The sequence below is a fragment of the Hemibagrus wyckioides genome, linkage group LG20 (genome assembly GCF_019097595.1).
Source record: "Hemibagrus wyckioides isolate EC202008001 linkage group LG20, SWU_Hwy_1.0, whole genome shotgun sequence".
Taxonomy (NCBI): Eukaryota; Metazoa; Chordata; class Actinopteri; order Siluriformes; family Bagridae; genus Hemibagrus; species Hemibagrus wyckioides.
This window is the reverse complement of record NC_080729.1, coordinates 10,267,209-10,380,568: the sequence shown is the minus strand read 5'-3', so window position 1 is coordinate 10,380,568 and position 113,360 is coordinate 10,267,209. Positions and strand designations below refer to the sequence as shown.

General features: G+C 38.5%; 5 protein-coding genes across 14 annotated transcripts in view; 2 read left to right on the top strand and 3 right to left on the bottom strand.

Annotated features, from left to right (window-relative positions):
* Nucleotides 1–3,720: 3,720 nt before the first annotated feature.
* fndc7a (fibronectin type III domain containing 7a) lies at nucleotides 3,721–27,960 on the bottom strand. The gene is made up of 14 exons (XM_058418024.1): nucleotides 27,841–27,960; nucleotides 22,021–22,039; nucleotides 21,619–21,876; nucleotides 20,501–20,758; nucleotides 19,063–19,320; nucleotides 18,209–18,463; nucleotides 14,211–14,465; nucleotides 12,336–12,593; nucleotides 11,434–11,688; nucleotides 10,952–11,206; nucleotides 8,247–8,507; nucleotides 7,929–7,958; nucleotides 7,702–7,769; nucleotides 3,721–3,822 (listed from the first exon to the last, which is right to left on the bottom strand). The coding sequence occupies exons 1-13, from the start codon at nucleotides 27,892–27,894 to the stop codon at nucleotides 7,738–7,740; spliced, it is 2,448 nt and encodes an 815-aa protein (XP_058274007.1). The 5' UTR covers nucleotides 27,895–27,960; the 3' UTR covers nucleotides 3,721–3,822; nucleotides 7,702–7,737.
* Nucleotides 27,961–31,418: 3,458 nt separating this feature from the next.
* On the bottom strand, nucleotides 31,419–49,963 carry LOC131370944 (protein AKNAD1-like). Of its 2 annotated transcripts, XM_058418565.1 has the most exons (15): nucleotides 49,475–49,963; nucleotides 47,510–48,702; nucleotides 44,312–44,423; nucleotides 43,671–43,789; nucleotides 43,330–43,389; nucleotides 43,066–43,199; nucleotides 42,353–42,524; nucleotides 40,622–40,740; nucleotides 40,110–40,250; nucleotides 37,363–37,433; nucleotides 36,247–36,348; nucleotides 33,972–34,079; nucleotides 33,573–33,753; nucleotides 33,329–33,488; nucleotides 31,419–32,307 (listed from the first exon to the last, which is right to left on the bottom strand). In XM_058418565.1, exons 1-15 carry the CDS (start codon nucleotides 49,671–49,673, stop codon nucleotides 32,167–32,169), a joined length of 3,012 nt encoding a protein of 1,003 aa, XP_058274548.1. In that variant the 5' UTR covers nucleotides 49,674–49,963; the 3' UTR covers nucleotides 31,419–32,166. The 2 variants fall into 2 exon arrangements, with proteins under 2 accessions (XP_058274548.1, XP_058274550.1); XM_058418567.1 differs by lacking the exon at nucleotides 36,247–36,348 and having other exon boundaries at nucleotides 49,475–49,961.
* Nucleotides 49,964–50,059: 96 nt separating this feature from the next.
* Nucleotides 50,060–80,388, top strand: LOC131370945 (G-protein-signaling modulator 2-like). Of its 4 annotated transcripts, none has more exons than XM_058418568.1 (15): nucleotides 50,060–50,276; nucleotides 53,582–54,047; nucleotides 57,286–57,507; nucleotides 58,600–58,735; nucleotides 59,483–59,622; nucleotides 59,731–59,854; nucleotides 61,802–61,917; nucleotides 62,568–62,723; nucleotides 63,133–63,241; nucleotides 69,862–69,991; nucleotides 70,130–70,206; nucleotides 70,369–70,533; nucleotides 70,848–71,013; nucleotides 71,685–71,926; nucleotides 79,142–80,388. In XM_058418568.1, the coding sequence occupies exons 2-15, from the start codon at nucleotides 53,980–53,982 to the stop codon at nucleotides 79,289–79,291; spliced, it is 2,001 nt and encodes a 666-aa protein (XP_058274551.1). In that variant the 5' UTR covers nucleotides 50,060–50,276; nucleotides 53,582–53,979; the 3' UTR covers nucleotides 79,292–80,388. The 4 variants fall into 4 exon arrangements, with proteins under 4 accessions (XP_058274551.1, XP_058274553.1, XP_058274552.1 ...); XM_058418569.1 differs by having other exon boundaries at nucleotides 50,061–50,276; nucleotides 71,697–71,926; nucleotides 79,142–80,387; XM_058418570.1 differs by lacking the exon at nucleotides 53,582–54,047.
* Nucleotides 80,389–85,488: 5,100 nt separating this feature from the next.
* Nucleotides 85,489–101,717, top strand: zeb1a (zinc finger E-box binding homeobox 1a). 3 transcript variants are annotated; one of them, XM_058418452.1, is made up of 10 exons: nucleotides 85,489–85,608; nucleotides 93,088–93,249; nucleotides 93,355–93,402; nucleotides 93,642–93,770; nucleotides 93,881–94,083; nucleotides 94,650–94,755; nucleotides 95,029–96,713; nucleotides 96,862–97,473; nucleotides 97,637–97,814; nucleotides 99,159–101,717. In XM_058418452.1, the coding sequence occupies exons 1-10, from the start codon at nucleotides 85,551–85,553 to the stop codon at nucleotides 99,731–99,733; spliced, it is 3,756 nt and encodes a 1,251-aa protein (XP_058274435.1). In that variant the 5' UTR covers nucleotides 85,489–85,550; the 3' UTR covers nucleotides 99,734–101,717. The 3 variants fall into 3 exon arrangements, with proteins under 3 accessions (XP_058274435.1, XP_058274436.1, XP_058274437.1); XM_058418453.1 differs by lacking the exon at nucleotides 85,489–85,608 and adding an exon at nucleotides 86,299–86,549; XM_058418454.1 differs by lacking the exon at nucleotides 85,489–85,608 and having other exon boundaries at nucleotides 93,137–93,249; nucleotides 93,345–93,402.
* Nucleotides 101,718–112,866: 11,149 nt separating this feature from the next.
* LOC131370895 (rho GTPase-activating protein 12-like) overlaps nucleotides 112,867–113,360 on the bottom strand; it is a 55,245-nt gene continuing 54,751 nt past the window's right edge. For all 4 annotated transcript variants that reach the window (XM_058418456.1, XM_058418457.1, XM_058418458.1 and 1 more), the window contains one exon: nucleotides 112,867–113,360. This exon is cut by the window's right edge and continues 232 nt beyond it. The gene's annotated coding sequence lies outside the window, so the exon portion shown is untranslated.

Genomic DNA, 113,360 nt, shown 5'->3' with positions numbered 1-113,360 from the left:
AAATTGGTAAAAGGTGAGCACGAACTTGATGAGCTGGAGCATTGTCGTCCATGAAGATGAAATTAGGCCTGTGGTGTTCATGCAGGGGCACAATGACTGGATTAATGATGTTATTCAGGTAGTATTGGCTTGTCACTGTACCATTCACAAGATGTAGGGCAGTTCTGTATTGAGTAGACACACCTGCCCAGACTGTAACACCACCACAACAGTGGCTAATGCATAGCCCTCTCCTTGACGTCTCCAACATCGTGGGCGGCCATCATTTCTGCTCAACGTGAATCGACTTTCATCAGAGAACAGCACTGAGGCCCACTGGTCCCTCGTCCAGCGTAAATGCTCCCTGGCCCATGCAAGACGATGACGCCTGTGCCTGGTGGTGTGGTCAGGTACCCTTGCAGGTCGTCTAGCACGCAGACCACGCTAATGTAAACGGTTTCGAATGGTCTGACATGACACTTGGGTGCCTCTCACCTCCCTTAAATGTGTCTGGAGTTGAGTGGCATTCATCATCCGGTTCCGCAGGGCACTGTTCACAATGAAGCGGTCATCAACATGGGATGTGGCCAAAGGACGTCCACTTCTATGCCTTTCTGTGACTCTTCCAGTCTCTCTGTATCTCTGTCGCAACCTGCTGATGACACTCTGTGACACTCTAAGCTCAGTGGCCACTTCCCTCTGAGAACATCCTGTTTGAAGCCTCACAATGGCGAGGTACTGTTGAGCAATTGTTAGGTGTGGTCTTGGTCTCATGATGTCAAAATGTGAACAGCATGATGAAGAGGACTGTTTAAATAACAATTCTAATTGAACCAGAAAGATTATTGGTTGATTCATGGATCAATCACCAGTTGTGAATTTTGCCATTAAGCACCTTGTTAGAGAACAGCAAGTTATGCAAAAAGTACTGAAATACTGAACAGTTGGACATGTACATTCAAAAGTGTAGAGAAGGTCAAATGAAGTTCACCTGTAAAGGTTATAGTGCATTTTAAGTGCATCCTGAAATTTCACCCGAAAGCCAAATATCCTTAACTTTTTGTGAGTAGTGTATACAAACATTATGATTTCACAGTCCATTCTATTATCATATATTCTATTTTCACAAAGACCTTTACAGATTTTTTTTATTAACCAATCACAGTTCTTGAATTGCTGCGTCATTCCTAGCAACGGGGTCAACCACACCTCCTCACTAAGATAAAGGTTTTTGTACTTTCCTTACTCAGAGTTGCTCTGAGAAGTTTCCTAAATCACTTTTAGTCTAGGACTCCCATCTAGGACATTTTAGGCTAAGATAGGAGCTCTCTGAGAGAATTCTAAGAAGCTTTGTGAATACGGGCCCTGATTTATTGTACCAGGACTAAGGACCTTGGGTAGGAATGACGGATTTGGCCAAAGATAAACCCCTGCATTTTCCGATAGTAAAATCCCAAGCGGATGACCTCAAAACCTTCCTTGGGCATAAGTGGTGTGTACTCTTAAGGAACTGAGACACCAAAGACTGTTTGCCAACACTTATACCATCCACTAACAAATGAAAGTGAGAGATGGCTGCAATGTAGACCTTTATAGTATTAACCGATTTCCCCGAATCCAACAACGACTGAAAACAAACTAGTGTCACAATTGGTAGCGCCTAGCTGATGGTCTTGACACCATGCTGAGAATATATGCCAACAACTCTTTTGGCCATTCCTGAGATCTATTCTCAAGGGATCTCCCTGGTTGCTCAGGGAATACCATTGATTGCAATGAGTTGTCTCTGCTGTTGCAAACAGATCGATCTTCGCCATACTGAATTGTCCCCATATAAGTCTTACCACTTCGGGATGGAGACGCCACTCTCCCGGAAGCGGTCCAGTTCGAGCAGGTCTGCTGCTTTGTTCGCTATTCCTGGTATGTACAATGCTTTGAGAGACAGGAGTTTCAGAGACGACCAAGAAAGTAGTTTTGTTGTCACCTGAAGGCATCATGCTGATCTGGTGCCACCCTGGTGATTGATGTGATACACTGCAGACATAATGTCCCAATGTCTCAATTCTCCCTCCTCTGTTTCAGTTATCTATCTGTTTCCTTTTGACCATTATCATCAAATGAATAATTGGAAATTGCTGCATAGGGTTTACTTGACTCCTATGAAATGTTTTTATATGAATCTGTCATCTTCTCCTAAGTGTAATCTCTGTTTGCAAGGATCTTTAGGAACGCAAGGAGCTTTGGTTGAAGTCTTGTCACTTGGTGGTGCTCACTGCTGCTGGGGATGGCTCTACTGGACAGCCTGGACACCCATGGGACTGCTGTGGAAAGAAGCACACGGAAACTATGGTGCTGACTTTGAACTGGTGTTGTGGTAATCGGTTTTGCATTTGGATCTTCATTATGGAACATTTGAATGATTTGGCAGGAAGGAATTTGTGTTAAATCTAAAATTAACTCAGAAATTACGCTGACCTATAAGTTGCTCAGGAGCTCTTGGTTGCACAACTCCACTTGACTTATAGCTGTAGAAAGAAAATTAGTTATAATCACATTCTCCGGTGTCTCCCAAATGAGGTTGGGTTCCTTTCTGAGTCTAGTTCCTCTCAAGGTTTCTTCCTCATTTCATTTTAGGGTGTTTTACCTTGCCACTGTTGGCTCAGGCTTGCTCATTAAAGATTAAATAGAGATTTAGTTTTAAACATTGTAATATTAATTGTTAAAAGCACTATACAAATAAAATAAAACTGAATTGAATCAAATTGAATTGTGTCACATTGTCAACAAAACCTTTTTGCCCAACCCAGGACACTTTTCTGTGCTGAACAAACACTGCTCACCAACTGTAAGCCTCTGGATGGTTGACTCCTATGAGCTCCTTCAGTGTTTTACACAATAGCTATCTAAAGTGATATCTTCAGCTTTTCTTAGTGTGTTGCCAAGTTTGCCATGTCTCCACCAGTTTATGTTGCTGGTTCACCAGTTGTCCTTCCATTAACCACTTTTATCAGGTACTAACAACTGGATACCAGGGATATCCCACAAGACCTACCATTTGTAGAATGGCTTTGCACTAGGTTTTGAAGATTTTGCCTCAGGGGTTCTATCCAGGCCCTCCGGTTTTCTCCTCAGTCCAAAGGCATGTGTTATAGGCTGATCATCAAGAAAGATTACACTCTGCTGTTAATGTGTATAAAACTATTGCTGCACACAAAGGCTTAAAAACTTGACAGCCAGACTAGCATCTAGCTAATCAGGACTACACTTGTTCAATTATTAGGTCCTCAATATTAAATAAACCTTGAACATATGCAGTCTGCAGCCAGCAACAGAAATATCATGTAACATAATAATATGCAGATCAAAGTAAACAAGAAGAGTTTTATAGCTCCAAAATGTGCAATTTGAATTATTGTATCATGCATATAATCGAAAAGAAGACTATTAGATTATGAATGAACTATTATACATATTAACACCAATATGAATTCACAGTTGCATATTCACACACAACTTGCATACAACTTATGTGAATTACTAGAAATTCTTAAGTCTGTATTTTTTCTTCATCGTTGTATATCCAGTCATTCTTACCCATTCAAATTTATACAAATATGTCATGATTTCAGGTTGAGTAACATGTCCAATCTGAATTGTAAAATAAATACCATCCTACTGCATCATGATGCCAAGTCAGCTTTATTTAAAGGCATATATTGTAGCCAGTTAGCCATCAACATACATAAACTATCTTGTATATAATCAAAATTACAGTCACAAAACTATATATAAGAACGTATCCCTACTCTTAAGAATATTTCCTCTTTTCCTCTGGCAATGGCCCTGAAAAACAAAAAACAAAACAAAGAGCAGATATGTACCATTTCAAGATGCACTGATTATATATAATCATAATCATATATATATATATATATATATATATATATATATATATATATATATATATATATATATATATATATATATATATATATATATATATATATATATATGTTTTATGCATTAATGCACAAGGGGACACATCAAATATTATAGAATTTATCAATATATAATTTCTAATGAAAACTGTTCAATTGAAAAAGAATTCCAAACAGAAGCATTTTCACATGTGGTCTCAGAACATTAGACACCACTGTATTATTATAGGCAGATGACTGGAACATGTTCTCAACCATTTGTTTATATTTTGCCTGTGATGACAAAAAGCTTTCCACTTCCTCCTGCTGGTCCAACTCAAAATGGTACTCAGTAGTATGCATGGCCCCCATGTGCTTGTATACATGTCTGCATGCCATTGTCTAGCCCAGGGGTAGGCAAGGTTGGTCCTAGAGAGCCGCAGTCCTTCAGATTTCAGCTCCAGCCCTGAAAAAAAAAAACTCACCTGCCTGTAGCCTTAGTAATCCTGCAGACTTTGATTAGCTTGTTCAGGTGTGTTTGATTTGGTTTGGAGCTGAACTCTGCAGGATTGCGGCTCTCTAGGACTGAACTTGCCTACCCCTGGTCTAGCCTGTAAAGGTCTGTGTCCCACCATGGATATGCCTCCACAGACCATCACTGACCCAACCTCTGTAGGGTCCAGGTATCACCTCATGCTACCAGTAGTGACACTGACCCTAGCCAAATGTAAAACTAGTGAAAAACAGCCAGAAAAGATGAGTAGGGAAAAAAATGTCAGTGGCCTCCACCTGTAAAACCATTCCTGTTTTGGGGGTCGTCTCATTGTTGCTCATCTAGTGTACCTGTTGTTAATTTCATTAACACCAAAGCAGCTGAAACTGATTAACAACCCCCTCTGCTACTTAACTGACCAGATCAATATCCCAGGAGTTTAACTGACTTGATGCTATACTCTGATTAAAAAGTGTTCCTTTAAATTTTTGAGAAATATATTTAGTGTTTAATAAATAAATAAATACTTATTACTATTTAATAAAATAAATACTATTCCTAATATAGATTTCTAAAAAAATCAATTATACAGTTTTTAGACTTTTTTTATTTTTTTTATTTCTGAGTCACTTAAAAATAAACAAAAATCTATTCTAATATACTTCGATTTGAAAAATATCACTGGGGTTAATACTTTATTATATTAAAATTTATTTACTCTTGATTCTTGACTGTCTGTAACTTTATATGCAGTGGTGGGCTGTCAGGGCCAGCAAGGCCTTCTCTGCTGGCCTAAACAGCAGTGATCTGAATCACTGACTTGCATGTTAATATATTTTCCATGAATGTGTATTAAATTATTCCCATTAGTCTATTCTCTACATTTCATAGCTTTTCTCTTAGTTGTACTGCTTCCAGTAGTGTATATTTATGATAAGAGTATTTATCCAATCATATTTAGCTGACATCATGTGTTGCCAGGGTGAAAGAAATCTGCCTTAAGGCCTTCAGAATCAATAGTGCAGGCACCCGTAGCTTAAATAAGTGTCAATGAAATTGTTACATTAACCAATCAGATTTCGAGTTGGCGTCACTGGGGCCATCTAGCAGGCATACGATTACGTCTGATTGGATAATTGGAGTAGTCAGAGGCAGTGAACCGCACAAACTAAATAAAAAATATATATCTTAACTCACAATGGCTGACAGAGGAGAAGAAATCGATTTGGTCACAGACATCCTTACAAATGCATTTTCAAGGTGGACTTTTCAAGAAAATCCTTTTGATTCTTCAAAGCTTTTTCAAGAACCATTTATGCTTTTGGGTTTTCTTTTGCACAAAACAGTTTGCCTATATTCCAGATCCCCAGGGTGGACTGTGTTTTTTTTAGGGCCCGAGCACCAAAGGAGCAAGGCCAGAGGCCTTGCACCGTAGGTGCGGAAGCCCTATTGTTTTCGTTAGAATTTTATATATTTTAATTTTTTCTCAACCTTTCGGGGCATTTTGGACGCCTTAACATGCTCAAAAACTCTTGAAAATCAGCAGACAGGTTAGAATCTGCGGCCATTAGGACGTCACCGTGACTCGGCCCTGGGCGTGGCACACACCCGTTACAGTGCCCCCTGGAAAATCTTGCTGCATAGCTGATACACACTTGCACATATCCATGTACAACTTGGTACACACTTAGATCTGATTGAACTGAACAACTTTCACACTGCATGTCATTAAGTCTAATCCACAGGAAGTGAGTTATTTTGAGTTGTTTGCATAACGCACCCAATGGAATTTGAAATACTCCTCCTAGGGAATTGATACAACCGCCGCCAAACCCAGGCTAAAATGATCTCAAGACATTGATAATGCAAAATTGATGAGGGATTTTTGATATCTCAAACGGTTCAGCTGTGAGAAGCCCTTAAACTTATGGCGAATAAAACGAAACAGGAAGTAGCTAATAACTTCTGTGTACATTAAGTGACCTACATGAAACCTTAGGATTATGTTAAGCATTGAAAGCTGATCTTGATATGACAACTCTGAGTGTCGGTCATAGCGCCACCAACTGGCAGCAGGAAGTGTGTCACTTTTTGAAATCTCTAATATTTTCTCACTTATTTTCACCTGATTTGGTTCAAAATCAGTCAGAATAATGTCAAGACATGGCTGATGTGAAACTGTGAAGGAATTTTTGATACCTTGTATCGTGTTACTATGGTGACGATTTACATGAGAACATAATAGAAGAAAATGAATCTTCTGATATCTTACGAGTGGAAAGGCCTAATGTCCTAAAATATTTCCCATAGAGAGTGTACATGTTTATGAGAAAGTCCAGTGTGGCTGGTCCCTGGGCGTGGCACAGGGCTGTTACAGCGCCCCCTGGAACTTTGTCAGAAATATAGCTGCACAGCTCATATTCACTTGCACGTATATGCATGAGAGCCGGTATACATTTAGTTCTCATTGAGCTAAAGGATGTTCATCCACCTGTCATGGGATCTGCTTAACAGGAAGTCAGTTATTTTGGGATGTTTGAAAAAGGCACCCAGTGGAATTTGATATACTCCTCCTAGGGGATTTGTATGATTTTGACCAAACAGGGTCCAATATGATCTGAAGACATTGAGGATCTAAAGTTCATAAGGGATTTTTGATATCTCAAACTTTTCAGCCGTGAGGAGCCCTTAAACTTATGGCAAATAAAAGGAAACAGGAAGTGGCTAATAACTTCGGTGTATATTGTGTGATGTACATCAAACCTCAACTTTATGTTAACAGAAGCTTGACATAACTACTGTCAGTGTCAGTCATAGCGCCACCTACTGGCAGCAGGAAGTGTGTCACTTTTAGAAATCCACAGAAAATTCCACACAGACAGAAACAGAGTATAGTTTCAATCTCAAGGCCCTAGAATGGTAAGTCAGCAACACTACTCACTGTACCACCATGCCACCAGGATGGTTACATCTATAATAGAAAGATGCTGTATTTCCTTATTTTGATAGATTCAAAGAGCTCAGATTGTCATCTGCTGTGTTATGATCATTAATAATGAAATGGTTCCACATTGCTGTTGTTTCTTGCTGTCAACTTGCAAGCATAGTATCATCTGGTATCAGCTGTTGGAATTGGTGATGTTGAGGTTGCAAAATAACATATTGTTTAAAATTTACAGTTTACAGAAAGTAGACATCTCTAAGGACTTAATGCTTCACTTAAGCAAATAAAAAAGTAGTGACAGTACATAAGTCAAGTGTATCAGGGAAAACGAGGACACATTTTTACATTGATTTTCAGAGTATACTCACTTTCAAATTATAGAGAGACCCTTGAAATGGCAGCTGCTACTCCACACTTCTTTTTCCACGATACATAACTAAGGAAAGAAGTAATGCAAAGAATTTTAACAGGTGTCCAATTAATAGTTATTTTCTGGATATTTCTAATTTCTTCTGCAATCACTATTTTTTTTCTCAACTGTTTCTCAGTTCACATCAATTGTTCTGAATTGATCTAAATCAGTAGGGTTACATACCCATCCCAAGACTGTTGCCAACACAGGTAACTGTTAAATGTAAACAAACAAATAAACATCCATCAATTCTCAGAATATAAATTAATCTTAATCATAATCAAACATTTATTCTAACCTGGAATTATATATTTATATGGCAACTCATGACCTTTTATAATTTTATGATGTAGTTCTTTTTACAATATAGTAATTTATATCACTATCATTTTACTCAACCTGCTGTCCCTGTATAAATGTCTACTTTTAAACAACAATAATCATGCATCCATCTAAAAATTACTTTCATGTGCTGTTTCTGTTACTTCTTCAGAATCTCACCAGAATATAACTTCCTGGGGCAGAATACAACTTTGGAACCTTGGAGTGTCAGCGGTGCAACAACAACACTGTAGGTGTCACCACACAGTACACTGTCAATGTCACATGAGCTGACACCCAGTACTGGTCCGCATGTGTAGTTGGCACTATTGCCGTAAAGTTCGGCTAGGTACCCGTTGACACTGTCCGAACCTCTCCAGGACACACGCAGTGTGCTATTGACCATCCGGTAGAGCCTCACACCAGAAGGACAACAAGTGCCTTGGAATAAAAGACAAAAATCTAAATAATCAGCCAATAAATTTCAAGAACATGAGACACAATATTAATAGTAGTACAATTATTATTTCTTGTACTACATGCTTTCCAACATGAGAAGGTTAACAGAATAAGTATGAAATTTCAGAGTCAAAATACAATGTTGCTATGTTTCACCATACAAAGGATCTCTTCTAAAAGACCCAAAGTATGTTGACTTATGAGTACTAAACATTCCAATGTAAAACCATTAACATTGAGTAACAACAGCCCCTTTGCCGTTATAACAGCCTTCATTCTTCTGAGATGTTGCTCCACTAGCTGTGAGAATTTCTGCCTATTCAGTCAGTATAGCACAAGAGGTAAGGCACTGATACCTGGCAAGAAGGTCTTACATGAACTTCATGGTGGAACTTTGGGATCTTTGGGCTAGGTGTCTAAGTTCCATTGAAATGAAAGCTTAATGCTACTGCATACAGACACATTCTAGAAGTCTCTAACAACTAATACATCAATACTGCTTCGCTAGGTCACAGTCTAGAATATCATGTTGGGAGGAAATATAGCAATTTTTTTAAGCAAACAAAAACTGCTGCTTTACATATTTCAGGAAGAGGTCACAGAGACACAGGAAGAGACACAGCTGTGTGGATATCTTGGGGAAGTTCGCTACACCACCTAGGTGCCAGAACAGAGCAGAGTCTTGATTTAGACCTACCTTGTACCCCGACAAAGGTGGGACCAGTCAAGCAGTGCTAGAAAATCTGAGCCTGCTGCAGTGTGCGGAGTGATAAGAACTTTGAAGGGCAGTGGTCCATTTTTGGCATTTTAGGCAAGCATCAGTGTTTTTAATCTGTTTTGATCCATGCAGCTACCGTAAGCCAGTGAATGGAGCGCAGCAATGAGGTGGTGTGAAAGAACTTAGGAAGGTTGAAAGAGAATTGCAGTAATCCAGTCTTGAAATGACAAAAGACTGAACAAGCATCCGAGTGGCCTGTGAGGATAAAAATAGACAAATCCCTTTGATGTCATAAAGAAGATACTGCTATGTATGTGTCAAATTAGCAATGTGCAAGGAAAAGGACAGCTGATTTTTAATGGTTACCCCAAGGTTGCAAGCAGTGGCCAAAGGGGTGATCAGCGAGTTGTCAAGGGAGATTGAAAGATCCTGACCTGGAGATGAATCATCTGAGGTGAAGAGCATTTTGGTTTTGCTGGGATTGGGTTTCATCTGATGAGCTGTCATCTTTCATGATAAACATGCTAAACATGCTGAGATCAGAGTGGTATTTGAGGGACGGAAGGAGAAGATAATTTGAGTGTTATCTGCATTGCCGTGGTAAGAGAATGCGGACTTAACCACGAGTGTAAGTATAGAGAGAGAAAAGAAAAGGACCATGTATTGAGTTGTGGGACACCAGTGGAGAGTCTGCATGCAGCAGATGTCAATTTTCTCCATGTTACTTGATATGGACTGTGTTGCTTTAAAGCCAGACTGGTTGGGACCTTGGCAGTTGTTCTGTGAGAGAGAGACAAACAGTTGATTATAATCAGTGCGTTCAAGAATTTTAGAAAGAAAAGAGAGAAGTGATACTGATGATAGAAGTGATAGTTGTTGATGCCTGACGGATCCAAAGTATTCCTCAGGGAAGACGGATTCTTCAGGGAAGAAACTTATGGGAATAAAACTTGCTCTCTTGAAGGTAGTTGCTACATGACCAGATGATTTGGAGCCATTTATGACTGTAGTGAAGGACAGGAGGTCTTGCGAGATGGTCTGGTGCATTGTGGATGAGATTGGATCCAGTGGGCAGGTAGTAGAATGCTAGGGTTGAGAAATGTGACAGAGAAGGAATATATGAATCCTGGCTGTGTAATATATGGGTAGTTGGGGCAGAAAAGGTCTGGCAGATTTTCTCAAGCTTCTCATTATAAAAGAAGGTGAAGTCTTAGGCTGTCAGGACAAAGCAGATGGAGCCAGCAGTTGAATTTGGAAGCCATGTTAACACCTTGTATGACATGTTCCTCAAACCATTCCTGAACTGTTTTTTTTGTGTGGCATTGACAGGGCACAATATCCATTATCCTCCATTATTTGCTGAAGAGAACCAACTTTCCAGTTCTTCATCTCATCACCACCTACTACAACAGAGCATGTTCTGACCAGCTGTCTCTCCATATGGTATAGGAACTTAACAGTGTGACTGCAAGACCCTACAGCAGATAGTTAGAATGGCTGAAAAGATTGTCAGGTCTCTTTACCTACTTTTTTTTTTTTTTTTTTTTTTTAGAATTTTTACTTTCTATTCTAGTTACTGTAAACTATTCTTGCTCTTATTGGAGCTGGTCTACAACCTAAAGAGACTGATTATCTGATGTGTTGGATCAGGCCTGTTAGAGGCCTGGCAGTGAGCAAGATGCATGGCAAGTAAAGGGATGTAACTCACTGGAAGAAAATCCATGATAGTTGCATAAGGACTTGTGCCCCGTAATGCTTATGGCCTCCACTGAGACGTTGTAACTGGTGCCACAAGTGATGCAACCCATTAAGCAGTGTGTGTCCATGGTATGGCACTTTGCATGACCACGTGGTGATGACAGTGAGGTGATATAAGACCAGCCTCCTTTGGGTGATGACCATTTCACACTGGTCATGGACTGCGTCACCTGATCCACACTGAGAGTCTCGGGGCAGCAGGGTCCTAAAGAACAGAGGTTAATTGCAGTGCTACAACATACAGTTTACTTGAACACATCTTAGAAAATCTGTAAGATATAATCTGCTAGTAATAATCTACCAGTAATCTAATCAACCTGCAGTCTACCTTTAATCACCCAGGGATAACTGAGCAATTTGATTATCTACCAATTACCTAATTAATTTACCAATAATGTTTTTTGCATCTCAAATTCTTATACAGTACTCTACCTGTTTCCATAGGGATACTATAGCTGGGCAAACTACTCCCCACAGTGGTGGTGGCATATACGCTGACCTCATAAGTGGCTCCGCATGGTAGGTTGGTGATGCTACAAGATGCACTGGTGGACGTGCAAGTACGGTTACCGGCACTGCCAAAAGCATTCACTGTGTAGTTGGCTTGTTTGTTGGGAGCCCTCCATGATACCTGAACAACAGAGCTGCTCACCTGGGTGAGGTTCAGGATCTCAGGAGCACATGGAGCTGAGACACACACACAACGTACTCTTCAAAACTAGGATTATTCAAGTTACCATCACACAGAGAGCAACATATACTAATGCAACAGGAAGCTGTAACTAAATTGTGATTCTAAAATATATTGACAGTATACATCATCAAAACAATGTAAAATGTGATATAAAAAATATAGCATACACATCCTGCAAAAAATATTGGCCTAATTGGCAAGATTCAAATAATATTTAATTCAACAAATATTACTTTCAATTAAAATTTCAAATAAATTATTTTTAAACAAATATAATATTTGTTTTAAACATTTAACATTTTTGACAATTTTAAAATTGTCACATTTTTACTTTATTTAAGTCTTTAGTTTGGTTGTTTCCCTTGTGTCATTAACGTCCACGCCTGTTTTGAGTTTACCCCTTATTTAGTTTGTTCATAAGCACAACCACATGTCTTTTGTAATACAGCAAGTGTCATCTGTCCAATAAACAACTACATAAATATTGATTTTGAAAAATCACATAAGTAATATTCTATATTTTGAACAAAATCCTTGAATCCATGTTTTTCTATTATAGCCTGTATGGCAATGTTCACTGACATATTAAGGGGAAAAAAACAAATTAAAATTAATATAAATTAAAGTCTATATAGACTACCTGTTTCGTGCTTTTTTGGTGTGCAAGTGTCATTGCACCCACGTATCTCATTGCAGGGTCTGATTACAACACTGTACAGGCTGTTGCAAGTAAGGTCAGAAAGAACACATATGGGCACAGTATCACTACAGTGCAGTGTGTCTGATTCATCTGCCGCCACTGTCTCATACAGCTCTGCTCCACGTACTGCTGACCATGTGACCTCCAGCGTCTCAGTCGAAACAAGAGAGACATCAACATTCTGAGGACAACAGGGGACTAGATGTGCAGAGGGGACAGAGAAAAGCAGGGATTTTATCTGTGAAATGAATGTAGTTTGCAGGGTTTTTTAATGAAAGTAGAAACAAATCATCTAAAATTAAACAATGTTAAACATTTTACCCCATGGTAAAATTAACCAAAACAGAGGTCAAACAAACATTGAGTACTATCTGATTAGATCCCGAATTTGTGTCAACACTATTGTCAAGGTACCTTAGAGATGACAGCAGAAATTATTTACCTGGAATGTGTATAGATATACTCCCACTGGTAATAATGCTGAGTATAAGCTAAACACATTCAATCACAGTTCTTCACAACTCCATACTTTTAATATTACATCACATATATTTTTGGCAAGTCAACTGGGGTATTTACTTTGTTCAAATCAGAGGTCATTTAAATGAGTCACACTCACTTACATTCATGTGAAAAAGAAAGTACTCCCATATGAATTCTATGCTTTTACATATCAGGACATATCATCTGGTCATTAGCAGGTCTTAACCTAATAATAATAATAATATGAAGAGGCTATGTGTGAAAAACTAAGTACACCCTCAATGCTTCCATAGCAATTGAAAGGGTAAGTAGCAGGTAGCCAGCATGGCTAAAGTTTCCAAAGTTGCATCTGAACAAACCAGAGTACTTCTGGAACTGTCCTTTAGAAAGACAAAACCAAAGTGGAGATGTTTTCCCATAATCACAGCATCATGTTTGGTAAAAACCAGACACAGCATAATAGCACAGAAACCTCATACCAACTCATCCCAAGCACAGTAGTGGAAGGGTGGTGATTTGGTGCTTGTTTTCTGGCCCCAAGATGACACCTTGCAGTCACTGAGTCAACCAAGAACTCCTCTGTGTACCTAAGTATACTACAGTCAAATGTGAGGCCATCTGTCCGACAGCTAAAGCTTGGTTGAAATTGGGTCATGCAACAGAACAATGATCCAGGGCCTTTTACACATTATTTTGCCAACAAAGAGGCATAATTTCCTGGAGTTTGCAGTGATCCCCTGCCTTTTGGAAAAGTATTCTTTGGCCAGATGATCCTAAATTAAACTCTTTGGCCTTTATTAGTTTTAGTGCTATGTATGGAGGAATAATCATATTAATACTATAGCAACACCTCAGAACATCAGTCATAATGTTAAAACATGGCCACAATTGGGTCTTTCAGAAGGACAATGATCCAAAATGTACCTCCAAATTTATAACAAAATAAATAATTAAAATACTGTATCTATGGTTAAAGTATTGGGGTGGTCATCAAACATCCCTGACCTGAATTTCTTCATTGTAATTGTATTGTATCTCTGCATTTCATTCAAGTTCAAGCAATTAAAATGCAATGCCACCAAATACTAACAAAGCTTATATAATCTTTTGTGATCCACAGAATGTCTCGTTATAGTCTACATATAGTAAATCAATAAATATGTCACTCAGTGAAGGTTTTTAAATGACCTCTGACAAAGTAGATGCCCTGTCTACCTTCAACTGGCTAATATATATGTGTGGTATAATTAAACCTATGGAGTTGTGTGCAGCTGTAAAACATACTTGCAGTTGAGTATGATTATACATGTGTGTATCAGCGTATCAACACACCAGTGGTGTAGTTGAGAATTGGTCCTGGAGGGCTGGCACCAGCTGCATTGTAGACAAATACAGTAGTCATGTAGGTGTAGCCACAGTCACAGTGGAAGTAGCAGATGGTGTTGGTGGTGTTACATTGCTCCTCTGCTCCATCATCCCTGTTTACGTATACCATGTAGTACTCCACCCATGGAACACTGGTCCATGTCACTGAGCAGTTCCCTACAGAAGGCTCATTTACCTCCACTGAGTCTGGAGGGCAGGGGACTGTACAAAACACAGGAGGGAAGTTACTGTATGTTTTGTGGTGTTTTCTTTTGTCTGTGTATGTGTATGGAGATGTTATTTTAGAGTTTAAACAATTAATAGCTCAGAAGATTTGTCTTAAATTGTTTTCAATTGTTGCTAAAAAGGATAAACCAAAACCAAGAGAAAAGAACACTTGAAAAATTAGAACATAAATGACAAATTAAATTAGTACTACATGGAATGAGCATGGAAGGAGCATCAGTGTATCTCTTCACCCTAATTAAAAAACGAAACAAAACTGTAGGTTCATATTTAATAATGTAGCGAAATGAACTAGGAATAAGAACAACACAGAAATGTGCACATATACACCGATCAGACATAACATTATGAGCAGTGAGAGGTCAAGTAAATAACACTGATTATCTCCTCATGGCACCTGTTAGTGGGAGGGATATATTAGTCAGCAAGTGAACATTTTGTCCTCAAAGTTGTTGTGTTAGAAGCAGGAAAAATGGGTAAGCATAAGGATTTGAGGCAGTTTGACAAGGGCCAAATTGTGATGGCTAGATGACTGGATCAGAGCATCTCCAAAACTATAGCTCTTGTTGGGTGTTCCCAGACTACAGTGGTCAGTATCTATCAAAAGTGGTCCAAGGAAGGAACAGTGGTGAACCGGTGACAGGGTCATGGGTGGCCAAGGCTCAATGATGCAAAAGCTGGCCAGTGTGATCTGATCCAATAGACAAGCTACTGTTTCTCAAATTGCTAAAGAAGTGAATGCTGGTTCTGATAGAAAGGTGTCAGAATACACAGTGCATCACAGTTTGTTGTGTATGGGGCTGCAATCAGGGTGCCCATGCTGACCCCTGTGCACCACTGAAAGCACCAATAATGGTCACATGAGCATGAGCTCTGGACCATGGACCAATGGAAGAAGGTGGCCTGGTCTGATGAATCACGTTTTCTTTTACATCACGTGGATGACCTATTGTACATCGCTTACCTGGGGAACACATGGCACCAGGATGCACTATGGGAAGAAGGCAAGCCAGCGGAGGCAGTGTCATGCTTTGGACATTGTTCTGCTGGGAAACCTTGTGTCCTGCCATCCATGTGGATGTTACTTTGCCACATACCACCTACCTAAGCATTGTTGAGGACCATAGACACCCTTTCATGGAGACACTGTTTCCTGATGGCTGTGGCCTCTCAAAAATGGTTCAGGAATGGTTTGGTGAGCACACCAATGAGTTTGAGGTGTTGACTTGGCCTTCAAATTCCCCAGATCTCAATCCAATCGAGCATCTGTGGGATGTGCTGGACAGACAAGTCTGGTCCGTGGAGGCCACAACTAGCAACTTAGAGCACTTAAAGGATTTGTTGCTAAAATCTTGGTGCCATATACCTCAGCACACCTTCAGGGATCTAGTGGAGTCCATGCCTCGATGAGTCAGGGCTATTTTGGCAGCAAAAGGAGGACCAACACAATATTAGGCGGGTGGTCATAATGATATGGCTGATCAGTGTGTGTGTGTGTGTGTGTGTGTGTGTGTGTGTGTGTGTGTGTGTGTGTGTGTATATATAAGGCCTGCTTGCAAATGTATTTATTTGGGTCCACAGTGAACCATCCAAATGTACCACTGTCAAGTCCAAGACAATTCCAAGACCAGGACTAGTCAGAGATCTAGAATGACCTTTAAGAGGGTTAAGGCCAGGTCAAGATCTAATGCAAATAAAAGTAGATGTTTTTTGCTATACACTGAAGACATTTGATTTTGAGATAAAAAAAAAAGATGCATGAGATATCACAAGCTCAGTTTTCATATTCAAAAACATACATACAACGTAGGACATAGCACCTTTGTTGCTAGTATTAGAACTGTTTTTCTGGAAGTAAATAACACCTAATATTTGGGTGCATATTCCTTGCTTGCACTGACTGCATCAAACTGATGACCACATTACTTGTACCACTTGTTCTTTCACTTTTTTGTTTTGGGGAGTTCTACCTTCAGTCTCAACTTCAGTTGCTAAAATTGGTAATCAACTGGTGACTGCCAACACAACAAAAGACTTCATCAGGGAAAAAAGGCGGAAGAGTCAGTGTGTTTTGGATCTTTGTCTTGCTGCATGTTGAAGGTCCCCCCAATAATATTGGGTGCATTTCCCTGTAAATTGGTAAAAAGCATCATCCATTTCTTCATCAATAAAGATTAGCGAGTCCAATTCAGAAGCAGCCATACAAGCCCAAGATGATGTTTGACTAAAGAGCTTGTATGTTTTGGATCCTTTCTTTTTCCACACTTTCCATAATTTTGATAGTGGTTAATCTTGTTTTCAGAACTGGGGATCTTTGCAAATTCCAATCTGTCCATCCGATTCTTTCTGCTGAACAATGGGTCATGATACCTTCAACCCTGACCTGTGGAAGTTGGTTGGTGATGTCACTGACTATTGTTTTTTCTTTTTTTCTTCATAATTTCTTACAATGTTTCTGTCATTGACTGCTGATGTTCCTTCAGTTCAGCGGTTTCTTTCTTTTTCAATACATTCCAAATTGCTGTATTGGCTATGTCCAATACTTGTGCAAAGGCTCTGATCGTTAGAATGAAAATGGCTCTCTTTTCTCCCATGCACAGCTTTTCAGTCTTCATGTTGGTTTATTCTTTTTAACAAATAGTTCAGTTGTAATAATCCTCTAGACACAGTGGAATTAGGATCCATATGCAGGGTTAATAATCCTCTCAGTGAACAAATCCAAATCGACAGTCAAGGAACAAAACAGGCAAAAGATCAGTAACCAGAGAAATCAACAAACTAGCAACCAAAATCGAGAACCACAATCCGAGAAATCAGAGAACCAAACAAAAGGTAGAGAGGTCATATACTTACATATACATACATCAATAACACAAGAGAATATAAGGCTTGGTAAGTCGCTAAGGAACAATACTTTGAGTATAGTATAGCGTGCACACTATGTATTGTCCTGTAAATCCCGGACGCGATCTAGACCAGGAAGCGCTAGAACTCAGACGAGGGTTCTCTCAGGCAAGGTTTAGAGAGGGTGTTACATAATTCTTCACAGGCAGAACTAGGGCATAACAGTTACTGTATATGTTCACTTGAAAAATATATTACTTAAAAATATGTGGGATCAAATGAAAGGTGCCATGTTCCAAGTTGTTTTATACATCTAAATAAATTTCAGGAAATCTTAGGAAATCTGGAAAAAGGTAAAATATATCATCTCTTATTCCTCTTTTGATCTCAAACCCAATTGATAGACTTAACTGATTGACTTAATAGTATAGCAAAAAGAAATTCATTGGTTTTGATGTTCCAAAAGCTTTGCAAGTGACTGCTTTTCCACTTTCTAAGATGTAATTTTTTGCATTAAAGGTATTACTTCTTGTCACTTGTGCTTGTAAAAAAAAAAAAAAAAAGAAAAGAAAATTTTTTGTTACAAACTCTAAGTTAAGCCCACGACCATATTTAGTGAGACCAATGCCCAAGTCCATGACAAGTTCAAGCACAAATGTCAATATGTTTGAGAAAAGTCAATAAAGATAATGTCAAAGGGCCAGTCTTGAGTCTTACAGCCTAATGGACAAGTGTCCTAATGGACACACAGAATTGTGAATCTGTGAGGCTAATGTGTTTAATGTGTAAACAAATATTAATCCAATTGTACTGAATATGCATGTGTCTAGGTTGCTGTGTTTACACAGTCAGTGTGTAGTGTGTGTAGTGCATACAGGTTAGTAGGTCCTGTGGCTGGGATGGGCTGCTGGGGCCAGCTTGGTTCTCAGCCATAACGGTGAGTGTGTGGTTCTCACTACAGCCTATAGGGCTAATGATGCAGAACGGGTCTCCCATTGAGGTACAGTTCTGCCCCACGGAACTCAGGGCAAAGTAGACACTTGCACCACGCACAGCCTCCCAATATACAGCTAGTCCCATGATTCTCTCCAGGGTCAATGAAACCTGCACACCAGCAGGAACAGGGGGACCTGGACAGATAGAATGTGCATTAGTCACCTACTAATATAGAGCTTGGGAATTAGCAGTATTCTTCTGTCTGGTGTTATAATGAGCTATATGATGTTGGAAAAATCATCAATCATTAAAAGGTCATTAATCAACAGCATTTTTAATTTTAGACATTTATATTACATAGATCATGTACAAGTGTTTTGTATCTGAGTACAAATGTGGAAGAAAATGTAACTGCATTCTATCACACATTTTTCAATAATAATGATACTACTAATAATAATATGGATAGGATGGCCTGCTGGGACCAGCCTGGTTCTTAGCCATGACTGTGAGTATGTGGTACTCACTGCTTCCTATAGGGCTGATAATGCAGCCTAGATTTCCCCTGGAAGTACAATTCTGCTCCATAGAGCTTATTTTAACTTATTTTAACTACATGGAGAATTGCACCATGCATAGTATGTAGTGGCAATATACTTTACTTGGAATACTGTGGACAAGGTGGAAAAATGCCCTGGCCAGGGTTTCATTTCATTGCAGAGTATAAACAGATCAGATTAAAACTGACTTGATCCAATGTATATGAATGTGTGCTTGTGTACCAGGTACTTACGGGTGATCTGACAGATGGTGATGTCATCTCCAGGGATGCTATTTAGGTCCCAGGCTGTGGCCTTGATGCAGTAAGTGACCCCTGGATCTAAATTGTTGAATGTCATGTTGGTCTGGGAAGTGTTAACCTGGAGCCAGGTGTCTGATTCCTCCGTGCTGATATATAGTGTGTATTGAACTGCATGTTTGACAGGATCCCAGCTCACGACAATACTGTCCTGGGTGGGAGACATAGAGTGCAGTGCTGGGGCTACAACCACTAGAAAGACAGAAAGAAAGACGTCATTCTGATGTCCTGTAATATGGCCAGGATGTCCTTTCGTTCTTATCTTTATTTGTTCTAGGAGTCCTGCCCAAACCTTTTTCTTAAGACCTATCCTTTGACTGGTCATTTACGTTCTCAATTATTTACTCACTTCACTCTACTTATCTACTTGATTTATACAATGCAACTTGTGCAGCTTATTTTTTAACCAGGACACAATCCCTTCTCATTTTGTTTTTCTAATACATGGATGATTTCCTAAAACCAACATATGGGTTTGAAGAATACAAACCTTTATATCAGTTAAAAAATTCTTTGAAAATAAGATTTCATAGTAAAAAAATCTTAATAATTGCACAATGGATTCAGAAATGTTTAAGCAGAATATTATCTTACACTAGTAGGGATAGTATACTCTCTTTTGTACTTGTTTACAAAATTGATCCTCCTCATCTTACTTAGACATATTGTTTGGGAGATAAGGTAACCCACTTCTCAGTGTCTTGACTTTTATACAAAGCCACAAAGCAAGACAATAATGATTCATTTCTATAGTCTAACATTTCTATAGTCATTTTATTTGCAGTCAGACAAGTGTGATTGTACTCTTTCCATTTAGTACAGGAGAACATGGGAAAATGTTTTATCAGTGACCTCTTGGCAAAGGTCTTTATGTAGAAGTATTATTTTACAGTCTGTGTGACGCCATGTAGGAAGTGTTAGTTTCAGCAATCATTGTCTCTTTCTGTTCAGTTTTTTAAAAAGCAGTATCAGGTATTCATTTTTGAAAACTGGTCTTTTCCATGTATCCAGATGGTTTTTTATTGCATACATACATGAAACATGTTTATGAAAACAAATCTGATCATAATATATTACTGGAGACAATTGTGGTATTAACTTGTTTCCAAAAGCTTCATTTGAACTTAACCATAAGTTCCATGTCTTTACCAGAACACTAATGTGCTTGTCTATCTTTTTAAACAGCAACTTACATAATACTTAAATAATAAATGCTTATATAGTAATTGCCAGTATCACAAACCACAAGAATAATCCAATGTCTGATATGGTTATATGGAAAATGTATAACATTCAAAAATATAGTACATCATTTAATGTCCCCTGTGGAAAGGAAACAAACATTGTAAAACTGAACGCATGATTCACCTACCTGTCCTGGCTTTGACTGGATAAGAGGGCTGGCTATGGCCACCACTGTTCCTTGACATGACAGTAAGTGTATAATCTGTGTAGGCACTCAAGTTGAATATGGTACCCGGGGAGCCATACACCACACTCTCTGAAAAGAACCCATCATTGTTCTCTGCCCTCAGGATGTATGCAGTAGCACCGGACACCTCGCCAAATTCCACTGTGATACTGTTGCTGTGGTTGGAATAGGCCTGCACAATGGAAGGAACCTCAGGTGCTGACAGAATTCATAGGAAGAAAGACACATCAGATTTGTGAGAAGATTTACAATGGGCAACTCTGGGCTACCATGAGGCTAAGAATAAACAGAAAACTGACAACAGCCGCAAAAAACAAAAAGACAAGGCAACAAAAATTGTCCTGGAAAATGAAAATTGTATGTGAGAAATGAAAATTTATTTATTTGAAAAAAAAAATGAATGGTGCATTTGGACCTGAACAGTAGGGGAGGGCAGGGCACAAACTTTTTGTGTAAAGGTACTTAGGATTATTATTTTTTACATATGTCTCGAACAAATATGTGGTCTTGTTTTATGAATAAAACATATACTCTTTTCATTATTAACCATCACTCCTGCCACCTCATTTTTGTGTGTGAGATAAATCTATTGAGTGTCACATGACAGCAATGGATAGCTCCTAGCCACACCTCGTACTGACTTGGACCTCATTATGTAATGTCCAGCCATTGACCGAACAGCAACAGGTACACCCTTGTCTGTTTTTCATTGCCTGTTTCTCATGCTGCAGTAAATAAAAGAAGAAGAAAAAACCAATAATAGCACAGTTTCTTTTAATAGCGGCGCAGGTCCTAACACAGCATTCCAACATGCTCCCTATACATAGAGCTGAAAATGTCTGTGTGTAATCTTACTTATGCCATGCTAAAATAATATTCCCTTAATACCTTTTACCTGTGTGCAATTTTTTACACACAGTTTTAGCATAGCAACCCGTAAAGCCAGGAAGTTTCGGCATAATAGTGAAACTACTAATTAAAGTCTGTTAGGTGCCCAGTGGTGTGTCGTAACCCGCTCTCCTCTCCATTATCTTTAAAAAGTGCATTTGAAAAGTCACCTGTTGTCTCCTCGGTCTCTGCGCTGCTGAGAACGTTCACGGAGCTATCCATAGCCTCCACACGCATCGTGTACACCGTATTCGGGGAGAGTGAGTTCACGGAGCCCATAACCGTGCTGCCGCTGAACTGCGTGAACACGGGCTGTTCACGCGAATTTTTCGGTGTAGCGGTCAGTTTGTAGGAGTTTGCATCAGACTGTCTGCTCCAGCGCACTGAAATACTTTTAGAAGTGACAGTGAAGACGGACACGGTTATATCTGAGAAAGAAAGAAAGAAAGAAAGAAAGAAAGGTTAAGCGTTCACTGATCACTGCTAAATTACATTACAGTAAAATATCGAGAAGAGATCACGGAAAGAATGCGTTTTAAATGTAAAATACAACATCCACAACATTTACTTACCGTTTTGACCAGCACAGATCTGAAAAGCACAGGAAATCACAACAGTGAAAAATATATACTTCAAAATAAGGTGAACAATACAAAAACAAAATAGGGGAGAGTGGGGTAAAGTGTCACACTCACTCGAAGCAATATTTAAAAATTTGACTTCACTATGGCTGAAAGACCTCTGGAATATCTGGAGGTTTGTATGAGATTTATGTTGTAGAAAGATCTCAGAGCTTTGTCTGTATCACATGCTTGCCGATGTTGCTTGCTCCCATTTCCTGCATTTACATACATTTAGGGACTATGGTAATACAAAATCCAGTAAATAATTAAGTTGGGGTTTAGATTAGAAAAAGCAAAAAACTGTGTGTTACATCACTATTGTGTAATATCAGGTGCAGATAGACAGCAACAACATTAATATGGAATTATATGAAAGTGTTGATCATTACTTTAATAATTGTACAAATGCCTAAAGTAATCCTTACTTCTGTAATCCAAAAGGATGGGAAATTGATAACACAATAGATACACTACTTACTTGATACACAGGATGCAAGATTATCACACAATCTCACAAACATAAAAAAAATTAACTTTAATATAAACAACATTTTTCATTGTCCTCCATCTGTCCATTCAATCCCATCTCTCCATGTATCCTAACTCTCCACCTCATCTGTCCTCTGATATGAAAACCACTGAGTTATGATCATACTGAGTCTAACATTAAACTAGTATCCAGAGTCTGCTTGTCATACATTGCTGACAGAAAATGTGCCGTTTAAAGTGAACTCATTTTTATGATACTCAGAATGTTCTAATCTCCATTAAATATTTAGCTAACAGTCTGAAGTTGCCTAGCAACAACAGTGTATGTTAACGTTAGCTCAGTCAACATGAGCCTAACATCAACAGGTGTAGACAGAAAATTTGATTAACCTGACCTGAGCTAATTTACTGAATCAACCAACTCACATCTCCTTTCTTTCTTTTCATCCATGACGACATTAAAGTCATCTGTTGCTGCTTATGGCGTTTCGTACTTAAATCGTACTATTTGCCTCTAAGCAAATATTAACTAGTCTGTATGTTAGCAAGCTCAGCCTACTAATGTTCATGATGTAAACCCACAACTGCACAGCAAGATCTGAAACCACAGTAATCAGTCTCATCAGTGACACCCTCAACCCTACTACACATACACTTAATCAATAATGAGTCACATGTCACTTTGTTCATTTACTGTATGCAACACACTGTTAGTATGTACTGTAACTGTCTATATTTACACCACATAGACTGCCTAATTTGTACTGACCAATTACAGTAATGCACTGACACTGTATATACACTATATTGCCAAAAGTATTCTCTCACCCATCCAACTAATCAGAATCAGGTGTTCCAATCACTTCCATGGCCACAGGTGTATAAAATCAAGCACCTAGGCATGCAGACTGTTTTTACAAACATTTGTGAAAGAATGGGTCGCTCTCAGGAGCTCAGTGAATTCCAGCGTGGAACTGTGATAGGATGCCACCTGTGCAACAAATCCAGTCGTGAAATTTCCTCGCTCCTAAATATTCCACAGTCAACTGTCAGCTGTATTATAAGAACGTGGAAATGTTTGGGAACGACAGCAACTCAGCCACGAAGTGGTAGGCCACGTAAACTGACGGAGCGGGGTCAGCGGATGCTGAGGCGCATAGTGCGAAGAGGTCGCCAACGTTCTGCAGAGTCAATCGCTACAGACCTCCAAACTTCATGTGGCCTTCAGATTAGCTCAAGAACAGTGCGCAGAGAGCAGTGGAGACGCGTTCTCTGGAGTGACGAATCGCGCTTCTCCATCTGGCAATCTGATGGACGAGTCTGGGTTTGGTGGTTGCCAGGAGAACGGTACTTGTCTGACTGCATTGTGCCAAGTGTACAGTTTGGTGGAGGATTATGGTGTGGGGTTGTTTTTCAGGAGCTGGGCTTGGCCCCTTAGTTCCAGTGAAAGGAACTCTGAATGCTTCAGCATACCAAGACATTTTGGACAATTCCATGCTCCCAACTTTGTGGGAACAGTTTGGAGCTGGCCCCTTCCTCTTCCAACATGACTGTGCACCAGTGCACAAAGCAAGGTCCATAAAGACATGGATGACAGAGTCTGGTGTGGATGAACTTGACTGGCCTGCACAGAGTCCTGACCTCAACCCAATAGAACACCTTTGGGATGAATTAGAGTGGAGACTGAGAGCCAGGCCTTCTCATCCAACATCAGTGTGTGACCTCACAAATGCGCTTCTGGAAGAATGGTCAAAAATTCCCATAAACACACTCCTAAACCTTGTGGACAGCCTTCCCAGAAGAGTTGAAGCTGTTATAGCTGCAAAGGGTGGACCGACGTCATATTGAACCCTATGGATTAGGAATGGGATGTCACTTAAGTTCATATGCGAGTCAAGGCAGGTGAGCGAATACTTTTGGCAATATAGTGTATCATTTATCTCAGGGTTTGTTTTGTGTGTGTGTGTGTGTGTGTGTGTGTGTGTAAGAATTACTCACACTTTTTTCTAAATTCATCCTAGTTACAGTCTTGGACCATGTGTGTTATTGGTGCTTATATGTCGATGCATAAGTGTGGGTATAACCTACAAAATGTTGCAGAAAACTCGCAGAAATCACACAATTCACCTAATGTGGTGATGTAAATGTAAAAGGTAAAAACAAAACACACACTGATTTGGCATGACATTTAAATCACTGACAAGTGAAGTGAATAGCACTGATTACTGATCTTGTTAAAAGGTAAGGATCTAAGGGACTTTCATTTTCATTCATTTCAAGTGCCAAATTGTGACTTATAAATAGCAGGTCTTGTGGGGTATTCCTGGGATGCAGTGGTTAGTACCTACCGAAAGTGGTTCAAGGATGGACAACCAGTAAATTAGGAACAGGGTCACTGGTACGTGGGGCTAGCCCACCTAGTCCTATGCCACAGAAGAACTACTTAGGCACAAACTGCTTAATTGTAAAGTTAATAGTAGCTATGACAGAAAGGTGTTAGGACACACAATGCATTACAGCTTGCTGTGTATGAGGCTGCATTGCTGTATTGGTCAGTCTGCATTGCTGACTGGTCAGACTTCCAATGCTGACCCTTGACTACCACCAAAAGTGTTTACATTGGGCATGTGAGCATCAGAATCGGACCAAGAAAGCAATGGAGGACGGTGGCCTGATCTGATGAATGACATAACTTTTACATCATTTGGATGGCATTCATATGAATGTTATTTTGATGTGTACCACCTACCTAAATATTGTTGAAGACCAAGTAAACCCCTTGGTGGGTTTAAACAAGCCTACAATCTACAGAGGCCCCACCTCGCAAATTTCATGATCATAGAATCTGCTACATCACAGCACACCTTCAGAGGTCTTGTGGAGTCCATTTCCTGATGGATCAGAGCAATTCTGGCATCACTAGGGGGGCCTACACAGTATTAGGCAGGTGGTTATAGCTGATCGGTAGGTACATATGGATTTATCTATACCTGTACATACACATATTCAAGTTTAATTTGGGATGAAACTGCTGTTTGTGTATGCATCTTCCTCATTGTTTGTTAATGCACTGTGCTATACTATGTGTTCCATGTTGATATTTGTTTATTGTAGGATGTCCCTGTTGGCTGTGATGGTTCCTGAATGCCTCTGTTCCAAACCCAGGAATTATTTTATATAGAAACAAATTTTAAGAAAAACCATGTGATAAGTTTGCCTAATTGGATGGAGCAATAACTTGTACACATGTGGTGATGACTCAATGACTTGGTAAAATTCTCCAAGGGCCAAAGGGAGACATCTAAGACAGAACTTCACAACCACTGTAATCTTTGTAAAGGGAGTAGAGGTGATGCTTCAGGGCCAAAAACATCAAAAGGAGAAATGAGAAATAAGAAATTACAGATTCCCTCAAAACAAAGTCATTTCCCAGTGGCGTAAATATCATAGAGTATGCGTGAATATCATGTGTAGAATACTAAATGAATTACCTTTAATTAATTTTTCATCTCTGAGCAAAGGTGTATGTGACTGTGATCAGTTACAAATTGCTTGCAAATTATAATTCACATTCACATTCCTCAGTGCTGGAGGTATCACACTGATAATTTTCCTGGTTGGTTAAATTTTTTTACATCAGAAAACCCTGCACGTTCATTTGGCTTGAGGGGCCCTCCTCCATCCAATTTCCTTTAAGTTCCTTTAAGTCAGCTAAAAGACTTGCCAGGCATGTTGGGCCCTGTTCTTTGCAAGATTTCAGTTCATCATTTCCAAACACTGGCACAATAACACAGAGACTGTTTCTCTCTCCTCTTTCCAGTCCCTCACTGAGACAATTAACACTAATTGTGCATTTTTGTCAGTAGGTGGGTTTTTATATGGATGAAACTTGTGGTGGATTGATTACCAACCAGAAAAAAAACCTGGCTAATTGTGTACAGCAAGGCTCTCCCTTCTAATCTCCCTAAACCAACAATCACATCTCTACACATCAGACAAGCATAATCTTAACCTGGTGGGAGGATGTCATACATGTAAACAGCTGAGAAATGTATATAAGGTATATTCTAAACAAGCCATTATAATGTCATTGGTATTTTGGACATATACTATTATATCTTTTAGTTGCTTTGTCAAGATTTCAGTAGCACTGATTGTGTAATTTTATCTTGATTGCTGACAGAACTTTGCAATTCTCCAAAAAGTTTTTTGGGTTTTCTCCCCACCACTATATCTATTACTCAACAATGAATAGGACATTCCAAGGACATCCAAATATGCATGAGGTCAGTTGCATTGAAGATTTATCGATATTTATAAGTGGTAACTGAGATCAAGAAGAGGCCCGTTAAATTTGGCACATTTTCAAGAAGATTGATTTATGTGAGATGGCATGTAGGTGTGCAAGGTTTTATAAATTTTTGTGCACACTCCATTTCCTGTTTTATGTGCACATACACACCTTCACAATGGAATCCATGCAATTTTTGTATTAATAATGAAGCCTATGATCTGATCCCATTTGTTATTTTATTATTTATAAATATTTACAATGACATGCACTCGTATGTGTATACCTTCAAGTGCATACCCTTAATTTAACTACCAGCTTAACACTGTGCTGAAATACAAAATAATGTGTTGTTGTTGTCCTTTGGTTTTTCTGTTTGGGTCCACCGAAATACAATATAATATAACTATAAAAATACTATATGGCCAAATGTGGATACATCATCACACCCATATGTGGACCTTCCCTAAACTTTTGCCCAAGTAGTGTATGTGTCTGAAACTTAAGTCTTTCATTTTGAATGAGATGTATTTGTAATGAATCACACTTAAGAAAACAGTAAAAAATGTAACATTGCCTGCTGTCCTCTACTAATAACAATAAAATGCTAACTTTTTGATAAATCTATGCTAGGTGTGATTGTAACACACAAACCTTTGTTTTTAAGAGCTGGACTAGGTGAGTGGTGATTATTAATTCAACACTGTACGGTATGTATGTCAAGTTCACAGCTAATATTTCATATAATATCAGGCTCACAGTTCCTCTTTCACATAGTTTTGATATGCACAATTAACAGCAAAGTAATTTTGAGCAACACTCAGAATTTATTCATCCAGTTCAAAAGGAGTAGATTAAAGCATACTGCAAGCACACTGCAAACAAATGGGTCTTGGTCTTGTTTAGAAACATCTACTACAAAATTTAACATTTCAGCTTTGCTCCCTAAATGCGCATTTACTGATAAATTATATGATCTCCTCTCTTACCTTCGATGTAAACATGATCATTAAGATTATTGTTAGCAAATCTTCGGATCCCATATCTCTGGTTCATGAGCCACTGTATCTTGGGGCACACTGATGCTTAATGGTCCCACTCGTTGTGAGGTAGACTGTTTCTCGTTTCCTTTTTCTTTGTCCAAAAGATACTTTATTGTTGCGGTTCTAACGACATTGTGTTCTCTCTCCCTCTGGCACTGAGGGAAATGTACACTGAGCTCCATTCATTCAGCTGTAGACACAGGTGCACCAGGGCCTATGTCTCAAATCTCATTAAATACTAAATACTATGCAAAATAGTAGCCTTTCTAGAAATCTGTCTATGTGTTGGTTTAGTAGATTAGTACATCTTGTCCCAAACTAACACTTTTGGTTTTACCTAGATTGTGGAAAAAATTTGGATTTAGGATACTTAGGATTCAAAGCATTCTTTTATTTTTTATTATTATTATTTTTTTACATGTCTGGTAGAAATATGTGGTATTGTTTTATAAATAAAACATATAGGTATTTTCTCATTATTTACCTGGAAAGAAGAGAAGTGAAATGTTAGAACATGCACCACAGGTGGAGCACATTTCAACATGAACACATCTTAAAATCCACATTAACAATTTAATCACATTCAATTAAAAAAATGCAAGGTGATATAACGTCAGTAAAAATTTATTAACATAAAAATAAATGATCAGAACATAAAGCAATAGTGGTTTGTTTATTGGTTTATTTTCTTCCTTACTGCTTGAATTATCTGTCTGTAATCTATGAATTAGGTTAGGTGTACATGATCCTTTCACTAATCTAGCCAAGGGGGTCACAGTCCAGTGACTTCTTTGCCGGTCCCAAGCCCAGATAAATAGAGAGGGTTGTGTCAGGAAGGGCATCCGGTGTAAAACATCGCCAAATTTAATTACGCGAATCGTCAGTACTCTGAATTTCATACCGGATCAGTCGAGGCCCGAGTTAACAAAAATTGCCATCGGCGCCGTTGACCTACAGGGCGCCGGTGGAAATTGGGCTACTGTTGGTCAGGTAAGAGTGTAGGACTGAGAATAGGAACTCTGAATGTTGCTACTATGACAGGGAAAGGTAGAGAGCTGGCTGATATGATGGAGAGAAGGAAGGTGGATATACTGTGTGTACAGGAGTCCAGGTGGAAGGGTAGCAAGGCTCGAAGTATAGGAGCAGGATTCAAGCTGTTTTATTATGGTGTGGATAGTAAGAGAAATGGGGTAAGTGTGGTCCTGAAGGAGGAGTTTGTGAGGAATGTTCTGGAGGTGAAGAGAGTGTCAGACAGGGTGATGAGTCTGAAGTTAGAGATTAAAGGGGTGATGTTGAATGTTGTTAGTGGTTATGCCCCACAGGTAGGTTGTGAGTTAGAGGAGAAAGAGAGATTCTGGAGTGAATTAAATGAGGCGACAGAGAGTATTCCCACGGGTGAGAGAGTGGTGATAGGAGCAGATTTTAATGGACATGTTGGTCAGGGGAACACAGGTGATGAGGAGGTCATGGGCAAGTTTGGAGTTAAGGAAAGGTACCTTGAAGGGCAGATGGTAGTGGACTTTGCTAAGAGGATGGACATGGCTGTGGTTAACACTTATTTTCAGAAGAGGGAGGAGCATAGAGTGACTTACAAGAGTGGAGGTAGGAGCACACAGGTAGACTACATCCTATGTAGATCTGAAAGAGATTAGTGACTGTAAAGTGGTAGTGGGAGAGAGTGTAGCCAGTCAGCATAGGATGGTGGTGTGTTGAATGACTATGATGGTCTGTAAGAAGAAGAGGTCAAAGATAGAGATAGAGAAGAAAACCAAGTGGTGGAAGCTGAAAAAGGAGGAATGTTGTGAGGAATTTAGACAGAAATTGAGGCAGGCTCTGGGTGGTCAGGTAGTGCTGCCAGATGACTGAGAAACTTGGTGGTGGAATGAGGAAGTTCAGGATAGTATTCAGAGGTTACCTAGGCAGAGGGATTGAGATGGGAAGGATGTGCAGCAAGTTAGAGTTATTAAGGATAGAGATGGAAAGGTGCTCACAAGTGAGGAGAGTGTTCAGTGGAGATGCAAGGAGTACTTTGAAAAGCTGATGAATCAGGAAAATGAGAGGGAAAAAGGAGTAGAAGGATGTAGTAGTAGGATGAAGTCAGGAAGGCTTTGAAGAGGATGAAAAGTGGAAATGCAGTAGGTCCTGACGACATCCCGGTGGAGGTCTGGAAGTGTCTAGGAGAGGCAGCAGTGGAATTTTTAGCTAGTTTGTTTAACAGGGTTTTAAAGAGTGAGAAGATCTTTAAGAATAAGGGTGATGTGCAGAGTTGCAGCAACTATAGGGGGATAAAGTTGATGAGCCAAACAATGAAGCTATGGGAAAGAGTAGTGGAAGCTAGGTTAAGGAAGGTTGTGGAAATTTCATGCCCAGAAAGAGCACAACAGATGCAATTTTTGCTCTGAGAATGTTGATGGAGAAGTATAGGGATGGTCACAGAGAGTTGCACTGTGTGTTTGTAGACTTGGAGAAAGCGTATGACAGGGTGCCAAGAGAAGAGCTGTGGTTCTGTATGAGGAAGTCAGGAGTAGCAGAGAAGTATGTCAGAGTGGTGCAGGACAGTGGTGAGGTGTGCTGTAGGTCAGACAGAGGAGTTCAAAGTGGAGGTGGGACTGCATCAGGGATCGGCTCTGAGCCCCTTCCTGTTTGCTATAGTGATGGACCAGTTGTCAGAGGAGGTCAGACAGGAGTCTCCTTGGACAATGATGTTTGCAGATGACATTGTGATCTGTAGTGAGAGCAGGGAGCAGGTGGAGGAAATTCTGGAGAGGTGGAGGTTTGCGCTGGAAAGAGGAATGAAAGAAGTTTAAGTACTTGGGGTCAGCAGTCCAGAGTAATGGATAGTGTGGGAAAGAGGTAAAGAAGCGAGTGCAGGCAGGTTGGAATGGATGGAGAAAGGTGTCGGGAGTTCTGTGTGATAGAAAAATATCAGCGAGAATCAAGGGGAAAGTGTACAGGACAGTGGTGAGACCGGCCATGCTGTATGGTTTAGAGACAGTGTCACTGAGACAGAGACAGGAGTCAGAGCTGGAGGTAGCAGAGTGACAAGGTTGGACAGGATTAGGAACGAGTACATCAGAGTTCATGTTGGATGTTTGGGGGACAAAGTTAGAGAGGCCAGATTAAGATGGTTTGGACATGTTCAGAGGAGGGAGAGTGAGTATATTGGTAGGAGAATGTTGGACATGGAGCTGCCAGGCAGGAGGCAAAGAGGAAGGCCAAAGAGGACATATATGGATGTAATAAATGAGGATATGAAGCAAGTGGGTGCAAGTGTTGAGGATGCGGAAGATAGGGATAGGTGAAGAGAGATGATTCACTGTGGCAACCCCTGAAGGGAAAAGCTGAAAGAAGAAGAAGAAGAAGTACATGATCCTTTCACTGTTTTACCCACCTCCTTTATTCAAAGGATCATGTACCAATATACTCACTCTCCCTCCTCTGAACATGTCCTAACCATCTTAATCTGGCCTCCCTAACTTTGTCCACCAAACATCCAACATGAACTCTGATGTACTTGTTCCAACATCCAACATGAACTCTGATGTACTGCACAAGGCACAGCATCTGCCATGTACTATGGCACATATTCATGTGCCGTAGTACATGGCAGATGCTGTGCCTTGTGCACAACTGAGTTTTGCTCTGTTAGGTTAAGGAGTGGTGATTGACTTGGCCAGTCTGTTTGTTGAGTATTTTGAGTCATTCTCTTGCTGCGTGATGACGGTTCTCCAAATAAGATAGAATGCATTTCTATATAAATTTGCCAGAGCGTTTCTGTCGACTTCTGAATTCATTCTGATGCTACCATCATGAGTTAAAACATCATCTAAATAAATCAACTAAATCTTTGGGGGTTTTTTTGTTTGTTTTTTTTATTTTTTACTGTCTGGAAAATCTATTAATAACTTGCATGTAAAATGAAGAAATACAAAATAAAGAAAACAAACCTTAATAACGTAATTAATTATAGGAAACAGTCATAATTTCACCATTTTAATAGTGCCATGTAAGTCTGGTGCATGAATAAGCAGGGTAATTTGTGCCCCCTAGTGTCTTTTACTAAAAGCTGGGCCACTGAAGTTTTGGTGTCTAAGCCAATGAGATATTTAAACATAGATTAAAAAAATTGAATGATTAGTTTAACATTTATTACACAACAATCTACTTTTTTTTTTACACATATAACCACATCACAAAGCATTTAGAAAAGCAGCATTTTTATGCACCTCTATGTAAAAGAGTGTCTTGTAAAGAGTGTGATGTGACCAATTGTTAAGCCATTTCCCGTAACTTTCTGTAGAGCTGAGCCATGGCCAGATCTGACGAGAGAGTTTTAGCCATGTGGTCAGTAACCTGCTTCATCATCAAAGCTGCATCCAGAGTTTCATCTATAGTCTGGTTTAAGGCCTCCTCCTTAACATAGTAAGAAACCAAAACAAACAAATAATGAATATCATAGATTTAGCCACAGATTTTACAAACAATTCCTTAAGTACATCTGTTCCCAGACTTAAAAATGTAGAATAAACAGATGCACTGAAAATTCTTTGTGTGGCTATGACACATAATTTATACTAGAAGTATAAGGTGTTTTCACAACTAGTTACCTTTATATATTTTCTTCAAATATACAAGATTACCTTTTTTTTGGCATATCTTGGAGTTATCTATCCTCCAAAGCTAGCTATAGAGTCCTAACAAGTCAAATTAGCTATTAACTGTTAAATGTCTTTGCATATACATATATCTTTGATGCTGAGTGCTCCATTCATCTGAATTCACATTCAGCCAATGTCCAAGCTGTCTGGAAGCTGAGGACAAACACAAACAGCAGCTATGTGTCCTGTGCCTCAGAACTGGCAATATGTTCAAAATGGCCCAGAGTCTGTTGTGCAAAAGCTCCAGGCCCAGGTTTGAGCTGCAGATTTTGTTTTTCATTGTTTTATTCTTTGCTGTTTTTTTTATTTCTCTGCATAATGCATGTCCACAGTGTCAAAGGCTGCTCTGTCCTTGGTGTCATGATGGTGCATGGTGGCACTGCGTGTGATGTGCCAGAGACAGTCATCAGTGGGACTGTAATTAGCTATTCCATTGCAAATTCAATCATAGCAACAGCTTTAGAGGACTGTAACCATTCTTTTCATTTTTATCATCATTTTGTGTCTTAGTATAAGAAAGCTCGAAGAAGAAGAAGAAGAAGAAGAAGAAGAAGAAGAAGAAGAAGAAGAAGAAGAAGAAGAAGAAGAAGAAGAAGAAGAAGAAGAAGAAGAAGAAGAAGAAGAAGAAGAAGAAGAAGAAGAAGAAGAAGAAGAAGAAGAAGAAGAAGAAGAGCACCTTAATGATCCTGATTCTCATTCCTAACCCTGGCAAGGAAAAGTGGATTAGGGAGCATTAAAACAGCACAGTAATAAAGAGGAGGCATTTATTACTCTACCTTGACTCTATGCACCCCACATCCTGTCCTGGAAGGATAGGTGGACAATGTTGAGGCTTTGTAGAAGTAAAAGATACTTGGCAGAAGTGCTGAGTCTGACTGAAAAGGGCATCTTATTTTAGTCACACCTGGTTCTGATTGCTGATCCTGCACCTTGAAACTAAGAAAAGTGCGAAGAAAGTCTTGTTTCAGTATAGTATTTGTATGCTAAAACACTGGATGGATCAATCAATTCATTGATTACCCAGAAGGCAGATTGGAAGAGGGTTTCATATATCCAGTGTTTCTGTTTTTTCTGCTATGATTGGGTAGTCCAGAACTAGCATTGTTGCCAATAGTATTTAATCCAGTAAAAGTTGTTGCTCTCCAATAATTGTTGCCTTGTCTGGACTGTGATGTGTCCAGAGACAAGTTTTCTAATGATACTGTCAAGGAAATGGGAGCATTTTACTTAAACATAACATACAGAATGTATTGCATAGAAATCTTTTATACAAAGGAACCCTGTATCTTAAGCCATTTAGGCCACAATACCTTACTAAGTTGTGGCTTGAATATGAGCTATTATGCTTAGTACAGCCTGGGATTAATTAAACACTCCAGTTCCCTATATAGAATCTAAGCAGTACAAGACATGACACACCTGGGAAGGAATTGTTCAAGGCATGTGATATTTTGTTGGTAGGACATCTGTGAGAGAGAATAAAGACATCAGGCACTTCATTGTCATCAGATGCACCAGAGTCTGCACCTGGGCAAAAAAAGGAAATCAGAACACACTTTAAAGAAAAATCCAACCTTGATGACTGAAATTTAATATAAAAATCATTATGTGATTAATCAGAACCATTCAAGATTTATTTTTTCATGAAATTCTACAGATCTATTTTCACTCTGATTTCCTACATTACCAACATTGCCTACCGGTTGCTGGTGGTACCAACAGGATTTAGCCCTTGATCTATTCTTTCATTAATGCCACTGGGCTTGTCAACTTATATGTCAATAATTAGATGAGCTGAGTCTGTGCCTTTACTCAGCGCAACTGTATCATTTAGCTGCAATACATTCTGGGTGAGGAAACAAGCTCTTCCTCTTTTGTTTTTCGGAGCTAACAGCAAAAAAAACTTTATCTCTTATTTGAGATGCTCCTCTGTGATTTAAGAAGCCACAAAAATACTAACTTTTATATAGGAATAACAAAAATATTAATTTGTTGGATAGAGATGTACAATCACTAAGCACATAAATACACCATTCAGGTCAGTGGTAGGCAAAGTACACATCTCCTGTACTTAAGTGAAAGTACAGACTCTAGTTAAAATATTACTCCAGTAAAAGTAGAAGTCCTCAATTTGAAATTCTACTTGAGTTAAAGTACAACAGTACTTGTATTCAAATGTACTTAAGTAAAAAAAAAAAAAATACTACATTTATCCTAGCCTTAATGTTGTCATTTTTTGTAATTATCTATTCGTTATATGTGAGAAGAATCTGTCACTCTACTCACACATGCCTGTTAATACAAGGTCTAAGAAATGATCATGATGCAGAAGTCAGTTAGCATTATTCGAAATCAAGGTGCACAAAGGGAACATGGGGATTACTGCCTACCACTGGATCAGGCATAAGTCCATGCCTCAACGGGTCAGGGCTGTTTTGGCAGCAAAAGGGGGACCAACAGAATATTAGGCAGGCAGTCATAATGTTATGCCTGGTTGGTGTATTGTAATATAAACACATGCATTATGTGGACTTTTCATGAGAGATTTTGTGAAATGTCTTTTGATAGCACTTTTCAGCTTACAGCACTTTACCGCTGAACATTGCAGTACTGAATCGTACAGTAACAAATCCATGATCCCATTTTTTGTTGTTATCTTTACTGCCAAGCAACCCATAAGTTAACATAGTGTTCCTGCTGTTTTGATTAGCCTTCTTGACAGGATAGAAAAAGTACTGAACAGTTGAAATGAAAGATTCTTCTTTAGTTTCACAAAAAAATTAATTAATTAATAAAATAAAATAATAATAATCTAGCCATGGGGGTCACAGTCCAGTGACTTCTGTGCCAGTCCCAAGCCCAGATAAATAGAGAGGGTTGTGTCAGGAAGGGCATCCGGTGTAAAACATTGCCAAATTTAATCACGCGAATCGTCAGTACTCTGAATTTCATACCAGATTGGTTGAGGCCCGGGTTAACAACGACCGCCATCGGCGCCGTTGACCTACAGGGCACCGGTGGAAATTGGGCTACTGTTGGTCGAAGAAGTAGAGGAGGGAGGAGAGTGCGTAGACAGAGAGAGAAGAGAAAAGGTAAGAGTGTAGGACTGAGAATAGGAACTCTGAATGTTGCTACTATGACAGGGAAAGGTAGAGAGCTGGCTGATATGATGGAGAGAAGGAAGGTGGATATACTGTGTGTACAGGAGACCAGGTGGAAGGGTAGCAAGGCTCGTAGTATAGGAGCAGGATTCAAGCTGTTTTATTATGGTGTGGATAGTAAGAGAAATGGGGTAAGTGTGGTCCTGAAGGAGGAGTTTGTGAGGAATGTTCTGGAGGTGAAGAGAGTGTCAGACAGGGTGATGAGTCTGAAGTTAGAGATTAAAGGGGTGATGTTGAATGTTGTTAGTGGTTATGCCCCACAGGTAGGTTGTGAGTTAGAGGAGAAAGAGAGATTCTGGAGTGAATTAAATGAGGCGACAGAGAGTATTCCCACGGGTGAGAGAGTGGTGATAGGAGCAGATTTTAATGGACATGTTGGTCAGGGGAACACAGGTGATGAGGAGGTCATGGGCAAGTTTGGAGTTAAGGAAAGGTACCTTGAAGGGCAGATGGTAGTGGACTTTGCTAAGAGGATGGACATGGCTGTGGTTAACACTTATTTTCAGAAGAGGGAGGAGCATAGAGTGACTTACAAGACAGGAGTCTCCTTGGACAATGATGTTTGCAGATGACATTGTGATCTGTAGTGAGAGCAGGGAGCAGGTGGAGGAAAATCTGAGAGGTGGAGGTTTGTGCTGGAGAGAAGAGGAATGAAAGTCAGTCGTAGTAAGACTGAGTACATGTGTGTGAATAAAAGGGAGGGAAGTGGAACAGTAAGATTGGAGGGTGAAGAGGAAGAAGGTACAGGAGTTTAAGTACTTGGGGTCAACAGTCCAGAGTAATGGAGAGTGTGGGAAAGAGGTAAAGAAGCGAGTGCAGGCAGGTTATAATGGGTAGAAAAAGGTGTCAGAAGTTCTGTGTGATAGAAAAATATCAGCAAGAATCAACGGGAAGGTGTACAGGACAGTGGTGAAACCGGCCATGATGTATGGTTTAGAGACAGTGTCACTGAGGTTCTCTTTGGGAGTGACAAGGTTGGACAGGATTAGGAACGAGTACATCAGAGGGACAGCACATGTTTGGATGTTTGGGGGACAAAGTTAGAGAGGCCAGATTAAGATGGTTTGGACATGTTCAGAGGAGGGAGAGTGAGTATATTGGTAGGAGAATGTTGGACATGGAGCTGCCAGGCAGGAGGCAAAGAGGAAGGCCAAAGAGGACATATATGGATGTAATAAATGAGGATATAAAGCTAGTGGGTGCAAGTGTTGAGGATGCAGAAGATAGGGATAGGTGAAGAGAGATGATTGGCTGTGGCGACCCCTGAAGGGAAAACCAGAAGGAAGAAGAAGAAGAAATATAATAATAATAATAATAATAATAATAATAATGCCACTCTTCTGTTTGGGTGCATGTGTTGCAACTAAAGTGCATGTTGTCTTTTATAAGCCAACTTATATAAGTAGAGTTATGTGAAGTGTCATACACACACTCCACCAGAATAAGGATGGGATCTCATTTGTTGACAAACTGTGAACAGTGAAAAACTGATTTCAGAGATTTCAGGTAAGTAACTGCAATGTGCTGTAGGACTGGACAATATAACCATTTAATATTGATATTGTCATTATATACACTTTTCTGAAATATTACAGTACTGCACTGTTTGGGGGAATACAGATTTTAGACATGTTTAAGTAAGATTTTACCTTTTCTCTTACTGTGCTCAGTATCAGAGGAGATCCAGTCTTTTGTTGAATAACAGTCTTTATCAAAGCATCTGTTGTGTAAATACAGACACATTAGCAAGTCTTTTGACAAAAGAAAATAACCCCTCCAGTTTTTCCCACAAACAAAATTTTGTGCTATTAAAAAATGATTTATTACTTTTTTCCAAGAAAACACTGTGCCACACAGTATCTCTAATTTGGTGGTGACACGATGTGACACATCTCACAGTAACTAAAACATTCTGTTGCAAAATACATTATTATTAATAAACCCTTTGCAAACTTTATTAATTATTATTGTGTGTATAGTCCCCTCTTAAACTATTCCAATGACAGGGCTAATTTAATTGTTTTTGCTGTTGACTGAACATATTTGGATTCAAAAGATGAATATGAGAAGAGTGCTTAGAATTTCATATTTTATTTCCTGGTATTTATATGTAGAAATGTTAAATAACATTACATGTGGATTACAGGTGTTTCTTGTTACCCAGATCATTGTTATTGTTTAAACAATAAAAACCTGGCCAGTATCAAATCTCTCTTTTATCTCCAAGATCCTAGAAAAAGTTGTAGCACAGCAGTTTTGCTCATACCTACATAGGAACAACATGAAATCATGAAATGTATCATTCTGGATATACTGACCTCTGTCAGGGTTGCGGTTCCTTGCTTGTGTTGCTTTAACATTGTGCAGCTTTTGATACCATTGACCATATTATTCTATATGATAGACTGGAAAATATTGTAGTTAAGGAAACGGACCCTCTCCTGGGGCCAGAATCAAAATGTTTGTCTATATTACTCCAAATGTAACCCATGTTATATTGGCACACAATACAATTTTGCAAAATTTTACATTGATTATAAATTGCAAAATTTCGAGCAGCCATGCCCAATTAAATAAATGGATGTATGCCTTTTAGTACCAAGGTGTCCAGTGGTTATCCTAGGACTTTGCTTATATTTCATAATGAACAAAAATTACTACTGTTTGTCTTTTTTCTTGTACAACTGTAAAACATCATTAAAAAATCATTTATAACCTTACTATACAGTGTCACCCAAAAAATTGGTTCCTCTCAAAGTATATTCCTATCATCTCAGGGAAGTTTTCCTTGCAACAGTCATCTCTGGTTTGCTCATTAGGGATCACCCTCTATGTCAATTTTTGTAAAGCTACTGTTTAACAAAATCTATTATTAAAAACACATCATTCAAATAAAGGAAGAAATAACCCAAATGTTGGTCTTATGAGCCAAGGAAAAAATACTTTTCATCCTATGGCTGAGCATTTATGCCAGGATTAAACACTGAACAATCTCATGACCTATTTATATTGGCCAAGCATTCACTGCGATGTATGCAGGTGGCATATAGCATGTCGCACATCTCAGCTCGTGACTCCACTAGCCCTGAAGTGAAAATTGCACCCTGAAGTGCCATTGTGCTCCCTTCCATTAGAAGAATTGAGGGCAAGAAGCCTTTATTATCACCACACATACATTACAGCACAGCAGAATTCTTTTCTTCACATATCCCGGCTGGGGAAGTTGGGGTTCAGAGCGCAGGGGCAAGAGCAAGTATGTCTAGCCATTAAGTAGGCGGTCCTCACTCTCCAATCTGTTGGGGATGAGCCTTCACTCTCTGTCCCAATCACATGAAGGATGCCAATGAGCACATCACTTGTTGGTATCAGGCACTTAAGCCACTCAATTCAAAGTGGTCCACAGTCCGGGGCTGCAAATGGCTGTGGTTCAAATTCCTCTCTTAGCATGGGAAGGAAAATCTGCAGCAGACTGCCCTGAGTTGGGCAGTGCGAGCTTGAGTTGAGAGATTGAGTTCTAAGAATAAGCCTGCATAGGGATGATTTATTAATAGGGTGTGGGGTTGTTGTAGGGGTTTAGGAGTGTGGTAGGAATGGAAGGTGAAGATAAAATCAATGACTTGGGCTGGAGCCCCATCCCCCAAAAAGCAAGCTGACTCCACTTGGTGCTGTTTATAACTAGCTAATGGCTGATTCTACTCTAAGAAAATGAGGTTTAGTCCTTTTGAGCTCCTGTGTCAATTTCATTAATCTGTTACATATATCTTAAGGTTTTGTATTCTAAAACAAATCCAGAAAGGTGGGTGCAGGTGCAGGATTTCTTTATTTTGTAATTAAGGCTAGAGAAACTAGAAAGGAAACAACCAACAATCTAACCCAGAGGTGTCCAATCTTATCCACAAAGGGCCGGTGTGGGTGCAGATTTTCATTCCAGTCAAGCAGGAGCCAGACCTGATTCCATCTATTTAATCAACTCATCTTGGCTTTCAGTAGACTCAGATGTGGCTTCACCATGGTTGGAATGAAAACCTGCACCCACACCGGCCATTTGTGGATAAGAATGGACACCCCTGATCTAATCCGAAGAAAAAAAAGCAGATAACTACTCACATGACCACAACACTATACAACAGAAAAGTAAAAAGCAACTAAAGAGGGAAAACACAAGACAGGTGTACACAGGAAGTCAGTGAAACAACCAAAGAAAGACTTCAAACTACAAGGGAGGTTGCCCTCTAGCAATATGGAGGGAACATAAATCACAATCTGCAATATGTACTAACTCGTTCAAGATATTAAGCATATGGTTTCAAATTTGCCAGGATTCATATAATAACAGCAACCACAGTATAAATTATGCTGATATGTCAATAATCAAAATGCATCTGAGAACCCTTACCTGCTAGGTGTGCTCTGGTGTTGTGGTGACACTGAGTTACTTAATTGTGTCTGGATACCCTTATAGTTATCTTCCTCCTCTGACACCCTTGCACTTCCATTCTCATCTTCCCTCGCAATGCAAGACATCTTATTGTAGATGCTAAAGTAGCTCAGAGAACAGAAAAGGACAGTGTTTGTCAGAAAAATCAGTGGGGTAAGTGTTTCCACTGAAAACTAATATTCATGCCATGAGACATGAATATTGATACAATATCCAGAAACAGATACAATCTGTGATACACTATGCAGACACAGAGGCCTAATTAAGCAATTATGTGCCCAATTTTATAAAATAAACTATCTAAGGTTAATTACCACTTAGCTTAAAACAAGTTTATCAGAACTAGGAGTTACTAGAACTGGGTCTGAGAAACACAGGTAAACAGAGTGTAGCTGTGCAGTTTAGACATGCCAGATGTTTCAGTATTAAGTCAAGAGTCAAGAAGCTCTGGCACAGAGCATAACCACAACCTGAAGCTGTTCTCTCTGGGGCAGCTGGGGGGTGAGTCTACAGCTCCAGGCACCTCATAACCGTCTTTATAACTTTCTTCTTCTTTATCCATTAATCTGCTTTTACTGGAGACTGACTCCTGTAAAATGGCATCAAGAGTTCCATTCACTATCCATATATCCATCTGTATAGCACACAAATGTGAATTTAACTTGCAAATTTTAGTAGTGGCTCACACAGATGTGGCTGTGTAAGTACAATAACATAACTAATGATATTGGCTTGACAGATCCAGCTAAACATGCTAAGAGAGTTAAGTAAATAATAAACATGACATTCCATGCTGTTATGTCAAAATGATGCACACCGGGGGGGTCATAATGTGGTCCCCAGTTTATAATTAGATTTAATGTTGTAACCTCTAAGAGATAGTTAATTCCTGTTCTCTCTTATGTTTTGATGACAGAACATCTTCCACATTCATTGACTAAGGAAAATTCACCACAGACTGCAATAACCCACCATGTGGACTGTTTTACCACACCGTACCAAGCATTCCATCTAGAAACAGCAGGTTGATGAACAGTTCCTTCCTGTTAGGATCCAGATATAAACTGTAATCCAGTCATTACACCAAGGTCACAAAACATTATCACCACTAATCTTCTGACAACTCTTTCGATCTTTATTTAAAAAAAAAAAAAACATTCCCTAATAAAGATCAACTGTTTTTTACTGTTGATGAATTTGATTGGATGAAAAGTTTAATTTGGAATAGTTTGCAAAAGTACAAAGAAAATGATGCTGTAGTAAATGTCTTTTCCTGTTCAGAGTGATGACGCTTATGTTGTCCCCAACAACTTCTGCAGTCTCATTTAGCCACCCATTAGCAACTGCAGCTTTCATGGCACAAAAAAGTAAAAAAAAAAATTGCGTGAGGTATTGCTGATTTTATGTCGTAAAATAAAATGTGAAAATATATTTAGCTTGTGTTATCCACAGGCATTATTCAATAATTTCTAACTTATTTCTGGGGTGTAGGACTGATTCCTGCAGCACACTGTTGAAAATATGTACTGCTATGTGGTTGCTAGGCTCTTACTAGGTGGTTGCTATGATATATATATATATATATATATAAGTGATTGCTTGAGTGCTCCTTGGTGGATGCTATGATAACCCAGTTGTTTACTAGTTTGCTAGTTGTTTGCTTCAATACAATGAACAAGTTTCATATCTGTAGCTCCTACAGTTTGGTCTGCACTTTCTGAATAAAATTAAAAATACCCCTAACCCCACATTGTCTTCCCTATGAAAGAAATGACCCACTTCAGAGCATAATTTCGATGTTGTTTTTCCTCAAAAGCGTTTCTTTATAAAAAATTGAAAATTGAATTGAGCCGTGAAATTATACAAATTTTCAAATACAGTACTATGAAAATAATGAAGAACAATATGTTCGATCTGTAATGCCAACATTAATAACACTGATATACAGTATATACAGTTAGGAGAGGGTAGGTAACATGCAGTGTGACCATGCACTGTGATGATGGATTTTTCTAATTTAAGTGTAAATGCTTTATGAATTGCATACTAATCATGTGAACTGCAGAACAGTGATTTCAGCAATTAGGTTTAGTACTGATGTGCTGAATAAAAAAAAAAAACACTAGGCAGCATTATACAAAACAAATTCAGAGCTATTGCAAAGGGTATAATACTGTCACATAGTGCAGCTCTAGTGTCACCTTCTGCAGTGCTGGCTGGACTGAGGATGATGGTATATGCTGTCCATGCGGTGGAAGACTGGGTGTGGTGGATGTGGGCGAAGGAGAGAGCACAAAGTAAGCATTTCTGTCTATCTGTTCCTTTATGTCCTCCAGGTACATGCTTAGCTGAAATATCTCCCCTTCCAATAGCCTTTGAAAATTGGAACAAAACATTATGCAATGTAAAACATATTTTCACAGACAGGATGTTTATAGACTTCATTTCAATTAGATTTTAATTTCACAGAAAAGCATTACTTTAAACTTTAAAGCTAATGGCTGTCAAATACTGCCCCTTTTCCAAACTTGCAAGCAGTGCTATACTGTCAACTACATTCATGAAAACCGCATTCAACATAGTAGAAAACAAACAAAGCCCACTTGGCTGGTTCCATGTACATAGTATCAAACTGAAATATTGTTCAGCATTAAAAGTATAGGTTCACTGGATTTAGATTTATTTATTGTTATTTATTTATTTATTTATGTTTCATCCAGTTTTTCATATATTCATAAATACTGGCTTTGCTACAATAATTTTTATGTACTCAGTATATTCTGCTGAAATATTAATATATTCTGCTGGGTCCAAATACAGCCCATCAATTGACAGCCCCTGGCCTATAGTAAGTGATTTATACAATTATATATTTATATATAGTAGTATATAAGGTTAAAAGTTTTTTTTTTACCTGTCATGGTCAAATGTCCCTATATTCCGCTTGAGACCCATGTAATTCTGCATCTCTAGTGCTCTGTGCTCCTCTTTCTTAGTCATGTAGTTCTGTTCCAGTTGATCCTGAACCTCCAGCAAGCTCTTGAACACCTGTTCACCGAAAGCACCAAACACTACCCAACATTATCTACATATTTCATATGTCCCTTTTCAATAAAAGATCTGCAACAATTGATCATAAAACAATGTATATGATTAAAGAAAATATTCTATATACTACCATTTGCTGCTCTTCAACACTCAATGACATGTTGTTGAGACATATTTTGAATTCCTCCACCTACATGACACATAAAAAATGTTATATTTTATAAATGTTATATTTCATATTTATATTGTTAATTTACACAACCCAGTATCTTACTCATATGATTGCTGTTATTTTCATGTATATGCTTTACAAGTGTATAGCTAAAAATCATGGATGGATCATGCATCCATTGTTAAGCAATGACCATAATATGAAGATAAAGATAATAATATATCATAATATTTCCATAGGGTTTCCATAATTGCACTGTAAATTGTAATGTCTTGCAATAAAATTAATGTCTGTATTACCTGTGCCATAAATTGGTTGATAATGTCTTTGAGCTCAATGGTGAGCCTGTAACCCTCATTTGGACTCTTCTGTTCAGAGACAGAGCTCCAATTCCTGTTTCTCTTCTCTTCATCCAACCCTACATACACCACAGAGCATTTAGGTGAACTGTCCACCAATTAATTCCTATTTAGACCCATGGCAACTGAATGGTTTCTCAAGCATTGTGTTTGGGTAGAAAGAGATCTGCATACACACTGCATGACTTTGGAAAAACAGAATCACTGTAGACTTACTACCCATGTATAAACTGTCTATAATATTGTTCTTTCTATGTACACATAAACTAAATAGAGTAAGTTAATTGTTACTTATATACTACTTATTGTTATATCAATAGTCAGAATAGTAGATAACTTCACAAAGGCTACATATTGGACCATATTGGACACTTTTATCTGTATACAGTCCTATTCCTTTTTTTTTTAAAGTCTTTCTTAGTTCTGTCTAAAGAAAGGCTTATTCATGCCTGGCTGGAGCTGATGTCAGCTCTATCGGCTCAGGTTCTCTCTTAATTTGTTTCCAGGGATACAGTGTCTGCCATAGAGAACCCTACTCATATTTAACTGGAAGGGAAACAGTTAAGAGAATGACTGCTTGCCTGCTTTGGTTGACTCGAAAGTGTGAGGCACAGATCTGACATTGTCTTCTGTCTGTCGAATGTCTTCTTTTTTGCCCCAAATATTTGAGAATGTTGGTCCGGTTGTTTGGGTCTGTTTGGCAAAAAGAAGACTAAGTAGGTACAATTAAAAGGAATGCTATTAATTATTAATATTTCTACAGTACAATATACATGCTATACCACATATGCAGAATATACTGACAGCTAAGATCAAAAAGTCCCTTGCTAGCATTGAAAGTAAATTGGATGGGTGGAAGCACAGTGTCTGACAAGTGCATCCCCAAACTGATAAAAGAGCAGAAATTTTGCTTCTTTTACAAGGCTACTTATTAAAGGACAGTTTTGGAGTTATGGTATTTAACTACACGTGTGTGTATATATATATATACACTATATTGCCAAAAGTATTCGCTCACCTGCCTTGACTCGCATATGAACTTAAGTGACATCCCATTCCTAATCCATAGGGTTCAATATGACGTCGGTCCACCCTTTGCAGCTATAACAGCTTCAACTCTTCTGGGAAGGCTGTCCACAAGGTTTAGGAGTGTGTTTATGGGAATTTTTGACCATTCTTCCAGAAGCGCATTTGTGAGGTCACACACTGATGTTGGACGAGAAGGCCTGGCTCTCAGTCTCCGCTCTAATTCATCCCAAAGGTGTTCTATCGGGTTGAGGTCAGGACTCTGTGCAGGCTAGTCAAGTTCCTCCACACCAGACTCTGTCATCCATGTCTTTATGGACCTTGCTTTGTGCACTGGTGCACAGTCATGTTGGAAGAGGAAGGGGCCAGCTCCAAACTGTTCCCACAAAGTTGGGAGCATGGAATTGTCCAAAATGTCTTGGTATGCTGAAGCATTCAGAGTTCCTTTCACTGGAACTAAGGGGCCAAGCCCAGCTCCTGAAAAACAACCCCACACCATAATCCCCCCTCCACCAAACTTTACACTTGGCACAATGCAGTCAGACAAGTACCGTTCTCCTGGCAACCGCCAAACCCAGACTCGTCCATCAGATTGCCAGATGGAGAAGCGCGATTCGTCACTCCACAGAACGTGTCTCCACTGCTCTAGAGTCCAGCGGCCGGATGCTTTACACCACTGCATCCGACGCTTTGCATTGCACTTGGTGATGTATGGCTTGGATGCAGCTGCTCGGCCATGGAAACCCATTCCATCAAGCTCTCTGCGCACAGTTCTTGAGCTAATCTGAAGGCCACATGAAGTGTGTAGCGATTGACTCTGCAGAAAGTTGGCGACCTCTTCGCACGATGAGCCTCAGCATCTGCTGACCCCGCTCCGTCAGTTTACGTGGCCTACCACTTCGTGGCTGAGTTGCTGTTGTTCCCAAACACTTCCACGTTCTTATAATACAGCTGACAGTTGACTGTGGAATATTTAGGAGCGAGGAAATTTCACGACTGGATTTGTTGCACAGGTGGCATCCTATCACAGTTCCACGCTGAAATTCACTGAGCTCCTGAGAGCGACCCATTCTTTCACAAATGTTTGTAAAAACAGTCTGCATGCCTAGGTGCTTGATTTTATACACCTGTGGCCATGGAAGTGATTGGAACACCTGATTCTGATTATTTGGATGGGTGAGCGAATACTTTTGGCAATATAGTGTATATATATATATATATATATATATATATAGCGGATGCTGAGGCGCATAGTGCGAAGAGGTCACCAACTTTCTGCAGAGTCAATCGCTACAGACCTCCAAACTTCATGTGGCCTTCAGATTAGCTCAAGAACAGTGCGCAGAGAGCTTCATGAAATGGGTTTCCATGGCCGAGCAGCTGCATCCAAGCCATACATCACCAAGTGTAATGCAAAGCGTCGGATGTAGTGGTGTAAAGCACGCCGCCACTGGACTCTAGAGCAGTGGAGACGCGTTCTCTGGAGTGACGAATCGCGCTTCTCCATCTGGCAATCTGATGAACGAGTCTGGGTTTGGCGGTTGCCAGGAGAACGGTACTTGTCTGACTGCATTGTGCCAAGTGTAAAGTTTGGTGGAGGGGGGATTATGGTGTGGGGTTGTTTTTCAGGAGCTGGGCTTAGCCCCTTAGTTCCAGTGAAAGGAACTCTGAATGCTTCAGCATACCAAGACATTTTGGACAATTCCATGCTCCCAACTTTGTGGGAACAGTTTGGAACTGGCCCCTTCCTCTTCCAACATGACTGTGCACCAGTGCACAAAGCAAGGTCCATAAAGACATGGATGACAGAGTCTGGTGTGGATGAACTTGACTGGCCTGCACAGAGTCCTGACCTCAACCCCTTAGAACACCTTTGGGATGAATTAGAGCGGAGACTGAGAGCCAGGCCTTCTCGTCCAACATCAGTGTGTGACCTCACAAATGCGCTTCAGGAAGAATGGTCAAAAATTCCCATAAACACACTCCTAAACCTTGTGGACAGCCTTCCCAGAAGAGTTGAAGCTGTTATAGCTGCAAAGGGTGGCCCGACGTCATATTGAACCCTATGGATTAGGAATGTGATGTCACTTAAGTTCATATGCGAGTCAAGGCAGGTGAGCGAATACTTTTGGCAATATAGTGTATATATATATTTTTTTTTTTTTTGATTAACTTAAGAAAAATTAGAGACTTAGAGACTGGTGAGGGAATGACTCTTGCTATAATTAAAGTTATAACACAAACTAATTTGATTCACAGACATACCATAGTTTGGAAAATAACTATAAAAATCTGGTTGAAAACCATAGCATATTATTTGCTGCCGAATACTCAGTGGTATAAGAGAAATAAAACACTTTATAATGCACCAAATAATCAATTTCAGGATTGTAACTGTGTATCACGTCTTGTCACAGAAAATGTAGGTATATCAATGATTACACAAGTTCTATAAAAATCTGTTTATGTGGAGCATCCATCATTCAAGTTGTTAGTTGTTTGCTATAGAAATTATAAATTAAAATGAGCAAGCCATAACTACTGTCAATGCCATACTGTTATAGAAAATGACACTATTTGACCAACAAGAATGTAGAAATTGAGCATGCTGTGACTGCTAATGACTCCCTATATTTTCTTTTGATAAAAATATGGAAATCCTGGTTGGGCAATGACTACACAAGCAATAATTATTTCAAACTTAATTATTTTTTCTTCATTTGTTCGAATAATAACATGACATGCATCGTCACCTGTAAATCCTGATGAAATGAGGAATGTGTCATTTCGTCTTTAAAAATTATTGGCTTCTCAGACTTCAAGTCAAAGTCCTCCAAAACTCTACTGATGACATCAGCTTTACAGGGGGAAGGAACTTTACTCAGGATGCCCGTTGTTTTCTGAGCTCTGGTCATAGCTGAGTCACAGGCAGGCTTGGCAACATCATTTCTTTTGGGGAACTTGACTTTGGGGGCCACGTTGGAGAAGTCAGGTTGAGGGTAATACACCTGGCGCTGCCCATATTTCAGTTCACTGAAGGACAATGTTCTTCCCAAGGAACATTTAACAGTCTGGATGTCTACTTTGTGCAGGTCTGGAGGGCTGGAACTGTAGCTTTGTTTCACATTATTCTCTACATCACCAACCTCATCTTCAGTTACCATTAGCACAGCACCTGGACTGGAGTATACATGACTAAAAGAGTTTGAGTTGAAATTTTCTGAGGAGTCTGACTGATTTACCACTTTATCAGAATTATTATTTTTATGTGTTCCTGTTTCTGCAGTCTCTGTCTTTAAATTTGTTAGGTCTAAAGCAGTGAAGCGTTCACTCCTGTTGGGATCCAAAAAACTGGTGTTGATCTTTACGCTGTGTTTTCCTGTGTTGGTGTGTGGGTTGGGTGACGCTCTTCTCATTGTTTCACTTAAGCTATCCATCAGAGAGACTTCAGGCATAGTCTCAGCTTCAATGAGTCTGCTGGAGTTAAACAGCTCATCATAAGAGAAATGCCTGAGGAGGAAGTCTGGGATAGAAGTTTGGTGATGTTTTTGCTCAAATACAGATCCACTGGTTTTAGAGATATCACATCCTGGCAACTTGGCATCCTTTCTGAGAGTGTTGAAAGCATCAGGACAATGATTACTCTTCTTGATCAGGTTGAATGGTGAATTTGAGTTCTGTCTGAGACTATTACTGCAATGTGTGACATGGCGGTAAAGCTCATCATCATATGGGAGTTCCTCCTGGTCATCATCACTGGTGTTATCATCTTCATGTGTCCACCTCGTCTGCTTTGGTTGTCTGTCAGGTTGTGAGGCAGAAACTTTCATCTCATTTCCTTGCACATCACTTATGTTGCCATAATGTCTATATTGGCTGCTGATGGAGGACGGGCTTTTGGAGGAGTCTTCTACAGCCTTGGATGAGCCAGACAGACCCGAGTTCTCTACAATTAAAAAAATTGAAACATTATATTTTCTGAAGATTTGAAACGCTTTGTAAACCCAAAATGTTCATCGGGCACAGGAATAGTTTGAAACATAAATAGCCTCATTTTATTAACAAACCTCAGTTGATTGTTAATAAATATAGCTGACAGGACAAAATTTTACCAAAATGTAAATGTGAGAGACTAATAACCTGCAGAAAATATTTACTGAATTAGGTTGCTCTTATTTTTCCCCACTGGTTTCATTATTGGAAAAAAGACTACATATGATGTTATTTGTTTGTTTATAGAAGTTGGTGAGGATCACTGCAAATTAAAACAGAATTAGAGGAGGGTATACTGTAGATGCTTTTCTCACCTACCCCCTGCCCCCTCTACCCCCCATGAACCTACCATTTATTAAACAACAGATTTTTAAAACCAGAAAATGTGCAAGATCATTACAGATCAGACTTTTGGGTACACAACTCTGCTTTCCAAATTTCTTCTTTCTCAAATCCTACAGGCATAGACAGTGGTCATATACAACAAGTATCATCAGTTTATAAACTCTTTCTCTGATGACTACACTGTGACGGAACACTAGTCCTTGCTCTTTAACCTACTTCCAAAGAGCATACATCTCTTGATACTGTAAGGTTTGGTATGCCCAGAATATCCTAGTCATAAACGTCTTCATTTAAGGTTTAAGATTATCTAAGACTGACTACTGATTGTAGAGAGGAAGGTGTCCTTAACTAGGTGATCTGACCACATAACTAGATCTTACCACTGGATACAGCCAGGTCATGTGAAACACACATGGTGAAAGAGCTCTGCAGATGATTGAAATGGAGACTGTCATCATCACTGATGTCTACAAATATGGTCTGCTGGAATCGTTTCTCCCAAAGCACTGAAGTACATTCCTTAGTATCCTCTTTATCGTCTGTGTTGTATTTCCTCATTTGCACCCTGTTTGAATCCATTAGACCTGCTATTTTCTGTCTCGTTGTTCAGGTAAGAAGCACACCACACTGCTTAGCAACACAAAGGATAAACAACATGTGAACTTGTGTCAGAGGACTGATAAATAATGCAGTCCAGCGTCTGCTGTTTACACTCTGGATAGGCTACCTGAAGCTTATGAAGGAGTCTAGTTGCTTTGGTAACACGAATCCTAACTAATGTGAATAATGCAGTATTTGATTCATACAGGCAAGCAAACAAATCAGCATATTATTTAATAGTCCATAGAAGCAAGGAAAAAGCCAGCCTGAATTCATACATGTCTCTGTAGTCCTCCTCCGGGTCCGGGAACAGATTCAGCATTCAAATTTCATTGGTTAACGGGCAGTGCCGCGGGGCGGGGCTATCTTTGAATTTCTCTCTCCGTCACAGGCTATTGAGCAACCGGCGCCGTTTTGTGATTTTAGGGACTTCTGGGGTGTATTTATAAAAACGTCATGAAACTAGTAAAGCTAACTAATTTAAGTTGTTCATAGTTACTCTCGTTTTTTATTTCATTTTAGTTAGTTTCACGTAAAGTTGGCGAAGAGAAGAATTATACCTCCGCGGGAAGCCCCACCTAAGTAAGTAAAGGCTGAACTACCGAGTGTTTTATTTACATTTGCCTACTTATTGTTAATTAACTTCATTTACTAGAAATTTCTATTACCTAATGATATTTTTCACACGACCATTAATTACTGATATTGTATACTGTAGACAACATTTTATCATTAACAATGGAGCATAAGGTTATGGCATCCTTAGTAACCCGTGTGAAAACATCTGAGAGCTTTATCTTTACTTTTCCTTGAACAACAAAACAGACCCCGACTGTTAAATGAAGATATTCTGCAAGTTTATTCACTTATACTCACAGTAACCTAAACCTGATCTGAGCAATTAGCTTAGTCACATAAGTATGTAGGTCTTTTAGAGGTTTAATCAGTTTTATTAAAAAAGCAATGAGAATGTAACCTTAACACACAATTAATTTCTCTGCACATGATCTGAACATGATCGTGGACACTGTTTAAGATCATTTTTTTTGTTGTTGTATACAAACACAAAACATTTTGTAAGCCAGAGTATGTCCCTCCATCGCCTAACACAGCTGGTTTCATCCTAGCTGAGCCAGAACCTATTTGTCCACCCCACACTTGCCAGTTGCTCTCAACCCTGCAGCCCTTTTATTTGAATGAAGGTCACATTAGGGGTGGACCTTGCCAGTTACAACCTGAACAGCATTTTAGAGTTGAATTCACTAGAATCCTGCTAGCTCAGTCTGTTGTGCTCACCAAGTGGTGCATGTGCTTCCCTCCTTCCATATGATTGACTCTATCCCTGGTTCATTTTGTCCTTCCTTGGACCACTTTTAGAAGGTACTTAACACTAGATACCAGGTGAATTTTGGAGATGCTCTGACATAGTCATCTTTCATCACAATTTGGCCCTTGTAAATGTTGCTCAGATCCTGCATGCTCATTTTTCCTGCTTCAAACACTAAACAATTCGGGAACCGATTGTGAACTTGCTGCTTAATATATCCTACTATTTGAATGGCGCCTTTGTACCAAGATAATGTTAGTTATGTTACCCGATAGTGGTTTTAATGTTATGACTGATCAGTGTATTGTAATGTGAATGTTATCATTCATGTTACAGCTTGAACTACCTGTGGTGTTAAATGAGAATAATGCACACATTCTGAAAGATTTGCACTGTGGTATGATGAGAGATAACACAACTGCCTATAAAACAGCTGAGCTGTCTGTTATCTTAAGGGGTGGGGACAACATACAGTCTGCTTTCTACGAAGATGAAAGGACATCAGCTATGACTTCAGAGATGAAAATATTCTGTATTAATCTTGGAAGAGTTATAAGATATAAGTTATAAGCACAGCCCAAACAATTTGAAATTCATTATTCTACAGTGAGAAATGTTATTTACAAATGCTGAGCTATGAAGGCAGCTGTGCTAATTATTCCAGAAGTGGTTGTCCCAGCAAATTCGGTCCAAGGTCAGACTGTTTAATGCTCAAAGAAAACACCAACAGCTATATCATGTGACCTACAGGTCTCAGTAAGCATGTCTCTCAAAGACTGAAAAAGTATGTTTTTCATGGTAGAGTGGCTAGGATTTTTTTTTAAAAACTTCTCTCCTAAAAGAATATGGCCATGACTTAAATTTGCATCACTGAAATCTGAAGAAAGCACAAAAGTTGAGGAATAGCATCATTTGGCCTGATGACACCAAGGAGGAGATGTTTGGTCATCAAGCATAGAGCCAGGTTTGGCCAAAATTAAACAGTGTTTTACTACAAACACCTCATACTAACTGGCAAGCTTGATGTTTTGTAAGGTTACGATTTGTGCTTGTTTTATATTCATGGGACCCTAGGAAAAATGCAGTCAATGACACAGTGAACTCCACTTTATAACAGTATTCTTGAGAATATGATGTTGAGGTGTATAGATTGGGGTGAGTTTAGTGTGAATGAAAGTGACAAAAACAGACGCTCTGGAGAGGCAACAGTAAGACAACCCCCAAAAAGGTAATGCTTTTGCAGGTGGTAGCCTGAGATAATTGCTCTCTTCTTCAGTGCTTATCAACTTGGCATTTGCCAGAGTCCACCAGAATTGGGAGGTCCACCATTGGCACCATGTTCTCTTCAAAAATAAAGGCAGGTTCACACTCAGCACATATGACACAGTCTGGAGACATTATGCTGGCATCAACCAGCAGGACTGGGTGGGTCAGTGGTAGACTGGGGAGGGATATCCTTGACCTCCACATGCTAGCCCATAGTACCCTTTCTCCTGTTGGGTGGCAGCATGAAATCTTCAGAGCCATTGGCAGAACTTACTCTGGCGCAGAGGGCCCTGGGCTCCTCTGATGCATGACAACCCCTGGCCTAGGTTTTTACTGCTAGGTTATTGCATGGTTAGTGTTGCATATACACTATATGACTAAATATTTTTGCGCACTTGGCCATAACACAAGTTTATGTTAAGTGATTATTACAAGTTGTGAAATGTCAGTCAGTGTTCAGTACACTTGAGCAAACCTGTCCATTACTGGCTGATATGAAGAAGTTGCTGAAAACTAGTTTGGAGTAAAAAATGTTCTTACTTGTATATTACTTCATTAGCAAAAATAAATAGCTTGACCTGAAAAAATTCATTAAATAGCAGTAAAATGAAGAAATCCAAGTTCTAGGACAAACTGAAACCACTGCCCAACTGTACATGTGCCCACTCTTTTCACCTGTGTAGCTGATGTTGCATGACATTACATAGCTAAGACTAGCAGAGAATATTTAAACTACAATCCAAAATGAGTCACACAATACAAGATAGAACCTGAGTGCTTTACAGTGTGCAATACCTGAAGTTCTCAGTCACAGTTTTGGGAATCCTATAGACTCTGTATGTTTGAGTTTTTCCCTGTTCTAGAAACATCTGTTTCAACTTGACAGAAAACTTCTGTGAAAGCATGTTACTGTAGTGAAAACTTTCTTTTTTTGCAACACAGGAGTGTATCAGAAAGGAGGAACTGTTTAAAACTAATAAGTTATTTTGGTGTAGGTGACACTTTTTCTTGCCCTCCTGTAGCAATGGGGTTGGTTTAAATTTTTGTGTACTGCCCATGCTTTTACCTGGACTATGTCCATTGTTGCTTGCATAATTGGTAGTGATGGTTAAATGCATTTTCACAAATAGAAAGCCTGCTTTGATTTAGCTTGGGCAAGCACAGTGGCATGTCACAATAAAATAATGCTCTAACACGCACTTGCACACAGCTTTGCATGTAGTTGCTGTTCAGTAATATTACTATTGTGCTCAGAACATGGCTTTACACACAGCATTTTGTGTTCTCTTCACAGAGGGAGTCTTGAAGACTACCCTTCACAGAGAGTCCTGAAGACTACCCTGGATAAACTCCTGGCACACACTCTCTCACGCGCACACACATACATGAACGCATTTACATACATCAAACCTAAAAGGAAACCAGCATCTGTGACAGTACGCATGGACTGGCCTCTGCTACAGACCTCTCAGAAGACTCAGGCATTGCAAACCTGAAACATCAGCTTCTTTCTTTCTTTCTTTCTTTCTTTCTTTCTTTCTTTCTTTCTTTCTTTCTTTCTTTCTTTCTTGCTTTCTTGCTTTCTTGCTTTCTTTCTGAACATAGTTTTCAGCATATTGCTGACATTTTTTTCTCCTTTGGTGGAATTTCTTAAAGATCTACTTGGGATCCCTTTATTTATTATGCAATTCAATGGCTAAAAATGTCTCACTGGCTAAAATGGAGGATGAGAAGAATTCCATTCCTATTGTTTGCTACAGGTAGGCATATCAGCATAATTTAATGTTGCATTAAATTAGCCTTTGTAGGCCTCATAGGTGAATAAAACTCATGTGGTTGTTAAGACAGTAGGAGATGAAACCATGCTGTATGAAGTTTATTAGTCTCCACACTGCACTGCATCATTGTAAATACATCTAGAGAACCTCATAGAAGAATTTGAATAAAGAAGTATATGCTCATATAGACTTTTTGTTGTGGGCATTTTAAAATAGATAAAAGACATCTATCCATTAGGTAGCTTTATCATGTGGATGAGGGTATATATATCAGAAAAGCACTTTGTCTGCTACCTGACCTTTATGGCCGATTGACTGTGTAAATCCACACATTTTACATACATTTCATATAAATGTTAAATAATATAAATGTTATTTATATTAGCATCTGAATGTATTTTTTGCTTGATTTACAGCTACTCACTTTGAGTATTACTGTTTATCTAGCATGTGTGTGCCCTAATAACAGATTATAGTGAAAAGATAGACATGATGAGATTATCTTAGAACGCTGAGCATGGCAGATTCTAGCTAAGACAAATGCAACTCCTGCCCTTCAATAAGGTGAAATGAACATAAGCTACTTGATATGTAGATTGAATATATATTTTCTAATTACTTTTTTTTAAAACATACTTCACTTGTATGAGCTTTTTTAAGTTAGTTGGACAGGTTGAGTTAGGTTGTCAGCTGAAGCTAATCATAACCACTACAAGCATTATAGATGTGCATCAGATGGCCTGTGTGTTGTGAATGTGTGAAAGACAGCAGGTAGGTTGGAAATAAATATCAAGGCTAATAATGCTGTTTAGTCATTAAAAAACGTTTCCTGATTTGTTAATAGTTTTATATGTATTGTTTTGTAAATAGTGAATAAAGTCATTAAAAGTAAACGTAAAGCATGCTAGTGATTGATATCGGTTTTTCCGCTGATGCCGATACTTTTTAGACTTAGTAGGCAGGATGATGTCAATTTACCCCCCAAAAGATAATATAATACATAGAACAATATAATAACAAATGAAAACACCAAGCATTTGCTGAGCTATTTATTTCACATATTCACTTTCCAGTTGAGCTACTTCGAAATATAAAAATATTTGCTACAGATTAATGATAATTTTTATATTATATTTTTTTACCAACTTTCCTTAAATATTTAATTAATATTGGGATTTGTAAGTACTTTGTGAATAAAATATAAAATGATATATATCTAGTTTGCAGTCTCTATGCCCAAGGATAGAAATGGTTGCAACTGAAGGTTAAATGTGTTTTAACTTTGACTTAAATCTGACTCTAATATGTTTAATGAAAGATCTGACTAAAATATAATATAATGAAATCAATTTCAACTAAATCTGACAGATGGAGGGATTTTGCTGTACTATTTGTTCTCTAGGAGGTCCTTCTATGGGGTGTTTCATCACTTTTGAAGGCAGTATGCAATTGCTACTGGGGAGAAAAGGGGTAACCTGAGCACTTTCATTAATCTGTCATGCTTAAAGCTTGATCAGGCAATTCAGATGACCTTAAAATTCTTGATACCAGAAAAAATGAATCTGACAGGCCTGTCAATTGGTCACCTGCTACATGAATACTTGCATTTTCCATGTTATGCACGCCGATTCTTATGGAATGCTTAAAAAATGGATGGGTATGCATTACAAGGTAAAGGCTAATGAAGTGGGCCCACTTACAATGATTAAATCACTGCAATGCATACCTTCTTGTGGCTCGTTGGCTTTTTAAAACTGCAACAAAAACTATATGGTAAACTCCACTGTTGATGTTTTTTTTGCAGTAAGCCTTTCTGTGACAGGTAGCAAGTACCAGAACTGAGAAACAGCCAGTGGGAGATGAAATTGAATTCAGACTGTTGAATTCAGTCCTGTCTTCTGTTTGTGTAGGAGAGTAAGCACAACACAGTTATAATGCTTCTGTAAGAGTGTATTTGAAATGTTGTAAGGGTGTTACAACTTTCCTGAAAGTTTGTCAGCTATACCAAACTGAAAAAAAATTGCTTACTTTTAGTAACAACATAAAACCATACTGGGGTAGTATTGCAACTTTGAATTAATTGTTTAGTTGGTAAGCATCTGAAATGTGCAATATAAGTTTTTTATGCAGATTCATAGCCTGATGCTGTCATCTTGTGGTGTAAAATGATGTTGCACATTGTATTGAACTGTAGCAACTCCTCTTGAATATGAACCGTTGTTGCTGAGGTGCCTTTTGATGCAAGTGTGACATTTTTTAACCAAATTTAATTTTTACATGTTTAACTGATGTAATTTAAATATCATATTTTATTATTTTTTATTAAATTTTATTATTTGATATCATGTGTAATTGTCTAGAAATTCCAGAGTGCAGCTTGATTATAACAAATTCAAGTGGACATTTAAAAAAAAAAAAAAAAAATCAAGCAGTCATGAATTACAGAGAATTAATTGATAGGTGGCAGACATATTGTCTATAAATTTCAATGTGTTTTTGGTTCACAATCTGCTGAATAGTTTGCCACCAGGTTTGTGAAGATTGGTCAAAATCACAGTTCTGTTTGCAAAAGTGCATTTTGAATATTGTGCAAATTAGCAAAAAGTCCTCCATAAATATGTGGGTGGGGTATAAGAAAATTACAAAAGGATTCCAGCACCTTCAGTGCCTGGACCCCAAATAATTATACCATATTATTTGAAATACAAATGGAACAAAACACAATTATACTCACCATGTTTATTCAAGAGATGAACATAAACAATGCACAACAAGGAAATGCATTTTATTATAGCATGTACATAGATTGACACCTATACTCTCAACAGATACAGTTTTGTAACGTACATTTTATTGTGTGTGGAATACACACTGCTTCTGTGGTTCAGGTAGTTCCAATGTTTTAAAATAGCATGCCGCTTTGTCTCAGCTTTGAATATGCTGTTGAATATGTATCGTAGCCACATGCTTACATTTTACAAGTGGTTAGCTAATCTTTCTTAATATTTTACTTGTTTAGAGATATGATTAGGGAATTGTCAGTACAATATATAATAATTGTTATATTAGACTGTACAGACTGTAACTTCTGTAATAACGTTGTCCTGGAAGCTTCCCGAAACACATTTTACATCATCTGTTACAATCGCTGATTCTTTAGACTATAACTAGGTTCACAGCTGCTGCTAGTGCTTTATGAACTTTTGGCCTTTCCCTGCAGGATGGAGGCTTCCTGTCTGGAGCTGGCTCTGGAGGGAGAGCGTCTGTGTAAGGAGGGTGATTACAGTGCAGGTATACCATTCTTCCAGGCAGCCATGCAGGTGGGGACAGAGGATCTGTTGGTGCTGAGTGCCATCTATAGTCAACTAGGCAATGCCTACTTCCACCTACGTGACTACACCAAGGCTTTAGAGTATCATCACCATGACCTAACTTTAACCAGGTACATCTTTTTACATATTAATTGTGGTAATAATCTCACCTTTATCAGTGAATGTAATTACACAAATTATAACACAATTTTTATTGTTTTGTTTTGTTATCACTAAAACACTGATAATCTATTCACAAAAGGCTTGACTAAACAAAAATGTTTAGAGCCTAAACTTACAAAATAAGACCTGAACACTTATTGTAAGGCTGCTCCATAATTGCAGGGCTTTGTAAGGGAAAGCTCCGCCCCTGCTTTAGCAGTCACTATTTGAGGTACCAGTAAAGAGCCAGTAAAGTAGACATGGTGGTTGATAAAAAAAAATGTTCTGAGGTACTGTGGCCTTTCTTTCTTTCTTTCTTTCTTTCTTTCTTTCTTTCTTTCTAGTAACACTCCCTCTTTATCTATCTGTATCACTCCATCTCTATATCTGTTTTTTAATGAGTTACTGTCTTCACCTGTATCACTCTTTCTCCATTTCTTTTTCTATAAATAATGCTGTCTCAACACATAGCAACTAGTCAGAACATCCTTGCAACCACCAAGCAATGACATAGAAGCATTTGTGTGACCTACCAGAACACCCTTTCCATCTATCCAAGACCATCTATCCATGTTTGCTAGGAAGCAAGCTTACATTATGCTAACTGCTGTGTGAGAATGGATAGAATTGCCCACTTTACAAGTTAGTGACTTAACATTATGCTAAACAGTCTATGTAAATTATAAAATTAACATTGTTTGTGCTCTATCTCTTGTATATTGGGTTATTTTCACAAAGCATATACACACAATAAATGTCAACAAATTTCTGAAATTAATCATAATGTGTGAAGTGACCTGAAGTTTATACAATTTTAATGGATTATTATTATTTTAAATTTATTTATTTATTCTATTTGTCTGTTTATTTATTTATTTATTGCAACAAAGAGTGGGACTGTATTGCCAAGTTGAGATGTGGCACACTAATAGATCTTCCCAAAAGAGACTCAGTGGTGTATTAAAATCAGAAGGTGCCCAACAAAGTATTAGTTTAGGGATGTTCACTCCCCAAAAACATATAGACTATATTGATCAGTTTCACTGGTGATTTTCTTTTAGAATGACTGGGGATCTGCTTGGCGAAGCCAAAGCCAGTGGCAACCTAGGAAACACGCTAAGGGTGTTGGGTCGTTTTGAAGAAGCAATAATCTTCTGCCAGAGGCATCTAGACATCTACATAGATATTGGGGACAAGGTTAGCACATCACATCTTTACTGAACATGTTACTATTCTGACTGTATTAATGCAAATAGTTTATGTATTTACCTTTTCCATGGTATGTATGTAGAATGTGTGTGTGTGTGTGTGAGAGAGAGAGAAAATGTATTATGTTAGCTTTACAACCCATGTAGGCGCTATAGACCCAAATGTAATTTAATATACAAACAAATAAAAAACTGTAAGAAACATCTCAATATTTAACTTGTTACTCTACTGACTTTCTCATCTAGAGCCAACGATTATTACTAATATGTTCATTTATACTTTAAGCATGAGCTAATTATTATCTGTATTCAGTATCTGTATTCAACAACAAATAAATTACTGATCATAATTCTTTTCAAAGAGATGCTCAGTGAGGGTTTTTTTTTTTGATTGCTTGTTTTTGTGAAATATTATCTGGGTTTTTTTGTATACTGTAAAACTGCCTCAGCCTGGAATAACTTGCATAGTGCTGTGTTGTGCTGCCTACAGAATTTTCCCTATAATTTTATGTTCTACAGCGGAATAGAGGCCTGCTTTGAACTTTTGAATTTCTGCTACTGGTTCAGTAAATAACTAGTGGAATATAAAAATCCAAGTTGATAAATGTTTTGGTTTTTCAGGCTAATTAATTCCACCCTAATGAACTGTATTTTATTTTACTTGTAAAGTCTGTTCAGATGTAGTTTAATGCTGATGCAGTTTAATCTTTAATTTTGTCTGGTGTGTGTGTGGCAGGTGGGACAAGCCAGAGCTCTGTATAACTTTGGGAATGTGTACCATGCTAAAGGAAAAAGTGTCTGTAGCAATGACTCAGAACCTGGAAACTTCCCAGAAAAAGTCACCGCATCACTTAAAAAAGCAGCAGACTATTACGAGTTAGTGTCTTTTGTGTTTCAACATTTTATTAAAGTAAATATAAATAGCAGACTAATTTTTGTATCTGTGACATTATTGTTTTGTTGGCTCATTCCAAATGCTTACAGGGAGAATTTGTGCATCCTGAAGGAGCTGGGAGATCGAGCAGCTCAGGGCCGCACCTATGGAAACCTGGGAAACACTCACTATCTGCTCAGCAACTTCTGCAATGCTGTGGCCTCCCACCAACAGGTGATTTTGCCCGTGTTTGTGATATATGTACCAGTGAACCTTTCACAATTTGAGCCTGATAAATCCAGCCATCGATACCTTAGAATATATATATATATATATATATATATATATATATATATATATATATATATATTATAAATTATTATTGTAATTATTACAATTTATATATATATATATATATATATAAAACTTCCAACCACAAACGTAAATGTATTTTATTGGATTTATGTGATAGACCAACACAAAGTGGCACATAATTGTGAAGTAGAAGAAAAGTAATAAATGGTTTTCAAAATTTTTTACAAGTAAATATCTGAAAAGTGTGGTGTGTATTTGTATTCAGCCCCTCTGAGTCAATACTTTGTAGAACCACCTTTTGCTACAGCTACATGTCTCTACCAGCTCAGTCAGATTGGATGGAGAGCGTCTGTGAACAGCAATTTTTGAGAAGAATTCTTGCCACAGATTCTCAATTGGATTTAGGTCTGGACTTTGACTGAGCCATTCTAGCATGAATCTGCTTTGATCTAAACCATTCTGTTGTAGCTCTGGCTACATGTTTAGGGTTGTTGTCCTGCTGGAAGGTAAACTTCCACCCCAGTTTCAAGTCTTTTGCAAACTCTAACAGGTTTTCTCTCTATTTGGCCCCATCCATATTCCCATCAACTCTGACCAGCTTCCCTGTCCCTGCTGAAGAAAAGCATCCCCACAACAAGATCCGTCACCACCATGTTTCACAATGGAGATGGTGTGTTCAGGGTGATGTGCAGTGTTAGTTTTCTGCCACACATAGCGTTTTGCATTTAGGCCAAAAAGTTCAATTTTTGTCTCATCTGACCAGAGCACCTTTCACATGTTTCCTTTGGCTTTCTTTCAACAATGGCTTTCTTCTTGCCACTCTTCCATAAAGGCCAGATTTGTGGAGTGCATGACTAATAGTTGTCCTGTGGACAGATTCTCCCACCTGCAGGATCTCTGCAGCTCCTCCAGAGTTAGCATTGGCCACTTGGCTGCTTCTCTGATTAATGCTCTCCTTGCATGGCCTGTCAGTTTAGGTAGATGGCCATGGCTTGGTAGGTTTGCAGTTGTGCCATACTATTTCCATTTTCGGATGATGGATTGAACAGTGCTCTGTGAGATGTTCAAAGCTAGGGAAATTTTTTTATAAACTAACCCTTTAACTTCTTTAAACTTTTCCCTGACCTGTCTGATGTGTTCCTTGGGCTTCATGATGCTGTTTGTTTACTAATGTTCTCTAACAAACCTCTGAGGGTTTTCACAGCTGTATTTATACTGAGATTACACACAGACTCTATTTACCAATTAGGTGACTTCTAAGGAAATTGGATTCACTGGATTTTATTCAGGGGCATCAGAGTAAAGGGGGCTGAATACAAATGATGCCACACTTTTCAGATTTTTATTTGTAAAAAATTTTGAAAGCCATTCCTTTCACTTCAGAATTATGTGCTTCTTTATGTTGGTCTTTCACATAAAATCCCCAATAAAATACATTTATGTTTGTGGTTGTAACATTACAAAATAAATATATATTCCAAGGTGACAATGAAAAAAAAAAAAAGACTGGTCCAGGGATTATGAGAAATCATTTCACACGTGGATTGGCCACCATAGTCCAAACCTTAACCCCACTGATGGGCACCTTTTGGCATCTCTGTATATATCAACAGCTGATCATTTGCTTTCAAAAAGACTAAAGAGTCTAAATAAAATAAACCCAAATAAAGGAATATAAGTGGTACAGTTTAAATGCTTGCTATTTTCAGCAGTAGCATATATTCCAATTTGAAACTCATTAATATTTTTTGAGGACTTACAAATGTGTTATAGAATGAATGGTATTAACTGAATACGCTCTAGTGGGCATTGCTGATTTTTCTTTTTGTTTACCCCCAACCCCACCCCCACCCTCGCCCCCTTTAGCGGCTCCTCATTGCAAAAGAGTTTGGTGATCTGCCAGCAGAGCGAAGGGCCTACTGTAACCTTGGAAATGCCCACATTTTTCTGGGAGATTTTGAGAAGGCAGCTGAGCATTACAAGTGAATCTACACTTATTTACATATTGCCTGTTTTTTAGTTTTATCCTAACCAATACATCTATATTCTCTTGACTATTGTTAATGCTACTTAATCCTTCTAATGAAAACTATTTACTTTCTTTCTTTTCTGTTTGTGCTAAATTAACTAAAATTACTAAATTAACAACATTTTAAGCATTGCTATGAATCTGTCTGATTAGTCCTTTATTCTCATTAGTATGTTATTCTTATATTTGTTCTATGACTTGGATTACTTTATTTATTATGTATGGCTTGACAGAGCTGGAAGTACTGGAACCATAGTGCTATTGCTGGAATTTTCTTCTCCTTTTTTTCTTCTTCTTTGTGAATCGTGAAGACCAAAACATAAGTCATGGAGACTTGAAACTTGGTCAACAGATAGTACCCTACCACCACTCAAGATGAGCCAATTCAGCAATAAAACTAACACAAAGCCATGCCCCTGAGTACCCTTCGAATGGCCTTATATTCAGTAATTTTATTTAATTCTTTTAGCATTTTTAGAGGTCTCTGTCAAGCCATCATCAAAGTTCATCCATGATCTTTAGCCTTCTAGTTCTTTCTTCTGGCAGTATTTGTTGATTATGTTGTAAATGTTTGTGTTATATTTGTTTAAATTGTTTTTCCAGGAGAGCTCTTCAGCTGGCAAGGCAGCTGAGGGATCAGGCAGTGGAGGCTCAAGCCTGCTACAGTCTAGGCAATACCTATACTCTACTACAGGATTATGAGAGAGCTATAGACTATCACCTCAAACACCTCATTATTGCCCAGGACCTTGGTGACAGGTACATGCAAACACACACCATCCATTAACACCAGTCAGATACGATTCTTAACAGATGTATGGATGCAGCCACAGCACTTTAATAAAGACACATTGATGTTTCATTTCATCAGTTATAAATAACTTCTAACACATCTGAAGAATTTAAGGAAAACTTTTTACTTCAGTTGAATTAATATTTAGCAGTACTTGGTATTTGTTTTAATAATAATAAAAATTATTATTGTTATTATTATTTTTATTATTACACTTGTTGACTAGACCAACCAGATTTTAGATGATAGTGTAGTGGATACCTTTGTTATCTAAACTATAGATATATATTTACAGACATGAAATTACAACTAATCACTGCTTGTACTACTTTGTGTAAATATTTATATGCTTATGTCTACGTGTGTGTGTGTTAGGGTTGGTGAAGGTCGTGCCTGCTGGAGTTTAGGTAATGCACACACAGCTCTTGGGAATCATGACCAGGCCATGCACTTTGCTGAAAGACATCTGGAAATCTCTAACGAGGTACACACAAGTTCTTTTGTCCAAGTTTACTAGAAGTGGTAGTGGTAAATAGTTGAAAAAAAGTCTAAAAATTGTTCAATTTCAAAATAGCTAACATCTTGCTTGGCAAATTACATATTCAAAAGTTATAAAATTGAGTTGTTTTATGTATTTATGACAAGGGTATTTAGACAAATTACTTGGAATCCCTTGGGAAACCCATTGCTCATCTAAAAAATTCAGTCTCACTGTTGCTGAGATATTGCTTTCGCTTCTTGATTGGTGACTTCATCAGATTAATTTGTAAATTGTGGATGAAAAAAAGTCTGAGAAGGACGTTTGAGTAGGACCTTCTTTACCAAATTTCATTGTACAATATTTGTAGGAAAATAAACAAAAACACAGCCTATTAAAATTTGAATTGAATTGACTTGAATCCCTTAAATAAATAAATAAATAAATAAAACCCTGCACATTCAAGCGAATCAATAGTAGCAAGAATCTTGAATTAATGCTGAGGGGTTGAGAAGTTAAGAGCAATTTTACAAATACATTAATACTTCACACATCCACGAGGTTACATTCCAGGACCCATCGCGAATGACGGGGTTTCGCAGATGTGTGGTGGAATCACTAAAAATGCTAATAATGTACTGTAAATGTAGAGTTTAAACCCTAAATATGACCCCAATCATGCTCCCAAAACACTTTAATTTCATTTAAAAGTTAGCTTAATACATTATCCTTTAAAAAAGAAATAAATGTTTGACGTAAAAATAGAGTATAGTATCGCCTGTATAAAAACCAAGGGAAAAATCACTGAGATCACTTATTCACACTTACGGAATATATGTGCGTGTTGAACTGAGCACAAGGTGCAGGGAGATGAACTCACGACATCACGCATACAAAGCATCATAGCTACCAGCCAATCAGCAGCTAGGTAAAACTGTTAATGCTCCGTGATTGGCTACTTCCACCCCTTCCAGCCAATAGCATGTAGTAATGGCTGTACTGTGCATACGTGATATCAGCGACGTTTGATATCATTAAAATAACAATTATATTTTATTTATATTGATATTTTGTTGATTTTACTTTTATATTTATATTACTAAATTAATAAACTAAATTTTTCTTAATAATTTTGCATTAAAATGCATGAAAATGTATAAATGGCCACGAAATTAGCCGTAAACACTTTTGCAGGATTTTCGCGGGTCTTCGAAAAATTCACGGATGCAAATTAGTTAGGTTCCAAAGAAAAGTTTGTGGATCAGTGAAGTCGCGAATCGTGAGATGCGGTTCTGCAAGGTATTGCTGTATATGAATTATAGCTTCATCTAAAGGTGAATTTAGATACAACCTATTGGAGAAGCTGAGAACAGGTGCTTCACTTTTTTTTCCAAAGTTTAATCAGGAAACAGTGGAGATATGGTTTCACTGTCAAATTCATTTGCAGGTTATGAATGAAAAAACAATATTGGGATAGTCTCATGCTGTGATTCAAATTTGGTGATGATTGGAAAGTTTGTAGAAGAAGTGGAAAAATGGTGGATCCATTTCCATTTCCAAATCCAGTGTAGTGGTAGTTGACCATAGTTGCCTGTGCTTCCTCAGAAATTGTTATTTAACCTTAGCCCCATCTCCATGCATGATCACAACACAAACTTTGCATATGGCACCAGAATGGTTACCTGTAAATGCTTTTCAGGTTGCAACCTTAATGAGTTAAAGCTGTATAAATAAGTTATTGTAGTGGCTCACAACCAGAACCAACGTCAGTTTGATCAGATTAGTTCTTGAGAAAAAGATATGACTTTAAATCCGCTCCCTATTTCTAACCATACCTCCAACTTTGTTTATGACCTCATAATTTTATCATGTTCATGACTTGATTATTTTTATGACTAAAGTTTGAGTAAAGCCATTCAAGCACTCATGATTTACAGTTCTTTGAGTAAATTGGGCTCTGTCTCATTTTAATTGATGGACAGCCATATTGTTTACAAATTTCAAAATGTTTTGTATCACTTTTAAGTTTTCTTCCAATTAACCTGACACCAATTTGGTGTAGATTTGTCTATAAGCCTAGGATTAATGTGGAAAAGTAAATTTAAATGCATTGAGCTGGGCCAAGTGTTTCCAGAAGCAGTTTTGTTGAGGTTTACACACTCCTGAGTAGTCTGACATCAGTTTTGTCAATATTAGGCAAAACCTTGGTTTAGCATATTTTGTAAATGATCTCGCATGTTAAATATCCAAGATTCAAGATTCAAGAAGCTTTATTGTCATTTCAACCACATATAGCTGACACAGTACATAGTGAAATGAAACAACGTTTCTCCAGGACCTGGTGCTACATAAACATACAACAAGTTCAACACAAAAACAACACCACAGAGCTAGGACAGAAGTTTGTCTTAGCCACGTAAAGTGCACAGTGTGCAGCTAGGAGCAAACGGAGCATAGACAAGACAATGAATACAAGAAAGACAACACAAAAGAACACAGGACACTTAGCGCCGAAAAGAAAGAAAAGAACATGTGTAATGGAATGTAAGTGAAAATAAAATAAGATAAAGTGAAATTATGCAAAGTATTGTGCAAAAATATTGTGCAAAAATACACAGCAGCGGTTGAGGTAGTGCAAATAGAAATAAACTTAAATATAACTATAGCAGCGGATGACAGGTTGAGGTAGTGCAATAAGTAATGAACAATATAAATTATGTGTGCGTGTGTGTGTGCGTGTCCACACAGTCAAGAGAGAGTGTGTGTGTATATGTGTGTGAGAGAGACAGAGAGTTAGTATACAGTTCAGTCCTGAGTGTGTGTGTGTGTGTGTGTGTGAGAGAGAGTGTAGAACAGTTCAGTCCTGGGTGTTGAGGAGCCTGATGGCTTGAGGAAAGAAACTGTTACACAGTCTGGTTGTGAGGGCCCGAATGCTCCGGTACCTCTTTCGAGATGGCAGGAGGGTGAAGAGTGTGTGTGAGGGGTGTGTGGGGTCAGCCACAATGCTGTTAGCTTTGCGGATGCAGCGTGCGGTGTAAATGTCCGTGATAGAGGGGAGAGAGACTCCAATGATCTTCTCAGCTGTCCTCACTATCCGCTGAAGGGTCTTGCGATCCGAGACGGTGCAGTTGCCAAACCAGGCAGTGATGCAGCTGCTCAGGATACTCTCGATGGTCCCTCTGTAGAACACAGTCAGGATGGGGGAAGGGAGATGGGCTTTCCTCAGCCTCCTCAGGAAGTAGAGGCGCTGCTGGGCTTTTTTGGTGATGGAGCTGGTGTTGAGTGACCAGGTGAAGTTCTCCGCCAGATGGACACCAAGGAATTTGGTGCTCTTGACGATCTCCACCGAGGATCTATCGATGGACAGCGGAGGATGGTCACTCTGTGCTCTCCTGAAGTCAACAACCATCTCTTTGGTCTTGTCGACGTTCAGGGAGGGGTTGTTGGCTCTGCACCAGGCTGTTAGATGTTGCACCTCCTCTCTGTATGCTGACTCGTCGTTCTTGCTGATGAGACCCACCACGGATGTGGTTGGAGCTGTGCATTGCTGCACAGTTGTGAGTCGGCAGAGTGAACAGCAATGGACTGAGCACACAGCCCTGAGGAGCTCCAGTGCTCAGTGTGGTGGTGCTGGAGATACTGTTCCCGATCCGGACTGACTGAGGTCTCCCAGTCAGGAAATCCAGGATCCAGTTGCAGAGAGAGGTGTTCAGGCCCAGGAGACTCAGCTTCTCAATCAGCTGCTGAGGGATGATTGTGTTGAATGCTGAACTGAAATCTATGAACAGCATTTGAACGTAGGAGTCCTTACAGTCCAGGTGTGTTAGGGCCAGATGGAGGGTTATGGTGATGGCGTCGTCCGTGGAACGGTTAGGACGATACGCAAACTGCAAGGGGTCCAGCGAGGGTGGTAGCTGTGACTTGAGTATATCCCAAAAGAGTATATCCCAAAAGAATAAGAAAGAGAATATCCCAAAAGGGAGGCAAATTTGTATGCAAATGCCATGCCAAACTATTTTAGGACTATATGTTTTAAATGTGAATGAACTTTCACTGTGCACCTTATTTTCAAGTTATTGAGTTGTTTTTCAAAGTCAAAGTCAAAGTAGCTTTATTGTCACTTCAACCATATATAGCAGATGCAGTACACAGTGAAGTGAAACAACGTTCCTCCTAGACCAGAGGTGCTACACATAACACAAAGTACAGTGACGCAGACAAACATAGAGCTATGACATAGAGATAAAAAAATTAAACTATAATTTAAAAATTTAAATTAAACTAAAAAATTAAACTATACTTAAGGTGCAATCTTTAAGAACTAGACATACAACAGAAGTGCACAGGAAGGCAAGACAAGACAGTGCAGACAAACAACATAACATAACGTGTGCATTAACATGAATAGAGCTCCCCCAGTGGCCAATTTCATTAAGATTTACAGTGGTACCTTGGTCCTCAACCACCCCTGTGTTCGAATTTTCGGTATTCGATTCGAATTTTCGAGTCAATTTGACCTGGGTGTACAAAAATATTTTCGGTGTACGACTCGATCGTCAGGAATGCCGGTTCTTGTTTCATACAGGATTGCACCGAATATTGAATAACGAATTTTCATTTAGGGGGGCTCAGCCGAAGTAGTGAGAGTGCTGAGGGGGGGCTCAGCTTAAGTAGTGAGAGTGCTGAGGGAGAGGCGGCAGCAGCAGCAGGTACCAGTGTGGTACAAGTAGCCAATCAGCATAATTGCAGGTGTCCCATTTACACATTACAAGTGCTCTGACACACTCATGATGGTTTCCCCTTTACGACAGTTAGCCACTTTTATCCAGAAAGGCAGGCCGCTCAGGTGCTTGTTCAGTCACTTGTCATTTCAAGACTGGACCTATGCAAATTGCTCTTGGCAGGTCTCAGTGTCTCAGTGCAATTCAACTTCTGCAAATGATCCAAATTGCAGCTGTACGCCTTCCATTGAACCTTCCAAAGTTCTAGCACACCACCCCATTGCTGTGCTTGCTCCATTGGCATCCAGTAGCTGCATGCATCAGATTTAAAACACTGATCCTTGCCTACTCAGCCAAAAATGGATTAGCACCTTCTAACCTCAAGGCTCTTATGCACTGCATCCCACTCCCTCGGATCTTCTAGCACTATTCAACTGTCCCTCCATCTCTCAGGGTACAAGGTAGGTATGCATCAAGGCTCTTCTCCATTCTGATACAGTGGTGGAATGAACTTCCTATCAATGTCAGATCAACTGAACCAGTGGCTAGTTCCCAACACATTTTATAGATACTCATGGTATCTTTAGTCTGCAAACTTATATAAACTCTTCTTGCTATCTTACATATCAATGTAACCCTGTCTATTGAAGCCCACCCTTGTTTTAACTACATTCAAACTTTTGCCATAATATAGCCATTGAAGCTAACATGGCATTAAAAAACCATAAAAAAAATGTTTTTAAATCTTTAGTCTGCAACCTAGCAAACCAGTGGTGATGTATTTAATGATGGAGATTTTAAAGCACTTTTATACGTTGCTTTGCTGCACAAAACAATCAGTACCATTATTGTATAGAAAGTGTGGTGTTTTTTTTGTTTGTTTTACTAATTTACCATGTAGGTAGATGATGGAGACATGGACTAGGGGGTTGAATCTGTAAAATACAGTATATGTGAAATTAATAAAAATATTCGATAAATAAAATAGTGTTAAAGGTTGCATGCTATTTGTTTGTAACATGCAGTATGGTAGACTACTTTTTGCCTCCTAATCTTCCTGTGTCCACACTAACTCTAGCTTTGCCAGGTATCTCACATATGCTATGGGCCAGACCACTCCCCTCACTTCTATCTGCAGCTAAATCTGTTTGAAAATGAAGTCTGGTACAAGTGTCTGGTTGTACCTAATTCCTGTGCCTAGGGCACAAAAAAATGTAACCACAAGAATGATCTTTGGTCAGTTTACATCCATGTCCAGTCCTATGGTAACAAGTACTTTTTTTCTTTTCTTTTTTTTCTCTTTCTTTTTTTTTTCTTTTTTGGAAACAAATGAACTGAATGAAAGTACAATTATAGTACACACTTTTGTTTCGGAATCAAATGTACTATAAGTTAGTAAATGTACAAAAAGTAAGAAAGTTAAGTTAAGAAAGTAATATTTTCTTATTAAATTGTAGGCAATTGCATTTTTGCATATAAGAAGTATTTTATGATTCAAGATTCAAGGAGCTTTTATTGTCATTTCAACCACATATAGCTGGCGCAGTACATAGTGAAATGAAACAACGTTTCTCCAGGACCTGGTGCTACATAAACATACAACAACAAGTTCAATACTAAACAACAAACAACACCACAGAGCTAGGACAGAAGTTTGTCTTAGCCACGTAAAGTGCACAGTGTGCAGCTAGATGCAAACAGAGCATAGACAAGACAGTGCAAAAAAGACAATAAATACAATAAAGACAACACAAAAGAACACAGGACACTTAGCGCTGAAAAGAAATAAAAGAACGTGTCATTATGGTTGCATGGATGGTCATTATAACGTGACATTATGGTTGCTTATATTAAGGTTACATGTTCACTGAGATTTAAACTTACTTACACATTTTTTCTTTTTAGACAGGTGACCGCTGTGGTGAACTGACTGCTCGAATGAATGTGTCTGACCTTCAGACTGTCCTTGGCCTCAGTTACAGTACAAACAATTCTGTATTGTCAGAGAACAAAGAGATTGATTATGACCCCCATGGTAAAATATCTACTCCATAAATACTCAGTGTCTAATTATCAATAATATTAATAATATCCTGTATTTGTACATGTGACACACAATAATGTGGTGCAGTAACAAGAGTATAGCCAGTTTTACAGAGCTTTGTTGTTCCAGGAGCAAGACCCAGGATGAGCAGACGCTACAGCATGGAGAATTTGGATCTGATGACACTTACACCAGAAAAGCTCAAAGTGATTGCAGCCTCATACACAACAATCCATTACCGAAAATAACACGCCTGTGCAAATCAAGTTCAATCAAAACAAGTTCCTCTCAATTTCTGTGTGTATGTGTCTGTGTGTGTATGCACTAGATAGGTAGATTGTCATTGGATTTGGTCTTGTCTTGTCCAGGGTCAGAAGTGGAGCAATGAGGTACCATGTACACAGTCAAAGATCAAATCCTCATCGAAATTCTTCTTCATGAATCGTCTGCGAGGGAAGAAGAACAGCTTTGTTAAAGTTTTGCAGGACACCAGCAACACCCTGAAGACCTCTCAGAAGCAGCCTGATCAGAAAGTCAGTCCCTGTTGAGTCATTTATTAGATACGTATTAAAGGTTATTCAAAGTGTATGAATGCACAAGATACGTATAAATTCGTCATTATTCATTCTACAACTTGCAAGTCTTGTAATACACGTTCTACACAGACCTGAATGTGGCAGTAAATACCAATGATACTTTACCAATCTGATCATTTATATACGACAGTTATGTCCTTTGCTTCAGTTACGATCTTATTAGTTACTTACTGGATATAATTTATTTTATTGTAAGAAAGAATGCAATGCCATGTTTTTTCTTCTTTTTTTCTTTTGGTTTGTTTTTATAGTGTAAGAGTGTGGACATGTTGGATGATGAAAGCTTCCTTGACCTGCTTTGTCGTTTCCAAGGCAACAGAATGGATGACCAACGCTGCTCTGTTCAAAAGGGCCAGTCCACTGCTGCCTCTAACCCCTCCTCTTCATGTTCATCTTTGCCCAAAAATCTGAAAAAATGTAAGTGCAGAGTATTTCTGTCATGGTTAATTGTGGAATGTTTTTGATCATCATGATTCTTGGCTGCTGTTTAACTCCTGTAGTTTGGGATACCAGGGGGAGGTGGGTAGGAGGTTAAATGGTTGCAGAAATGCTATGAAATGAAGGTAGATGTCGTTGGGGCATTCAAGTATATCGCTCATAAGTGCTTTTTCAACTTCACATTCCTGATTTCATCCCACTTTGCTCTTATAATAATCTCCACTCTTCTGGGAAGGCTTTCCACTAGATTTTGTAGTGTGACTGTAGGGATTTCCCCATTCAGCCTCAAAAGCATTAGTAAGGTCAGTCAAATCATGTCTTAATGTACCTTGCTTTGTGCAAAGGTGTATTGACATTCTGAAACATTTGGACTAGGCCTCTTTGTTCTAGTGAAGTGAAAATGTAATATTCTATGTCATACAAAGACATTCTGTAAAATGATTTGCTTCCTACTTGTAGCAACAGCTAAAAGTCGTGGAGTGTATATTTCTTTCAGTAAGGTCCCTGAAGTATAGTGTAGTGTGCTGTCTCATTTAAAAACTCCCTTACTGTTTAAGAGTGACAGTGGCTGTATTTCAGAATTTAGCAAAGACGTACTAGACTGTGAGCTTCCAGAATTTAGGTAAATTAGTGGTCCTCATGCATCTTAGCTTTTCCCCCAGCTTTTTCAGAATCTGCAGTATCACAAGGCCAAGACACACTTCTAGGAGTCTTGGCTACTGCGCAGAGTCGGAGGCTAGAGGATCAGAGGGCTGCAGAAAGTGTGCCTGTTTTGTGCAATTTCCAGACAATTCAGGACAGCAGCAAGCAGGCGGCCCATAACCAGCTCATGCCCAGCGCCGACACCTGTGAACCTGATGATCACTTCTTCGACATGCTGGTGAAGAGCCAGGTGAATATGAGAACCGTAAAATTTTCTGTACACCTGTTTTAATTTGCTTGTAGAGCTTGTCAATTTGTCTAAAACTTTAAGAAGGAAGTATACACTACCTTATACTCTGCACTATATTAGAAACACTGCAAACATTACTGCACTGAATTTATCTAATCAGCATGTGACAGCAGAACAATGAAAATTATGCAAATACAGGTTAAGAGCAAATAATGGCAAAACAATATAATAACTAGACAGGGCAGTATGTCATGACAATCTTTGATATTAGCTTGACAAAATTTTGAAAAGATGAAACGTCACAATAATACTCATAATGCTGTTATCCTCATTTAGCTAAGAATTTTGCTATGTTACATGCCTATGTTGCAGTAATTATGTGATTCTACTTAATGTTGAATGGATGGATATATAGGGTGCCAATACTTTTATATTTAAGTAGATAGATTGGGTGCCAGTGTGTATGGATTGATAAGATCAGACTTGGGGACTTTTTTTAGGGCCTCTGGGCCACATCCAGCTGTCCCTGTACGACCCGCGTGAGGTCAATTGGAAATTAGAAAACAAATGTAAATAAGTGTATGCCATGCATGCAATACAAGTGCATTGCTTTTATTTTGAAGAACTTTAATGTTGGTGCATGCATGCCTATGCACCTTCACAGTAATGTGTTGGAAAACAGGTGTCTCCTTGTTATAGAAGTTCAAAGAAAATAAGCAGAGAGACAGATGTCCTCTGTTCTTGTTTACTTAAAGAGCATAAAAAAAAAATAAACAGTGAATTCTCCCTCAGCATAGTTGTAACTATCACTACAGTGTGCTTACTTCAAGTCCATCAGATAGTCCTCTTCCGGTGTTTCCAAAAGGCAGTTAAAATTCTTTGCCATTACTTCAATCTCTTAACAGCATATTTTCTGATTAGATTGGCTGAAAAACATTCAGATATCATAGTTTTTGAAGGCAGAGTAGGTCTTTTTCCTATCAAGTAATGAAAAGGTGTGATTGGAAATGGTTATAGTCTGTGTCATTGTGAACATATGAGAGTGGTCTAGAATTTAAAACAAGGATTTTAGCAAGGATTTTTTTTTGTCAATTCTTTGCGGACATAAAAGTCTCTTCTGAAGCACACCCCACCATGCAGCTCGCTCAACATTGAATTTCCAAGTTACTCCTCTTAAAGGAAAAAAAACTCTAAGTTCAGAAGTGTTGAAAGATTTCCATACGTTTTTCAAATCTTGGTTTGCTCTTTTAAGTATTTTTGCATTGTATGAGTATATTACTTTACACGGGTCTCTTCTTGCAATTAACTTTTTAAGGCCAAGAGAAAATTCTCTGTGAACTGAGTGACAGCACATGTATAGAGTACAGTGTATGACCTTAGAGAAACAGAGGCTGATTTGACATATAATGGGCCTGCAAAGTCTACACCTCTGATATCTCAAAGGGCCATGCTTCAGTAACCCTGTTCTTCAGTAGAGGTGCCATAGTCTGCTCAATAGGCTTTGGTTTTAGTTTTTTAACAAACATGACATGAGCGTCCCACAACTTGTTTAACCAACTGTCTACTATATAACATCCAGTATTTTACTTTCAGTTGAACTAGTGTGTCTTACACCTGCATGCATCACCCTTTATTGATAGTACTACACAAACAATTCACAGTATCTGTGCTTCAATGCAAGCACCCATGGGTGGTGTTCTCTGAAGCTGAATTCAGATTGCTGTACTCTTACACCTATGCTGATGAGTTTGTTTTCATCCAAAAATGGTTTCAAGTCTTTTATTTTGGAATCCTGGAGATCATACACAACGGTATCACTCTCTGGTGACCATACCAGACTCTTTCAGAACCTTTCTACTGGCATCAGATCCCTCATTTTGCTCCATTACATTTTTTACATCTCGTTCTGGTGAAATTGTCACACATTTGCATAAGTTCATGCCTGTATTTGACAGGATGTTTCTAGCTCTTGTTAAATTTTATCTAAAACATTGGAACTTGCTATGAAATTATCAATGTATAGTGATTCTCTCAATGCCTATTATTCAATGCCCCTAATTTTCTGCAGCATCTGCTTTTTTCCACTTGTAAAGCACTCAAAAAGCATGCGATTGTTTTAAAATCTGTACATCTTCTGTTAAACAAATATACGTGCAGGTGTCTGTCATGCAAGACATGGAAATTGGTGCTTGTAAAGCACATCCTAACATGTTCTACAGGGCTTCAAGAGATTCATTTAGCCTTTTAAATCTATCTGATACCACTTGCCAGTAGTAGTCTGCTCTGATTAACACTGAAAGCTCAGAATTACTTGGCCCTTCAGACAAGAAATCAACTGATTGCAGACCTTTCTCTCAAGGCTCCCTTTGAATATGTCCTCAATGAACTTTCATGGCTGCATTACAGACTTGAGAGGTTTCTATTGCTGCAATTTCAAGTTCTTTTGCATTTTCAAGTGTCAGCTTCACAATATTGTGCTCTGCCATCACAGGCGCTTTTGATCCAAAAGTGTAAAGATTCAGTCTTTCCCTTTTCAGTACAGGTTGTTTCAGAGTTTTCATCAGACTCTCACACACAATTGTTCTTTGACTACCTCTGGCTAACAAGTAGGGCACTAGTTTTCTCCCTTCTGGACACTCTATCTATGCTTTAACTGTTTGAAGCAACACAGTGGTTAACTTTGGGTTTGCAGTGCTTGACACTGATTACACTGCTTCAATGGTGCTGGTGCTTCATGCTCCTGCATTATTGTTGCTGACATCAGATTGCTTGTCATTTTCTTCACAGATTGACTACAGATTCCTGCATCTGCACTTGTCACGTGAAATTCCTTTGACAAAATTTTTGCAATGTTTGGGCCCCCGAGCAGAAAAAACATTTTCCCAGCCTTTTTTAACCTTATCATTCTATGCATACATATGTGATACTGATAACAATGTCATTCCTTCCAAATCTGCAGCAATTTGATTGCTTCATCATAATTTCTGTCTGTCAGAGAGAGCCCTGACACCGCCTTTGCTGCTGCATCCGCTAAATACAATTTTACTCTAGAAATCAAAATATTACCCAATAAATAAGTCGCCAAACAAGAGATGCTGATATACAATAGACAATTTTGACGTTTTCTCTTTGGCTGTGGATGAGAGTTGCAGTGTCCATAACACAGCCCAGTTACTCCTTACTTCATACATGAGATAACAAAAGGCTTTAAGATTACAGAGGAGCTGGCAGCAATGTGGCTGTTGAAAGGATCAACAGCAAGGAGTGATTTCTTCATAGAGGTAAATGTGCAGGATATAGTGACTGAAATAACCTAAACAGAAATTGGTATTTTTGCATTGCATTATACATCAGGAGGTGCTTTCTTAGTCAGTGCTAAAATTAACCATATTATTTATGTTTTAACTAAAATAGTAAATTTATCATGAGGAGTATTTAATGACACAGTTTGTTGCCCTGTTGGACGACTGAATATCATGACATAGGCTACCACATGGCTCAGCCTGGGCAAAGTGCTTAAAAGAATATGTGACCTGAAAATAGAGATTCAATAATTCTGTGAGAATAAAGAGAATGTGATCCCAGAGCTCTCAGATGCAGACTGGATAGCAGATATTGAATGTGGTTTTAATATTTTTTTACTGCTATATTTGACCTACTCCACATTTTCATAGCTTTATCATAACATGTATTCTTAGCAGTAGCAGATTATCAAAATGATATAATTTACTGCTTTATATAAAAGCGATAAAAAGAATATTAAAGAAATAAGTTTAGCCAGTCATTGGGAAGATTAATTGCCCACCCCTCCTGGAATAGATAGATGGATGGATGGATGGATGGATAGAATATTTATAAAAAGATGGATGAGGAGAGTGTGTAGCACTGCTAGAGGAATAGATGAGGGGCATCAGCTCTGCACATGCAGATGTGATTTGAGCCAAGCTCTGAATATTTTGTCAATTTAAGTTAATGTGAATTTTTGGGATTTTTGATCATCCGTTAAGGGAAATCCGCAAGTCCAATCCAGATAGAATAAATAAAATTTTATCAGTACAAACAGCCTTTGGAGTTTGGTGGAAGTAGCTTGACAGGTTATAGCACTCAGAATTTTTCTATGAAGGTGAATGGGGAATTTTAGCCATTTTAAGCTTCTGTACCAGTAAAAAACAGAATTTTGTTTAGTTACAGCATAGCACACTAAGTCAGAATAGCATGAACTTTTGGTAAACTCGACAAGAACTGAAAGCAACCACTTCTCAGCATCTCTAAATCTGCTGCCAAAATGGAGGAATAAACAACAGAAAGTTGTTACCTATCTGCAACCAAGTAACAGGATGACACTGGAAGTGACCAAGCCTTTAGGGTTATACCACTTCAACACCATGCCCTATGGTTTAAAAATGCTCCAGCAACATTCCAGAGGTTAATGGAGAAAGTTTTAATGGGAATTGTTAAGGTGACATAACTGTTTTTGGCAGGCTGAACCTGTAAGGCACTCAAAACAAATATATAGTTGCACTGTTGCTCAAACTACTTTTTTGGTGTGCCACCATTGTTACACACGTCAGCATTGTGGAGGCTAATGTCAGGCCACATTTCAGTGGTCATGGCAAAAACTGCTCCTCCAGTTTCCCTCTGCATTCTACACAAATCTGTCCAGGCGGACAAGCTTTATTTAATGCTACATACTCGTTTTGTTTAATCCATGTTTCTGTTAAACATGGAACACTAAACTCCTGATCAGTAATCAGTTCATTAATAATAAGTACTTTAGTTGAAAGAGATCTTATATTTAACAGTCCTAGCTTCAGATCAAAGGTGCTGGCTGTGCATTCATTATCATCTAATTTTATGTTGATCAGGTAACTAAAACAAATTTTCAGATTTCTGTTAAAACATTTTTGTTTGGCTCGGAGAACAGACACAATCACAATGTTATGAACCCTGAGTGACGACTTATTGCAGCTAGCAGACAGTCGGATTAGCCTGCTTGTCTGCTCCCTGGCCCTGGATTGTCACAGATTAACTAGATCTGCTCTAAGATTATGTGCTATGCTGCAAGAAATGAGAGCAGCACCTTCCCAAGTGGGATGGATACCGTCCCGTCCTAACAGGCCAGCCTTGCCCTCAAAAGAGCTTTAATTGTCTATGATGCCCACATTGTTTTCGGAGCACCACCTGGACATCCAGCAGTTCAGCGACCATAACCTGCTGTATGCTACATCGCCACGCCACATTGGGATGCATCATATTACTGCATCGGACATCGCCTTCGCTAATTTACACACCCCTACAATATTACTCTTAGTAACCTCAGACTGACGAAGGCGTATATCATTAGCTTCTACATGGAAGACTATCTTTGAGAATCTGTGCTTGCCTAGGACCCTAAGATTACCTGCTATGTCCGGCCCTGGCTCCCGGAATACACCTAACCTGTGCTGCTGGAGCCCTTAAAGGCCTAGCTAATTTCACATGCCTTAAGATAGAGTCTCCGAAAACCAGAGCTCTTTCAGGTTTCTCAGCGGGTGCTTCACTGAGGAGAGCAAACATGTTGGACATGTGAAGCAGAAAGGAGTGCTGCTCCTGTGGGCAAGCCTTAGTGTTAGCCTTGGCTATGCAACTACGCCCTGCTGTGAGGGCTCTAATGCCGGAGTTGGGGGGTTACTAACTCCACCTAGGGCATCCAGACGTCCCCCTACAGACACTAGACTGCTCTCGCTATCACTAACCCTCTCTAGTGCCTGGATGCGCACCTCTAAAGCTAATACCATCAGAGAGCTAACTAGCGTGCACTTATCACAAGTAAAATTAACGCTAACTATGGAGGAAGAATTACTAAACATCCTGCAGCTCACACACAAACTGAAAGTTAGTCATACTTTATGACCATGTACCTTTGAGTGAATTTAACCTTGATATTGAAGAGCTCCGAAGTGGGTTTTCCTCCAATTGCTGTTTGAAAGCCAGGGAAAAAAAAGTTTCTCCCGAGAAGCTGACAGTGTAAAATATTCAGGCAAAAGAGAAAAAATTAGACTATATAAACTTAGAATAAAAATGCAGACACAGACAAGAAACTCACGGTAAGCGCTTCCAAACATGGTATCTTCTCGAAACATGGTACGCCTGGTATCATTAGCCTTTTCTACCATTCTAACTGGAAGCATGTCTTTCACTATAAAATACTAAATTTTGCTTGTTATGTCCTTGTTTCCTTTTGAACTCCTTTTATATGAAGTAATTCCTGACAAGGTGGATATGAGCATTACTGCAGTAGATTTGCTGTCCGACAACTAAAAGAGGCTATTTTGTTCATTTGGGTGCTAGTGCTAGCAGTCTCAGACTGAAGACTTTGGCTCTCTGTATACTCTATAGGATGCTACCTTTTCAAGTAGAAGAAAGGGTTTGTTGTGTATCATTCAGCTCTACATCCAGCAAACCACTTCAATATTACCAAAATAGTAACCTCTTTTAGCTACCAATTCATCTTGTTCAGCAGATGTTTGACACTCCTCACGGTCACTCATTTCTAAGTTTCCAAAAATAATTCTTCTTCCTAACTGTTTTACTGTCCAGAAAGTAATTTCTCCCAGGGTCGAGGGCACAGTGCTTGAAACTGACTGTAGCATTACATAGATGGCAGTATCCAAAGTGTGACAGAAAAATTTCATATATTCTGTCTCATCTGCATCATTTGTTCTATGGACTGACCGTTTGATACAGTAAAAAATCTCTTCGTTAGCTGACAAATGTCTTGGGGATGTACTTACCCCTCAAGACCTCAGCATTTTCATAAGGTGAAAAGACATTTGTTCTCGATACCTGCAGTGGTTTCATTTCATCAAGACCCTTTAAAACTGTGTGTCTGTGGGGAAAAATTGCAGGAATGGCTTAAAAACACATGTATGATCTCACTGTATAGCAAAAATAAAAAAAAATTGGCCATGCTGTTACAGTATTTTCAGAGGTGTATTAAACTATGGTAAAAGAGTCATGGCATGAACAATAAGCTTCTTATCAATGCTAAAATGATGTCAAGACTTACAATGTAATAATATATATCTTTTGAAACGGTGTGTATGAATGAGTATTAAATTTCCATAATGTGGCTAAGAATGCTACTGAAGACTTTTATATTTTGCCTTTCTTATTCTGCCATATTCATGCTTTCTCTTACACTCTAATACTTTGTGTGCCCTTTCTTGCTCTCAGAGTTCTCGTTTAAATGATCAGAGGTGTGCCCCTCCTCCTGCCCTGTACCGTGGACCTACTCTCCCTGATGAGGACTTCTTCAGTCTCATCGTCCGCTCTCAGGCCAAGAGGATGAATGAACAAAGAGTCCTACTGCCATCTGTCAACTGAACACTAAACACAGGGTTTGTTTTTTGTTTTGTTTTGTCTTGTAACGTTGTCACTTGCCAATTTGTACCTGCTAGCCAGCTCCCCCTATTGCACAACAGCTACCAAACATGGTTGGGGAAGGATAGTACATGCTTCATCTGAGACAAGGTCAGTTTTGCTCCATTGCTCCTAGCCATGGATGGTTGTGGTGTTGTGGATTTGAACTTACCATCTCCTGATACTGTTAATACTTTTCTGTTGCACCATGCAGGAGCTTAGCAACAGGTTTAATAGTCACATTCTCCTTTGGTCTTCCCTTGCCTGCAAAAAGTCTATTACAAATTCTAGACAAAATGGTATGTATGTTGTGTTAAAGCACAGCTTGCACAAACTCTAACACTGATGCACATTACACTGCCCACAGTGATGGTGTTAATCCTCCAGGAACCAGTATATAAGTTCCTGGAATTCTGGAAATACATTTTATTTACCACTACAGGTATATTTGGCTATTTGATGTTGGACTCAACACTTGGCATTAGTCTTCTAAATTGTAAAAAGAATTACTTATATTTCAAGAGCATTTTCTTTATTTTTTTGTATATTTTTATTGATTAAAAAAGCACTCTATACACAGGTGTATCTTTTTACAGTTTTGTTTGTATGTTTTATTTTTGGCTCATAAATGGCTGGAATTGAATGTTTGTGCATATTAACACATGTACATCAGGCTTTTTGATTGCTTAGAAATAAATTGCTAAGTAGCATTAAGCTCACACTCTGGATATTTCCTAGTTGTGTATATACTGTATTATTGCAAATGTGTCTGTGTGCATACACAGCTCAGAACCCAACTGAGAATATAGCACAGGGGAAGGAATATTTGAGGTTATGCTTCAAGCTTTGGTTGTGAATTGAATGTTAAACTTATAATATTAATTCAATGTTCATGTTTATTTTCAGTGTGCTTGTTTTAGTGTATTATGTGTAGGGGGTATTATGTAGATGTAAAGAAAACATGTTTAGTGTGTCTTGTAGTATTGTTAGGATAATTTGTGTATTATGATCATTCTTTTAGCAATGCATTACCTCAGGAAGAAATTGTTTCATCAAATAAAATGCAATACAACTCACCAAAGCAGTATGGTAATCATTTGAATGCCATAGCCACTGAATTGTGTTGCTGACCACTTGCATTCCTTTATGGCCAAGATTTCCTGACTTACAATAGATACATCCAGAATGATAAAGTGCCATGCAATGTCATTTCAGATCGGTTCCATGAACATGTCAATGAATTTAGTGGACTTCCTTGGCCTATCCTGTCACCAGATCGAAATCCAACCTTTGGGATGTGGTGGTTTGGGTGATGGGTGACAGCAATCATATCAACATGAATCAGAATCTCAAAAAATGTTTCCAATGCCTTGTGGAATCTTGTCTATGAAGTGCTTGCCAGAAATCCTCATACTAGGTGTGCTACAGGACAGAACAAATAGGTCAAGTGTATGTGAGGATTTTAACTTTAATGTGGAGCTCAAAAAACAACCTGCATAAGCTTATGAGGGATTGCCAGGTTTCATAAAATATCCTGTCTAACTACAATTCAAAAACAACACACAAAGACATGAAATTAGCCTAAAATATTCAGGCAAAGGAAAGGTTATACATATTTCTTCTTTTTTTTTCAAACAAGTACATAGTGGTATGCATTTCTGAATGCGGAATGTGTGGAATCTGGCAACGTTATTTGGTTTTCTCTTAATCTAAACACTTCCTCACTGAGCTTCAAATACAAGCATATTAATGTACAGTGAACACAAATATGTCACAATTTTGAGCAGTCACAATCTAGCTCACACAGATCATGTGTAAAGGGAAGCATATCTCTGCTGGGCCCAAAAAGAATAATTTACTGACTAAGAAAGATATTTGCCCTAAAAGGGAATTCAATAACTCTTGACAGCATGGTGCTTACTAAGCCAAGTATCATACTGCAAATCATTAGGAACCAACAATGGCCAGGGCAATGTTGTGCACGTGGAGGCTACCAGAATGCCAAAACAGTTCTCCTCTGGTAACTCATGATTGGTAGTCATAAGCCAAGGATGTGGCTAATTATCACTTTCAGTACTGGGAAAGACCTTGCACATTATCACAAAGGCTGGAGGAAGAAGGTATGGGAGGGCTGTGAGAAATTCAGGAAAGTATATACTCCTAGACACTGTAGCTCCACTTAAATGGAAAATAATTAAAGAGAAGAAACTAGCACCCTGGTACAACAACCACACACAAGCTTTAAAACAGTCAGCTAGGAAACTAGAATGTAAATGGCGTCAAACTAAAAAGGAAAGCCTTCTGAGATACAAAAATTCTCTTAGTACTGCTAGATCAGCATATCTTTCTGCCCTAATCGAAAATAACAAAAACAATCCTAAATTTTTATTTAGTACTGTAGCAAAACTAACTAGGAGTAAAACCACTGTAGAAAAGCGCACACCATCTATATTTAGCAACAATGACTTAATGAATTTCTTCAATGAAAAAATTGACAATATCAGGCAAAAAATTCAGTCCATTTAAAACCAAATTATTTGTTAGATAATTATTTAGATAATATAGCTATTTCTGATCAGAGCATAGAATGCTTCACTCCACTTCAAGAGCCTGATCTAATTTCGCCAATTTCCTCTTCAAATCTTTCTACCTGCATTCTAGATCCTTTACCCACGTCTTTCCTTAAACAGATACTACCAGTAGCTACCGAACCCCTTCTAAAAATCATTAAATCTTCCCTTAGCACTGGCTATGTGCCTAAATCTTTTAAGCTAGCAGTTATCAAACCCTTGATTAAAAAAACGGACCTCGACCTGTCAGCTGTCTAACTATAGACCAATATCAAACCTGCCCTTTATCTCCAAGATCCTAGAAAAGGCTGTAGCACAGCAGTTATGTTCATACCTGCATAGTTAACAAATAACATTTATGAAATGTATCAGTCAGGATTTAGGCCTCATCATAGCACAGAGACAGCACTGGTTAAAGTGGTAAATTACCTGTTACTGGCTTCTGATCAGGGTTGTGTCTCCTTACTGGTGTTACTGGATCTTAGTGCAGCTTTTGACTCCATTGACCACACTGTTCTGCTTCATAGGCTAGAACATGTTGGTGTTAAAGGAACAGCCCTCTCCTGGTTCAGGTCTTATTTGACCAACCGTTATCAGTTTGTAGATCTAGATGGTGACTTCTCTATGCATACCAAGGTTATGCTCGGTGTTCCACAAGGTTCTGTTTTAGGCCCACTGCTTTTTTCCCTATATATGCTACCCCTTGGTGCAATTATTCATAAACATGGTATTAGCTTCCACTGTTATGCCGATGACACACAGCTATATGTCTCAGCTAAGTCAGATGAGATACACCAGCTTATTAAGATAGAAGAATGTGTAAAGAACATTAGACATTGGATGGCCACTAACTTCCTCCTGCTTAATTCGGACAAGACAGAGGTGCTAGTACTAGGACCACATGCAGCTAGAAGTGAGCTTTCTGATTACAGAGTAATGGTGGATGGTCTTTCGGTTTCATCTTGTCCAGCAGTAAAAGATCTTGGTGTGATTATTGACTCTGGTCTTTCATTTGAAACTCATGTAGATAATATCACTAGGGTAGCCTTCTTCCATTTCAGAAATATTGCTAAGATAAGAAATATGCATGATGCAGAGAAACTACTTCATGCTTTTGTTACCTCTAGGTTGAATTATTGTAATGCCTTACTGTCTGGATGTTCCAGTAGGAGCATAAACAAGCTCCAGTTAGTCCAGAACACAGCAGCTAGAGTCCTAACTAGAACCAGAAGATATGAGCACATCACTCCTATTTTAGCCACACTATATTTGCTCCCAGTCAAATTTCGCATTGATTATAAAATACTGTTACTAACCTTTAAAGCACTAAATGGTCTCGCGCCGCAGTACTTAAGCAATCTTTTAGTCTTTTATGATCCGCCATGCCTACTCCGATCAAAGGGTGCTGTTTACTTGGTAGTACCTCAAGTAGCAAAGGCTACAGCAAGGGGCGGAGCTTTCTCTTTCAAAGCCCCAAAGTTATGGAACAGCCTTCCAATTAGTGTTCGGGATTCAGACACAGTGTCAATGTTTAAGTCTAGGCTGTAGACATTTGTTTAGTCAAGCTTTTAATATATCGTTCTTAGGTAAAGGAGCAGATCTGGAAGGTTCATGAGCATAGAGTGTTTGGTGTACTGGGATGTTTGGATACTGTCATCTTACCAGCCTCACAACTCACTCAGGTTTGCTGACTGTGAAGTGGTTGGACGCTTTATGTCCCGGGAAGCCTTCGTGTATGTCACCTTCTGGCTCTCCCGTTTAGTTATGCTGTCATAGCTAGTCTTGCCGGAGTCCCTGCCTGCACTTTACACATAATCTACATTGTCTTAAACATCACATGATCAGAAGCATACTTAATATCTTTCTCTGTCGAGCTATACACCCCACTCCTGAGCTCCCACTGTTTGCCAATTCCATTGTGACCACTGCCCTACCCCTGGTCAGAGTCTCGTTGATTGGTGGTGCCCACTGATGCTGTGGATGGATCTGTGTGGACCAGGAGACAGACATGGACAGAGCCACTTGGGGACTTTCATACAGTCACAGATCTGCCATTACATCTGTCAGCTTGTGACAGCAAAGAATTAGTGTCTATAATGACCTTAGAAACTACACTGACCTAATAGTTCCCCATGGGCCATTGATTTCTGTTGAAGAAAGGACATTAATCAGTTACAGTTACATTATTTACTGTTTAGTGTCACCCAAATGAGGATGAGGTTCCCTTCTGAGCCTGATTCCTCTCAAGGTTTCTTCCTTATTCCATCCCAGGGAGTTTTTCCTTGCCACCATCACCACAGGCTTGCTCATTAGGGATAAAATAGTTTAATTATTAAATTTAATGATTTACTCTTATTTCTAGTTATGTAGTTATTTTCATTTTTTTTTTTTTTCCATTTTTCCCCTCCCCTTTCTCTGTTTTTCTTCTTTTGTAAAGCTGCTTTGAGACAATGTTCATTGTAAAAGGTGCTATACAAAATTGAAATGAATTGAATTGATAATCAAAATGCTTAGCTAAAATGTGCCACAGGGAAACTGCTACATCAAATTTGTGTGTGAGTTCCCCGGTCTAGAGCTGACTCATGAGACTTGACTGGCTGTAAAAATCCAATCTGCATATTTGCACCTTGTATTGGGCCATACCACAAAATGCAAACAACTAATCTGAAGGAAGAAATAGGAGGCCAGTATGGTGGCTGGGCATTTTCAGAAATTTGTAAATGGGTCCTGCAATAGTAAGGCTCAGTGTGGAATGTGCACAGCATTGGCTGGGGAGAAGGTGCTGGGCCCCTCAACGTTAGCTTTATGTCTAGGGGATACAGGGTGGAAAGGTTACTGCCTTCACTCTTCACAAGGATTTCCCACACAGACGAGAAGACCCAAAGGCATGCCTTTGACCAAATTTCAGCCTAAGGTTTCGGGAACCCACCTGAATCCTCCACCTATACAGTGTATATGCTGCTGCTTATTTAGATGATAATCATTTATGGCAATGATTGGCACTGGCATTTACAATATCTAAGGGCTGTTCTGAGATCCTTGATATGGGCAGGACTCACAGCAAACACAGAGAAGTGTGCAGAATATAGAGAAGTATGGTATCTGCACTTCTGCAACTGGCTGGTTAGATGTATCGATAAGACGGCAGTGATTGTGGCCTGCCTGAGATCCAAGATCAAAAATACTTAGTTCCTTGGATAAGTCAATAAGTGGTGTATCTTGGAGCTATCCATCATGTGATGCTTCATAGATTTATTTACTTAGCCAGTGTCTTACTGAAAATAATTCAAAATCAGCGTGTCCTTACAACAGAAATATATATACATATATATATACATATATATATACATATATATATATATATATGTATATATATATATATCTTTTGTAAGGACATAAGGACACACTGATTTAGATACAGGTTTTAATAACTAACTAACCTATGACCTGTTTCTCTATAAGGTGTTGATGTGATTATTGATCTTTGAGGAAATATAATTCATGATAAACAGGGAGGGAGGTAAAAGAACACGACGAGCCATTCTCGCAAGATTATTGTCGTAAAGCAGAGTGTCGTAAACCAGGTGCAGCGATGGGGAGGGGGTGGGGGTCTGGTGCGGCAATGACGCTCAGCGAGGCCGCGGTACAGGATAATGGCGGATGGCCCCAGGTGCCAGCGTAGAAAGCAGACGAAGCCGAGGAGAAATAACGGTGAGTGGACAGTGTGAATCCGGACAGGCACAGTTAAAAGGTTAAACGTGTTTCGGGTCAAATTGCTGCGGATGTTTGGTTACTTTTTGAGCATCGTGACACCTAGTTGCTCTACTTTATTTCTGAGTAAAAGTGTGCAGAGTTAGTTGACGGTCCAAATGGACAGCTGAAGCTGAACCGTTATTTTGTGTACCTGTGGCAGACAGCTCTTCCGTACCCAGACCCCTCAGTGATTATGGGTGGGTTCACGTGGCCTTTCATATAGTCTTTTCTGAAGATCAAACACTATTACTTAGTTTCCTGGGGAAAAAGCCTTTCTAATATTCACTTTGTTCTTGGTAACTAAGACTAAGTCGTAGTGTGTAAACGGTGTGTTTATTATGTAACCTGTGTAAATAGTTTTTTTAATACATTAGGTTGTCTGAAGTATGTAAACATGCCGTGTTTAGTTATTGTGATGTTTAACACTATACCATGCTGTGGCAGTGTCTGGACTTTTTAACAGAACTGTTGTATTCTGCAAACTAATGTTACTTTTCCTGTTTCTCTCTGGAAAGAGTGAAGTGTTTGGTGTTACTTGGTTGTGTTTATAATAAGCTCAGTTCATGTTGCGCTTCCTTTAAGTAACCCTAGTCTCGCGCTGTACCGTTACAGCAGCGTGAGCTACCTTTTCCTGCGTGCGTGCGTGCGTGCGAGTGACGCGCGAGCCTCGCACCGCCCCGCGTAGGCTACCGGAGCCATCACCGTGTCTACCTGAACGATGAGCGGAAAAAGAAGGGCGCAAGCTAATGTATTGTTTAAAGGCTAAACCTGCGCCTCTCGTGTCCGGAGCTGTTGGAGCACAAACCGTGAAGAGGAATCGTCACCCTAAAACGCTTCCGATCTCCAGGAGCGAAAAAGCCGAGGCGCGTGCTCGCTGCAGCAAATGGCAACTTGTGCAGGTAGAAAACAGATGGTGTTCTGATTTCAGCTCTGCAACAAAGACTGGTTTTTGTGTTCAGTTTTTAGTCTAGCCCATCTGTCTGACCGTTTCATTTTATTTGCGCACGCGCGATCGCAGGAAAGACGGCCGAAGGGCGAGCAGGAACGAAAGTAGCGCATAAGGTGGTTGCTAGATATTTCAGTGGTTTGCGGTGGAAGCAGTTTCCTGTGAAGCGTTTATGTAACGGAGAGGTGGGGCTGGAGTGGTGGAGCGGACCGTTAGATGATGCAGTGAGGTGTGGGGTCTGGCTCTGATACGTGGTGTACGGGCCAGGTAGGCTAGGTGATGTAACACCTGATTCAGCTCGCGTCTCTTCAGTTTTCTGTCGAAACTGTCTCACAAAATATCTGTCTCTAAAAATATAAAAGTGTTTTATGGCGCATTGGCAGTTTTTGCAGGCGGCACAAAAGTCCTGAGCCTTGATTTTTCTAAAGGTGTGTATACTTTGAGGAATGTTTTGCTGTCCGAATGAATTTAATGATTAATTGACTGCATATTAATTGACAATCCGAGTAGGTGATCAGTGATGTCACATGATGACGTAAGGAGCGTGCGGTGTCGTGGAGCAGCATCGGTTTCCTTTTCTACTCTTCATTTTGTTGAATTTATTTCTTTCTTTTTTTTGTTCTGTTGCGTGCGTAGGTGGATTAAGCTTGTTAAAGACGGCGTGGTTTCTGGTGGACGTGATTTAGGTTTTGTTTGAACTGACAGATATTTACTGGTCGTGTTTTGTGCCTGTTTTAGAAAAAGTCATGAGGTCAGTGGCAAGGATTCAGCCAAGAGTGAGCGAGGGAGTGAATGTAAGAGTTAATGAAAGCTTCATCAATACAATTAAACTGAAGAGGGAAGAAGTTCTTGTAAGCTCATAGGCTTCAACTGTGAAGGTATTAACTGTAATTAAATGCAACCAATTAGTGGTCGGAGATCCCAGTGTGAGGATATAATATTTTAGGATATAATATATTATACTGTACTTATACTTTTTTTTTTTACTTTTTTCTTTAAAGCAAACATCAGAAAATTGCCTTTGAAGTTTTATTTGTTGTTATTAAAAACATTTAACAAGTTAACAATTAACAATGCAGTAATCTTAACATTGTTCCAAATGTGAACAGATAGTACAACAGAGAATGGACAAGTTTTCGATAAATATATTGTAAAATGACCCAGAGACTGAAAGAGCCTGCAATAAAGTATGTACAGCATGAAATATTAAGTAGAATAAGTAGAAAGGCATACAAAAAGTTCCAAAAAGTATTGGGTTACTGTATTAATACTGAGATGAACAATTATTAATCTGTTTTTTATGCTCCAAAGTCCATTTATCCTCATCACAGTCACAAACCTTAGATTATTTGGATGGCACTCTCGGCCTGCATCAATCATTTATCCTGATATCCTATACTATTAGTTTGCCTATATATATATATAAAATCTATGTATGTATATATGTATGTATAAAATCTATGTATGTATGTATGTATTCTGCATGCTGAAGGGGTGTTTATTGCATGTTATGTTGTCAGGGGTGAATGAAGTCTTTTGATAAGCCTAATAATCTGCAGGCATGTCCTTATCAACTACTTGATTATCCACTTCATCTCGTCATATTAATTTCATCAAAATGTGTTCTGAAAAAGAAACATCAGTTTCCGACAATTTGCAGAAAGTGTTGCTGAGAAGGATCAAGAGTTAGAAGCGAAAAGAAATGCTTCATCTGTGGAATTATTTTGGATTCACTAGCGATGACGTCGAGCATGGTGTGCAAGTTATTTCGAACAGCTGTTTTTGCACCATCAAGAAACCACAAATTTATTCAATCATTTAAAATTCAACCACAGAGTGCAATACGAGTGTTTCAGTGTGAAAAAAAAGCAACAAGCCATGCAAGAACTGCTACACAGACACCCATTACGACACTGTTGTTTTGAGCTTCTCCATATCCGGATGGTTCTCGAAGACAAATGGAGATAACTGAAGCGACTACACATTTCATAGCAAAAATACACGTCACAGATTAATACTCTTAGCAGTGCAGGGTTTAAAAAACTCAAACACACTGGATAAGAGAGATGTCATTCCCTCCCGCAATTACTTAGTCTAGCTACATAAATTAATTTCATTTTTATTATATTATTTATACCATGCATATATTTCCTTTTTTTAATTTATTTCTTTTTATTTAAAGAAACCAAAGCAATGTATAGTTGACATTTGATGTTAAGTAATAAAAGTTTTCAGGAAGAATGTTATATTTGATATTTTAATATTTTTTTTAAATTTTAATTCAAAATATAACTATTGTTATTTAGAGTGTATATTTAAAGGAAATGACAACACATCAAAATAACCCAAGATCATGCAGTATTTGCAGAGCTTTAATAACTCAAATAAAACAAAATACAAATAATTTGTAAACAAATTATGTTGATGCTTTGTCTAAATAACATTAAGAAATCAGTATTTGGTGGAATAACCCTGATTTGCATGCGTTTCGGCATGCTCTCCACCAGTTTATCACATTGCTGTTGGGTAACTTTAAACCACTCTTTTTGCAAAAAAGCAAACATCTCAGCTTTGCTTGATGGTTTGTGACCATCCTTCTTCCTCTTGATGACATTCCCAAGGTTTTCAATAGGGTTCAAATCTGGAGATTGAGCAGTGGTCTCAAATTTTTTTCCAGAGCTGTACATATGGCATTTAGTTGCTTCAAACAATGGTGTAAACAATGGTATAAAGCTATTCAAAACACCATTTAACGTAAATTGTGATAATCATAATTAATAATCGCAATTACAGTTTCAAGGGAATAATCGACAATTAGAATTTTTGTCATAATCATGCAGCCCCATGTTAAAGTAATATAAGTTCTCAAAATAGACCTGAACAAACCAGAAAGAAAGCATAATCAATGTAATGTATAGTTAAATAAACACTGTTTCAAGCTGTGTTCAATAACATCAAATCCCCCAGACTGTTATTGTACAATAAAATAAAACTGAATTTTTGAAAAACCCATCCAAGTTTTTCTGTATGCTAATGAGACAGGAGGAGTGTGGAAAGTCATATGACACTTTCGCAGGTCTTAATTAGCATATCACAACAATGGTGGATTCTCATATTAAGTTGAAATGTAAAAAAAAAAAGTCACAGATTCCGTGAAAAAGAGGCGTGCAGCTGTTTATCAAACCTACTACAACAAAAGTAAAATACACACGTATACTGTATAAGGCATATTGTGTGTTTGGCCTGTAATGAGCTATAGACGTTTAGAGTGGAAAAGTATATCCCTGAACTGCTATTCAATGCACGCTCTTCTGTATATTGCTTATGAGCTTGAACGCAATAAATAAAGTTTAAAATAATAAAGTTTGTGCATCGAGTCACTAGCTTTGCTTGTTTATTGATTTAACAACAAAATTTACTGATTGTTTTCAGCTATCTGAGTATCAAACTTACTCACCATGCTTTTTTGGGAAATGCCCGACATGTTGTCTTTGTTTGAATTGACCTCACAAATGCGCTTCCAGTGGAATGGTCAAAAATTACCATAAACACACTCCTAAACCTTGTGGAAAGACTTCTCAGATGAGTTGAAGATGTAGCTGCAAAGGGTGGGACAACTCCATATTACATTCATGTGCATGTAAAGGCAGACGACCCAGTTTTGACCTGGCTCGCTGTCTCCACTCTAATTCATCCCAAAGGTGTTCTATCAGGCTGAGGTCAGGACTCTGTGCTGGCCAGTCAAGTTCCTCCACGTTTGCTTATCCATGTCTTTATGGACCTTGTTTTGTGCAAGTTGGAAGCATGAAATTGTCTAAAATGTCTTGGCATGCTGAAGCATTAAGAGTTCCTTTCACTGGAACTAAGGGGCCAAACCCAACCCCTGAAAAACAACACCTGAATTCAATGATTTGGAGGGGTGTCCCTAAACTTTTGTCAATATAGTGTACATCCAAACTGTCCACAGAATTTGATCTGGCCACCACAATCACCTAAACTAAGCCTTACTGAAGATGAGATTTTGTATTGAGTAAACATAGGAGATCAGCAGTTTCTGACATACTTCAAATAATAACCCATAATAATACCAGTCCATCTGGTACCAACATCCATGCCAGGGTTAAAGTTACAGAGATCACTTTTTCATTCCAATTTTTGTTTAACTAAAGCAGTTGACTGGTGTCTGCATGGGTTTTTGCATTGCTTTTTACAAAAGGGCAGATTTTCCTTATGCCTCAACCTTTTCTAAGCATGTATTCAGATGACAATTGATTTAGATGATGATCTTTTGCATAGATTTGTGTAGTCCTTGCCAGCTTGAGTGTATGTTGTCATTAAAGCAAAACAGGAATTAATGCTATACTTTTTAATAATATACTTTGCAATGAAAATTGTATGTGATTAGTAATAAATGCAAAATAAAAGCGGTTTTACTAATGGTCACAGACTTTTGCTCCCTTGGACCAACTTAGTGCAAACAGTGCAAGACCAAAGACACTACATCACACAATTCACTACACTATAGGACAAAATATTGCCAACAGTCTACAATTGACCATTGTGCAAATAAGAGGATTTGTAAACAGTAAGAGGATTCTTGTAAACATACAGTAGCAGCAATTAAATAGTGCTGTGCAAAAACAGCATTGAAGTGAGTGTGCAAGCACTGTTTATATAAGTGTATAAGTGTTTATAAGTGTTTATATAAGTATATCTTCTCGGCTGTCCTCACTGTCTGCCGTAGGTGTGTAAGGGCTAGGTGGAGGGTCATGGTGATGGCGTCGTCTGGAGCAGTTAGGACAATACGCAAATTGCAACGGATCTAGTAAAGGTGGCAGCAAGGTCTTGATGATAGATACTTCATGAGCTAGGCTTGGTATAAAACATGCACAGAGTTGGCTGGGGAGGCGGTACCAGGGCTGTTGACATTTGCTTCATGTCAAGGGGACAGCTTTTGCAGGGATTCCCCTTGGAAATCTCCCACTGGAGCAGTAGCAAAGCGAGACCTTGAGGCATAATTTTGCTGTTGCATTTTTGTATGTGGCAGTGGGAGCATAGGCAAGCAGGGGCAGTGGTGGCTCAAGTGGTTAAGGCTCTGGGTTATTGCTCGGAAGATCAGGGTTCAAGCCACAGCACCACCAAGCTCCACTGTTGGGCAATTGAGCAAGGCTCTTAACCCTCTCTGCTCCAGGGGCACTGTATCATAGTTGCCTCTGCGCTCTGACCCCAACTTCCTTTAGCTGGGATATGCGAAGAATAGAATTCCACTGTGCTGTAATGTATGTATGATGATGATAAAGGTTTCATGCCCTCATCAGGTGGAGGGGAGGTGTGTTGAGTGGGCAGGTAACACCTGATGATTCTTACATGAGTCAAATTTTCAGTAGCATGCTCTTGGCTGTTTCTTTCTGCTTACGGTGACTGTTCAAAGCAGAAAAAGGTAGAATGTTTTTAAAATTTTTGGTGAATTGTGCAACAATTTGTATAGATTTTAAAAAGTGGATTGTGTGAATGACAGCTGTTGCCATACATAAGCCTACATGGTCAAGAGTCATTTTGTGTCCTGTCCACTGCCAGTACAATGGTTTTGATGAGCTCTTTCACAGAGTATTTGATAACTATAAATTGTCTCACAGCAGTATCTCAGGTGACATCCATGATGACTGTTTTCTGATACTGTCATTGCAGTCAACACATAATGTAGACATAGGTACTGGCTGCATAAGTGCATATTCTGCAGTATGGCTGGTAATTTTGTATAGTGTTATGTATAGGCCCGTGAGTTATCAGATGACAGGGCATGTGAATGAAACACTGAGAAGAAAACTCAGTGATTATCAGAGAATACTCTCAAACAGGTCTTACCAAAGGCATGCTAAGGTTGCAGAAATAAGCCAAAGCATTGGGGGAGACCTGATCTGTGCAGGTACTGGAACATAAAGGGAGACCCACTCTGGCTTGTGTATGCATGTTTACACCTGACTACAGTTACAAATTCAGTGATTTAGAGCTTAGTGGGTGAATCCACTTGACCATGTGGGAGGTATTGCAGCTTCACGGGGCTAAGAGATTATTAGCAAGTTGAGGGAAACCCCACTCAGACCATCACACTTATAAGCGATTGTTGGATTATACATCATAACTGTATATCATAATTTATTTTGTTATATAATACATAATTCTGTTAAAAGTGCTATAAAGTTGGAAGGGCTTTATACCACTCTAGCCAATGCTTGGCTTTGTCCTTTATAAAGGGTGTCCACATACATTTGGCAATACAGTATGTTTTGAGCATGAGAAACAGAGTGATTTCTTTGCATGGGATACCTGAGACTGGGATTCACCATTTTTACTGATAGAGAGAATGTTTTGTGCTATACTATGCGTTATCTCTATAGCCTTTTTTGGGAAGTAAGTCATTCGCAATTCCTCAATTCATTTCGATTAGAAAAAGAAATCCAATGCAATTTTTCTCCCTATTTGTCTTTCAGTGAGAGGTTTTTCAAAAGTGTCTGAAGCACCGTCAGATTCTGATGATGAAGATAAACTCCACATTGTGGAGGAAGACAGTATTCTTGACACTCCAGAAGAAAAACCAACAGTATTCGAACTCACTGCAGCACAGCAGTTACACAATGGACATGCACTGAATGGTCAGTAAACAATTATTTACACATTAATCAATAGTAATGAGTTATTAACAATAAAATACAATATGACCTAAATTAATTATTAATTATTGTCTGAGATGTATTCAGATGGCAGCCTGGGGCCAGACGCTTTGATACAGGAAATAAGGGTCAAAGGTAAGCAAATGGCATACTCTTATAGCTATGCATGTAATTACAGAGAGGAGCCTAAAATGTAGGAATCTTTTATCCTGTGCTTGGAGAAGGAAAAATCGAGATTGAAATAAGCAGAGTGAATGGATACTTGTGTGTTTTGGTTGCTTTGTAGAATCAGGTGTTTAGTTTGTAATCACAGTTAGTAGTAACATATCTCTCAGCTTGCTTTTCTTCTAATTTTGTGTGTGTTTCAACGAAAGAGGAGTGTATAACGGATGAAGAGGATGAAGGAGGTCAGGTCACATGGCAGGGAAAGAGAGGGGTCATTTGTCCAAGCATTCCTGAGGAGGAACATAGCACGCCAGATAAAGGAGTCCATGATGAGAATGGTACTGTGATTCATTCTATACGTTTTTTTTATTTTATTTTTTAAATGTCACAGATCAGATGCAATAACAAAAAAGCAAATGTCTCTCCATAATATGACTTGTTTTCTCAGGAACATCTGATGAGTTCTCTCAACTCCACTCATGTCCATATTGTTCCCGAGGTTATAAGCGTCACACATCACTAAAGGAGCACATCAAACTACGTCATGAAAAAAACAAAGATGACTTCAGTTGCTCCCTCTGCAGCTACACTTTCACCTATCGCACACAGCTTGACAGACACATGAATGCTCACAAAAATGGAAGAGAGCAGGTATATCTCACTTCTCTGAAACCTTATGTAAGTGTTGGAAACTTAATATCCAGCCAAGAGATGTGCACATAACCACCAGAGACCTCAATAATTTATAGTATATATTTTTACCACACAAACAGATCTTTCAAATGCCTATGTTCTGCAATATTATACAACCCTATATGGCCAAAGGTATGTGTATACCTCATTAATCACAACTCGGAAGTCTTTTGACTGAAATTTTGAAAGTATTTTGAATAAGCCATAGTAGGCACGCAGTCAACATTTCAATTAATCTCAAATGTGTTAATTCGGGTTGAGGTCAGGGCTCTCAATAGTTCTTCCTTAAGTTCATCCATTCGCTTTGTGCACGGAACCATTGTCATGCTGGGACATTTATGGGATATGGCTCTTAGTTTCAGTAGACTAAGATATTCTAGAGAGTGTGCATGTTTAGTATAAGCCAAATTATAAACCTGACATCTGTCTATATGAAGTCTTTAGAACATAAATGCAAAATAAATTTAGTACAAAGTACAGTCTACAGGAATTCTGAATTCTGTTTTATTTTCTCTCTCTTTCAGAGGATGATTTCACATTCGGGAGGAAACAGAAAATTTAAATGTACAGAGTGTTCTAAAGCCTTTAAATATAAACATCACCTAAAGGAACACCTGCGCATCCATAGCGGTCAGTTGCCACAAAATCTCCATTTCATCAGTTGGGTTATTTGGTTTGAACACAGATTAACAGACTAAGTTCCATTATACAAAAAGTATTATAGCCAGTAACCTTTGTGATAAAGTTTGGTAACTGGTTATGTTTATCTGTATGGTTTACTGTATTTCTATGGCATTTGTAAATTTGGTTGTTTTGTGAGTCAGGCCACACTGATGTAAATGTGAGTGCAATGTGAATGCAGAATGAACAAATATGATAGTGTCCTCCTCCTTCTTTGTTTAGGCGAGAAGCCATATGAGTGCTCTAACTGTAAGAAGCGCTTCTCCCACTCCGGCTCCTACAGTTCTCATATCAGCAGTAAGAAGTGTGTAGCAATCCCCCCTGCTGTTAACGGCTTGTCTCACACTCCTGGAGTCAAAGCAGCTCTTACTCTGACTCACCCTACACGTATCCTCTTGCGGGAGAAAGTTGACATTGATAACAAACCTTCAGAGGAACAGCTTCCTCCTAAGAAGATTAAAGAAGAGCCTGATGAGCATGAACTTAAACCTCTCAGAACTTCACCGGTTGTTACTACAACCACCATCACCACTACCAGCACTACTAATAATGGGGGTGGAATTTCTATTCAGACTGCTGCTTCTCAGGGTGTGGTTCAGACGTTAGTTCTGCCTACTGTGGGTCTAGTTCAGCCAATTAGTATCAACCTACGAGACCTGCAGAACATGCTGAAAGTGTCAGTGGATGGAAACATGATGTGGCAGGCTGTGGCTAGCTCAAATGTTAATGGAGCCAGTTGTAAGGTTGTTAATCCAGGGCAGCCACAAGCACAAACAATGCTTGTGCAGTCTCCCCATCCCCACTTGCAGGTGATTTCTGCATTTTCTCTCCCTGTGCTGGATCAGGATGGAAATTCCAAAATTATCATAAACTACAGTGTAGACCCACAAGTAAGCACATCAGATTTGAACACAGCACAATCTGTATTGCCATATCAAACTGTGGCCCAAGGAAAAGTGCTAGAGCCAAATATGGCACCACCAGACGGGGGAAAGCTGAATTCAACGCAACAGACAAAATTGCCAGAAACTAACACAACACAGCCCAATGTCACTCCTACCCAAAAACCGCCCACTTCTAGACCAGTCCCTCCACAAATAAGTATACTTAAATCCACGCAGTCAGCTGCTCCAAATAAAGCAGCATCCATAATAAAGGTCACAAAGCTGATCCCAGGACAGACAAAGCATTCACAACCAGCATTTTTGCTTCTAAGAACAGTGAATGGGCCTCAGGGCCTGGTTGTGAGACAATTAGCAGCTGCAAATGCACAAGTAACTCCAGCTATAGAAACTACAGATCTGAAATCAACCAACATGACAGCTGAACACAATTCAGTCACTGAGCTGAACCAGGTTGCAGAAGATACCAGTACCTCTAGGGACAACTGCCAGCCTGAAGACCTGAGGTCTGCTTTGCAGCAGGCAATTCAGTTCAAAACTGAAGCTGAGTCTGAGATTAAGACAGATTGTAAAGAAGCTTTACAGATAGAGAAGGAGAGAGAAAGGAAAGAGGAAATGACGGCACAGAGTGATTCAACAACGACTCACAGAAGTATTGTTTGTGGTGATGGCTTCCATAACTATGCTACATGTCTTTTTTGTGACAACAGCCCCAGCAGCACTGATACCCTGAATTGTCTCAACAGCGTTGAACAAGGATCTGACAGGTCTCTTTCTTCTCTGCTGGGGGAGGAAGACTTTGGATGTTCAGATCAACCTCCAGTGAAGAGTCTTCTGCCCCTCCTTGAGGCATACAGCAAAGACTCACACCCCAGTGAAGAGCAGTTGTCACGTGTTGCAGAACTGGTCAGTTTACCTAGGGATGTGGTCAGTAGGTGGTTTGAAAGGATGCGCTTAAAGAACATACTACTACACAACCCTGAAAATTCCCAAAATGGGCAACAGGTAATCACAGGACACTGAATTGTGGTGCCTTCTAGATGCTAACTATGACATAAATAAATCAGATATTCTGTATCCAATATTAGCATACATATACAAACTCTCAGTAACTGCTGAATCAAAACCTTACACAGCTTTCATTTTTTCACAGACTATTATAAACTCTCAAACAGAGCCCAGTATGGACACCCAGACCCAAATCTTGGACACTTCAGCTGAACTTAACGATGAGGAATCAGTGGGCCAGAACAGTGACACTCCTCTAAGCTTCTCAACAAATGATTTCGGCATCATAAAGACCGAGGAGCTGGAAGAGAAAGGGCAAGCCGAACCTTTGGATCTCTCCCTCCCAAAGTCCTCTAGTTGTAATGGTCACACATCTGTCACCATTGCAGTGTCTAACACCAAGCCATCTGTTCCTACCCAAGAGGAACCGCTCAATCTCACAAGTTTAAAGAAGGACACATTGGATGGCAACACTATTTATGTGACACAGTCCACAACAAGTCCGATAAACATCATAGCCACACCTTTGCCAACTCTGGTTGCCATAGCAGAGCCCGGGGGAATTCCCTGCCTCAGAGCTGCCATCTCCACCAAACAACGCACCATCCTTATCCCCCAGCTGTCCTACACATTCACTTCCCCTTCCACCAATGGCAAGGCTAACACCACCACCACCACTTCCTCCAGCAACAAGACTAGCTCCATCACCACAACACCATCCACAGACACACAGGGAATAGTACTCAATGGCTGTGAGGTAAGAAAGCATGCGACTTACCAAGTAAAACATTACAGCTATATTTTTTAATGTCCAAAGCTTTGTTGGTTGTCTTAATTGTCCAATATTGTACCCTGTCACATAACCATTAGAAGTTCATAGCTTATCCTCAACTTTCTGACCATCCTACCTATTTTTTCAGAAGGAGAAGACTGATGCAGGAGATGAATCCATGCCTGGGTGGGAGGGGCTAAATGACAGCAACCTTTCCCCCATCAAGAAGAGGAGAAAGATACATGGTGGCCAGTACGCATGTGACCTATGTGACAAAATTTTTCAGAAGAGCAGCTCTTTACTGCGTCACAAATATGAACATACAGGTATATAGCACTGTCATCTGTCACCATATGAATAGGGAGTCGTATAGGATAAACTCGGGTAGAGAAACAATAGCAATATAATGGCAATAATAAGCTAAAAAGGAAGAATGACTATAGGCTACTAGCAGTTCATTGTTTTTCAAGAATTTTAGAAATGGGCATCAATTATGAAAAAGAAAAAAAGTCAGTCCACCTTTTGATGACCGTACTGCTCTAGGGCACTGTAATGCTGGAGCATGTTTTGGCTTGGCCCCTTAGTTTCAGTGAAGGTAAATCTTAATGATATAGCATACAAAAACATCCTATACAAAAAACTTATAGGCCATATAGTGTACAATACTACTATGTTTCTTAAGTTTTCTGTTGATCTTTTTTAAATGTAGAATTGAAACTGACAAAGAAAACTATTTTTTCAAACTTGCTGAAAAAATGTGAATGTCTCATAGAAACAGGAGTAGCAAGGCACATGTGAAAAGTACCTCGGATTCAATGTAGTAAGTCTGAATCCAGAGCAACCAAAACATAAAATAAAACATAAAATAACATAAAATAGACCTTTTGAACAGGATTGATTGACCATCTCCCTTAACAAAACACAATTCTTTGCTTTAGGAAGGGTGTCCACATATTGTTGGCCATATAGTGTACACCAATCAGGCATAACATTATGAGCAGTGAGAGGTGAAGTGAATAACACTGATTATCTCCTTATCATGGCACCTGTTAGTGGGTGGGATATATTAGGCAGCAAGTGAACATTTTGTCCTCAAAGTTGATGTTAGAAGCAGGAAAAATGGGCAAGGGTAAGGATTTGAGCGAGTTTGACAAGGGCCAAATTGTGATGGCTAGACCACTGGATCAGAGCATCTCCAAAACTGCAGCTCTTGTGGGGTGTTCCCGGTCTGCAGTGGTCAGTATCTATCAAAAGTAGTCCAAGGAAGGAACAGTGGTGAACCGGTGACAGGGTCATGGACGGCCAAGGCTCATTGATGCACGTGGGGAGCGAAGGCTGGCCCGTGTGTTCCGATTCAACAGATGAGCTACTGTTGCTCAAATTGCTGAAGAAGTTAATGCTGGTTCTGATAGAGATGTGTCAGAATACACAGTGCATGATGGGTCAGGGCTGTTTTGGCAGCAAAAGGGGGACCAACACAATATTAGGCAGATGGTCATGTCTTACAACACTATTTGTAAGTCAGAAGTTCTCAGTCAAAGTAAGCTGGTCTATATACACTCAAAAACATCATATCTCACAGTAGACTCATTATTATAAATGTAGATGATATTCATACAGTTTTTCTGTGGAACATGTATCTAATTAGCATTTTCACTGTCACCATACAGGTAAACGTCCTCATGAGTGTGGAGTCTGTAAAAAAGCATTTAAACACAAGCACCACCTTATTGAGCATTCACGTCTACACTCTGGAGAGAAACCATACCAGTGTGATAAATGTGGCAAACGCTTCTCACACTCCGGTTCTTACTCCCAACACATGAACCATCGCTATTCCTACTGCAAGAAGGAGGTTTATGACCAGCCAGAGCCAAATAATACTTCATCTACACCTCCCTCACAGCTTGACTCAGATGAGAGGGAAAGTGAAGCTGAGGAGGAGGTGGATGATGATGAAGAACTGGAAGGAGAAAAGGATGGTGAGGAAGATTTTTCTGGATTTGACATGACTGACATAAGAGTGGTCAAGGTTGGTGAAGAATATGATGAAGAGGAGGAGGAATTGGGGAGGGGAGAGAAACCACAGGTGACAGAAGAGGATGCTGTTGAGATGGATACTCTGGAAGAGGAAGTGGTGAAGTCATTAAGCATGGAAGAGCAAATGATGGAGTGCAAAACAGAGGAGGAAATAGGGAAATCAGTAGAGAATGATGTGCTTAATGACACTATAGAAAGCAAGTAATGATTTTTTCCCTCTTATTACTCTGTGAAAGATCCCTTGATGAAGAGCCCTTGGTTGACTCTTGAAGACAGTAGCAAAGTGTGTTTTACTGTGTGTGAATCACAGGTGTGCCTAATCCACAATTACAGCAGTCTGTAAACTAGCTATATAAGAAATCAGAAAATTTTAAATTGCATTAACCAGATTCAACTGAAAGGTTTTACTGAACTACAACCTGCAGTTGTTTGTTACTGTTACTGATGACTTTCTTTGAATTGTTCCATCTGCAGTCAGGTGACATTTCTACACATTTTTATTGTCAGTGAAGTTTACTAAATCAGTATTTTATCAATATTTTAGTACTTCTTTTAGATAAAAAGTAAAATGCACTGTAGTACATTTATGCTATTATTTATGGATACATAATGCCTCAATACCATTCAGTATTGTTATTCTAATTAGGCCAGACAGTGTTAGCATAGAGTTTTTGTTTTTGTTTCTGTATGAAGGAAATAAGTCTGCACTTACATACCATGTGATCATCTATAAAGAAAAAAAGGAACTGATACATAATCCATTAAACAGCTAAATTATAATATTTTTGCTATTCATGTTAATATGTAACCATAATGATGTTTATGTAAACACTCCTAAAATGCTAATATCTGCAAAAAGAATCAGACGATGTTTAAATAGTAATGATAATGTTAAAAAAAATAATAATTTTTTGTTTATGTAAAAACTTCATGAAGTGGTTATCCAGGCTCCAGTGGTGATTCTTTATAGATGATACATACTATAAAGTGCACTTTGCTGTGGTATAGTGTGTAGGAACATGACCGCTTAAAACACTTCAGTCAGGGAATTGTGTATGTCACAAACTTAAAACCAGTGTTAAAACTCTCACACTCTTTCACAGAATTATATTCATTTAAGGGTGCAGTAGAGCTCCATAGAGGTCTGTGATAGAGTATTTATAGAAATACAGCATATATAGACATTTAATTTTATAGCATCATCAACTTGTCCTCTGAAAGGTTAAAAAAAACTTGCTAATTTACCATTTGTACTAGTTTGTTAACAATCAATTTTGAAGTCATTTATAATCCAAGTATTTAAGAAATGTGAAGTAGATGTGAAGATGAGCCAGTTTATCATATGCAGTTATATAACACATAGTTTCACTCTTAGAATTCTTAACGTGTTCAATTGTGATAGTGGAACTTTGAAAGGTTCTAGGGAACCCCTCGCCAGCCTTATGCAAGACCGCCAAGCTGTATGTGCCACTCATTCCTTTTAGTTTGCTTATCCATGAACAAATTGAACCATTTTAAAGGCAATTTCTGAAGTATTTTAAAACTTGTCTAGATGTGTTGTCTTTGACAAAGTGTTCTAGAAACCAAATTTGGTTTCATTTGGACTTATTTAATAATTAAAGAATTCATTTATTATGATGGACAGATCAATTATGAAGTAATTTACATTTTTTCTGATTCTGTCATGAATACTTACAACTTTGGCTTAGAGCAGTTATAACATTTCTATTTGAAATGGTTTAGTTGCCAGTGGTTTGGTACCTTAAAGTCTAAATATTTTTCCCCACTAATGAAGCAATACCAGGCATATGTTAGTTATTATCTTACTTATCTTGGCTATTATACACTTAGGAATATACTTAAGGGTAATTACTTAATGTGGCATAAGCAAATTGGCTATTAGTGGAACAAAGGACTGACCCCACACTACTGCTTTTCGAGACAATAAGCAGTCAGACTTAAGTTATAAGAAAAAGAGAAAATGAAGGAATGAACACATTCTAGTGAAGGAGTGCATGTGATGTAAGATACAGAAGGGTGTGAATGTGTGTTTAATGTTTTAACCATTACATGTTACAGTATTATTCATTGTGATTATTGTGTATTATTTTTAAATATTTTGTGTTTACATCAATGCACATGTATATTATGTATTTTTACCATCAGTATTAAAATATCAATGACAGCAATGTTTTTAGTTTTTGATAAGGTTTACCACTTCCTGATTTTTTTTTTCACCACACATACATGTAGTAGTATATTTTGCCCAAAATCAGATTTAACTTAGTGTAAGGTTGGGTAATGTTACTGGAGTAATTCTTAGAGACCGCATGTGTCTGGGAAGATTATGATGTATTTCACTTTCTGTGCAGTGACCAGTAAAAAGAAAACACAGATAATACAGTTGAGGACAACAGCTGAGATACACTTAGGTTAACGATATTCATTCTCCAATTTTTACGACTAAACAAATTTCATGTCACCACACATGTCCTGTGAGTCAGTTGCGGTATCTAGTTTCCATAAAAGGTCATTTCAAAATAATAGTTTTCATTTCGAGAGATTTTTATTTCAGCTTCAGGTATTTACAATACCAGATATCCATTGGGTCAAAAGTTTACATAAACTTTACCATTTGGTGGCACTGCCTTTTAATTGCTTGAACCCTTTCCCCAATAATCAGAGCTAGCGATTACAACAACCCAATGTTACCAAATATATCTAAACCATGATCAACTAAAACATATGTAAAATTAATTTATTTTTGTAATATTATTGGTATTCCACATCGATTGTGTTTGTCATAATAAAAAGCAGATTCAAATGCAAAACATCCCTCAGTTGCACACTTTGGTATCGCCCGACTAGGAGACAAGCAAGTGAGTGTAAGAGTGTGTGAAAGAGAAAATACTCAGACGGAGCAAGGATTATATAGTGCAATTCAGCTAAACGACACTCCACATATATTGTAACTAGCTAGCTAATTCATTGCAGTTTAGCCATGATTATCAGTAAAACTAGTGAAAAACAGACGTGTTAATTTAGCTAAATGTTATTTTAATAATTATCAGCTGTCTATATAAGGTGACATGAAGCTCAAATGGAATTGAGACAGTTTTATTCCCCCACTTGTACTGATCCCAAGTTTACAGTTGTGCAAAGAAGGACTATATTTTGCTTGCAAAAATTGTTTCCAGATATTCCTTGCATTACAATGGCATTTTAAAATCTCACAATAAATGATGTGTATAATTGTGTTTAATTGTTACATTCAGTGCATTTATTATTTGGACTGTTATGTCCTGTGTAATTTGTTGAAATGAAATGATTTGACCATAAAGACCTGTGATAGATAGATAGATAGATAGATAGATAGATAGATAGATAGATAGATAGATAGATAGATTAGATAGATAGATAGATAGATAGATAGATAGATAGATAGATAGATAGATAGATAGATAGATAGATAGATGCCTATGATCATTCATGAATAAAAAAGAACAAAGTAAGTGATCAAATACAGATCTGCTGACTTACTGATCTCAACTAGGCTGATATGTGCGGGTCACTCGTATGCCGTTTCAAGAAGAAGAGTAAGTGGACAGAACAGCTTTATGTGGTGGTGTATAGTTCATAGCAAATTACTGCTATTTTTTAAATTATGATAACTTCATTTGTAACAAAAAAAAAAAATCTTTTTAAATTCGTTTCTATGCAGTCTCGTGTCTGTGTGAAGTGCAAGGTTAACATCTGGAACTAGTGTTTTTCTGGTTTTGTTGATGGTGGTTGTGTGTGATTTATCAGTGTGAAAAACCATGTCCTTGTGTTCAGCTCCGTAACTGGTTGTGTTCAAACCAAAGGGGAAATGTAAATGTGCATGCTTTGTGTTTCTGTGTTTGTGTGAAGGAATGGCTTATATTATTTCGCATATATTTTGTATCTTATATTTTGCAAATATGAAAAGAACATGGCGTCTCTTTTTGAGCTGTAAATTGTATAGTCCAACACCCCCCCCTTCCCTCCATGTCAAGGCAAAAAAAAGAAAAAGCTCATGCTCATGCCCATGTGAAACCAATATAAAAAATATACCCATTTCATTTGGTCCTTGAAATAAATTCACCATTATTAAACTATTTTTACAACTATAATTTTAAAACAATAAGCAATCAGCCATCATTACTATATCCACACCTATGGCAGTATATCATTAAAATTAGTGATCATGCTTTCTTTGTGTTTATGGCAAAACAGTTATTGTATAATTGCACAAAGTGTATAATTAAATATTTAACCCAAGTAGGCACCCATGGGTAGCATTATGGTCAAAAGTTTCAGTTTTTCAAAAGGCAGGGTCTTTGTCCTGGTGATCACCTGAACTTCAGTATGGCAGGAACTGAGTGCACAAGAAGTAGGGAATCAAATGCTTGCACTTTTGCCACTCCCTCTGGCAGCAGGTCGAGTTGAATTTTGAAACTTCGGAAGGGAAAACAAGATCATCATGTTCCCACTGCTGTGACTGATCACTCAAAAAACTCAAATCAGTGTTTTAAATGGCTTGTTTTATAGAAATCCAGTCTAATGTTCTACTATATGTCTCTTTGATGGCAGCACCTGCATCATTCTTCATTTTCATTGGAAAGTGCTATCCCCCTTCTTTGTAACAGTTGAAGGCAACTACAGTATAAATATCAATGAATAATACAATCTTTGCACTTTTGTATTCTGTGGGTAAAATAATTTGTGCACTGTTAAAAGTTACAATTTTGTTTCAAAATACACACTTAAATGAGTTTTGAGTAGCTAAATCTGCATGTTCACACCTCAAAGAAATATATTGAGATGTAATTTTTACAATATAACATTTCTAATACATAAAAAGCAGTTATATTTTGAATATAGATTTTATTTAACATGTACAATTCAATTACATTTTTGACATATGAACAAAAAATATCATTTTTTTATGAAAAAGTTGCGTCTCTCTGCAGGTCTGTGTTGATAACACCACTGGATGGTGACCCTTTAAGAAACGGGAAATTAAATTCTGTATGTATAGGTCATTGCAGGCGATAACCAGTCTGAGGGGTGCATGGTGAGTTCATACTTTCTTTTTAATTAATAATACATTTTTCTGACCATTTCATATGCCACAATGCAGTACTGTCTGTGGTGTAACATGGATGGCGTTCAAGAACTTGGAGATCTGATAAATATTTTAATCTGAATAGTCTTAGTCATATTTCAAACAGGTTTAATCATTTTATCCATCATTTTAGAATAAACTGACTTTCTGCTAATTTGTCTGCGGTGTTTCTTTCTTTTTTTTTTTGTTGTGTTAGAACATCATTCATAATTATAGAATTTTATGACCCTTGTCTGCAATGGCAAAATTACCTTCTACTGTAAAGCAGTGTCAATTCTTTTTCTCTTTTTCAAAAACAGCATTTGCAGTTATTAAATGGTTTTTCTTCTTTGTTTTTTTTCCTTCTAAATGTTTTATCTGAGTAGACTGTTATTGTAATCTTACATATAATGAATTTCATTATTTTTTTTCATAAACTGTCTGTGGCTTTATATTACATCTGATTTGTTGCTTAAAAATGTGTGTTTATTTCCTTCAAAGCTATTTAATTTTCTAATTTAAGGAATTTAAAAAGAAAAATCATAAAGTGATTTCCACCTTTTAAAATACCTAAACCACCATCAAAATAAAATAAAATGTCAAATTTGATTTATTTATATCCAAATATAAATAAATAAATTTATATTTCTACTTTGGTGAAAATAGGATTCAAGATGAATAATTAAACTTTTGTTTGAATTTTTAAAACAGAATCCTTAGAGTTATTTACAGTGCTACAAAAATTCATCCACAGCAATTTGAAAGACTTGTTGCCAGTTATCACAAACCCTTGACTGCAGTTGTTGCTGCACAACCAGGTTTAGGGGCCAATTACTTTTTCACATAGGGCCAGGCAGGTTTGCACAGCTTTTTCCCTTAATAAATAAAATCATTTAAAAACTGCATTTTGTATTTACTTGGGTTATCTTTGTGTAATCTAAAAATTTTGATTGATGATCTCAATCATTTATCTGTGACAAATATGGAAAATAAATCAGGAAATACGTTTTCACAGCACTGTATATTTATTACGTATTCTTTAAAGCATATTCCTGCTCATTTTTACAGTTCAATTACATTTTATTTGAATAGCACAATAGAGATTGTCTCAAAGCAGCTTTAAAGGAAATTAATATTTATGAGCAAGTATGAGACAACAGTGGCAAGGAAAAATAAAAAAAGGGAACTTAAAAGGGAACCCATCCTTATTTGGATCACACCGGAGATTGTGATTATAAATAATGTCCTTTCTACAACTGTTTATAGTCAAGTGGAGTTGTGCAACCAACTGCTTCTGAGCAACGTATCAGTCAGTGCATTTCTGTCTACGAACTGTCAAATGTGGGTGGATCTGTGAAGATTTGGGCAGTTACACTATATTGCCAAAAGTATTCGCTCACCCATCCAAATAATCAGAATCAGGTGTTCCAATCACTTCCATGGCCACAGGTGTATAAAATCAAGCACCTAGGCATGCAGACTGTTTTTACAAACATTTGTGAAAGAATGGGTCGCTCTCAGGAGCTCAGTGAATTCCAGCGTGGAACTGTGATAGGATGCCACCTGTGCAACAAATCCAGTCGTGAAATTTCCTCGCTCCTAAATATTCCACAGTCAACTGTCAGCTGTATTATAAGAACGTGGAAGTGTTTGGGAACGACAGCAACTCAGCCACGAAGTGGTAGGCCACGTAAACTGACGGAGCGGGGTCAGCGGATGCTGAGGCGCATAGTGCGAAGAGGTCGCCAACTTTCTGCAGAGTCAATCGCTACAGACCTCCAAACTTCATGTGGCCTTCAGATTAGCTCAAGAACAGTGCGCAGAGAGCTTCATGGAATGGGTTTCCATGGCCGAGCAGCTGCATCCAAGCCATACATCACCAAGTACAATGCAAAGCGTCGGATGCAGTGGTGTAAAGCACACCGCCACTGGACTCTAGAGCAGTGGAGACGCGTTCTCTGGAGTGACGAATCGCGCTTCTCCATCTGGCAATCTGATGGACGAGTCTGGGTTTGGCGGTTGCCAGGAGAACGGTACTTGTCTGACTGCATTGTGCCAAGTGTAAAGTTTGGTGGAGGGGGGATTATGGTGTGGGGTTGTTTTTCAGGAGCTGGGCTTGGCCCCTTAGTTCCAGTGAAAGGAACTCTGAATGCTTCAGCATACCAAGACATTTTGGACAATTCCATGCTCCCAACTTTGTGGGAACAGTTTGGAGCTGGCCCATTCCTCTTCCAACATGACTGTGCACCAGTGCACAAAGCAAGGTCCATAAAGACATGGATGACAGAGTCTGGTGTGGATGAACTTGACTGGCCTGCACAGAGTCCTGACCTCAACCCGATAGAACACCTTTGGGATGAATTAGAGCGGAGACTGAGAGCCAGGCCTTCTCGTCCAACATCAGTGTGTGACCTCACAAATACGCTTCTGGAAGAATGGTCAAAAATTCCCATAAACACACTCCTAAACCTTGTGGACAGCCTTCCCAAAAGAGTTGAAGCTGTTATAGCTGCAAAGGGTGGACCGACGTCATATTGAACCCTATGGATTAGGAATGGGATGTCACTTAAGTTCATATGCTAGTCAAGGCAGGTGAGCGAATACTTCTGGCAATATAGTGTATGTCTTGCTATTCTGCTAGGCAGACTCATCATTAGCCTACAAAGTCTTGTTATTGCCAGCAAGTATTTGGAAATTCTAAGTGATCAACTGCATCCGATGGTCCAAATGTTTCCAAACAATGATGCCTTTTTTCATGATAATGTGCTCATACACACAGCCAAAGTTCAGTCTTGTTTTGAGTAGAACCAGTATGAACTTCAACATCTGCCCTGACCAGCCCAATCAGCTCACTTGAATATCACTCAACCATTGTGGGAAAATTTGGAGGGAAGTGTGAGAAGCAGGTTCCCTGATAGTGATAAGTTAAATTAACTTGTCATTAGTTAGCTATATGCAGGTAAAAATGTGGATGCCCCAACTCCAGCATTAGAGCCTTCAAAACTAACGCTAAGGCTCATCCATGGGAGCATGACTCCTCTCCGCTTCACATGTCTATCAGATTTGCTCTTCTCAGTGAAGCATTGAGAAACCTAAAAGAGCTCTGGTTATAGAAAGACACTATCTTAAGGTTATATATTATCTTTAATGTTTAAATTAGCCAGGCCTTAAGGGCTCCTGCAGCACTGGTTGGGACATAGCAGGTAATCCTAGGGTCTTAAGCAAGCACAGGTTCTCGAAGGTAGTTTTCTATGAGTTAATGATATACGCCTTTGTCAGTCTGAGGTTACTAAGATGAATATTGCAGAGGCATATATGTTCCCCAAACTAAACAAAAACATAGAAACCCTCAGAAAATTTGTTTTTGTAACCTGATTAGCATAAAATTAGATCATAGTGAACACACAGCCAGCACCTTTGATCTGAAGCTAGGACTGTTAAATATAAGATCTTTTGCATCTAAAGCACTTATTGTTATTGAAATGATTACTGATCAGAAGTTTAGTGTTCTATGCTTAACAGAAACATGGATTAAACCAAATGAATATGTGGCATTAAATGAAGCTTGTCCGTCCGAGTTATAGTTATACAGGTCCATTTCAAAAATTTGAATATCAGGGTAAATTTTAATATTTTGTGCAAGTTATTTCAGAAAATGAAGTGTATATATCCTAGACTCATTACATGTAAACTAAAATGTTCCAAGCATTTTTTTATTTTAACTTTGATAATTGTGGCCTACAGCTCAAAAAAATTGAAAAAGCATATCTAAAAACATTAGAATATTTCATTTCCACTTTGAGCAAATCACTGTTCATGCTGTATAAATACCAGGAATCTCCCAGTCAGGTTCAATACACACTTTCACAGTCATAAGGCAGACTTGACGGTTGTCCAGAAGACACTTAATTACACCCTCAATAAGTATGGTGCATCGAGAGCCACCACACACAGACTTGTCCAGCAAATGGGCTACAAATTTCAAGGCACTCCTAAACTATAGTCAACATCAGAAATGTCTTACCTGGACTAAAAAGAAGAAGAACTTGGAGCATTACTCAGTGGTCCAATGTCATCTTTTCACATGAAAGTAAATTTTGCATTTCATTTGGAAATCAAGGTCCCAGAGTCTGGAGAAAGAGAGGAGAGGCACAGAACCCAGGCTTCTTGAAGTCCAGTTTGAACTATCTACAGTCAGTGATGATTTGGGGTGCCTGCTGGTGTTGGTCCACTATGTTTTAATAAGTCCAAAGTCAATGCAGTCATCTACCAAGAGATTCTAGAGCACTCCTTATCCAGCAGGATTGGCCCCTGCCAACAGTCCCAAAACTACTCAGAACTGGTTTGAACTGACCTGAACCCTTAAGACAATATCTGGGGTATTGTCAAGAAGAAGATGAGGGACACCAGACCTCACAATACAGATCAAATAAACCTTGGTATAACCTTGGTGTATTGGGCTTCCAATACACCTCAGCAGTGCCACAGGCTGATCGCCTCCATGCCATGTCGCACTGACGCAGTAATTTGTGCAAAAGGAGCCCCAACCAAATATTAAGTGCATAACTGAACATACTCTACTCAGAAGTTTGACTTATTTATATTTTAAATCAGTTCTCCTATTATTTTATAAATTATTTTATTATTTTGAGATACTGAATTATTTTTGAGCCATAATTCTTAAAAGAAAAATGGCTTAAAATATTCCAGTTCATGTGTAATAAATCTAGAATATTTGAAAGTTTCAATGTTTGGATTAAATTGTGGGGAAAAAATTAAAATTTCCTTGATATTCAAACTTTTTGAGATGCACCTTCAGCCACGCCTAACAGGCAGGAGAGGTGGCGTTGCAGTCATTCATGATGATGAGCTTGGCACCATGCAAAAATCTAGACATAAATTAAACAGAGAAAATATACACTTTCAATTTTTTTTTTTATTGTGGAAGGAAAGCCTCCTAAGCTACAAAAAATCTCAGTGCTGCTAGATCAGTGTATCTCTCTCTCCCTAATCATAACAAAAATAATCCTACATTTTTATTTAATACTGTAGCAAAATTAACCAGAAGTAAAACCACTGTAGCACACACCATGTATGACCACCTGCCTAATATTGTGTTCCGTCCCCCTTTTGCTGTGGCATTTGGCACCAAGATGTTAGCAGCGGATCCTTTAAGTCCTGTAGGTGGTGGGGCCTCCATGGATTGGGCTTGTTTGCTCGGCACATCCCACAGATGCTTGATTTGATTGGAGGTCACAGCCATCAGGGAATATTGTTTCCATGAAAGAGTGTACATGGTCTGCAACAGTGCTTAAGTAGGTGGTAAAAGTAACATCCACATGGATGACAGAACCCAAGAGGTCCCAGCAGAACTTGCCTTCTTCCTATAGTGCATCCTGGTGCCATGTGTTCCCAAGGTAAGCAACGCACACACACCCGGCCATCAGACCAGGCCACCTTCTTCCATTGCTCTGTGGTCCAGTTCTGATGCTCACATGCCCATTGTTTGTGCTTCTGGTGGTGCACAGGGGTCAGCATGGGCACCCTGACTGGTCTGCAGCTATGCAGCGCCATACACAACAAACTGTGATGCACTGTGTATTCTGACACCTTTCAATCAGAACTAGCATTAACTTCTTCAGCAATTTGAGCAACAGTAGCTCGTCTGACACACAATTAGTAAGCTAACTTTTAATTAATCTCTGGCTTCTTTGTACCACAAAGGTACTTTGGTGGTTTGGTTTTGTGCTCGGGTCTCCATTGAAAATTTGATTGCTTTGACAGGAAGAAATTAGTTTTAAATCTATAATGAATTCTGATATTATGCTGATTTATAAGTTGCAAATCAGCTCAAAAGCTCCTGGTTACACATTTTTACTTCACTATGGAGTTGTAGAAGGGACAGTATTTATGATCACACTACGGTGTCACCCAGATGAGGATGGGTTCCCTTTTGACTCTGGTTCTTCTCATGACTACTTCTTCATGTCGTCTCAGGGAGCTTTTCCTTGCCGATTCCTCTGGCTTGCTCATTAGGGATAAATATGAATTTCATTTTAAACTTAAAATTAATTTTTACTCTGCTTTGAGATTGTCCAGTATTTGAACTACAAAATATAGTATCTGAACTATAAAAGCTGGGTATATCATCATGACAGTTTACTCAACAAAGGTATCCAGTTCTGGGTTATAAAGCCAACCTACTGTCCAGTGAAAGCTTTTAAAATTACCATTGCCTCACAATTCCTTGAGAACCTTGTGGAGCTCTGCACTTGTGTTAGGATCTCTATGGTATGTCAGGGACTGGGCATCTAAACAGGGCAAAAATGTGCTCTGTATGTGTTCTATTTGTAATTATCTTCCATCTGTTACTAGATATTTCAGAAAGTGTGAAAATTAATAGTCTACCTGAACATTGACTTCCTTTTGTGGATGCTCTGTTAGTGTCTTGTGTGTAGTGTAATACTACTGGAAATCCTAATAGACTGCAGACACTATTATACAAATATAACAGATTAAAGAACAATATTCTGTTAAGTCAGTTACCTGATATTTAACAAAACAAGCAACAGCAACAAACAAACAAACAAACAACAAAATGTATATAAACTGTATAAGAATCATGAATCCCTATTCCTGAAATCTTTAACTAGTAGCAGTAAAACTAAAGGCCTGGGTCAGTTTAGAGCTTGGAATGTAGCTGACTACATACTGTATGTTTTTGCTAAATATTTTCATAAAGTGTTCCTGGTCCTTTTTTATTCATATATTTGTCTTTTCTGCAAAGGGGAAGAGAAGGTTACATTAGGAGATTAAGATTATTTGAGAAGTACATTAAAGCACATTTCAATATATGATATGATGCCATTTTTTTTAATACTTCAGCTGCACAATTTACAATTTCATTAACTTAATTTGCATGTAGTTTATACTCCATGTCTAAATCTAGAGTTCTTTTGTATAACCCCTTGCACAAAATTTTTCCCTTGGGCTTTTCATATGAGAATCATTGTGGACAATAAGGTAGGTACAGCAGAATGAGAGATGGTTGACTATCAAGTGGAAAATGAAGAGTACATGAATATGCAATAAGGTGCAAGACACAGTATAAGCAAACCTTACGGTGTATTGAAATGTATTATTGTGTTAGATGCATGTTTTTGTTTTTTTTTGGGAATCACTAAAGAGGAGACCACACTATTATTTCTAAAAAAAATTATTATTTTTAGCTTCTAAATGCACTTAATACTTAATATTCGGATTAAAGACAAAGCTCTAACAGTGGATCACTGGTATTAAAGGGAATGAAAACACAAGTTGTAAAATAATAAATCAAAAAGATTTTTTCCAAACTTTAATGAAGCACAAGCAAGATCTTTTACAATTAAAGCTCAAGCTAAAGCTGCTGCGTGTAAATCAACCTCTCTCCAGCTCATACTACTGGCACTAAAAGTTCAGATCAATGCTTTGCTGGGGTCAAAGAAAGGACAAGGTTTCCAAGGTTTTTAAATTTTAGGGAAAAAAAGAATGATTTCTAATGATTTCAGATAATCTACCAATTACAGATAATCTACCTTCTCAATTTTATTCCAGATCCAAAGGTATATCAGGTTTTTGGAAAACTACATTATACAACATTTTACCTATTTCCATTTGTAAGGTTATTTAAGGTGGATGAAGTAATGCAAAAGAAAAAAGCTATGCTCTTTTAATGTCTTTAAAAATTCTAACCCCTTGCTTTATACAACTAACATTCTTTTGCAGCTTCTTAAAAGTTTTTTTAACGTTTAAAGTATCCAACAGACATACCTAATTACCACCATTTGCAAAATATCTATATAAAGATTTCAATGTGTTCTGTTAGTTACAGCCTTTATTTCACACCCATATTGTTCTGTTATATTAAAGTATTTTCCAATCCTGGGGAAATCGATATCTATTGACATCTATTGATATCAGCACAATTTGTAGGAATAAGCAGGATATTGTTCCATTGAATGATGGCAAAATCACAAAGATGTACATATATACTTGTACACACACAAATGGACATATACAATACACATAGCATTTACATCATAAAGCCTTAAGATGGAACAAATTATCCAATTTTGTGTGTGTGCTGTGTAGATTACCCAAAAACAACGAAAGAAAGAAAAACAAGAGTCAATGTCCATGTGGTCAATGAGACCAATACTAAATCCTAAGATATATTCTGCAACTGAAGGCTATTACTTATTGCAGGGTTGCCACCATATATGGTTTAGCCATAGCATTTATGAATTTTGACCCCTTTCTATGGTAAACAGAAGGCAACAGAATACTGTGCTTCATCAGCAGTGGTCAAATGAAAAGCCAATACACTGAAGAGACTTGTAATATGAAAGATGTGCATTTGCTTTTCGTAGCACTTATTTTGTCTTTGCTTCCATGAAAGCAATACAGCTGTTTTGCAATTCTGCTTCAACAGATAGAGAATGTGAATGTTTTATATGTTCAATCATAAAAGTGCACGGTAAGTGTTTTGGGTTGCCTTATAAGCTCTTATAACGAGCTACTGTTCAAAAACAAATGACTAACAAAAAAACGCTCCATGAAAGCAATTTTGTCCCATTAAAGTATAAAAAAAAAGAGGAATTAAAGATTGGTTGAGTGTACTTTACAAATGGATCCTACATATTTAGGCATGTTAATACAGTTTCAGTTT

Excerpts from the sequence above, each read along its gene's own strand:
- LOC131370945 (XM_058418568.1), top strand. The coding sequence starts at position 53,980 with ATGGCTAAAAATGTCTCACTGGCTAAAATGGAGGATGAGAAGAATTCC. Across the intron at positions 63,242-69,861 it reads ATCTGGAAATCTCTAACGAG|ACAGGTGACCGCTGTGGTGA; the intron begins GTACACACAAGT and ends TTTTCTTTTTAG. Across the intron at positions 71,014-71,684 it reads GCCCAAAAATCTGAAAAAAT|CTTTTCCCCCAGCTTTTTCA; the intron begins GTAAGTGCAGAG and ends CATGCATCTTAG.
- fndc7a (XM_058418024.1), bottom strand. The coding sequence starts at position 27,894 with ATGGGATCCGAAGATTTGCTAACAATAATCTTAATGATCATGTTTACA. Across the intron at positions 20,759-21,618 it reads AGAGACCGAGGAGACAACAG|CACCTGAGGTTCCTTCCATT; the intron begins GTGACTTTTCAA and ends GAATTCTGTCAG. Across the intron at positions 11,689-12,335 it reads ACCAAAAAAGCACGAAACAG|CTCCATGTGCTCCTGAGATC; the intron begins GTAGTCTATATA and ends TGTGTGTCTCAG.
- LOC131370944 (XM_058418565.1), bottom strand. The coding sequence starts at position 49,673 with ATGGATTCAAACAGGGTGCAAATGAGGAAATACAACACAGACGATAAA. Across the intron at positions 40,741-42,352 it reads TCCAGCCAGCACTGCAGAAG|GAGTCAGTCTCCAGTAAAAG; the intron begins GTGACACTAGAG and ends GCCATTTTACAG. Across the intron at positions 33,489-33,572 it reads TCTTCCAATCTGCCTTCTGG|TTTCAAGGTGCAGGATCAGC; the intron begins GTAATCAATGAA and ends CACTTTTCTTAG.
- zeb1a (XM_058418452.1), top strand. The coding sequence starts at position 85,551 with ATGGCGGATGGCCCCAGGTGCCAGCGTAGAAAGCAGACGAAGCCGAGG. Across the intron at positions 94,084-94,649 it reads ACAAAAATGGAAGAGAGCAG|AGGATGATTTCACATTCGGG; the intron begins GTATATCTCACT and ends TCTCTCTTTCAG. Across the intron at positions 94,756-95,028 it reads ACACCTGCGCATCCATAGCG|GCGAGAAGCCATATGAGTGC; the intron begins GTCAGTTGCCAC and ends TTCTTTGTTTAG.